The sequence below is a fragment of the Canis lupus genome, chromosome 23, assembly GCF_048164855.1.
Source record: "Canis lupus baileyi chromosome 23, mCanLup2.hap1, whole genome shotgun sequence".
Taxonomy (NCBI): Eukaryota; Metazoa; Chordata; class Mammalia; order Carnivora; family Canidae; genus Canis; species Canis lupus.
Window position 1 is genome coordinate 4,313,304 of NC_132860.1, and position 144,179 is coordinate 4,457,482.

The 144,179-nt window shown below is 35.9% G+C and overlaps 3 long non-coding RNA genes and 1 other non-coding gene across 14 annotated transcripts; 3 read left to right on the plus strand and 1 right to left on the minus strand.

Annotated features, from left to right (window-relative positions):
• The first annotated feature begins 11,212 nt into the window (after nucleotides 1-11,212).
• On the plus strand, nucleotides 11,213-18,529 carry LOC140615377 (uncharacterized). 2 transcript variants are annotated; one of them, XR_012016050.1, is made up of 4 exons: nucleotides 11,213-11,715; nucleotides 13,657-13,828; nucleotides 16,491-16,625; nucleotides 18,336-18,529. It is a non-coding gene; the product is annotated as an uncharacterized lncRNA (long non-coding RNA). The 2 variants fall into 2 exon arrangements; XR_012016051.1 differs by lacking the exon at nucleotides 18,336-18,529 and adding an exon at nucleotides 16,953-17,149.
• Nucleotides 18,530-48,268: 29,739 nt separating this feature from the next.
• On the minus strand, nucleotides 48,269-115,671 carry LOC140614649 (uncharacterized). 9 transcript variants are annotated; one of them, XR_012015440.1, is made up of 7 exons: nucleotides 115,522-115,671; nucleotides 114,753-114,787; nucleotides 113,682-113,744; nucleotides 78,827-78,909; nucleotides 76,697-76,830; nucleotides 73,773-73,878; nucleotides 60,875-61,068 (listed from the first exon to the last, which is right to left on the minus strand). It is a non-coding gene; the product is annotated as an uncharacterized lncRNA (long non-coding RNA). The 9 variants fall into 9 exon arrangements; XR_012015443.1 differs by lacking the exons at nucleotides 60,875-61,068; nucleotides 73,773-73,878 and adding an exon at nucleotides 48,269-48,777; XR_012015441.1 differs by lacking the exon at nucleotides 78,827-78,909.
• On the plus strand, nucleotides 51,897-63,539 carry LOC140614650 (uncharacterized). 2 transcript variants are annotated; one of them, XR_012015448.1, is made up of 4 exons: nucleotides 51,897-52,091; nucleotides 54,192-54,222; nucleotides 57,211-57,355; nucleotides 62,897-63,539. It is a non-coding gene; the product is annotated as an uncharacterized lncRNA (long non-coding RNA). The 2 variants fall into 2 exon arrangements; XR_012015447.1 differs by lacking the exon at nucleotides 62,897-63,539 and having other exon boundaries at nucleotides 57,211-58,827.
• Nucleotides 113,108-113,214, plus strand: LOC140615662 (U6 spliceosomal RNA). Its single transcript, XR_012016145.1, has one exon. It is a non-coding gene; the product is annotated as a U6 spliceosomal RNA (small nuclear RNA).
• Nucleotides 115,672-144,179: the final 28,508 nt, after the last annotated feature.

The window sequence follows — 144,179 nt, forward strand, 5'->3', positions numbered from 1 at the left end:
TTCCTAAGTATAATTGAATTTAAAATGAGAGCAAAAACACCTGCAGAAGCATTTAATCTAAAACTAGAGTTTGCTATGTCTTACTGTGAAAATATCTCATATTTAAAATGTCCTGAAGTGACTGTACGGAGGGCACGTTATAAGACTGCTTGGGCTCTACAAATAGCCAAATATTTCTTAAAATCTTTGGAAAAGTGTCATATGCCCTTCAAAGATGTGAGTTGGCACATGATGAGGAATCCTATATATCAATAATATACAACTTTATGGTGTATAGTGGTTAATCTGAAATGTGAGCATATTATTTCATCAATTCTTAGTTATGCAATTTTTCACTTTTAATGTTTTTAATTCCAGGATGCAGCTTGCAACAGGTGAAAACTCTTCATTTTAATTTTAGAAAGTTGTTGGTAGATCGTCCTTTTAGTTAAGATATAGAGTATGAGATGAATGATGCACAGAAAAATTCAAAGAAGCTCTTGTTTTGAAAAAAACAAATAAGCTAGCTCTCTATAACCAAAATTATGTATGTACTGAATTAAACTTAAATATGCTTTCTTTTTGTCAGAAGCCTGAAGTTTTCAGTCAGTGCATCCCTCTATAAGGCGATATAAAGTATTATGATTCGAGAAGTGACTAATAACTAGAGCAGTAACAAGGCAAGATAATTTTGCTGTAACATCATTAGGAAAAATTAGTTAATTCACCCATAATTACTACTGAGGATATTTGTGCCCTGACCTACCCAATTAAGGCCTGAACACCTGCCACCTTTTCCTTACCATTCTGCTGGGAATCCTCTGGCCAATAAAATCATTTTATCCCAGGAACATGGCTGAATGACCACAGTGATTAAAAACAGATCTCACTCTTATCTCAAATTTGAGGGCAATCCTTGGAGTTTTGGCAAATTACTTTTCCTTATTGTTCAGGCCAAAGACATAAAAAATATATTACATGTTTCCAAATAACGGGATAAATTTTCTAGGTACGTTAAGGCATATAAATGTCCTTTGTTTTAAAAATGTTCTGCTCAAATACTAACAGTAAATGGGACATATAAGGCCACAAAGAGAATTTGTTAGATGGAATAAGCGGACACCTTGCTATTATTATGTGTGCATTGATTGAAGCTTGCCAACTATGTACTGCTGTAGACAATTCCGTTTTAACTGATGACTAGCTAGGCTCTCCTGGATGCCTCAAGTTGAGAATCAAATGCTGTTGTATATTTAGAAAGCAAGATATTTATATAACGCATTTGGTTTATTTTCTTCCATCAGCATTATTTGAAATGTTTCAAATGCTGGGTAGGATGGGCAGGGTCATGCAATGAGTCGGGAATTGCAGTGTCATCTCCTTTGTTATTCCAAAGCAGAATAAGTTAGTCTTGCCTGTGGTATAAACATATGGCACTGATTGGGGCGGGGGTGATGGTTAAGACAACAATGTAGAACTTAACCCATGAAAGGGACTATAAAAATAATGAAGTCTTGGCAAAAAGTGAAAGAAACCAAGTTTACTTCTGCCACCATGATTCCACATTTCCTTTCCTGTCCCCTGGTAACGACGATCCTGAATTTGGTGGATACATTTTTGTAGCTTTTTAAAAGTGTTATATACAAATAGAAAAAGGGGGTTGTGGGATCCCTAATTTATAGCAGGATGACAAGCAGGAACTTGTAATGGCTCTCTGAAGTGGGACAGTCTCGTGGCTCAGGACCCCTAACCTGTGGGATCTGTCCCAAGCTCCAGGTAGATAAGGTCAGAACCCAACTAAACTAGACACCAGGCTGAGAACTGGTCAGGGCGGGCAGATCTAATACATCTGGGGTCCGAAGTACTGTGAGCATAGGAGGCAAGGAAAGCAGAATTTTCCCGGCCAGCTCCAGAGGTGCCTCCCTCTTGCACTCCCCTGGATTGCTTTGTTCTGTGTGGTTGTTTTCCAAGGGGTATCCCCCCTTTCCTTCCCTCCTCCCATTCTTGTCAGTGTCCATCGCTCCCCAAACTTTCAACCTCGAAATGACGCACATCTCAGTACATGGTCCTCTCCCTACCTACCCAAACCTAATAGTGTAAAATGCGCAGGTGACCTGTCTCTCCAGACCTCTTCCCCGCAGTCTCCCCGCTTCTTAGCAATGATAAGACTGTCTGAATATTGTGAACAAGGGCTATAATTTTCATCACTCACCATTGACATACACAGTTTCAAAACAGCATATTCAGAATCTAGTATCCTGTCTTTATCTCATCTAAAATAAGAGGCGCTCGGAGACTTGTCATTGGTGTCCTACTCACGTATAAGAAGCACTGTGCTGGGATATGCAGAGATGAGTGAAAGGTAATTCCAGGCAGCAAGAATGCTGCCATCAGATGCAGCCGCTAAAATATGTTTTCTGATCATTGTAATTCAGGGGAAAAAAAAACACACAACACCTTGATTCCATGAGTTTTAACTGAGATCAAATACACATTTTAAGAGGGTTTTTTTTTGTTTTGTTTTGTTTTGTTTTGTTTTTTTTACAGGAGGGAAATATTTAATCTAAAATTCATATCTTTGTGATTAAATAAAAGCTGTAGAATATATTATGTTTAAGTCTGAGCTCTGCAATCAAATATAGAACTGGCCCCCAAATTTACCAGTTATTTGACCTTGTCTGAGTTATTTAATTTGTTTGGCCTTGATGTCTTAATCTTTAAAACGGGATGGATAATTGAGGGGATTAAGATACGCCAACACCGAACGAGTGTTTTGCAGGTAGCAGAAGATCCGTCACTGTCAACAACCAGGCTTCATAGCTTATCACTTCTGTCCTCAGTATCTTCGCTCACCTGGGCCTGCATGTCCTAACTCCCCAGCTTACGATAGCTATGATTCCACCTCTTGGCCTCCTTCGAATTACAACATGCCTTCCAGACCTAGTGAACATTTACCTCTTAAAAAGAAAGAAAAAAAATCAAGGACTTTTCATTCTAATTAGCGCCACGTCACTGCATTTTTCTCAAGTCCATTCCTTGAGTGCACTTGTGTCTTTGTATCACACTATTTTTCAGTTTTACATTCTAATGCCTTTTTATATTTCTCCTCTTTAACAGGACCTGACCTTAAGCTTAAATCCTATTACTCCGTTAGCATTTTCTTTCCTCAGTGTCCAATACAATGTTCTTCACACAGAATGTACTCAATAAAGGCTTGGCCAAGAATGGACGCTCAACGCCGAAAGTTTACGTTAGGGGACTACATACTGTATAGGTGTCACCCATTTATGTGATGATAATTCTCAAATTACACCTTTCTGTAAGATTTACAGCTGTGATATTCTACTCCTTAACGTTTGATAAATTCAAACAATTTTTAAAAGATGCTATTTCTTAAAGGGGGCTCTAAAAAAAAGGGGGGGGGCTCTGCTTTGACGGATGATTTCCGATGAATTTGTCTCTCGAAAAATAAAGATGAAATTGTATTTTGTTTCAATCTACCCTATCATGTAGTATGAGCATAACCGTTTCATGAAGTCTGGGATGCTTTGGAGTGTGAACTATATTAATTGTTCTAAGCACCGATCCAAAGGTACACATGCAAATTAATGTATTGGAACGAAAAAGTAAACAGGAGCTCCTGCAATGAGAAACCCTGAAAGTTTAATGACAGCCTAGAGGGAAAACAGGATTTGAGATAGGAAGGTTTTATTTACCTGTGATCCTCAGAGAGATACGCTGATGTCATAGATATACGTAAGGAGATCTAATGGGCCATAGCAGTGCTCAGACCAAGGCTGCACTTACTTAAGACCTATTTGTTCCTTAAAAACACAATAAAGCTGTTATATCCCATTTATAGTGGAGCAATTTGGATCTCACTGGAATTGAAAAATAGAAGAACTAATGGACTAGCCCTCACCACTCGTTAGATAATTTTATCTGACTGTTGAGACCATTCTCAAATCTGGGCAAAGGTGGCAGATAATTTAAGATAACACTACTTAGAATTTTCTACTAAAATCAATTGAAAGGAAGGGATTGGAAAATCAAAATAACGATATCTCATGTTAGATTCCTTTGCTGTGTGCCTCATCTCTTAGGTACAAGTTTGCTTGTTCCTTCCGTGTGTGTTCTTAATTTTTATGCAATAAGTGTGCTGCTGGTTTTGTCCCTTTTCTAGTTTTTTTTTAAGATTTTATTTATTTATTCATGAGAGACACAGAGAGAGAGGCAAAGACACACAGGCAGAGGGAGAAGCAGGCTCCATGCAGGGAGCCCGATGTGGGACTCGATCCCAGGTCTCCAGGATCACGCTGAAGATGGTGCTAAACCGCTGAGCCACCAGGGCTGCCCCTTTTCTAGTTCTTATGGAACTGAATTTAATAATTTTATAGCAATTGAACAGCAGCAAGTGTCCATGCATGCTACGCCAGGAACAGGTGCCATTTAAAGGACACTCGTCATATAGTACAAACTCTCCAACAAATTTTCCCTTTTGAAATGTCTTATCACCAGACATTTTCCTGCATGCAAATGATTCTTTTCTTCTTGGAGGAAACACCTGCATTTATAGCACACTTTATATGCTGCAAAATAGACAGTCCCTACCATGATACAGGTGAGGCACTCCATCAAGATCTCCTCGGCCCATCTGAATTCTAACTTCCAACAGTGTCTGGAACGTCCCCATCAAAGTCGGTGCTTTGGGTTGTAACTGGAATTCTTCAAACACTAAATGCTTCTGTGAACCATGCACGGAAAATAAAAAGAATCATGAGAAACTAAACATGACTTCAGAAAGCTCACTGTTGGGGAGATAGACACGAATACTGTAAAACACTTGATTGTAAAAAGCAGTTTCTATCAGCATCATAGAGACCACATTGGACTCTCATGTAAATGCATGTTCTCTGCGGAGTGTTAGTAGGTCACATATAGAAAAGGATGGAGAAACCCCTGAACACGTGTTTTCTTGTTTAATTACTAACCCAAAACAAATGTCATGAACACAGTACACTGAATAATACACAGTCTGCATAAGTACAGCGGTGATTGCAATCCCTTGAGAAACCCCAACAAGCCACCTTGAGTACGTGAGCAGGAGAATCCATGGGAGATAATCATAAATGCTTAATGCTGTTTGAGGTAAAACGTTTTGGAATGATTTGTTATACAGTATTAGATAAGTAATATGATTGCAAAGATATCCTCTGCTGTGTTCTCTAAGTTTTATAGAATTGCCTTTAGGGTTTTTTGTTTTGTTTTGTTTTTTTATTTTGTTTTGTTTTTAAAGCAAGCTCTATGTCCAACATGGGGCTTGAACTCACAACCCCACGATCATGAGTTATGTGGTCTGTGGACTGAACAAGCCAGGTGCCCCAAGTATTATCTTTTATATCTAAGCTTCTGATATGTGACCCTCCTTATTCTGACCAGTCCCTGGATGTCAAAGAAGACACCATACCACGACTGCCAATAAAAACCCCAGACCCCAATAAGCAAAGAGGAAGCTCTTGCTCTTCTCCTTTCCGAGTCTCCTGGAGGATCCATACGCCACATATCCCGGTGTATACTATATATTTTCGATAAACTCTGCTTTCATTTCTGGCTGGCTCACATTTGATTTCCATCCTGCTGAAAAGAAGAACTCATTTGGCTTATCCTGTGGGACCTCTTCTCTGGGTCCTTGGATTGGGCTTGCTTGCAGCAGAAGCATTTACCCCCTGACTCCCTCCTTTCTGGGCTGTGGTTGGGGGGTGGATGAGTTCCTCTTCCGAAGGCCTCAGCTCCTCTCCAGTAGTCTTCATCAATGGTTAGATTTTCTCTAAGTCTTTAATCACAGTTCCTTTCCCTGTCCCTTTAATTTTTTTTTTTAAGTTTATGTGAATAATCTCTACACCCAGTGTGGGGCTCAAACTTACAACCCTGAGATCAAGAGCTGTACACTTTACTGAGTGAACTAGCCAGGTGCCACTCCCTGTCCCTTTAGACCCAGAGGTGGTACTTATTTTTCTCTACTATTTACCCCCAAATATTCTCCTATCTCTTAATTTTAACTTTGTCTGCTAATAAACTTTCCATTAACAGCTGAATAATCACTTTCCTTGAACATTCATCTATTTTTCACTGGAGATCCCATTTAATGTACTAATTAATTCTCTGAGTGGCCCTAGGAAGAGATCCTCAATATGGATATGGAGGATTGGGTTGTCCACATCCTTGACAAATGAACAGATATCCTTTTACTTTTTTTTCTAGGGGAAATAATAAAACAACATGCACTGATTATCATGATTATGAAACTATCAATGGAGTGGCATGGGATGGGAAGTAGTAGAAGTGCTGGACAAAGTCCTGGGAGATGAAGTGCCCTATGGCAACTTGTTACTATGGCACCAGTGGCATTAAGTAGAAATTCAGGTGTTAATTTGCTATTTCTGACACCACCAGAGAGGATACAAGAGTAAAGGACAAGGTCAAAGTTTGATTGTCCAAACTTGAGGCAAAGAGAAAAAGCAGAAAGCTGCTTTCGGAGCTGCAGCGGTTGAGAATCATACCTAGGACCTTTATACTTACTGGTGCAGAGTCTCATCTGGAAGTTAATGTTCTGGCTCGCGTGTTTGGAGTTGCTTTAGCGTTCCAGTCTCAAGTCCCACCAACAAGAGGAGTTGGCTTGATGGAATTAAGAATCAGACAGCTGACAGCTGTTAGGCTATAATCTGGAAGAAAATGCCCCACAAGAATGGGGTTCTTTCTAAGAGGATTTGACAGATGACTCAAACATGCTGGCATAGAGTGAAGTCACCCCTGCGGCTGGAATACATGTGTCCAGGAATCAAAAGGTAGAAGTGAGAATCAAATGACTGATTTGTGTGTAGGACACTGTGTACGTCCCCCGGTTTTCTCCAGTTTTCTCCCTGCCTGGACATACTGTCTTATTCCATTTAATAACTCGCCTAAGAAAGTTGTGCACCTTGTCCCTACAATATTCAGTTTACTGAATACAAAAGACCTGATTCTCAACACAGGTTGTTTTTTTTTTTTTAATTGTGCCAGCATATACATAACACAAAATTGATCATTTTAACCATTATTAAGTGTACAGTTCAGCAGCAGTGAGTATATTTACACCGTACAACCATCACCACCATCCATCTCCAGAATTCTTCATCTTCCCAAACTGGCACCCCATATTCCTTAAATGATAACCTCTCCCCACCCTTCCCCTCTGCACCCTGACAACCAATTTTCTACTTTCTTTCTGTATGAATTTGACTATACCGTGTACCTCATATAGTTCGAATTACATGATATTGACCCTTCCCTGTTTGGCTCATTTCACTTAAGTGACGCCTTCACGGTTCATCCATGTTGTAGCATGTGTGTACTTGGGAGCGTGAATGTGTCTATGTTTGGAGGTGGGGGATGTTGTGCTCACAACTAACCTAACAAACACACATTTTCCCCCTACCTCCTTGATTAAAATTGAACTCCGTTGTCCTGTGACTTGTGCTAGCTACTTATTTCAGGGAACACTTTTTCTCCCTGTTCCTAAAATATAATAACAAAATGATGCGTTTTTCTTGCCACAATTTCTGATTTTTAAATTGTGATCCATAGATTTGCTAACGCAAAATAGCCAGTCTCATTTGTCTTCCCATAAGGTAGTAATTCATCTTCCATTACCAAACAGACAGGAGTTAGAAGCTGGTAGTGGAGGATCATGCTTCTGAGTGTTCCATCTGGACAAATTCTTGCTTTTGTCATAAATGGAATCAGATCACTAAAGCGTTGGGCCAAGTTTTGGTTTTCAGAGCTTTATCACGTCTAGTTTTTAATGAACTGCATAATAGCTCATTGTTTGCCCTTTCTTGAAATAGTATCTTATGGAAAATTAACTACATTTGTTATTAATTCAAGTTGTTTCTTGGGCATTTTCACCAACATTTCTGTCTTGGGAGTGATTATCCACAAATTATGGAAATTTAGCTGCCAAGACAGAATGAAGGCCCTAAAAAGAGGCTTCATGGATTTTTTCTGGACAAGATGGAATCATTTTCCTCTTTGCTTTCATACGATGAAGATTAGAGAAAGGAATTTCTTTTGGACTCAATTCTCCCAAGTATTATCCAGATGGTATGATTAGGATCAGCTCAAAGAGCCTAATACCTTTCACATCCAATTTGATCTTATTCCAAACCATGATTAGCTGCAGTAAATATGAAGCTATTTATAGTCAACCCTCCAATCCACTTCCTTCTGCTAAACCCTGGAAATACAAATGTAGAGAAGACCTGATTACCGCCAAGATGAAGTAAAAAATTTACTTTGCTTCACTGGGCTTGACTTGTTATTTTTTCTCCTTTCTTTTCCAATATAAATCATAATAAATTTTAAGATCTATGAGTTTCTACCCTACTCAGAAAGTTATTTTTAAAAAAGCTATTTTTTGTTATTCTGGATCCCAGGTGAATGAAGTAATGAGATTGATAGCTTTGTCTCTGGAGGCAGATAATCTTGACTGTATCCATCATGAGCCGTGTGATGGGAAGTTACCTAATCTCTCATGTCCCAAATTCCTTACCTGAAAAGTGAGGGTACTCTCAGAGTCTTTCCAGTAAAGTTGTTATGAGGATTTCATGTAAATTATATTGAGCCGTACATATCCATGTGTTAAATGTCCAAAAAGCTCTCAAGAGCATCATGATGGCCATAATCACTGTTGCCAGCATCTTTACATTTGATCTATACCACTTACCCTCTCTGCAAACCTTAGGCTTTCTCTTGTACTGTTAACTTAAATATCCATTTATGTATTAGCTTTTCAAATAGTATGTAACATCCTTGATAGGAATAACTGAATTCTTCTCTATGTTACATGATTAAACTAGAAACAGACCGTGTATTAGTTTATATTGCTGCTTTAACAAACTACCGCAAGCTCAGTGACTTAAAATAACACTTTTTTTTGTTTGTTTCTAAAAGTCAAAAGTCTGAAGTGGGTTTTACTGGGTTTGAAACCAAGGTGTCAGCAGGCCATGCTTCCTCAGGACTCTAAGGGGACTCAATAATCTGTTCTCTTATCTTTTCCAACTTTTAGTGCTGCATTCCTTGCATTCCTTAACCCATGATTCCTTTTTTCAGTTTTTTTTTTTTTTTAAGATTTTATTTATTTATGATAGTCACAGAGAGAGAGAGAGAGAGAGGCAGAGACACAGGCAGAGGGAGAAGCAGGCTCCATGCACCGGGAGCCTGACGTGGGATTCGATCCCGCGTCTCCAGGATCGCGCCCTGGGCCAAAGGCAGGCGCCAAACCGCTGCGCTACCCAGGGATCCCCTTTTTTTCAGTTTTCAAGGCCAGTAACATAGCATCTTCACATCACCTTCACCTCTTCTGTGGGCATATCTCCCTCTGCCTCCCTCTTATAAGGACACTCATGTTTACATTGATAAATCACACATCTAATCCAGAATGATTTCTTCACCCCCATTATATATATATATATATATATATATATATATATATATATATATCCTTTTCCCATGTAAGAACTTTCACAGTATCCAGAGATTAGGATATAGAAATCTTTGGAGGCCACTATTCCTTGTACACTAACTAATTCAATCCCTGGTTCACAATAATTCATGTCCAGCCCACATGCAAAATACATTCACCCTACTCAATAACCCCTAAAATCTCAACTTATTATAAAATCAATTTAAAGTTCAAAATATCACCTAAGTACCATGGCCTCAAAAGTCCCCAAATCATTACTTAAATAATCTAAATCAGATATAGGTGAGAGTCTGGGTATGATTCTCCCTGGAGCAAAATTTATCTCCAGGTGTGTACGTGTGAAAGCAGAAAGCAAGTTATGTTATATGCTTCTGAATTACAGTGATGGGCAGGCATAGGGCAACAGTACAGCATTCCCACTCCAAAAGAGAGAAAATGGAAAGAAGGGAGTAGTCATTGGTTCCCTAAAATCATTAGGGAATTTCAATCAGTTGAAATCCAACTGGGCAAACCCCATGAGGATTCAAAGCCTGGGAATAACCTTCTGTAATTTGAGGCTCCACCCTCTGCACCCATGTCTCCACCTCTCTTCCCCAAGGTTGCAACCTCTAGGCAGACATTTCCTCCCTCTCCACCTTCAGGATCACACTCCCTTCTTCTTAAGGTTAACATGTATTTGCCACTGAGTGGATTCATCAGCTTTTTCTCCTACTTATCTCAGGACCCGAGAACCAGAATCTCAGAACCAGTCTTTCATATTATCAATCTTTTAGAAGAATTAAAGAGCCCACCAAACACAGGTTGATTCCCTTAACTGACATGGATTGAAGTTTATATATTTGCCCAAGGTTAATGAATCTAAATGAAATATCTGGTACGTTAATATATGGATCATCTAAAAGTACCACGTGCACACAAAGGAAAGGATTCTCAAGAACACGCACACACACACACACACACACACACACACACATAGGGAATCCTAAAAGCTGGACATTAAGGTCTCACTATAACAGAATCTCTTTGTGTAACTTTGGCAAGTCCCTGCTCTGCCCTGGGCCTTGGTTTCTCACTCTTGTTAAGAGAGAGGGCAGATCTGCATGGTCCATTTGTTTCCCAAGGTATTAGGAGTCTCACCCTGAGTTGGGGACTTTCAGATGCTCTTTCACTTCTCAGTCACAGTCATCGGCTGCCCTCAGGGACCAGCTGCCTCCTACCAGCACTACCACCACCATTTTGATAAATGCCAATGAAAGAGAAGGTTGGGTAGTTGAGAGGCTATTTCACTCCCAGAGACCAAAGTCTTCCACAAGTGGTCTCATTAAAATCTTTTCAAAGACTTAACATGGTATTTTACATTCTTTTTAATGTGACAAAAATATAAAGGTCAGAAAAATTAAGTCAGTTTCCAGAGCAACAGAACAAAGAATGGAGGAAGTGGGTTTCTGCTTGCTTCCACCTGACCTTAGCACGGACTCTGAAAGCCTGGGGAAGTGAGTGTCCTCATTGCTTCCTGTTCCACCTCAGAAATCATCTCAAACCAAAGATTCTAGGAAACTCATGTATTCCTACTCATACCCGCATTTTAGAGTTTTAAGTCACTTTAATAAAGGTTCTAATCGGACAGACTTAGGAACAGAACAAATATCTTGATGACAAAACAGTGTCCCATTGTCCTAAGCATCATGTGCCAGTGTCAGTGGAACAGTTAAACCTGCTGGGGTTGTTTTCTTGACCAGAATGGGAAGTGTCATCTCTAGGGAAGCCCTTCTGCTCCTTCAGAATGTTCTCTCAGCTTTTACCTTATGCCTTACATTACAAGTGAGAAGAAGCAGGGTGTTTAAAAATGGCCAAGTTGAAATATGATGTGGACTACTCAGACCCAGGGAAAGCTCCTTGCTTAGATTTTCCATTTTCAAATACCTTTACAGGGTATGATCATTTTAACTGTAGCTACCATGGAAAATATTTAAATACATGATTTGTTATTTCCTTGAAAATTCAGGGAGGACCTCCTTGTTGTCATTGTCGGACCATCATCCGTTTCTCCCTTTCTTTATAATTGCTCCAACTTGTTTATTGCTCCTCTCTTGATTCATGTTTTCCTGCGAACATTGTAACCAATTATACCTTAAACTGCAGTCTAGACTATAAGTGTTATATAGACTTCAGAGGAATTACGATCTTTCTTTTTCAAGATGCTATTTGAAGGAAAAGTAAGTGGTTTACTTTTGTAATGTTGCCTTTCAGATACTTAAAAAAAACTTTTTCTTTTCATTTTTATTTTGCTCTTTAGATATTTCAAGCCTACTCAGTAAGGGAATTTAAACAAATTGTAAACTCTAAACCTGCTCAAGTTTTGTTCTCCAAATGTCAGAGGTATCTCTCCAACGTCATGTCATCACATCTTGACATGTTATAATGGATACAACATCTCTGTGAATGGAAATGACAAATGAAATCTTTTTTCCCCCTTTTGCTTTGCAAGTAAATGATAAATACAAAGAAAATGCCTAATGTATTTCTTCCTGCATTTGGTGCTGAATTTTTTAAAGTTAAATGAATGCAAAGAGGTTAATTAACATAAGAAAAGAAGCAAATACTGAAAGCAAATGGAAAAAATGTTCACCCTTTTGAGTAATCAACAAAATGCATATTTAATCAACCTTGAGGCACCATGTTTATAATGTGAACACTAGACAATATTACAATTATAATGCTAATTGCTAGAAGATTTAGCAGAATGAAAGGAGAGTTGTAGAAATTGTAAATGGCTTTAAACTTTTGAAAATCAATCAGGTAATATGTAGCCTAGTTATAAAGATATTTATATATTCTGATCTTGTAGTTATATGCCACCTTGAAATTGTTAGGGTGCTTGTGTTTCTAAATTTATAAAAAAAAATAGACAAAATTTTAAGTCCCAAAAATACTCATTGATGCATTACTCATTACTTAAAGAGAAAGAAAAAAAAAAAAAAAGCCTGGAAATAACTGAAGTACACAATGATATTAAAATGGGATGTCAATGCATGCAATTATTACCCTATCATTAAATGTATAATTATAATGGAGACTAAAGATAATGTGGGAACCATTTCTAAATGTACATAAAATCATAAAATGAATTTATATTTATTTAATTATTACAATCGCAGTGGCATATTTGTTAGTGAATGAATTTGCCCAATTTTAAGAATGGAAATAAAACATTACAGTTTTGTTTTGGGAATCAAATGCGATAATATAAAGTGTTCAGAACAGTGCCTAGCTCATAATAAGCCTTGGGTATATTATCATTGCTAGTAGTGTTGAGAAATGACATAACTCAATTTTACCTTTGCAGTTATTTTGTGTCTTGGTTTGTTTTTGGGTTTTTTTGATAAAATTCAATGGCTTCATGAGATTATTGTTAGGTGATCTTTATATAAAGTCCCTACCTCATAAGACCACTGATAAGGTGGCATGTGGTAGTCAAATCCTGCTCCTAGCTGGAGTTCTGCTGCTCATAGAAACATGCTTTTGTACAAACACATACACACTCAAGTTATACAACATTTTATTGTAAATGTGATAAAGTGTCAGGTGTCTGTCTCCTAAGTGCTGTGTTATTATCTGTTGAGAAAGTTATCTGAAACGGAGAAAGTTATCTGTTGAGAAAATTATCTATATTTCTGTCAGAAAATTATCTGTTGAGAAAGTTGCAGCAATATTTAATGGTTGTTTAGGCTAATTTAATGGTCTGATCAAGCAACAGAATCCTCTCTACATGTACATCTACTATACATTTCCCCCAATAACAACGACAACAAAATGTGTCTAATTATTTATAGTAACTAGAAAATGCTTTCTTGAAGGTATAGCCAGAGTTGAAGCACGCTTAGTACACCATGCCTGGAGTGACTGGAGAGCTGCAAACGTTAACTGCTATTGAAGTACAGATTAGAAGACACACAGGTGTATTACACTGTCTACTGAAGTGTCATAAAGGAAATGAGAGATAATATGATAATCATGATCACTGTTATTACTTACAATAAATATTCTATAAATGCATATACAATACATGATCATGCAACCAAATCCTGGGCAAGGATGAATGGGGCTACTTGATATTAAGGGAAATAATTGAATTAATTATTTCTATACGCCCTTAGGATTCTCTTTAGATGCCATTTTCCTGCTAGAAGTCAGCCTCTGTTACCACTTCAAAATCTGCTGAGCTGCAAAGGAGGTGCTTCAGACAGCTCTACAGAAATTTTTCAAGAAAACTTTCATAAGTTTCAGTTCTACATGAAGCTTTACCGTAGCTAATTGGAACCAGAATAGGTTGGTCAATATAAATTCACCTGGAGAACCTCTGTGAGTTATTTTAGATAAAAGGCTGAGATTTCTTTATAATTAGTATAGAAGTTCCAGTGCAAGTGACAGGTGTTACAACTAAATGAGTGAGAAGATCCAGGATGCAATAGGTAATTAGCATTAGACAAAGTAGTAGAAAATCTGCAGGATAGGATCACTTAATTATTATTTCATTTTAACATCAAGTAATTTTATCTGTTTATATATATATATATATATATATATATTTTAAAGGTTTTATTTATTTATTCATGATAGACAGAGAGAGGGAGAGAGAGGCAGAGACACAGGCAGAGGGAGAAGCAGGCTCCATGCCGGGAGCCTGACATGGGACTCTATCCCGGGACCCCAGGATCACGCCCTGAGCCAAAAGCAGGAGCCAAACCACTGAGCCACCCAGGGATCCCCTATATTTATATTTATTTATATTTATACTACTTGACTCTAAGTCTATATTATTTAATTGTTCTCATAATTATTTCTAGTGATTTTATATAATATTGGGTTAAATCATATTTTCTGATTCAGGAAAAATATCTGTTTAGTTTCTAGTGACAGTACAGCTCACTCTTTGCAGAGCATTGCTGTATCAGTCTTCTCCTCTTTGCCTCTTATTACAAAGCCTTTCAAATAAGAATTAGAATAGTGTCCCTTCAACTGGTCTGACCAAAAAGATTCGTTCCAATCACTGTGGAACATTCTAAGCCTGCTTAAGTCTATTCTTCATTCTGCCTCTCTGAGGTCCAGGCACCCCACTTATTATCTGTGGGATATGGGGCATGGTAGTGGGACTTTTCAGATGTCAGTATCTGTATAAACGGTTTAGATCAAACAAGCTTCTGAGCCCCACTCCCAACACTCATATAATATTATTTTTTATTACAATTAATGATAACATTATAAAATAAAATTAATAATATTTGAAGTTAACTTAAATAATCTGAATAAGATGAGGGGATCTGGGATAATTTTTTCCCTTTAGAGATTTTATCTTTCTCTTAGTCATTAAAAATAATTTATTAAACAGAGGTCACTTTCTGCCATGAAGAATAGTAACCTTTGCCTCTTCAAAAATATGTTTTAGAGAAAAGATATTTGTCTCATTTGTCTACATGAGCTCACATATAACTAACTAACCTACAAAATGAAGAAGAGTTGTGTCAATAGCTCAGGCTTTGGAACCTGGGTTCTTTCATTGGTTCTGTGACTTGGGAGAGCTACTCACTTTCTTTTTCCTTTGTTTTTCTCTCTTCTTTCAATTTGGGACAAAAATAACACTGGGTTTTTCATGGGATTATTATTAAGATTAAATTAGATAATGCATGTAGACTGCTGGACATATAGTTGATTTTTATATCAAAGTCTTGCTATATTTCATTTGACTAAATTAGCATGTTATTATGTATAGTACACAACCTTAGTTTTTCAAGGCAAAATTGTATGCGTTAAAAAACACGTTTTTAATTTATTCAGTGAAAAATTCTTATTATAAAATTGTAATCTTTATCAGTGACAGGAAAAGATAATCAGCAATATCATGTTGTATCGCTATAGAGCACAGAGAAATTTTCTGGTTATTTAAATCTTAAATATGTAGTAGTAAAATGTGAGCCAATGACTTAATCATCTAAATTAATTTCTTTTCCAATCTTTTCCAATAGGAATTGAGTAACTTATACTAAACAAAATTAATAAAAATAATGTTGTTTCTGTAAAGATAAATTATCTGGATCTTTTATCTAGACTTATGCTGAGAAAAATAGTCCATGAAATGAATGACTTTCTAAATGATATCTAGGGTCAATAAAATTAAAAATAGAAAAATAAAAATGTATATCCCATGTCTTATTTTTTGGTTGACATTAAAATTGTGTCTTTACTTGGTACAGTTTCAAAATAGAGTTTAGGAAAAAATGGACAACACTTCTGTTACCCTTGAATTCCAAATACACATGGTATTAGAATTCTAGGTGAAACATGGAACACATGTTGGTGTGTCTTTTATGGATTGAATTGTGTCCTCCCCAAAATTAATCTGTAGAATCCTAATTTACAGTATCTTAGAATGTTAGCATATTTGGAAATAAGATCTCTGCAGACGTAGTCAGTCATGTTAGGATGAGGAGACTCGAGTATGGTGAGTCTCCACTGTAATATGATTGGCATCTTTATAAAGAAAAAAGTTTTCATTAGCACGTTTGCAAGTAGTGAAGTCAAAATTTGGTTGGGTCCACATGGATGTTTGGGGATACAGCTTGTAGCTTCATGGTCCTCAGTTCCTCTCCCATGGACTGGCTGGTCTGCAGTTCCAGGACCACAGCATCCTACCACTGTTTTAAGTTTTGGTGCCTAGGAATTATTGTAACAATGATGATTTGGGTGCTTATTTTATGGCAGGTACTTAAAACTGCTGCATACAGTTATACAGATTATATATCACCAACACTGGGGGCCCAATATACTTTTGGTTCATCATGAATGTGTATATGCGTTTTGATATTTTTTTCTGGCACATGGTAGAAAGATGCCATGACCAGATAAGCTATTTTGCAATTCTTTTCAAGACAGCATAGGTGCACACCTTGGCTTCCTTTAGAATTTATGTATATCATCTATTTATTCTTATAAGTACCCATTTTAAAGGAGCGATATCCAGATTTTACCATTGAAGAGACTGAGGTGCAGAAAGATTGCAATTCACCCAAAGACCAGAGTTTACCATTGATTGAGAAGTTGAACCCCAATCTACCAATGAAGCATATATGTATGTATATATATACTTTTTATTTATATTTTATAGTGAACACTTCCAACCATATATAAACTAAATGGAATACACCCATGAGTCAAGCACTTGGTACCCTGGGAAGTTGAGGGAAGTCCCATCACTCCTGGTGAGTAGAGTCTGTCGCACATGTGACACAGCATCTCTACAATAAGACAGGTCTCTCTCGGCAGACACCAGTTGTTTCATATAATTTATTCTGAAGAGATCATATTCTCAGTAGAGGTCATTGTGAAAATACATGTTTTTCTTTTCATACAATGTATTTATTTATCCCTAATCTGCAAATTTGAATCATTCCTGTAGGGCTTCTGAGGAAAACAAATATCACTGTGGCTGGGAAGTTGCTGGAAAGGCCAATTTTCTTGATTCAAGGCCAAGCTGATGGAAATAATCATTTCAAATGACTTTTTGTTGCCAGCCTAGAATATCCAACATTCATTTTCGAATGCATCTGTATTTTCATATCTTGCATCCATAATTGACTATTTTCATACAAAATCATCTTACTCCCGAACAATTGAGAACTCAGTATGCCAGAATGCTTCTGCAAGCACAATGTACGCCTTTATACACTACGAAACATGCCTGCTCTAACGAATTCTAACTTATCTGCATTTGAAGATCTAATTTTTAGACTACTTAATTTGGCTAAAGAGTATAGTATATTGGAATTCTAAGGAAAATGCAGTTTTGTTTTCATGGACCATTATCTTATGGCCATTCTTATGCAGAGAGAAAATTCACAATTTTGTGACTAATCACATTAAATGAGACATATAATTAGTAAATTCTTTAGAATATTATTAACATAATATTTTACCATAGACATAAATGCACTAACATTCCCAGCCCTTTCTTATGATCCAGGGACTATGCTATGTACTCCCTAATTATAACTCTGATTAGAATATTGTTCTGCTCAAGAAAGTCTGTCTTCACATTACCTGGTAAATCACCATGCAGCCTGATTTTATCTATATGGAGCCCATAGAGAGTAATGAAATGAGGATGGCGTAGGATGAATTTGCTTTACATGGCATTTCCTCTTTTTTATTTTTATCCTCTTTCATATTTGCATGATTATGTTACAGATAGTGTATATTGGGTTATGCAGGGCAGGGTCTGAGGACTATAGAAGGAGGAGAGGGATTAATACCATTCTTTAAGAATCACACAGACATATGGAGTCGCCAACTTAATTTTAAACTTCTTTCTTAAAAATAAAATAAAATAAACTCCCCTCATAGCTTTGCTTAGCTGCTTAAGTTACATTTATGAATAGACTATAGACATTCCCTGATACGTGGAAATACATCACTTTAAGAGAACACGCCCTCATCAGTAACACCCAGTACTACAAGCCACTGCTACTCCTGTGTTTTGTGCTGCTATTTATCCACACATAATTCCATCAAGTCTAATGCTCAGGGTGATGGAAAAATTACATTGAATCCCTAATATCCCTAATTGGACATATTGCTGTTTTTATCTTTCCCTTGAAATAGAAGTTGAGTAGTTTTCTTTCCCCAGTACTAAGGGTTAATTGCTTTTCTTAGAATAGTCACCAAAAATGCAAATAATTCATAAGATCTGATTAAAAAAAAAAGATCTGATACATTTATCATTTATAATCAAGGTAGCTATATGATAGATGTCTCAATATTGGAAATTTGTTTTCACTTACAGGTGATGCAGTTATCCATCCTGCCTGTTTTAGATGGACTGTATGGGTTTGACTGAACTCACAAGTTAAAACAGGTTGATGTTAAACCATGGATGTGTTGATCAATTGTTGTCACCTTGGGCAAAATGTATAAACTTTCTGATTTACCTTCCTAACTGAATGTTGTTGAAAGAATAGACTCAGATAACATATGGCAGCCTCCCAGCAGGCTATTTCAACTACCATATTTTGGAGTGTTCGCTGAGTTCACAACGACACTCTTCATTTAAGAATGCCACCCGATGGGAAGAATCCTGAAAGCTATCACTCTATCCTCATGGCCACAGATCCAGAGATGATTGTATCACCAGAGGAAAGAAAGCCCCAGACCCCAGAAGTTTGGAACTGAACCAGTGACATTACCGAAGGAGAAAGGATGTGAATTGCAATGTTGTATTACTTAAAAGGAAAGGCTCTCTACCAAAACAAAACAAAACAAAATGAGCAAGAACGAAACAAGCTCAAAGAAGGAATCAGGTTAAAAGACGAAAGCATGGCCGGAGCATTTCCAGCTTCTGGGTGTAGTACAACCTAAATTCTTTGCTGTCCTTGCTCCAAAGATATTTTAATATCTCTTCAATAGATTCACTGGTCTAAAGCAACTGCCTACAACATGGTACATTTCAGTAAATATCATTTCAACTAACTAGTCACACAAATGCTTTGCCAAATCATTTACTGTATGAAACAAGAGTATGAAAACACAGATGTAAGTGTAAAATTAATGATTAAAAGAACCAGGAACTGACCCCTTTCCTATTAAAAACAAAATCAAGATCTGACTTTTGTTTTCATTTTTTATTTTTTAAGGGTTTTCATTTTTAAGTAATCTCTACATCTTACAACCCCAAGATCAAGAGTCCCATGTTCCACTGACTGTGCCAGGCAGGCGTGCCTGACTGTTTTTACAAAAATAAAATGAAAATATCTTTAAAATTACACACATCAAAAAAGTTAATAAAAATATTCTTTATTAAAAGAGAACAACAAAATGAAAAAAAAATATTCTTCATGAGAGAACACAGGGGTAAAGAATAAGAGATAGATTTCCCCAAACCTCAGGCAAACTGATTCAAACAAAATAAGATTTCCAATGTAGACATTAGCAGAGTTCATTTAAATTCACAGAGAAAACATACATGCATTCACATTCCGGATGGGAAAGACCTCTGAGGTCAATCACGCAATCTGTTCTTCAACTACCAGCAGGTGGTGCTCTACTTTATTTTACTGTATATTTGCCCTTCTGGCGTTAAATGTCAGATAATGTAAACCCACACTGGCAAAAATCATCATCATAAAGCATAATCAGCCAAAATCAGGTCTCAGCAATACACTAACATTTTTTTTTTTGCTTTGAAAAGAATCTTATAAATTGATGTGAAGAACAAAAGAAAAGACAAAAATTAAATTTTCTTACAATGCACCTCCCACTGGCAAGTCCTTGAGACAGGCAGTGACCTTCCTTTAGGAGCTCCACTGCCTCGATGTTAATACAATAACTTAACATCAGCCTGGCCTCCAGGATCCTGGAAGTTTCCTTTAACATATATAAATTCCTCTGGAGACTTCCTCTATCTCTGCCCCCACCCCCAAGATACATGTTGGCGATCTGTATATGACCCACTGATACACATCCGAAGGGTCTCATGACTAATGTTTTACTGGATGGTAGTAAATGACCTTTTGCTAACTACAGCCAACCCCCTCAAGGTCCTGGAGACCTTGCTTCCAAATTCCTTAGAGACTTAACACTATCCCTGACCCCCTCCCAATGTGAAAGTATGTAAGTATGTAACAGGCCATTCCTCATGACCCCACTGCAGCTCTATCTCCCCACGGGTCCTGTCCCTGTGTCACCTTTTTGCACCAAAGACAACTCAAGAATTCTTTCTGGACTGTTCACTCTGAACCCTGACATCTTCACATCATGAATTGTTTGCTTGACAGTATGCTAGTACTTGAGAAGTTGACTGAAGATTTTTCTCTCAGAGATGCCTATCTTCAGAGAAAAGAGCAAACCTTTCAGATCAGATTTCAAAAAATATTGGGTGAGAATATACGGCTCGTTAAAAGAACAAGTTAATTTTGGCTAATTGGGAAGGACAGATGTATAGACAGCTCTGCATTTCTAACACTTGTTTTTTAATCTTATCAAGATCTGTTTTATCAATCCTACCATATTAAGATCTAAATGTGATCCAAGGTAAAAGTTTTCATTTTTTTATTTTATTTTTATTTTTATTTTATTTTTATTTTTTTTTAAGTTTTCATTTTTGAATAACCTTCTGAAATTGAGCATTGCTATTCTCCACTGATTTGGGGCATCACCATTTCCTCTCTGAGGAGACCGCCTTGATCTCTGGAATCAGGCACAATAAATTGTCCCTCTCATGACCACATGAGTTTTGGAGTCTTCTCAAATCTCTATTCTTGACTAATGTCCATGTGATATTGACAGATCACTTAGTGCATTTGATTGTATTTTTCAGCCACCTCTTGAACATCCTGCACAATCTAACATTTAAAACCATCTATATGTATTGCCATAGGAGGTGTCCGGACTGCTTTGCCTTACTTGGTTCTTGGAGTCAAATCCTAGAAATCAAAATAGGCACAAGCAAATGGTGAATAGTGAGAGCTCCTTAGAGAATTCTGAGTGCCCTAAGACACTGCATTGATATTACAGAAAAACCTGCAAAAACCTGCAAATGTCCGATTGATTTCCAAAGTTTCTTCCTTCAGAGAGCTGTGAATTTTAATAGACTATAACAACCATGAGAAATGGATCCCTGTTTTGTTCACAAACAAATCTCAAATTTCAATAGTCTTTAGTGTCATAGTTGGTGTTCAGTCAAGAATTCTTGAATGAAAAAATTTAAAAAACAAAACAAAATCTCATTAGTGAGTGAAAACAAATAAATAAATTAAAAATGAAAAAACTCCCAGTTGTGGGAGGCTATAGGACTAGCTTCTAGACCTTAAAATATGCACATCCAGAAAATATGCCTAAGATGGAAATGTATGTCCTGAGTTGTTTCAGATTTGGCTAATGATAAAGCTGTATTTACCTCTGGAGTCATTTTTCATGTTTACTCAGATTCAAGCTTCAGTGATCACTTAGGAGTCATTATAAATCTAGGTAAGAAACTGTTATACATCAAAGGCACTAAGTAAATGTTAATTAGTGAGTTGATAATTATTATAAAGCCATAGATCCTTAGTGAAGGAGACTGAGAAAAGCCTGCGTGTGTCAAAGAAGAGGTAACAACCCAAGCTGTTAGGAGAATTCTTGAGGGAACCACGTTGGTTTTGATATGGTTATATTAGGCTCTAGAATAAATATACTTCATGTTTGCTCATGTTAAGCTTAAGTACTCGCTACTAATCATCATCAAGAACATGATAAGCAAAGAGTCGATTAATCAGACCTGGCAGCCATCTGAATAGCACTTTAATTATTGTCTTCCTGGTCTCCATGAATCTTAATTGTTCATATGTAAAATGAGGACAATAATAGCTATCTCATAGTTCACAAAGGGTTGTCTTGAGAGTTAAATATAGTTACATGAAAGCATAAAAATATTGTCCCTAACTTAAAGTAACAGTTCATCAAAAGTTCACACTTTTCCATGAATTTCCTAGTGAAAAATGGAAGTTTAAAAAAAAAAAAAAAGGCAGATAATCTAAGGGATAGTTTGGTGACTGATAAATTGGAGAAAAGATGGGAGCCGGGTACTGGTCTTGGCTTTGCCATTGGTTTAGCTGGTCGTGAGCTTGATACCACGGGGGTCAGCACATCTCTCCAGGAGCTTCAGGTTCTGCGCTCCACAATGTGGTGCCAACTTATGTTCCTCCTTCCCACTATCGCTACCCTCTTCTTGCTACCTCCAACCAAGGATGCCATTATGATAAAATGGGGGTCTGCATGCAAATAATGGGCCTTTCCCAGTCTAAAATGATCTGCTCTGAAGCTGCCTGCCTGTCTGATTAGGGCCAATCATTGCTCGTCCAGGGGAGCTTGTGTGTGCCGCATGCACATAAGGCAGCCCATACAGGATTGTGAGAAGTCTGTATCAGCATATCAAACCCATCATTTCAGAGGTGGAATAAATCCTCACAGGTGGATAATTTTTATCAGAACTAAATTGAATTTTCTAAATTGTTTTTCATTGACACTATGATAAAGGCAGAAGCTAAACACTTGTCAAGATCCTTCTCATTGGAGAATTTTCCCTATTTATGCAAGTCTAGATTTTCCAAACTCACTGTCAATTAAGTTCCAGTTATATTTAAGTGTACTCTTGTATCAGTGATTCTGACAAAGTGTCTAGAAATCCCTTCAATTTTAAAACTTTCTAACTCACCTCTAGAGGAAATATATCACATTCTAAATGACAGAAAACTTATATTTTCAAGACAAATGAAAAAGATACACAGTTGTAAAGATAATTAGAAGACAACTCTCTTAGTAAACTTTAGTTTTTCCCTTTTGGTGTATGTCACAGTGGTGCTGTCATGCCAGAATAATTTCTAACATTCACCCCATGACAATTAAAAAGGCAATTATTGAATTATCATAGACAACTATGCCTTCCTTCGGAAAACAGTGATGGGAGAATAATATTCTATTCCATTCCTTTGGTACAAAGATAGTTTAAAATTTGTTAATTTAATTTGATTTGATTTGTCTGAATAGTCTCATATAATTTTTTTTTAATAGTGATGCAAAATGATTACATAATTGTTTCCATGTGATTCTAGGCTGGGATCCAGCATCAAAGACATTTACAGCTGGGATAAACAAAGAAAATTAGTTACTGAGTTCTAGAAGTCATGGGGCATTAAAGTGACTTCAGGATTACCTTAATAACATATAATTTACATAGTAGATGCTGCTTGATATTAAAATCAGCAAGAGTGTATCTTCTCTTTTTTTTTTTACAAACACATGAATAAAGATGTGGTTTCCTTTGATATCTAAGTGATCCCCTCCAAAATGCTGTGCTCCATGTGATGCTTTCCCTTTGTTGATGAAAGAAATGTTTCCTGAAATCATTTCCACCTACGGAATACATGGAATCCTTTTAACATAATGAACATTTTTAGTGAACATCGTAGAGGTAGCTTATTCATCTTTCATTCAAATACTTGCCTCCAACCCATTTCCCTCTCCATATTTAAAAGTGTTAGTTACTTAAAGTATCAAAACTTGCCTTGAACATCTAGGGGATGAGTTGCCAGTTATTTAAACAATTATTCTTCAGCTGTAAATTGTTAGATGTCTTGCATCCTGATAAAACAATTCTGCTTTATAGGTCAGTGATTTAATATTCCTTTGAGTCTCAGATTTTTTTTTTTAAACTGGTAAAAACCATGGATTATCTCTTGAGAGACTATATACACTCTTGCACTGGAAAAAAAACAACACTCATAACACACTTTTGTAAATCCACACACATAAATCCAAATGCCTGTAAGTTGCCTACAATTTCAGAGGATTCCGAGATCCCCTAAGATTTTAGTATGGTCTCATATTATATTTGATCCATGGAAATAGGCTACTTACTATGTATACTCATGCAGACAAGTGTCTGGCCAGTTTGCCTAAAACAAGCAGACCATGAAGGCATCTGGCAGATGGAAAGAGCCTAAGACACTAACAATACTTATACCCTGACCACCAGAGAGATATGGAGCAATATTATGATTTTCTGTTTGTGAAATTGTATGAAATTTATGTTAAAACAATCATAAATCTTGGGGATTTGCTAAGCAAAGAAAATGTGTGAGTCAAATAGCATAATGATCACATCTTGTGTCGGGTATTTGGCACAGCAGGTTGGACAAAAATATCGAACCTATGTGGTACTTTTTATTTTTTATAAATTTATTTTTTATTGTTGTTTAATTTGCCAACATATAGAATAACACCCAGTGCTCATCCCATCAAGTGCCCCCCTCAGTGCCCGTCACCCAGTCACCCAGTCACCCCCACCCCCCGCCCACCCCCCTTTTCCACCACCCCCAGTTCATTTCCCAGAGTTAGAGGTAGGCTTTTGTATAACGTTCTCTATTTGAATTGTCTAGTGAGGTAGCCAACATGTGATTATTGAGCAGTTGAGATGTGGGTAGAGAAATGAAGGAACTAAGTTTCTAAGTCTTATTTAATTTTTTAAGATTTGATTTTTTTAGAGCTGTTTTAGCTTCATAGCAAAATTGAGAGCAAGGTACAGAGATTTCCCATATAACCACTGCCCCTACACATGCCTAGCTTCCCCGGTAATCAACATCCCCTACAAGAATGGCATCTTTTTTTTTACAACTGATGATGCACATTAAGTCATTATAATCACCCAAAGTTCATAGTTCACATTAAGATATTCTAGGGGCTTATATAAATGTTCACTGATGTGTATCCACCATTATAATATCATACAGAGTATTTTCACTGCCCTAAAATTCCTCTGCATCCACCTACTTAACTTCTCCCACTCCCTGAATTTGGTTCTAATGCTTGTTTTGAATTTTCAAGGCTCTGTTTTTCCCTCCTTTTAATATGCCAAGTACTTTATGTTGAAAGCCAGGCATGGTGTTTTGGGTAGCAGAAACTGAGGTTAACAGATCTTACTGTAAAATTTCATGGTAATATGACTTGGAATTGGGCTGTTTTTAATGTTTGCTGGAGCTTTAAGGGTCAGGGCTTCGAATGCAGTGTCCTTGATTCTTTCATCTGTTGTCTTTGGGTTTTCTAGGAACTTCCTCTTAGGCAGTGTCATTCCTTATAGCTGCTTGAGCTACAGTTTGATATTATTATCTTGGACCCTTGTTCGTGTGACGGTAAGATGTTGGGGAAGAGAAGCATTCTGATTTTTAGATTAAATTTCGTTCTCTTAATGGCCTGAGCTCTGAATGTGGCTGTCACAATGTTTATTAGAATCATTCTGTTTTTTTTTTTTTTTTAACTCTAATTATCTGAGACAGAAAAACTAGTAGAGCTGGAGTTAAATATTTTAGTGAAAAGTTCAGAGAACTAGAAAGAGATATTATCATTCTGTGCTTGTATATTATAGGTCAAGAGATTTTGAGGAAAATACATTATGGACCTTTTAGGAAATCATTAATGCATAGTTCTATATATGGTATATGTTTTAATATCCACATGATTTTAACACCTAAGGAATTATTATTAAAAGATTGCAGAAGAAATGTCCACCAAGATGGGCAACGTAGATACATGAACCGAATAATATACTCTGAAATAAAGAATACCAGAAATGACAATCTTCTAATGGCATTTAGTTGGGAATTTAGCCCAGAAGGAAACCAAAGCACAAAACCATCTCATAACAATTCATTTTGTACACAACATTAATGATCTCATTTGTTAACTTCAGAAACCGTTTCAGAATCAAGGGCCCAACACAAAATTTTTACTGTGTTACAGGCTGTTTCTGGCAAGGCAACAAAGAGCAGCAGACATAAAATTATATTCATGCTTAATCAATCATCATGAAAACACACACACTCAAATTATTTCCATGGCCACAAGGATTAAAGAGTGAGTTAATGAAGCTTGAATGTTTTCACTTTGTGAACAGTGTTTGGGGAGAAGGCAAGTAATAAAACTAACAACCTCTAAACACCTATAAAATGAAGGACAGATATATTTTCCCCTGGCCTTCTAACCTCTTGGCTGGGTCCCCTATAACAAAAGGCAGATTAAGAAGACCGGAGCAGAGGAATTTATTTATGTGATATAAATTTAAGGTGATATGTGAGCCTTCATAAGAAAATGAAGATTTTACAAAGAAGCTGAGCCTAAGTGTTTTTATGGTAGAGTTGATGATGTAGGGAAAGCTGTCAAAAAAATGTGCCAGAACAAAAGGAGTAAGAACTAAGTGGAACAAATGGGAGAAATTAGCAAGATATTTGTTCAGATTCCTCATAGGTCCTGTGTCTCCAGATATAAGGACGTTCCTTTCTTCCAAATAAAGGGATGTTACCTATCACATAAGAATGAGGGCCTTATGATCTACTTTGGGGGAAGGTCAGAAAGTCCTTCCTGCCCTGTAGTTTCTCAAATTCCTTCCTTTTAAAATATTCAATTTGCCAAGGTCCATCTTCATGGGGTAGTGTGTCCTGAACCCCATTATCTACAGTAACTAAATGGGACACTAGTATGGATATATGGTGTGTGTGGATGGATGATGGTGTGTATGTATTCTCATTTTTCATATGTTGATGATGAAAGAGCCTATATGAGATTTGGCACCTATGTGAATTTAGTGAAGATAATGCAATAATCTGAGATCCCTGTTGCATGATGGCAAGATTTTATTCTAAGATGCTGGTCAATTGCTTTTTAACTGCTTTGGGTCTTGGTTAACAGAATAATTTCAAAGAAAAATTTCTTACAATAGTTATGGAAAAAATGCATCTAACACCTTAATATCAAAAGATGTCAAAATGTTGTTTTAGCCCTTCCATTCAAAATCATCTCAAAAAGCATTTACAGGGAAGCACGGGTGGCTCAGTGGTTTAGCACCGCTTTTAGCCCAGGGCATGATCCTGGAGACCCGGGATCAAGTCTCATGTCGGGATCCCTGCATGGAGCCTGCTTCTCCCTCTGCCTGTGTCTCTGCCTCTGTCTCTCTTTGTCTCTCATTAATAAATAAAATATTTTTTAAAAAAGCATTTACAATAGCATTCTATGTAATACTTTATTTTTTTCTAAAAGATGTACCTATTTCTTGGATCCCTTTAAAAGATGGACAATGTCTACCACAAGAGTGGGAATGATGCAATCACTGATGAGGCCCAGGTCCTGACCTAAAGTAGTCCTAGATTCAAGTCATTTTGTTTTCTGAGTACAAACCACATATTTAAAAAAGAAAAAAAAAATTATAAGTAGATTTGTGAAGAGTGTTGTGCATTTCAGACATCAGAGAAAATACACCCCTCTATAGCCGAAGTTATTCAATACAGTTTATACATTTTAAGAATCAAAGCCTTGATTTCTTCCATGGGGTTAATAATAGTAGTTTTCAGCCTTAAAAGAGATTAAGGCAGAAGGACTAGAAGTTTCTTAAAATTAAAAAAAAAATCATGGTTTTGAATCATCTAAGTTGGCTGATTTGATGTGTTGAATTTTAAAGGGATAAGTATATTTCAGCTAACTAATCAAAGCTACTTCAGAGGAGAAGACAAATACTTGCATGTGGCCTCACATGGTCCGCATTGAGTGAGCTTTCTCTTTGGGTCCCAAATATCAAATTGATATGTAGAGGAGAGGAGGAAGACATCAGCATAATTTAGCACCATGTCAGAAGCTGAAAAAGGACACAGGGTTCTCGGTATCTGTAAACGTAACATGGGATCACATGATGATGCAGCCCCCCTCTCTCTTCACTCCCAAAATAAGTCAGTCATCTCTTCTTTAACCTTGGCTACTGGATTCAGTTGCTTTCATCTTTGTGAAAATAGCCAAAGTGATCAGAGTAGTGCATCTAACATGATGTGAGCGCTATGTCTTTCAAGGAATGACTGAAAGAGCTGAGAAGGAATAAGGGGGGAAAAGACAATCATCTGCCCATATCCATCCTAAAAGCTAGAGTGGAGAACTATGACTAGTTTGATAGATGTAACAGAGAAGCTGACTTTCCCTTAACGTAAGAGAGAATTTAAAAATGATTAGAATTGTTCAACTATGAAATAGGTTATCCCCCACAGTGATTTCCCAATAGCTAGAAAATGTTACTTTATGGTCAGGATGAGCATGTACTGGAGAGCAATGCCCCTCAAGTTTAATCTGTCTAAAACCACCTGGGGATCTTGTGAAAATGAAGGTCTCGATTCCATAGGTGAGAGAGGGAATGGATCGTTTCTTATTTCTAAAAAGTCTATTTTGATACTAATATTGCTTGTCTATGGACTGTGCTTAGAATATAATGTAGAGAGATTGCAGAGACTTTTTCGTAGCTTTCTTTTAACCTTGAGAGCTCACTAGCTCCTGATGGGCACGGCATGAACACAGAAGTGTCTCAGGTTAGACATTTGCTCACCCATCCCACTCTGGTCAAGACAGAAGTAAAATTTTTCACAGAATATGCAAGAAGAACAAGTGAGGCTCCATTGCCTAATGGAGAGGAAATCTTCTTCCCAGTATGTGTGTTGCCACACACATTACATTACTTTTGCCTTCTAAATTAAGTTTTTGAAAACGAATGTCACTCATAAACTATTTTCCAGTGCCTTTTAGTAAATACTTGTATTTGTGTCGCTTCTCCTTGCTTTCATTAATATTGTTGGTAATGAAACTCTTTACTACGATGACTGCATCAAGGTCGTACCTAACTCCATATGGATCTCAACCAATTGCATGTGGCAGGTGATAATTTGAAACATTACTCAACTTTCAAAGTCTTTTCTTGTGATTTTATATCTTTGCCATTCTTGTTATAATGGAGGACAACTAAAACTTCAGACCCTTGGCCATCAATTTGAAGGATGGTGGCTGAATCATCTTTTGGAAGAGAATGTCTGGGCACTATATCTTTTTTTTTTTTTTTTTTTTAGCACACAGAAGAATACAAACGCTATTTGATTTGGCCATATTTGAATCTTTTCATTGAAGATGAATTGCAGTGTGTGCTGCTTAAGAAAGTTTTGCTCAATTGGTGCTTCTCAGAGAGATGGTTGATTTCGGTTTTAGTTTATATCAAGGACTAAAAGGAAAATCAAGGACTAAAAAATAAAGATTCAAAAATTATTTTCAGATCCTCGGATAGAACAGGTAAAACAATCAACATTTCCCCCGTCTCACTTTGAGATTTCAAATCATAGTAAAAAAAATGTCATTTCTATAGTTCGATGTTTAACTCACATTTCACTCTTTTAATATCCAAGCTTAATAACTCTATCACCTTTAATGAGCTAATCTGTACCAATAAGTTCCAGAAAGCTGAAAGGAGTGAGGAGAATAAAAATAATTAAAAGGTTTTTAATTTTTAACACAAGTAACCAAGAAATCTAATTAAAGAAAATATATTAATTGGCTTATTCCAGATTGCATGGCAAATCATGATAATTTTAATTTGGAGCAAGGAGCTAAGCTCTAAGCTTTGTGCCCTGACATAGAAACCAGTCTCTGATTCATCAGATGCAATAAAGAACATTTGCCTTAGAAGAATTTAGGTTGACAGACTTGATTCATCCTCTTAGGGGAAAGTAAAACCATATATTCCTTGAGTTCAGATGTCAATCAATGAAAAAACAATTCTTATAAATAAATGGTTTATTGTTATCTCATCTATCTTCCTGCCTCCTCTAGAATGAGACTGTCACAAAAATATTTTAGAAGAGCAATCTTGGCTCAGGTCCATGTCTCGGAAGTGCATGATGAGCTATCAAAACCAGTTCTATAGAGTGTTAGCTTTACGAAAGATGGAAAAATACATTTCTTCCAAACTCAATGAGAAAAATAAACTCTGGGGTGCTTTAGGTTATAGAAAATTACACAAAATCATCCTGAGGTATATATGTGTGTGTTACACATGCATGTCTCTATATGCACACACATATGTAACATGTATGTGCTACATATATATGTAACCCATACATGTATAATATATAAGGGTGTGTGTTAGGGTCAGGGTCATGATTATCACTGGTGTTCATGTTTCTTATTTCCCAAGTGATCTTTACATTGTCTTGTAGCTCTGAAATTTATGACTCTCATAGTCTAGCTGGAAGAAATCCTGTGAAAATTCTTGAGCTGGTGGAAATCACACAGTCCCTCACTAAGCTTCTGGTGACAGGATGAAGAAAATGCTCAAAATGCATGGTTTTCTCTTGCTGTGGCCTTTGTTCTCTTCCTGTAACTTTTATTGTATGCATAAAGAGAGGGTCAAGAATTTGGTGTGTTTCACATAGCACTCCTGGCAAAACTCAGAGGAAGTTTAGGGTTAGGTGACACATATTCAGAATAGAGAGATGATAGGTAGGTAGATAGATAGGCAGCCATATCCTACCTACCTATATATATATATATATATATATAAAGATCAGTGACTGTTAGAGACATTGAAAAAAAATGAAATTATCTTAGCAATAAGAGAAATATGACTTGGAAAGCAATTTGAATACTAACTATCATTATAGGTAATGATAGGCTCTTATCTATATTCTGGGTCCATACAACACATGTTCCTTAGACTGTAATTCCCGAAAGTAATGTCCTAGTTTCTATTTTGGTAGAGCATTTTTGACAGCCACAGAAACTTATTCCTGGATACGTAATGCTTGCAGTCTTCCGTAGTAGTAGTAGTAGCAGCAGCATCCCTATTACTGAAACCATTTCTTTTGAAGTTTCTTTATTTTCCTGGGCGATTTCCCTAAAACCCAGTGGCACAGTAGTATGTGATAAGGAAGCAAAGTACAATGAATGGCCCCACTAAGCCAATAGCTCCTCAGCATTAGGATGCTATTTTTCTCAAAGATTTATGTCCCGATATAGTTGGGGCTCATGATTATAGCTGAAGGTTATGATCTTAGAACTACTGGAAAAGAAACAACAAGCAGCGCAGAGTATGAAATATAGCCCGTTCAGCTTGTCACATGCAATTATCTCTGCAAAATAGAGATACAGTTACACACAGTTTTTGCGTGAGAAAGCTATTTGGTCAAAAATATATATTCTTATTTATGTATTTAAATACCATATTAAGAAGGGGAGAAGAAACTGAGAGAAGTGCACGTGTGTGTGTGTGCACGTGTGATTGTGTATTTCTTAGCTGGTCAAAGTGTGTACGTTTATATTGCCAAATAATCCAGAGGAATGCATGATTATACCCTGCAATGTGAAAAAACTGTAATTTTAACATTGTATCATGCGTTGACTATGTCTGAAGCACTCTTGTAAGCCAGCTACGTGTTAATCATTCAATCCTCACAACTCTACAAGATTTTATTATTATTCCCAACTGAAAAGTAAGAGACCTGAGATCCCAGGAGGTAGAATGATCCATGAGAGGTCAGGGGGTTCATGTTGGTGGAACCAGAATTCAACCAAGACAGTCTGGCTCCGGAGTGGTCTCTATCCATCGTTCTCCTGCATCTCTTCACAAATAGAGAACTTTAACCCTGCTTTCTCTGCTCAGTTAATAGCGTCCTTGTCTCACTTTCCTGAAGCTGTGGAAGGGAGATGTGCAGCCTTGACAATCAGGCACTGCTGCCACATTTCCACAGTCCAGTAGAGATAACTTGGTTAAAAAAAAAAAAAAAAAAAAAAAAAAAAAACAAAAACAAAAACAAAAAAAAAAACAGTTCTGATCAAAATGTACACTTTTTTTTTTTTGCATCACACTGCCCCCTTGCTACTAGGTAATTTGTAAACTTAAAGAGCTAAAAATAGTACAAATGTAGGTTTTTACACTTTGCGTTGCATACATTAGAATAAGAAAATTCTCATGTGCATTTTTAAACTGTCATTTTCAGTAATCAAGAACCTGTCATTTTCTTGTGTGGTGAAGAGCTCAGTCTCAGCTATTTTCAAAGTTACACGATGGCACTTACGAATTGAGAACATAGTAGGTGGGCTATTGGAAAAATGTATGAAAATATGAAAGTGTCCATCTTAGATTTGAAGCATCAAGGACTGTATGATAGCATGTTTTTAAACAGTTTAATTAAAATATTCAGCCTAAACACCTTTAACTTTTTTCTGTATCATTTAAAATTATTTTTTAAATAAATAATCATCTCTATGGACAAGAAAGCAAAACCCACTTTCATGTTTTAAATAGTTTATTTCACATAGCCAGCCCTTTCAGTTGAATAGAATCATCTGCATTTTTTTAATGGAAACAAAAGAGAATCATGGACACTCATAAACATCTCTTGAAACAAAGTTTTGGGTTGGTGTTGGGATTTGCCCCAAAGATCCAAATTCACATATACGGCCTACTCCAGTACTACTGGGGAGCCCTCAGATGTAGCATAAGACCATCCAACACCCCCTAAATCTTAGACATAATGGCTTCATCAAGGTTTAAGCAAAAGAATAGCCCAAGGATAAACTCTATCATCTTTCTAGAAGAAAGTGAATGTTTTTTGAGCTGACACACCCTCACCTCCCTGCTCATACAAATGCACAGATGTCTTCCTCAGCAACAGAGAGAACTTGTCCGGTTTTATTCTGCAGACACAGATCCACCTGCGTGGTCAGTACGTAGGGTGCTTATTTCTTTTATGGTTCTTAAGCTGCAATTTGTTTTCTGTGTTCATCAGCTTTTACTGTTATAATGTGCTTCCAGCTGAAGCTTCTACAGATGACGTAGGCATAGTAAGGATAAGAAATGAACATTTCCTGTTAATTGTATCTATGTATCTATATCTATATACCAAGCTAATCATCTATCTGTGTGTGTGTGTGTGTGTGTGTGTGTATGAACTTTAAGTTTCAGGTGATTTTAGGCCCATTGGCTATTTAAGACACAGAGAAATCCTTTGTGGTTTTCTCCCAATTCTCCTCAATGGCAGCACCTTGCATAACTATAATTTAATTTTCCATAACAAGAAAAATGACCTAAATACAATCCACGAAACTTATTCAGATTTGAGATTGCACCAGCTTTACATTTTGACTTATTTACTCCAATTGAGTCTTCCAATCTATGAACACAGTATGACTCTCCTTTTTTTTTTTTTTTTTTAGGTCTTTGATTTTCTTCAACAGCCTTTTGTAATTTTCGGTATGTAAATATTATACGTTTTGTTAGATTTAGACAAAATATTTCCTTTTCTTTGGAGCCATTAAAATCTGTATTGTACTTCTGATTTCAGCATCCACATGTTTGTTTCTAGTATATAAAAATGTGATTGAGGGGCACCTGCCTGGCTCAGTCAGTAAAGGATGCAACTCTTGATCTCAGGGTTGTGAGTTCAAGTCCCACGCTTGGTACAGAGAAACTTTCAATCAATCAATCAATCAATCAATCAAAGAAAAGTTTTTAAAAAAGTGAAAGTGATTGATTTTTGTACATTGACCCTTTATACTTGGTAAAGTCACTAATTCTCAGAGATTTTTCTTTGTTGTAGTTAAATTATTGCTATTTTTTATTGACTTGTTAGGATCTAAACAGATAATCATGTCATCTTTGTAGAGGGCAGTTTTTCTTTTTTCCTTTCTAATGTGTATGACTTTTATTTATTTATTTTTCTTAGCTTATTGTGCTGGCTAGAACTTCCTGCACTACGTTGAATAAAAGTGAACAGAGGTTATTCTTGCCTTGTTCCTGATCTTCGAGGGAAAACATTCAGTCTTTTGTCATTAAGGATATGAGCAACTGGAGATTTCTTTTACAGATGATGCTCTTTATCAGAGTGAGATAATCCCATTCTATTCCTTACTTGCTGAGAAATATTATCATAAATTGGTGTGGATTTGTGTCCACTGCTTTTTTTGCACCAATTGCTATCATGCACTTTTTTTTTTCATGCACTTTTATCTTTAACTTCTTCATAAGGCAGTTACATCAATTGATTTCCAAATACTGAATTAGTCGTGCTTCCTTGGAACCAATTCCATTTGATGATGTTGTGTATTTGCTTTATATATTGCTGAATTCTATTTGCTAATATTTTGACAAGAATTTATATGTCTATATTCATGAAGTATATATATTTTTTGGGGGGAAATCTTTCTGATTTTGGTCCCAGTGTAATACCAGCTTCATAAAATGACTTCGATTATGTTCTCTCTCTTCTATTTTCTGACAGTGATTGCATAAAATGAGTGTTAGTTTTCATTTAAAAATTTGGTAGAATTTTTCAGTGAAGCCTTCTGAGAGTAGTTCTTTTTTTTTTCCTTTTCTAAATGATACATTTATTTATTTTAGAGATTGAGAGAGAGAGAGAGAGAGAGAGAGAGAGAGAGAGTATGTGTGGAGAAAGAGGCAGATGGAAAGAATATCCAAGCCAACTTCCCCTGAGTGCAGAGGCCAACATGGTCCTCAGTCTCATGAATGATGAGATCAAGACCTGAGCCAAAACGAGAGTTGGATACTTCACCAGCTAAGCCATCCAGGCACCCCTGAAGTTTCCATTAAGGGTTACATTTTTATTTAGATTATCTATTTTACCTTGACAGAGTTTTAGTAGCTTCTGGTCTTGAGAATTTGTCCATTTCTTCTAATTTAACAAATTTTTCAACATAACATCTTTCATAGCATTCCCTTCTCTTCTAAATGATGTAGGCTCAGTAGTCATATTCCCCATTTCATCTGTAAAACTAATATATGTTTTTTCAGTGATATCTTTTTCATAATTTTTGTTTTCAATTTAAGTATGTCATTGTATTTGAAGTGATCATCTTGTAGAAAGTACATAGCTCCATCATTTTATTTTTTTATTTTTTATTCTTTATTCACTCTTCTAGTCTACATTTTAATTCATGTATTTAGACTATTTATACTTAATGTAATTATCACTCAATTGAAACTTAAGTCTTGCATTTTACTGTTTTTGTTTTTGTTTGTTTTCTCTGGTTCTTGTTTCTCTGTTTTTCCTCATGTGGTAATTTGAACATTGTTTAGCATTCTGTCTTGCTGTATTTGCGACTTTTTTCAGTATATTGCTTTTTTTTTTTTTTTAGTATTGCTCTAGGTATTACAATATATATATGTATATATATATGTATGTATATATGCAACTGCTGTCTACCATTTTATTACTTCAAGTGAAATGTAGACTCTTACCCCTTTATGAGTTATTTTATACTGAATGTTTCTTCTCCATTTGAAAATCACAATTGACAATGTTATAGTTTTTGTTTGAAAATTTGATTTTTAATCTTTTCTTTTATAAAGTTTATTGCTCTTTCCTTTTCTGGAATTTTAAGACTTCTGTAATTAGTGCCATTCTGTCTTGATAACTTTTTTGTTATTCTACAGGAGTAGCTCTTCTAGTGACAGATTCTCATAGTTTTTTCTTCTGAGAATTTTTTTGTTCCCTCTTCATTCCTAAATGATACTTTCATTAATTATAGAATTCAGTTACACAATTTTTCTTTCATCATTTGAAAAATGTCATCTCCTTGGCTTCCATGGCTTCATGTGAAAATTGTTATCATTCAAGTCAATGTTACCCTGAATGTAATTCATCCTATCTCTCATCACTTTCAGGATTTTTTCTCTTTTTAACTCTTAAGAGCTTAATTATGATGTATTTGCATTTATATTCGAAAGTTTTTGACGTTTTCAGGAGATCCAACTTTCTAAATTTATAAGTGTATGTCTTTTGTCAAATTTAGGAAATTTTGAGCCTTTACTTTCCAAATATTCTTCTCAGTGTTACTCTTTCTCCTCTCTAGGATTCTAACAACAAAAATTTGGAGATCATTCATTACTTTCTTATAGTATATATTTATTCTGCTATTGAGTCTCTTCATTTTCATTTAGTTTTCTATATTGTATTTTTCAAAGTCAATTTTCTTTTGGTTGTTTTTCATATCTTTATTGCTTTGGTGCTTTGATGAGGTTCTCTCTTTTTTTTTCATTTGTTTAAAGATTATTTGTAATTGGTTGTTAAAGCATTTTATGATGGTTACTTTAAAATCTTTGATAATTCCAACCTCTGATTTATCTCTATATAGTATACAGTGATCATTTTTTTTTCTTATTCAAATTGCGAATGTCTTGATTCTTGGTACGATTAATTTTTTTTCATTTATTGTATACATTTTGGTTATATGTTAGAATACATCATGTACCATTTAATTTTTTTAAAAGATTGTATTTACTTATTCATGAGAGACACAGAGAGAGGCAGAGACACAGGCAGAGGGAGAAACATGCTCCATGTGGGGAGCCCAGTGCGGGACTTGATTCCAAGACCCCAGGATCATGCCCTGGGCCAAAGACAGACACTCAACCACTAAGCCACCCAGGCATCCCACCACTTAAATTTGTTACTTTAGCCAACCTGTTGAAATAAGCATGCAGAATTTGTTTTGGCTTTGGCTCCAGTAACAATGTAATTTTTAGAGATCTTATGTTGCTTTTGGTCTGACTTTTGTCTTTTGTTTCTGAGGTTCTTGCTAGTCCCTCCTGGTGCTGCTGGATTGCCTGGTACATCTAGGTAGGGGATAGAAGATGCAGCCCATCTAGACAGAGAATACTTCCTTAGGCCTCTTCACTGGACATCTCCTACCACTTCCTTGTCATGCCACAGTGTTGCCCCTACATAGGCACCATTCCCCATGACTCCACATAGGGACAGTCTCCCTAGTCCTGGCTTCTTCCTGTTGGTTCAATCCCAAAGCAAAACCTATAGCTCCTTGGGGGCTGAGAGTGCTTCCATAAACCAACACACTGTTTTTTGTAGAAATCACCTGCTGGTGCATGGGATTCCTCATATTTTCAGTGGGACTCCCATACAATCCACAGTGAATGCATCTACCTGGGCTCTCTTCTGCTGCTTTGTTGGGGTTCAGAAGATACTGGGTCTGTATTACATTCTGGGCAGGGTGGAAGTCATGAGATGCTACTCTTCCAATCTTGTGATCTTTCTTTAGTCCATCTTCCCTTTCTTAACATTTTTTTTTTTTTAGTATCCTTCTTTGTTTACTTGTTGTTGATTTCTGAGTTTTATAGTTTTATTAAGGGAGAATTGGAAAGAGATGAGCTTATACCATCTTATTGGGACTAGAAGTTTACATTCCCTGTTGATCATATTTGTGCTTCTCAGAAATAGAATCAAATAGCAAATTGAAATGATCACTGTAAGAATGGATAATTGGCATATTTAAGTGAGAAACTAAAAATCCAAACAAAACCAGGAATAAGTTAAAGTTGTAGCATCAGAGCTCTAAGCATTGGCCCTGGGGGTATTCTTTCCTTGTAAGGAACTTCCTGCACACTTAGTATCAAAACTTCAGTTCGCACACTGAGTGCCTCAGACAATAACATTATCGATCACCAATTATTCTAACTCATTCTAATCCCCTCCCGCAATCCAAGTATATATACATGTAGTTTCTTAGAGTTCAGGATATACTGTTACCTAAAATCCTTTCAGGAATTACCAGTTTTACACTAAACCAGAGTGAAAAGTAGCAAAAGATTTTATAGGAAAAATGGTAAAATTGAGTTTTAGCATAAGTGATAAAGCAAGTGTAGTTTCAATGGATTCATTAATATATGGTAGCTATAGGTCATAAGATTTAGTAAGTAAAACTGAAGTCAATAGTTGGGTAATGAGTGGTCATAGCAAAGAAACTCCATCATCTTAACTAGAAAATGTTAAACATTTGCAGTCACAATGTAAAAACTACTTACTTATTTACTTACTTTTTTATCTTCTTTCATATATTCATTTGGGTGAATAGTTTTTAGTCACCCATTGAGTTTATTTTTTGTTTTTTCCCTGAATTCCAGTGGAATTATGTTCACATGGCTTCTCCCTGTTCTTACTGTTTCGTGGGGTGCTTTGTATAAACTTCAGACCTTTAGTTGGTTTGTAAATAAATTAATGGAGTAGAGCAGAGGAAAACTTGACATTTCAACTGGGATAGATTTATCTTCGTTTATATTATGAGCATATTGGGCTGGCTATTTCCACTTAGAACTAACAATATTATCTTTAGCATGTTTTTTTTCTACTTTTCTAATACCTTTAAGAGAGACAATTTCAAGTAATATCACAGTGCCTGTTGACCTTAGTTATCTTTTATCCTTATAAAATTGTTCTCTACAAGGCTTATTTCTGTAGAATATGAAGCTGTTTGTTCTTACATACCAGAAAAGAATCTCACAAGATAGAGGATAGGTAGGCATGTAGATAGATAGATAGATAGATAGATAGAATGCAAAATTGAGGATATAACTTAGCCTATCATTCCACAGTCATCGTTTAGCTATAACTACTAGATAATGTGAATACATATATATATTTTTAAATTTTTATAATAAAGTCTTCCAAACCCAAAATAAATTTGGCAACATGTTAGTGTTTGTTAATAGTGTACATATTATTTTATGCATTTTTGTAAGTTTGAAATATTTCATAGGATGAAATATATTGTAACTCATCATGTGCTTTTCTCTAGCCTACACTAGACAGTTATATTAAAATGTTCTCAATACTCTGCATCCCCATTTCAAGGGAATATCAAGGAAAAATTTACTATTTCTTTTCACAGGGGAAACAAGGACAAATCCACTGAAGGCCTTGCCATTTATATAAACTGTATTTTGCTTCTTGGAAGAACATTTGTTATTCATCATATATTATATATCGTTTTCTGAAATACAAGACTTCATAACCAAAGCAGTGGTGGGGGAAATTTTTTTTCTATTTTTAGAACAGAAGTAATCCTGTGTTTATCAGATTTTCTGTCCATCATTCCTTTTTCTTAGTGTCTTGCAATTATTAACATTCTATTATTGTGAGGATACATAGGACCACTGAAATAATTATTTTTCATATTATTTAGTACATACTAAGGAAGAATAAAATTTTGGAGTTCTTATTTAGCTAATACGAAATAAGATTATACTACTTGATTTATACAGTACTCTTCTGAGGGAATTACAAAAAGAGAGAGAATATAAGTGGAGAAACACCTGATTAGAAAATCATTTGGGCTCTGTGAAAGTACCCAATATGTTCTTATGAGAAAAAGTGCTTTTAGCAAGCACCAGAAGTACAGTAATAAAATCTTTTTTGTAATAATCAGGAAGGATTTGACCAGAGTGCAAGCTACTTGTTACTATGAATAAATTAGGTTGTCTTTATATTCACAGAATAAGAGTTTTAAGGGGATTTATATGCCCTATCACCCAACTGCTTGATTTTATAGTCAAGGAAACTGAGCCCCAGAGCAATTGAATGATTTGCCCAGTAAAGCACCTGCAACTCTCACATATTTTATTACAGAAAATATAAAATCTTCTAGTTTTAATAATGTTTTTTGTACATATTTCCTTGTGTCCTCCACTCCACTTTCGAAATATGTATTTGATAGTGATAAAGGATTTGAAGTCTAAAACCAGAAGTTGAAAAATCTTACTGATATTCTTTTTTTATTTATGCAAACTGGAAAATCCTGAATCTCTGAAATATAAAACCCATGTAAACACAGGATAAAATAGTAACTCTGATCTTCATAAGATTTAAGATTGTTCTTTATTCAAGATTTTGCCAGATATTTTATAGACGTTTTCAATTATCTTTCTACCCATGTTTTATTTTTTTTTTCTCCTGAGGGTATAATGGGATAATATATTGAAATTGGTGTCTCTTTGTATCCAAATTCTTGTATTTTTCTATAAATGGACCTATTAAATACTATTGTTGGTATGTTTTGAATTACTATAATATATAATATTGTGGATATGTTTTGAATCTATATTTATCACATTCAATACATATTTTGCATTCTATTGGCTCACTCAATATTGTGTAATCTAAATCTAGTTTATTCATTTTATTTACTGGATAGAAATTTATTACATGATTTTACATAACTAAATTTGTCTATCCCTTTTTTCAGGAACATTTTGGTTTCTAGTTTTTTGATTATATACACTTTGCTGTAAAAACTATTCATCTACATATTGTGAAAGAAATCTTACACCAGACAGAGTACCAGACAGAGTAATACAAAGATGTTATTCAACAGTAAACAATGTGGAAGAGAGACTGAATTTAATCTCACCAAAATGAAAGTGGGAGGAATTGTAAGCATGAGGGTGAGCAAGCAGAAAAAAAATGAGTGGGAAATATCAGAAAGGGAGACAGAACATGAGAGACTCCTAACTCCGGGAAACGAACAGGGGTGGTAGAAAGGGAGGTGGGCAGGGGTGGGCGTGACTGGGTGACGGGCACTGAGGGGGGCACTTGATGGGATGAGCACTGGGTGTTATTCCATATGTTGGCAAATTGAACACCAATAAAATATATATATATATATATATATATATATATATATATATATATATATAAAGAAAAATACTGGAGGTTGTGGAAGGTTGGTTAATGGGACATGTCCAGCACAGTGAGTCACCCTTGAGTTTCAATCTGTGTTGCTACTGGCCTTATCAAAGTTAGGTTCCCACAGAATTTTTTTTTTTTCCCACAGAAATTTTATTTACCTCTGCACCGTACAACTCCGTATTTTATGTGACAGGCTTACTTACAAGTTATGGGAAAAGAACAGTGAAAAAATAGTCAAATGTTTGCTCTTCACTGGAGCTAATGTTCTTGTGGAGATAGGCAATGAAAATAACTAAAAAGATAGTTAAGCTTCAGACGTAAATAAATTAAAAAAAAAGAATTAAGAATGGGAACCATTAGTTTTTCTTTTTTTAAAGAATGGACAGCACATTCATCATTAAGAGAATTGTATTTAAGACCTGGAAGTAGATGAGGAGCAAGCCATGTGTTTATTGAGGAGAAAGAGTTACAGATAAATTGAAGAGCAAAGACAAGACCTGAGGCAAGAATATGCCTCATGGGTTTGAGGAACACCCAGATGGACACTACAGCTAGAGCAGATTGATACACCATTTGGTAGACACTTTTAACAACTTTGACTTTTACTTTGAGAGAAATAGGGAGCCAACAAAAGTTTTGAGCAAAACAATGATAATGACACTTAGGCACTAGAAGTAATATTATGACCACTCTGTTGACAGTAGAGAAACAGTTCTTAAGAACAGGAGCAGGAAGGGAATTGGGAAAGCTATTCTAATAAGCCAGGTATAAAGGTAATGAAATAATTGTCAAATAATTTGTATTTTGAAGGTGGAGATAAAAGTATTTTGGCGAATCATAAGCCGGCTGGAGTGAGAGTGGAAAGTAAAGATGAATTAGAAATTTTGGGCCTGTCAATTAGAAACATTTTCATTTTGCATCTGTTTCTTTGAGATGGATAATTATAAAACTTTATTAGATCAAGATATGAAAAAGCTGAGTATATAGATATAATTGTAGTTTCATGGGAAACATTGTCCTTTTTATTTTATATTTGAAAATCATTTGGACAATTCTTGGCTCTAATTTTGTAAAGGAATTTTTATATGAGCTTGTTAAAGTCTGTGAAAATCCTGATGATATTTTGCTGCTGTCATTGTTTTGAATATATTAACAGTTTTACTCTCCTGGTGAGTAAAACAATAATTAATTACCTATAAATACATTATCCATATAGCAAATTTTATGTCTTTATTGCCTAAACTAGGCCTTTAAGATTAATCTCAGATAATTTCCATTTTCATTGGATTAACCTCTTTTAAAAATAATTTTAATTAAATTAAAATTGACATTCAGGTAAAAAAAAATATGTAATAACATATTTAACCAAGAAACTGGAAACTGTGACCTAAGTTCTTTTAGTCAAAACAGAGAAAATAGCTTTTAGAATCTAACATAAAAAAATTCCCAATTAAAACTATCAAAATTACACGAGAATAAGCCATTTAAATGCTTTGAATAGAAGCTCAAAGAACAGATATAATTTGATGCAATGGCCTTTAATACTTCAATGTTCCCTGGTGGCTCAAAGAAATAATTTCTACTTGACAGATGTAGTAATTAGGAAATACTGCACTTAATTATTATAATTGGGATTGGGTTAGATTTATAGATGACTTTAAATAGAGAACATAAATTAACTGGAATAGTTACAAATTGATGTAACAAAAGAAAGTCAATGAAAATATTTTAGTCTATTTCAAATAAGGCTTAAAGTTTTGAAAAAAATATAATTTCAGGATAGAAATAATTGTAAAAAATACCTAGGCTTAACATGACTAATTTTTACTCTGATTAGATAATCACTCTAATTAGCATTTATATAATTTAAAGATTCAGATCTTTATTGATCACTTTGAAATAGTATTTAATGAAATTAAATACCTGGTTGTTTTTCAGTCCCGAGGGGAAAAGATAATGAACATTTATAATTGGCTATTGCCCCAAGAGAGTTCGTCCAATATGTCCCACTGACTACAAATTGTATTTGCAAGTATCTATTCTTTTTGCCAGTAAATATGAACAAAACAAATGTCACAGAGATTTTTTTTTAAATTTTAATAATTTAAAAGCTATTAAGATACATTGAAAATAAATTAATCAACTCCTTGTACCTGCTATGAAAAGAAGTGAAGATGAGATGATTCTATGTGTGAGTTCCCACAATCTCTTTCTCATAATGTGTGTTTATGTGTTCTGTATATTATATATATCAATAATTTGAGCAGCTGCAGTACTATAGTTGATTTTCTAAAATGTTTTGTATGACCTGGGAAAAAAATCATATTCTCCAAATAATTGACTTAGTGACAGTGGGTGGGGAATGTGTTAGGAATTATGTCTAGTTGGCCAAATCCAATTGCTACACTGAATTTATTTTAATTCCTTTGTTGCTTCTTTTTTATTATCAAGGTGTATAAAATGCATATTGACTGGTAAACTTTTGGAGTCAGTAAAACAGCATACTATTTTTTTTTTATTTTTTAAGATTTTATTTCTTTATTTGAAAGAGAGAGAGTGCATGCCCATGCAAGCACGCCCACACATGAGTGGGTGGAGAGGCAGAGGGAGAGAGAAAAAGAATCTCAAGCGGACTTTCTGCTGATCACAGAGCTGAGGACCTTGAGAACATGACCTGAGCTGAAATCAAGAGTCAGATACCCTATCTACTGACTCGCCCAGATACCCCATCATATCAATTCTGTAAGTGTTTGTCCTGAGGGTCAACACTGAATGGAAATACACTTTATATTTTATTATCTATGAATGCAGGATAACAAATTATCCAATCAGACACATACAATGCAGAGAACTTACCCGACGTCAAACTTCACTACTAAATTCAATGATATGGGTCATTTTGAGCTCTAGGAAAAGCAGGGAACATTAATCTTAGGTCCTGTCTGTCCACATAAGAATGTACTTTGGACCAGATTTTTGTTATGGATCTCTCTAAATATTGCAAACAAAGTATTACTTACAGAAAGTGATGCAATTTTGGTAATCAAACATCTCCATTTTATACTCTGATAGTTATATAAGGTGACATTTTGTAGAGATGAGCAGAATGTAAATCTATACATTCCACGATTATTTACCATAGTTGATCCCAGACAGAACAGGTTCAGCCTGCTAACAGCATTCCATACTTATGCATTTTTCCACGGATTTCCCCATAATTGTGTCTGCCAGTACATCTGTCACTATAATCTTTAGCAATAATTTTCCTCCCTTCCTTCCACTCTTCTCTTTCCTTCCCCCACTTTTTCCTTCCGGCCTTTGATTCTTGGATTTCCACAGGAAAAGTAGGAATTAGATTTCAAGTGTTACTGCCATTACTTTCTTTCCAACATGCAAAGAAAAATAACCACCTAAAGAAAGGATGACAAGTCTTCTGAAATCTCCCCAAGTCATATCAGATGTGCCAAGCACCTAATACGCCTCCTTCAAACAGTGCAGATGAGTAAGGTTCTCAAAAATTGGTTTACTGTATGGTATCACTTTTATGTGGAATTAACAAAAAATCTGACTTCATAGAAATGGAGAATAGGATGGTGGGTTGCCAGGGGCTGGGGAGAGGGAAACAGGTCAAACTTTCAGTTCTGAGGATCTCTTGTAGAACATGGTGTCTATAGTTAATAAGGAAGTACTGTACACTTGCAAGGTGTTGACAATAGATCTTAAGGGCTCTCACCACACACAAAGTTAACATTGTAAAGTGATGACCACGATCTTACTTATCTTGATCTTGGTAATCAATCCACAGTGTAAACATACATCCAATCATCACGTTATACACCTTAGGTATATGTAATCATATCTGTCAAGTGTTCTTCAAATAATAAGTTCGAGGAAAAAAGAAAAAAAAATTGTTTCCAGAATCACTTTTGAATGTGAAATTTTTAAAGACATTATCTCACTCTAGATTAGAAAAGGATACAAATTGAATGAGCACTAGATCGCAGGCAATGAGCCCAAATCCTGCTTCCATATTCCTTGTAAGAAATTACACTAATTTTCAAAAGGAAAATAAAAAGAGTGGGGACATATTTATTTATTTATATATTTTAGATTTTTATTTATTTATGATAGTCACACACACACAGAGAGAGAAAGAGAGAGAGAGGCAGAGACACAGGCAGAGGGAGAGCAGGCTCCATGCACCGGGAGCCCGACATGGGATTTGATCCCGGGTCTCCAGGATCGTGCCCTGGGCCAAAGGCAGGCGCCAAAGTGCTGTGCCACCCAGGGATCCCGAGGGGGCATATTTATGATATAAGAAAATTATAGAAGATGCGAGATTTTTAGCTTCTTTGTATGTAGTCTTTGGGGGAAAGACAAAAGTTGCTTCAGATTTTCCGAATCAAGGAATCATTGGTAAAATCCACCTGTGTAAGATTACTTTTTTTTTTTTTACCAAAAAAGACAAGTAAAGATTGTATATTTATTTTAAATAACATTAATTCCATTTAGGATTTAAGTCTCTTTTAAACTGAAGAACAAAAGATAGTCATGTGGGATGGTACCATTGACCACTGATCAGTTGATTGATTTCCTTGAAATTGAAACACCCATGGAAAGTGAAATAAGCCAGCAAAAAGAATTGTGGTGTAATAAATATAAGATAAATATACTCACAGAATGATTTATCTTACCATAAATTTAATGAGATGGTAGAAATTGGGCAGCATCTGTCATAGGGAAAAAAAAAAGAAAATTGGAAGTTAACATCATAGTTATTCTAGAATTCGATATTTATTTTCTAGATTTAGGAGCAAATTTCATACGTGGAAATGGTTTAAATGAAAATTGAATGTGAAAATAAGTGTCCTTTCATTTTTATCACAAGTACCTCTGTTCTATTCCTTATCTTTCCTCCTATGAAATCTGCTGCTTCACATGTCAGTCACACTTCGAGAAAAATTAAATTTCATTTTAACCTTACTGAACTGTTTAATCAGTTTTATTATGCCTACAAGAATTCATCTTTAAATAACTTGTCAAAACCTCTTGCAGAAGAATTGAAGAAGAGTAGCATCTGATTAAAATGCTGGGTAAAAATATTGTCAAATAAGTAAGTTCTAGAGGCGCCTGGGTGGCTCAGTCGGTGAGGCGTCTGCCTTCGGCTCAGTTCATGATCCGGGGGTCCTGGGATCGAGCCCCACGTTGGGCTCGCTGCCCAGCGAGGAGCCCGCTTCTCCCTCTGCCTCTGCTTCCAGCTCCCCCGGCTTGTGTGCTTTCTCTCTCTCAGATAAACAAATAAAATCTTCTTAAAAAATAAATAAATAAATAAATAAATAAATAAATAAATAAATAAATAATAAATAAATAAATAAATAACTTCTTTCCTGAATGACATAGTATATCTTCCCTTCAATTCTTTATCCATATGAATTCTGCCTTGTTCTTAATATAACATGTTGTGTTGTTCTGTTTCTACTATATTATAGATTGCATTTCATAATTTAATGATTCCAATCATTCCATGTAGCTGATGCGTGATCATTGATTTCTGGTAACCTCCTTCCCATAATAATAGAAGAATTGTTCCTCCTCATGTCCTCTGCTGCGTTGTCCTTTGTGTTCAAGTAGACTGTGGCGGAATTACTGTCTCTCTCACCTGTATCGTTAATTTCCTGTGTATATTCCATCTTTTTCTTTTCTTTCTTTTTTTTTTTTTTTTTGACACACAGATGCCTTAAAAACAACCATCATTAAAAGAAAAGAAAAGAAAAAGCCTCTCCCACCCCACTCTCCATGTTACCTGTATCTTGAATCATCTCACATCGCAAAGCGTCACACTTGCTGTTTCCACCGCACATGACTCATTCTTCCTGAAAGCTATTCCTCTCGGGCTTATTAAAGCCTCCAACGGCAAGTACGAGGCCGAAGTCAGTGAGTAATGATTCCTCCTCCTCCCACTCGGTCCCTCAACGGTATTCGGTGTGGTTGGCATCTCCCTACTTCTCTTGGGGGGCTTTGCTGTCTAAACCCCCTGGACGCCACACTCATTCCTCCATCCCCTTATCATCTGGGCCATCTCAGCCTCCCCGGCGCCCCCCCAGACCTCCAGATGTCGGCCTGCCCAGTGCTCCGTCCCCAGCCCGCCCTTAGATGTGCCATCTCGCTGTCAGGACTGCAGTAAGATGAGCAGGTGGATGAATTTCTGGTCCGCAGCCCTCGCCAGGAACGCTCCCCCGAGCTGAGATGTTCCGTGTCCAGGGAACATGACGTTGCCGCATGTGACGTCAGGCTCCTCCCCCCCTCCCATTGCCCGTTCGAATGAACCAACCACCCAGTGACTTCTGCATTTAAATATTTAAATAGTTCTTGATGTCACAGGACACGACGTTGTAGGATGTGACGTCAGGCTCCTCCCTTCTCCAATTGGCCCGTTCTAATGAACGAACCACCCCGTGACACACGACACACTCAAGGCTACGAAACAAAGGTGCGGAGACAGATTCAAACTGAAACGAATACTCGGTTGACGACGTAGTGGGTGTGACCCCGAAGCGGAAGTGATGTCACAGGACACGACGTTGCCAGATGTGACGTCAGGCTCCTCCCGCTTCTCCGGTTGGCCCGTTCGAACGAACGAACCACCCAGTGACTTCTGCATTTAAATATTTAAATAGTTCTTGATGTCACAGGCACGACGTTGCCAGATGTGACGTCAGGCTCCTCCCCCCTCTCCCATTGGCCCGTTCGAATGAACGAACCACCCAGTGACACACTGAAGGCTATGAGAAAAAGGCGCAGAGACAGATTCAAACTGAAATGAATACGGTTGACGTCGTATGGGGTGTGACCTGAGAGCGGAAGTGATGTCACAGGACACGACGTTGCTGGATGTGACGTCAGGCTCCTCCCCCCTCTCCCATTCGCCCATTCGAATGAACCAACCACCCAGTGACTTCTGCATTTAAGTATTTAAATAGTTCTTCAGTTGCCAAATCAGAGCTCTTGCCGTATTTACCTCCCTCAAATTGCTCCTTCCGGATCCCTCCTCACTAACTGGTTCCAGCTCTGTTTTGAGGGCTCACGGCACCCGGCCCCAAGAAGCACCCATCGGGAAACAGCAGAAGTGGTGTGTGTGGCTCAGGAAGTAAGCGGGGGTACTTTCTGTAAAGAATTCTGAAATGTCACACACACACACAAAAATACCTAAAATCTTAACCATGCAATGGGAAACCTAAATAATGTCTGTGGAAAAAAAAAAAAAAAAAAAAAAGATTGGCTCTAAATTCTAAAATATCTTCCCTGATCACCATCGCTTGTGAATATATGTCAATTAAAGTGAGGACTTTTTTTTTTTTTTCTTTCCACTCGCCCTGTGATAGGCCCCTGGTTGCATCTAGAAGGTGATGGGGGTGACTCCCTGACACACAGACTCTGCTTTCCTTGCTCCTCTGAGGGCAGGCGGTGCCCTGGCTCCGTGTGGCCTGTGGCTGTTTGCATCTGTGCCTCTAAGCCCTGTGGCACGACATATCCTTGCCTGTGAGCAGAATATTCAAAATAAACAGAAAATAAAAATAAAAATAAAAATAAAAGTCTTTGATTACACACTTTGGAAATTCTGTAGGGACGTTTGGGCTGTCTATTCTCGTTCAGGATTTGAAACAGGGAGATGGTTCAAAGCGTTATTTTGCCTGCTAAGTGTAGATTCTGGTTCCCATGAGAGAACAGCCTTCCTGAATGTAAATACCACCTTTAAAACTAAAAGGCAAAAAAAATAAAATAATAATAATAATAATAATAAATAAAAAACTGAAAGGCATTCTTCTTGATGATGGTCACTTATATCTTAAAGCTAAATGATGAGTCGAGAAGGTGGTCATTATTACTCAGTATCCTGTAATTATTTTTCAAGACAATTGTGTTGTAGGGAGTAGAAGTCACTGGAAGTGATGCTCAAGGGGTTTCTCAGGCTGTGCCCCCTTCGGAGCAGCCTCTGAGGAAGCAAGAGGTTGGAAGAGGGTGGAAAGAACACGTGGTTTCAGTTGTCACTAGTCCCCGTTAATAATGTTAAGGGCTTCTCTTCTCACCTTGGTTCTGCTCTCCTCTCAATGTTGGTTTCAGCCTGTGGTTGGTTTATTGTCAAGTAGCCATAGAAGATGGATGCAAGCAAGTCCAGCTTTGAATGTTTTGGTAGCTTATCCTTCTGGTTATGAGAAAGACCATCTCCCCCCCACACACACACACACCACCACATATATATGAACTGTAGGGGATCATTCTCATTGGCTCAGTCCAATCTTCAAGCCAATAATCCTGACCACACAGATGGGGTGCTCTTGTACATGATGGATCTTCCTCCATTTATGATGGGGTTGTGTTCCAGTAAACCCATTTTAACTTGAAAAAATCCTAAGGGAAAAAAATACATTTAATGTATTTTTCAAGGTATACTTAACCTACCAAACATCATAGCTTAAACTAGTCTACTTCAAGTGTGCTCAGAACACACCTGTATTAGCCTACAGGTAAGCAAAACCATGTAGCACAAATCCCATTTGATAACAAAATGCTGAATAGCTCATGTAATTTATTGAATATTGTGCTGAAAGTAAAAAACAGAATGGTTGTAGGAGTACAGAATGGTTGGAGGGGTACAGAGTGGTTGGAGGGTACAGAACAGTTGTATATATATTGGCTATTTACCCTCGTGATCGTGTGGCTGCCTGGGAGCTGTGGCTCACTGCCTGGCATCAACAGAGAGGATCCCACTGCAGATCACTAGCCCAGGAAAAAGTACAAATTCAAAATTTGAAGTAGGGTTTCTACCGAATGTGTATTTTTTTTTTTTTTGCAACATCGTGAGGTGGAAAAACTGTAAATTAAGCCATCATAAATCAGAAACCATTTATAGTTTGAATTAAGTCTCTGCTCCTTTTGTTTGCAGATTCTCTGTGATAGACTTAGTATAGTCACACTGATTGTTTTAAGATTAATTCCCAAAAGAAAATTAAAAAAAATCTCATCACAACTATGTGATAAAATAAGGGAAGACGGGAAATAAAATACAAAATGTGGCCCATTATAAACATAGGAATTATACACTTTTTTCTATTTCTTTTTCTTGGATATTTATTCAGGAAACACTCAAGAATATCTTTATGAGATCAATGCACACGCATTTCCCTACATTTATTAATATTGCCATATTGTTTTCCTAAAGGAATGAACATTTTGCAGGACAGGGAATAGTTGAATAAACTACTTTTACAATAATTTCACCATTGTTACTAGCATTATTTTCCATTTTTCACAAATTTGAGTATAGTAAATTATAATTTATTTTTTAGTACTGTGATGTAAAACATTTTTAGTAGAGTCACTCCTAGTGTGGTCGAACATTGTTTTATACATATTATTCTTGCACTATTATTTCTTATGTGAACTGCTCCTTTATGCCTCTCATCCATTCAACTATTTTGAAGATTACTAGGTTTTATATTCTAAAAACAAATGTACTTCCTCATTCTTCTGTGTCTTTTTAATTGATTAATTATTTTTCAGAAATGATCAGATACAAAGTAACTACTAATTGAACTACTACTGAGAATATACAGTGAAGAAGAACATCTGGTCACACTTTTCCTGGAGTTAATTTTATTAAGTCTACTTAACATTTCTCAGAAGTATAAACAGTGTTCTGTTTCTCAGAAGTATAAACAGTGTTCATAGTCAACCATGCAAATATTTCTTTTCTACATTTTTAAAATATTTGTATTTCATAATTTTAAAAAATCTGAAAAAAACAAAAAACAAAAATGAAAAATTATCTGTAATATTCAATGTTTCTAGGATTTCTCCTCTGAGAGAGAACTTCACAGGCATTAATATATTTTAATAGCCTTTTTTTTATTAGCCTACTGTTTATTTTTTGTTTTTTTTAAATATTATTTGCGGAACTTTTGAAACCTATTTTTCAGAAGCATTTTAATATATGCATTTTCAGGCTATCAACTTATTTAACTGGTATTGATATTCTATTGTACCAAATTTATTTATTTATTTATTTATTTATTTATTTATTTATTTGACAGAAAGCGCACAAGCAGGGGAGTAGCAGAGAGACAGAGAAGCTGACTTCCCCCTGAGCAGGGAGCTGATGAAGGGCTCGATCCGGGGACCCTGGGATCATGACCTGAGCCATGAGTGAGGCAGACACTCAACCACTGAGCCACACAGGTGTCCCCTGTACTGAAATTATTGATCAAATTAGTGAAACTCACAAGGAAGGATATGAAGTATTTTTTTTCTCCAAGAACATTATACGCCTTTCCATTATGAAAATTTTATTTTTTAAAGGTTTTATTTATTCATGAGAGACAGAAAGAGGCAGAGACACAGGCAGAGGGAGAAGCAGGCTCCCCGCAGGGAGCCTGATGTGGGACTCGATCCCAGGACCCCAGGATCACGACCTGAGCCCAAAGGCAGACGCTCAACCACTGAGCCACGCAGGGGTCCCCATTATGAAAATTTCAAATTCTATTAAAGATAAAGATATATATTTTATTTTGTTACTTTTTGGTATTTTTGATAATTTTTATTTTATTTTGGTAGTAGTTTATTTTGGTAATAGACAGTTATTCTGTATACTGATTCTTTAACATTTCTCCATCAATGTAAATACGAAAGCTCCAAGTTTTTTGTCCATTTATTTGTTTTTTTGTTCTAACACAGTTACAATTAAGGAACAGCCATCATCATTCATATTTTAAAAATATTTTCAAACAAAAATCACATGCAATTTAACTAAATCTTGCTGTCTTAATTTTTATTTTATGATAGAATAAGTTTTGTATTTAAGTTAGAAATAATGTTTTTTGGACAAGATTATTTTATGTGACAAATGACTATAAGATATATTACATATTTTACTTGAAATTACCATATATAACCATATATATGTATATGGTTTTATATATATACTCAGTTTAATAAATTGTGTTGATTTTCTGAGACATATGGAGAGTATTTTTATTAAATTATGATAACTTTTTCTCCCTATCTTATACATTATTCAGGTTGATCATACATCTTAATAAATTTAGCTCTGAATAGCTATGCACATGTATTTCCTTACATTTTGATACATTTAAAAAAAAAGCATTAAACATGCAATACTACACTTCTCAGAGAACAAGCTTTTGTGATGATACTAGATTTAATTTAAAAATCTGTACCACAGACAGCTTGGGGTTATCAGACTGACGATCTGGGTATAAGGAGTTATGCCAATTCTTCTAGTAATTCACTTTGTGACATGAGACAAATTACTTTCGCATCTAGACCCTGGGTTTCCAAATGAATATATGTATCCTGGACAATGCTTGTGTCCTATGCAGCATTCTATTGGGGTATCTAACACATCCTACTACTCAGCCACTATGACTTTGATGAAACTGTCACCTGTTCCAGAATCTAGAGTGATAATGGTAACCCAAATTGGCCAATCTAAATTCCATTTCCATGGCAACATTCACATTTTCAGTGATTGACTACGACTCAAATGAGGCCAATAGAATCAATCCTAAAAGTTTTTCTGACATTTTGAGAAGACATATCCTCTTCCTGCTGAGATTTTGAAGGGGGTAGAATTTTAGGTTAACCCTGTTAGGCATCTTTGTCTGGGAATAAAGCCAACAGAGAGGAAAACGATTTGGAGAGAAACAGTTAAGAAATAATACAAGACTCTTTATTGTAAATAGTCTATGCCTAGTTGTTATATTCCATTATGAATTCATTGATCTTTTTCCAAACTCTTACACTGTAGCCAACCTATGCTTGCAATTTAAAAACAAGGGTAGTTCTGACATATCGATTGTTTTCACTTATAGTTATGTGTAAAACCGAAATGAACAAGAAAAATATATTGCCAAATCTTTGCTTATCACAGATTTGAATCACTTCTTTACTGAATTACATGTAATTTTTGAATATCAGAAGAAATTCATCGCCTTTTTTTCTATTTACAATGTAATGGCTAAAGATATGATATACTTTTAAGTTTAATTTATCCTATTAATATTTTCTGCATTACTCTAGCCAATCAACATAATAATGACTGAAGTCTCAATTTGTACTATTGGCCAGTTTCTGTTTTATAAACTTACAAATTTCTACTATGGCTTATTTTATTGGTGACATCTCAATGATGTCATATTGGTGACACTGTGAAAAAATCTATATTTCCACCCTATGTACACACACACAAAAAAGATTCAAACAATCTCAAGAGTACAGGTTATAGAAAATTTAGTAAGATGATTAGGAAATTATGAACTTTGAATATGTATTATTTTTGTGTTTAATATGACATACTTAAGTCTAAATTAAATCAATTTTAAATAATGGTTGCATTTAACAACTTTAACAATTTGCTTGCAAACATCTTAAAAATTTAACCATTTCCACATTAGGACTTCAATCTTTGAGTCACAGTTTTTGGATTTAAAGTAGATAGTCTTGAGTACAAATGAGATGATTTGTGCCAAATGGAAAAGAAAACTGTGATTCTTTTGAAAACAAAAAGCCTCCTTGGTACCATTAACCTCAGGAAGGTATTCAACTTCACTGAACATCAATTCCCTTAAAAATAAAATAGGATTGATAAAAGACTCTTCTTTATAGGGTTATTTTAAGAACTAAATGAGACTTAGGAATCTCTTAGCCCAATTCATGGACATAAAAAATTGAGTAATACTATCTATTGCATTACTATAGTTATTAAATCATTACTTTTCTTTCCTAGAGTTGAAGGCTTTAGTTCCTGAGGTTATATCTCCCCTTACTTTTGCTCATAATGTAGAATAGAAGTTTCAGCCACTCAATTTGTCTTGGCAAACTTGTGTCCTCTTGATGGATTCACTTGTCATGCTTCTGTGATATGCTGTTACCTGGCTGAAATTTATTTCACGTTTTTTAAACTCTAGCCAGCTTCTCCTAATTCTTAACTCTCTGGACCCTCCAAACATGTGGATAATCCTCAGGATCTCCAATGTGCTTCCTTTCACATATTATCTATTGCTTAATCACTTACCCACAATTATCTCCATGATAGGTTCTATCAGTGAGTTTAGGAGTTTAGGTATCGCAACATAGCTCTACTACTGAGGGCCAAGGAAATAAATACATAATGTACACTCTTTTTGAAATGCAAATCATCATTATCACTCTTCTTGGGAGCACTGTTTTTGGTAAGTCGGGAGTTTGCTGGTCCATTCATCATGGAGAGTTATTCAAACAGGGAACCTGCTCTTCCATGGTGTGCCAGTTAATCCTTGGATGAAATCAATCAGGAGAGTTTTCAATGAATGTCCGCTTTCTTCCAATTCCAGTTAAAACTAGGTAAACTGATTTTAAACCTGTACCATTTTCTCAACTGTAATTTTAAACACAAGTTTTTACAAAATATAATTACTAAAATGGTGTCTATTCTTCATTATAATGCCTACATACAGTTTTTAAAATGTAGTGTTAAATTGTTACATGCTTTTTCATTAGCTCAAATCTATATTGAAGCTTATAGTCTTAGATTCCCTAATAGAACATCATTCACTTTTTAAGACTCCTTACTCAAGTAATTTTAGACTCCTCTATGTGGAATTATAATGATTAAAGACCTTCATTCTGACATGATCTTGATTCACTCATAATATAGTGTTTCTTAGTTTCAATATTCCTTTCTGAATCTTCAGTTTATTTTTGCCAGTGGAATTAAACCATATTTTAAGTAAATTTTCCTTCATAAACTGAAGTTTTATTACTTGTAGAATGTGCTGGAACAACGGTCAACTGAAGCAGGTAAGAAGCTTTAGGTTATATTACAAGGGTTATAAAGCTAGGAATAAACATTATTTCTGCCACATGAAAGGGCCATGACTTCAAGGTAGTCTCTTTTTTTATCAATGCATTTTCATTTTTCTTTATTATATATCCATATCTACCTATCAGAATTATAAAATATATAAAGTAAAATGATAAAAATAATGTATACGATACAAACTAAATGAAATTAAAAATGCTTGGCCCACAAGAATTGCATAGTGAATGTAATTAAATTGTTGTTTGGGATGACATCATAAATATAAGATAACTTACTTATTAACTGAACATTTAATGACAGCCTAAAACGCCCCAAATACAAGCCTAGACATTGGGTATATAATGGTGAATGGAATAAGTCATAATCTCTGTCCCCATGGAGTTAACTTATAAAAAGGTGACTAATGATCCATAATTCTTATAAACTTAATATAATGCATCTTATTGTACACTAAGATAAGAGATATGCTTAAGTTTCTTATGGGAAAAACAATGAGAGAAAGCTGGATGTTTATCAAAATCCAGGAACTATAGGTGAAAGTCATAGCAGCACAGAGCTAGATACTTTTCTTTGAAAGCCTCAGCAAATACAATGGAGGCAAAGAAATTTCAGACCTTTGAGATGAGTCTTAGTCTTCTGGGGGACAGAGTTGACATTTGTGTAAGACGGAGCTAATGTTGGCAGGCCAGGCTACTTTGAAATGTACTGATGAGCTCTAGCATGGAATTAGTGTGGAGAACGCTAATATTATTTCCCAGTATGTTATAAAAAGTACAGAAATTTCTAACTGCTTTTAGACACAGAAAACCCCACAGATAAAGATTTGGGCATTTTGGTAGATTATTTATCAAAATAGTCACTCTCCCTTCCCTCCTCCATAGAAAGATTATTTTACCAGTTTGTTCAGTCATACATCTTGCTGAAGGTGATGGGATGTTAGCAGATATGAGATGAGCCAAGGCTTAAAGTGTGCTTGTGGGGTTGAACTGATCTTTTGCAAACCTACCGTATCAACGAGAAAGTAATAGGCCTCAGGTAGCTGCACCTCCCTCAGTCCAGCACTAGAATAAATTCATCCTGAGCATATCGGAATGAAATGCACGGCTAACTATGCAGCTGGAGACAGAGCCACTCAAGCAAGCCCAGCCTGTGTCTACTAACCCCTTAGTAGACACACGGCTATGATAACTAGAAAAAAAATGTTGCTTTAAGTCACTGAGTTAATTATTGTAATATCTACAATATTATACCTAATAAATAGACAAATTAGTAACAAAAAGGGAATAGTACTTTAACAAAAAACCCAAACTACTTGGCAATAGATTTTGATGTCAGGTAGTGAAGAGAGAGAGGAGATTGCAAGCAAACCAGCCTCCTCTTCATAATTACATGAAGAAGGGGGAAGGACTGTAAGAATTTATTATCCAAATGTATGGAGAAAACTCTGCAGGGTTATCCATGAAAGTGAATTGAGAATTTAAGGTTATTATCACACATATACAGATGGTATTAAAATATTTAGCAAATGAAAGAGAACAGGTACTATCCATGTTAAATAGGTACAACGAATAAAAATGGATTTTGGTCATAAACAACTGGTATGAATGCAATGGTGTGTACTAGTTTAACACACACTTTAATTCAAGATTCTTTACTACTTAACACAAGTGGAAAGATTTATATTGATTGGAAAAAAAAAGTAAGATAGCAAGTAATTTTTTTTTTTTCAAACAGACAAGGAAATAACATTCTATTCAATGACTTTCTTCACAATAATTATTTTTCTTCCACCCCAAAACTTACAATAAGGACTCTTTCTTTCCCTACTTTTCTTCATTGATGAAAAATTAGGGTTGAGACACAGCCTTCAACTACATGGTGCTAAAATATAAAATACAAACCCAGGGTCAATATTCAATCAGGATTTTTTCAGTTATTTTTGCATGTGATTCTGTAAAGGTCTGTTCTGCTCCCCTGCTGCATGTTGCATCTAAGGAAAAGAAGTGACATTTTGAATATTTGCCTGTAATATTCTCTCCTCTGTGAATGCATTTCTTATTCTTTACCTAATGAAAATCCTTTTTGAGGCACATTTTACTGGTTATTTCCATTTGCTCCACTAGATTTTCTTTTTTCTGCCTTGTTCTGTGCAAAGAGTCTGACCTCTGTTTTGTAGGATGTAAGCCCAAGTTCACACTGGTTTCTGGTTAGATTCAGTAACTGGGAGTAACAGGTAGTAGATCATATGGAGAGAGAAGTAAGATATTGAGGGAATCTTTATTTTTATTTTCCACAGCTAATTGTATTCACTCCCTCCTTCTGGAATAGTTATATTCCGATATAGGTATCCAATTCTGGTATTATGTCCCAATTTATTTACCAGAGAAACCATAAGGCTGACAGCTTGCCATGAGGTTCAGGTCAACAGAAAGTTTTCAGAACACAAACAATAGCATTACATGGCTTACAAAAAGAAAAAAAAAAAAAGAAAGACAGAAAGAAAAGAAAGAAAGAAAGAAACTTTAGAAAATAAATGATAGTTGAGGTATTCCTGGCACATAGGAGACATACATGGAGTCTCAGGGATGATCCTTCCAATAGGACAAACAGAATAGGAGTCCATTCTGTTGCTAGGATTTTGAAGTAATGCAACACTACCTATCTGTTTTAAATAATCTCCATTTGAAAAGTGTCTCTGGGGCTACTGCTGGATCCCTGTAAAAGGTTTATGAATGCTTTGTGGGATGCCAAGTGACTATGGAAACAAAGAGATATGAACTTTGAGTTACCATATTTGCTAAATGATAGAATGGGATGCAGACAATTGCATTCTATTCTTAAACAGAAGTAATATGAAGGAAACTGATTAATTTTGCCTGAAATAAACAAAGAAATTTAATGAAGAGCAAACATAGACTCTCATAGTTCTTCCACCATGTTGTTATCTCTCCCTTAACACAATCCAGTGGCTTCATGAAGAATTCCCTATGACTTGTTGATTTGAAAAGATGAATTTCCAGCCTACTTTACAGATGGAGATGGCACTCAACAACAACCACAACAAATGGCCCCGCATTTTAGCTGCTGTCAGGATGTCTCCGAAAGATAATGGTGAAAAAAATATATCTTTCCAGTTAACAGATCTATGGGCAATACATCTTGTTGTCTCCTTCAACATGAGTGTGAAACTGTACTAATTAAGGCACACTTTCTAATGGGTTGGCTAGCTGGTAGGGAAATTGGAATTAAATTAGGTTGGCCTCGAAGTCTTGAAGTGAAGTAAGGTTCAACTTCTTGTAATGAGCACAAATCTGAAGGTACCTGGGTCCTATAGAAATACCCGTTAAATGCCATCTATGAGTCAGTCTCTTCATAATCAGAGAGAAAAGACAGTCTCCTTTGAAGTTGTTCTGCCTCTTTCCAGACTCCAGAGTTTACTCAATGACCCAAAGTATAATGGTAAAAATGGTGTATATTAATGTGCTTAATTACATTGTTATTTTACCAAGACCGCCTTGCTGTTACCATATCTGAATGTTCACAATGCTGACATGGGAGGCTCTGTTACTCAGAGAGACCAGTCCCCCACCAGAATGTAGATTGATTGCTTTGGACACGTGACGGGAGATGACAGCAAAGTTACATCAAAGAAATAGAATCCTGATTCTAGATAGATTTTGTTCTTGCCTGGGCAAAAAGCATGTCTACCAGCATACAATTTCTGGGCTTATACAATATGTAATAATATGCATGATATTCCATAAAACATTGCCTTTATTAAGGAATTAATTATACAGTGGAGTACATAAGAGGTAAGTGATGGTAGTAGGCTCACACACAGAACTGAGAAATTTTACCATATGCCATGTCACTTAAAGAAACTGACCTGATAGGACGACCAGTGCCTTACAGACATTAATTTTTTTTTTTTTTTAAAGATTTTATTTATTTATTCATGACAGTCACACAGAGAGAGAGAGAGGCAGAGACATAGGCAGAGGGAGAAGCAGGCTCCATGCAGGGAGCCCGACGTGGGATTCGATCCCGGGTCTCCAGGATCGCGCCCTGGGCCAAAGGCAGGCGCCAAACCGCTGCGCCACCCAGGGATCCCCAGACATTAATTTTTGTCACTGAGTGGGAAAGCTCCTGGAATTTGGGGTCTGATCTATATCTTAAGATCTGATCTGTATCTTAAACCAGCCACCAGTCTATTGTGTGTTTTTCCACATAGCCAGAATAGAAGGGTCTAGAAACCAAGACTTGGAGGCAAAGCGTAGCTTATTTTAGTATTTGATGTAAAAGCCCACTTCTAAAGAAATTTTGTTTACTATCCACACTACTTTGCAATTAGTAGATGTGGAGGCCTATTGGCCGAAATAGGGACTTTTCCACTAAGGAACACTGCCATGGTTCTACTGAATTCTAAAGTGCAAGCTCCTGTTGGGTTGTTCTTTTGTTTCATGGCTTTAACATCTCTCCAGACATCATTAACCTTCAATAACCCCTTCCTTCCTCTGGTTCCTCTATTTCTAGATGTGATAACAACTCCTTGATGTTTACAGACCCTAGGGACTTCATTTGCTTGTTAGATACCTCAACTACTATAAATAATCTCTCATTAAATTCCCTTCAGTTAAAGTCCTTGTGTGTCCTGTTTTCTGCCAGTATTGTGCCTGCAACATGCACCAATGAAATTCCCCCTAAATATTCCCTTCATTTTTTTCCAATTTTCTTTCCTTTAGTCCTTGTCTAATCTCTACCTGCATTAAAATGTCCCAGAAAGAAGTGATTTTATTCCTTGCTATAGATGACATTTTATTTGTCTCATTTAAATTGCATGACATTTTAATTAGGCATTAAAATCATACTCTTAAAAAATGACAGTGAACCAGGGATTTTTTATCCCTCTGGATAATAGAACTTTTTCAGCCTATTGGAATTTTAACTTAGAGGGATTTCTCTTCCGAAACATCTTTCCTTATACACTTCTACTAACCAAGGTCACTGAGCTACTTCAATTTCTTTGGGTTAGTGAACATGAAATCTAGAAGGGATTTTAGAGTCTAACCAAATCCAGTTTCCTTATTTGATCAGCCAAGAAACCAAAGAAGGCTAAGTGTGAAGTGACTTGTGTGAAGTGAGTAAGTGTGAAGTGCTTGGAATGCAAAGCCAGGTTGGGTTCCTGACTCCCAATGTATCAATGACCTATTACTTCTGGAAAAGATACCTTACTTCTTAGATAAAAATGGTACTACTAAAAATAAAGTACATATTTCTTTATATGTAAAAATGAATGTAAATGCATTTACAAGGGCCATGCTCTGGAAAGTTATAGGTATAATCATACAGATACAAATAAACACAAGGATTAAGTGATCTGCTAAGCAGGAAGGATGGGCTTTCATTAAAGGATGGAACTTCTGAGTAGGAATGATGTCTTCCTGTCTTATTGCACTAACTGTAGTTCTCTAGATCAAAGAAACTACCAGTATCCCTATTCTGGAACGGCCAATAGACTCTCTTGTTCTTACAGCCTTTGGATTGGGTTTAACATAAAAGAATAAAACAACTGCAAATGTCCTGAAGGCAACTGCATTCATTGCCTCTCTGATTGGATTGAACTCCAGTGCCTGAGAGCTCCTAGAGACCTTGCCTAGTCTGATTTGAAAGGTGTTTTATGGAGAAATAGTAATTTCTGCCATTGCCTGAGAGCTCCTAGAGACCTTGCCTAGTCTGATTTGAAAGGTGTTTTATGGAGAAATAGTAATTTCTGCCATTGCGGGGCTCGATCCATTTAATATACTTGCTTCCTTTATTTGCATCCAATTAAAAATATCTTGGATGTAAATCAGGATAATTTATAAAATTCCTTTAGGATTCTCTGTATACACATGTCTGCTAAAACAGATCCGCTCTGTGGGCATCCAGTGAATAAATCCAAATGTAACTCCTTAGTCCAGGTCCAACTGTAGCAAATGGGGAGACGTGAAGATGTATATGAAGCCTGTGTATATGGGCAGGCATGGATGTCTAGGTCAGTTGTAGCTTTGGTAGCTGTGGACAGCCTATATTAGTATATTGGGTCACTGCCTCTACAGTGGAACTTCACACAATAGTATCTAAAGCTTTTAGAATCCTAATGCCTAGTGCTTTTAGAATTCTTTCTATTTTATTTTATTTTATTTTATTTTATTTTATTTTATTTTATTTTTTGCTTTTAGAATTCTTAAGTGTATAATCCTGTGAACAATCTAAACAAAAATAAAACCACACAAACAAATAGAAAGGTATACATCACCTGTTTGTACATTTTCTGGATCTATGTTATTAGGCACAGATGCCTGTGTAGATATGTGCGCACATTCATGTCAGGGGTATACAAATACAGGCATGTGTATGTGCCTAACATACGTGACAGCAAATATGAATGTGCACAAATGCTAGGAACCATAAATAAATACATAAACACAAGCCTATGAGAATGCCCACAGTGGGACTCTACAGAGAGCAAGATACACCAAAGGAGACCTAGACTTATACAAACATACATATATGTGCAGAAATGACAATTTTTGACTAATGAGATCTCAAAGAAGGAAACATTTGTGTTCTAGAAGGAAGTGAAGTTTATTGAAAGACTCAAACACCAGAAAAATCTTTATTTTTTTATCCCCCCAAATAAGTGATGGTGAGTGATGGTGAACGCAGAAATCACAGGCAGGGGACGTAATACCGTGAGGTACGGAGATCTGTCCTAGGTGTTCTTTCAAAAGCTTTTCTGTTTCTCCAGAGAAGGTTTCTTCCAGGGTTCTGATTTCCTGAAACTGTAATCAATTCTTTAATACCTTATTTTGTGTCTTGAAGTTAGTTACTCTGAAGACACAGAAAGGAAAGTCCCAATTTACCACTGCCTTTTGAGAATATTTTCTTTTTTTCAAGGATTCTAAATAACTTCATTATCACCCCCCTGCACTTGGCTGAACACACCTCGCTATTCTCCCGTTTAACTCATTCAATTAAGGGAAAACAATAAAAATACAGCGTGCACTACCATATCAGAAAAAAAGAAAAGAGAAAAATTTCTTTCTTTCAAACCCAAACAGGATGGATATTTATCGACACATGGATTTGTTGCTCATTTAATAAGGGGTGAGTGTAGAGCCTGAGCAGAGCTAACAAAATTCCTGCTGTATCCTTTAAGACTTAAGCAGGACCAATCTGTTAAATATATGTCCCTAGACTTATGCTGATGAAATTTTCATCTAATAGCCAGATTTTATGTGATGATAGTATAACAGACTGGCCAGAATTAGAGAGAGAGAGAGAGAGAAGGACCTGCTTTTACTCTCTATTTTCTCCTCTGGCAGAGATATTAGCCATGGAAGCTAGAGGTCTGCTCGCTACGTAAGCAGGAGTACCTGTGGAGGTGGAGGGCAAGGCCGCTGGGTATGGGGACATGGCATTGCCTGTTCTCAAGACATTACTCTATCTGAGAGGCATTAGGTAGAATGATTCACTCAAAGGAGTTAAGCAGTTTGGTTTGAGCTAAGGTAGATAAAGGAAAACGCATGCACATATTTTCACTTATGTTGATGCTGTCATGGTACATGGTATAGAACATTTTGGATCAATAATTAATTGTAGTATCAAAATTCTGGCCTTCTGATACGCACACACTCTAGAAATACAATGGAGAGAGAGATAGACACACACAGAATATAAAATATCTACAGGAAAAGAAATAAGTTCAAAAGGCAACTAACTTAAAGAAGCTCAGAAATCTTAGCTTGCACAGAATAAATAGCAATGGGCATGATTTTGAGTGATGGTATTATTCTCTACCCACCCCATGCACGAAATTATTTGGTTATTCGAATCCCAGCAGATGCTTTCAAATATTTCAAGACAGTATCTGAATAAAATACACAATTTCATTATGGAGGTTTTAGAAATCCATAGAGAAGAATGTATTAGCTAAACCTAATTCAAATTCTATTTCCTCAGCGAAATCATCAAACAACTCGAACACATTCTGGTGCCTTTGAACCAGGATCCGAATGTTTTTCTTGGTCGTAGTTATCACAGTCTGTAATTATATGTTTAATTGCAGGCTGTGTGGCTGAATGTTTGTCTCTTCCACCACAATTTCGGCTGTGTTAAGACAGGGCTCTGGCCTTTTCTGCAGAAGCCGTATTGAGATGCTGGTTAGACACATGGACTCTGCAGTTGATCACCAGGCCACCTTCCCACCTCATGCTCTCACAAGAGTAAGCAGGGACAGGTGATGTAGCATCCTTGAAGTCATTTTCCTCCTCTGTAACCTAAGGACAAATATAGCATCGACTTCCCAGAGTGTTGTGAGGACTTAGTAAGTTAATACATGAAGAAGCATTTAGACCAGTATGTGGATCATAAGAATATTAGTATTTTATTATATATTTTTCTTTATTGTTGTATTTCTAGTAGCTTGTATAATTCCTGACACGTTGTATTAAAAAAGTGATTCTAGAATAGTTTGATGACTAAACTATTTAATGAATAAGTGATAGGAAAGACATCATAGATATCTTCTTTGGTCATTATCAAACCATTTTAGCCATGGATGCCATTGTTTGTTTGTTTGTTTTTTTAATTTTTATTTATTTATGATAGTCACAGAGAGAGAAAGAGAGAGAGGCAGAGACACAGGCAGAGGGAGAAGCAGGCTCCATGCACCAGGAGCCCGACGTGGGATTCGATTCCGGGTCTCCAGGATCGCGCCCTGGGCCAAAGGCAGGTGCCAAATCCTGGGATCCCGGATGCCATTGTTTGAATCAAAATTACAGATAGAATATCAGTGCATTAGCCCGATACAAGTTGAAATACAAGAGAAGATACTATAATTTAATGAGGAGGAGAGAAAGTCTGTGGACTCCAGAGCCCTATCCTTTACCTCCCAAGAGTCTGTTTATGTCCTAAGCAGTTCCAGAGTTTTCTGCCAAAAGACTAACCATCCACAGGAAGAAATAGGAAAATCAATCAACGCATAAGGATCAAGAGGAAAAACTTCTCTATGTCCAATCGAGAACTAAAGCCTTCTGCCTCTCTGTCCGTGGAGTATACTTTGTCTTCACATTTCTTTCAAAAACATACTTGCCTTGGGCACTAGAAGGACACAGGTGCTCTCTCTCTCTCTCTCTCTCATACAAGCTATATATCTATTCAATTTACCATACAGTTGGGATATATAAAATGAAACCAAAGTACAAAAGAAAATCCTAACTTAGAAATAAACCTACGTAACATATTAATAAACATTTTAAAAGAATTGGAAAGAGCTAAACTACTTTTGTGTTTGTTAAGACCTCTGTCAAAGCGCGCTCTTTCAAGGGACAACATGGCTGCTTCTCAAGAATTACTTTATATTACATGGACAATGAACAGTCTTTCACTCCTTGTTATTATAGGTATGCCGCACAATTTTATCACTTTTATCCAACACTTGGATTAATGTTTTATTTTACATTAAGGTAATTGGGCTCTGTATGTTAACAAGCTAAAAAGATCACACACACACACACATATATATATATTTCTTAAAAAATGTATGATACCTATATTCTAGTCAAAAAGCCATAGACATTATATAAATAATTTAAACCTTACTAGTGCTACTTTGAAAGCAAGTAAAAGAATATATAAAATAAATACATGTATTGACTTTAGTGTCATAGAATACAATGGGAATAATCTCAGGCATTCTGTTACTAAAGAAACATACATTCTTTTAAAATCCTTAAAAAGCCACTCTTGTTATCAATTGCTTTTATGGTAGAATAAATGATGCGATAGGTCCATTATAAGAACTACTTAAGGATGCATGGTTTTGTGTATCTGTGAAATACAAGAACACCCAGTGCTACAATGCCCACTTGATCATGCCATAAATTAAGAGATGAAAATTTGAGTATATTGTCATATCTTCAAGTGAAAATTTAGAAGAATTAAGAAAACAAATGGGAAAAAGTAAATTGTTTAAATCCGATTCTCCATCTAGAAAAATATTAGGCCAGTATGTTTTGGGTTTGCTTGTTCATTTTTAATCAATATATTACTGCCATATAATTCCTGGCAAAATCAGACTGATTCTCCTGTGAAGTCTCACAAATATTCAAATATGTATCATGTTAGTGTGAAATAACGACCAACCTTGCTTTATATTGCATAGGGTGGAGTGGGTAGGATGAGGGGTGGATCCAAAATTAAATTTGCTGTTCCTTTTCCATAAACTTGTAAAGACGGTTAAACCTCTCCCCTGAGAAAGGTGGAAAAGTAAGGGGACTTGTAAGACACTATATTCACCCAGAAAAACACATATTTTCAAGAACTAAGAAGAAGTCTTAGGAAGTCAACAGAAGTTTTTGATTCCTCAGGGTGCATGGGTGGCTCAGATGGTTAAACGTCCAATTCTTGGTTTCACTCAGGTCGTGATCTCACAGTTGTGGGATCAAGCCCCAGTCACGCTCTGCGTTCAATGCAGTATCTGCTTCAAATTCTCTCTCTCTCACTCCTCTCTCACATAAATAAATAAAATCTTTAAAAGAAGAGAAAATTTTTATTCCTTTTTGCCCTATTCACCTCATCTGGGAACTCTAAATATCACCTATAAAATGGACTCTTTCTCTTTTTTCTTTCTCACACTCTTGGTCTCTAGTTGTGCTATGGAAAACGTGAAAATAAAATCATAAAAGACACTCTTTAAGTAAAGTTTTTATATTCTAAAACAATAACTTAATACTAGTAATAATTTTCTAGTTCTCCAAATCACTAAATTACTTTGATATGTTATAACCAAAACTATGTATCCCCAAACAGAAGGTGAACTATTGATTTGAGCTTTTATTTAATATATATTTTTATAAATGAAATACTATATGCCTCTAGGTCTCTGGTCTTCCATACCTGAAGGCATTTTTGAGACAGTGTACATGGCCCAGGGCCTGTCATTTACATTATTTTGAATGTGCTCATTATGTCTTGGTACATTTATTTTGTAAAAAAAAAAAAAAAAAAAAAAAAGGATTTGTGTTTTTTGTGTTTGCAAAATGTATCTACCCAGAAAAATTGAATACACTCAGGGCAGAGAAATTACTCCTTCATTCAATCCATTTCACTTAACTTGAATCTATATGTTCAAGGCCCTATCAAGTCTCTCAATCAGTAATTATTCAAATACCAATTTCCTTAAACTTGAAACCCATTTCCAGAATGTTCAACAGTGCATTTGTTTGATTTCTCAGATCATATCAAGACTCTAGTTTTCTGTTATTATCAAAACCATTAAATCTGTAATAATACAGGATTTAAAAGTACAAGTCTAAGATTATCCTTGGTTGTACATGAATTTTTTCTTTCATTAAATCTTGCTTTCCTAAACTTCCCTTTTAAATAGAGCATGTTATCTGCTTGTTGTGTGTTTATTTTCTAGGATACTTCTTCCAGTCCACATTCCACTATCTGATTTACACAGAAAATAACATTAACCATTTCTAACTAGTCAACGATTTTTCTAAGTTGGGGTAATTCTGTGATACATACATAGGAGAATTGTCTTTAGAATGCTAAATAAACAAATTGAATCATTCATCCAATTATTTTTTCAAACAACATGCCAAATATCAGTTGTAATGAATTCCTTAACCAAGTATTAAATTATTTATTTTTTCTTAACATTCTATAGATATACTAGTATAAACTAAGTAGAGAAATAAAACTCACAGTAATGGTACGCTCAAGTTAGCTCAGAATCCAGACTTGAGAAAAGTGACCTAATTGGGTGTGTAGATCAAATATTTACGGGATGGTTGTAAGTCCAATTCTATTAATGCTAAAGATCCACAAATTTTCATAATCCACAAAATCATTTTCATAACTGGATCATAGAAGGATTGGAAAATAGAATGAACTAGAAACATTAACTATTACATAACACTGTGCTCAAAACAGATGAATTCATAATTGGCAAGTTCCTAAAAAAAGCATATAGTCTTTATGAAATGATGTCGGTGGATATCTATTCCAAATAGATTACTTTTGAAGGATCCAAATTGGTCTGCCATCTTTTAGGGGAAAAAATGGACTACTTTACAAATACATAAAATTCTGTTTTAAAAATCATGCTTTTCAACCAATATAAGAGTCTAAAAGTATATGAAGAAGCCAGCAACTAAGTGTATATAACTCAGCTTTTGGGTCTATCTAGTTGTTTATGTATTTATAGTTTTTCTTCTGTACTTACTATTCCTTAGAAGCTGTTCAGTTGTTTTTCTTCCTGTGTGTGTATATGTGTGTATTTTGCATTCTAGTGCAAGGACACTTTTGAAATTTATTTTAAAATATTTACCAAAAAAATCAAAATTAATGTTATTTAATACATAAAATCTAGAATCCTAACAATTTAAGAATTAACTTATTTGGATTGACAAATTATGAAACATAAAAGTGATAAAGGAAACTAATATGAGACAAAATTTTTAAAACCTAAATATCATATATTCCTACTTATGTAATGCACAAAAACATTTTATTTGTTTTTATGTGGCAGGATACTTTAATAATGATTCTGAGAAGAATGTAGACAAACAATTACCTCTGACCTGTCCAAACAAAAGGATCAGAAGTATTGTATTGAAAGAGATAAGTCTTTTCATGATACAAAAGATTTTGTCAAACACAGAACGATGAGCATTGAAGTTCAAAATAGTTTCCTCAGTTGCCTTAGTTTTGAGGGATGGGTCTAAGTTTATATTGTAACCTTTTCCAACAGTCTATTCATCGATTTTGCGTCATAAAAAAAAAAAATGTGTGTAAACTTTGTTTTAGTCTTTGTTTCTGTTTTGTTTGGGGAGGGGGGGGGGTATTTCCCTCGCTCTCAAATTTTTGTGGACCTCACACAAACAGAATCATGTTATAAGCATAAAGCCAGGCAAGGTGTGTGGAAGGTGCCAGGTGAGGAAACTGACTCCTTTTTACATTATACCTGTGCTAGAAGTTCACAGGAAAGGATCTACTGTAGTAGCTCTAATAATTGCTTTCTTAATCAGAACCAGAAATAGCTCCTGACAGTAGTGTTGCTTGGGAGACACTCTTCGTGCAACAAAGACAGATCCTATGGATGTTTGCACCAATTGTGAAGAGCACAAAAGTTAAATTTGAGGAGGAAAGGGAACAACAAATTCACTTGAATTCTTCACATTTGAGAAAGTCCCACCACTTTAATAAATGTGGGAAGGACAAAATAGAGAGAAAATCACAAACATCAGTGGGATCTATAAGAAAAAAATCAAGTATTCACCGTGGCTTTCAACAGACATATAGGCATTCAGTTAATACAAACAAGTTTCCACTAGAAATCTCTCTTTCTTTTCTTGTCTAAGTAAAATATTTTTATGTAAAAGAATTAGAAAAGCATTGAATTCATAAGGTGTCTAGACACTATAATTTAAAAAAAATGATAATGACCTATATGCTTTTAGATACAATAATAGAAGTCATGAAGTAATTTAAAAAATAATAATAATCAAACTGTCTAGGAAAAACTTCAACATCTTGTAACAGATAGTACCACACTGAAAACTAAGATACAATCTTTAGTTCTTCAGGAAATCTTCTCATATATCCACTTCAGTATTTTTTTTTAAATTGAGTGCTTGTATTCTAAAACCATACCAGGTGTTTATTATCTGAATCCACACTTTTTAAAAACAGATTTTATTTATTTGAGAGAATAGAGAGAGAGAGCATGAGAGAGCAACCAGCAGTGGGTGAAGGGGCAGAGGCAGAGAGAAGCCAACTCCCCGCTGAGCAGGGAGCCCAGTGAAGCTCCTCCCAGGACCCTGAGATCATGACCTGAGTCACAGGCAGATGCTTAATCCACTGAGTCCCCCAGGCATCCCTGAGCCCACACTTTTTAGTGAGCATCCTAGGTGATTCAGAAGCCCAGTGAGGTTTGGAGTGTGCTACTTGACAGTGGTCAAATACAATATGAGGTAGATATAGTGTGAAAACTTTTCTAAATCTCTTCCTTTACCCTGAAACCCTTTTGGTATAGCATATCCCTTGACTACAGTCATGAAAAAGGCACTTTAGGGTATGCTGTAGTGTGGGTTCCTTCATTAATAAAAGCATAGATAATTATGAAGATAAAATTCTTTGATCATCCCAGCACCATTATTAAATTCGAAAATTAAAAAACATGATTGATGGCTGGAGATCAGCAACAACCTTGTCTGGGACGTTGATCTTATTGACAAAAATGCCTTTAAATGTGTTTTCTTTGTGCTTCTCAGGCATTATGAAAACTTAGCAAGATAGTGTTCATAAAATTTTTGGTGTTTTTCAAGGAGAAAGCAAGAGATAAGTCCAAAATAATTATGACTTGCAAATGTCATGTCTTAACTCTCTCATCAGCACTGTAGCTATTGTTGAAGCTGCCTTTCACTCTGTAAGACTACGAAGAGGGTGTGGATTCTTGACAGATTTCTCTCTACAGGGCTCTCAAGGCAAATAACACCTTGCCTTGGGGAAGAAAAATGATCAAAGAAAATGTCCCATGATTACTAATGCTGAAATCCTGGAAAACTGCCCCTTCTCCTGTGTTATGGTAAAAAGGCAGCATTATCAGGGTAAAGATAGAACTTGGCTTGAGAAGTTAGCCCAAGAACAGTGCATTTACCCAGGGAAGCAGCTTCACCCGCAGAGGGCACCAAGAGGTTTTGAATGGCAATCTACAGAACCAGAAAATCAAAATAGCAGAAAAGCGAACTGTTGTTGGAACCAAATAAGTAAGCCAGACCCTACACACTAAACCTATTCAGGGTAATTGTCTACTAAAATAGAAGTGTTAAATACTACCGGAAGCTCTCCTGACATAATAACCTGCATCTACAGGATTCCTCCTAGAATCCTAAATCAAATCAAATCCTAAATCCTACTCAAAGCAAAATCCAGGAAAACTACAATTTGAATAAGGAAAGACCATCAACTAATGCCAATAACAAGATGCATCAGATCGTAAAATTACCTGACAAAGGTTTTAAAGCAGTCATCATAAATATGCTCCAAAAATCAATTTAAAGTTCTCTTGAAGAAAAAAAAGAATTAAAAAAAATCTCACCTTTTTATTAGAAAAGAAGTTATAAAGCAGTGCATAGTATACAAAAGACAGTTTAAAGAAGAAAAATCACCTGATCATATCATTTGATGAGATTCAATATATATTCATGATCCAAAAAAAAAAAAAAAAAGTGAGGCACTCTATGTAAGGAGGCTGGTAATCACCACTCCATCAAAGCAAAGAATAAATGAAAAACTAAATTAAATGAATAATGAACAACTCTTCTTGATCTCTACAAGATGGAAGGACACAGAGCAAACAAAGTTGGAGAAGCAGACAGATAAATATAGAGAGCTGAGGTTCACCAGAGCAGGGACTCATGACTGGGAGCCACCAGGAGAAGCTGTGCAGGATAAAAAATAATAATAATAATAACAACAACAACAACAACAACAACAAAAAACCAACCAGACTGTGATTGATGAATTGCTGGAGGCTTTGTGCCCACAGCTCTGAGACTTAAAAGCTCCAAGTAAATCCAGTTAAGAGGTAGGGAGACAATAATATTGTAGGAATTACCTGGAGAAACTCAAAAAGATTCCCACATAAATATCAAAGAAATAACCCCTTCTGGTTCTGGCAGAGGGAGGGAAAGAGAAACCATTTGATACTGGAGCTTTTCTTAACAAAGCTTTTCTTAACAAAACTAGTTAACCAGAGCTTAACCCACAGGGTATTATCGAGGCCTAACTGACCTGGGGCAAAGGAAATACTCAACTCCAGCCGGCTCAGGTCTTCCCTGTGGGACAAGGAAACATCCAACTTGAGCCCACTCTAGCCAACCTACCTCACCAAAGGACGGAGAACAAAACTGAGAAATACTTGTGAATATCACAGTTCAGAGGCACAGGACCCATAAAAGGCAGAGACTGAATGACAGGACTGTGGGCTGCTTCCACTCCCCACTCACACCACCCCTGCATTACCAAAGGCCTACTGATAGTGGTCTCTGCTACCCCCTACATCATCCCCAGCTATCAGAAGAATATTGCAAGTCATACCAATAGGCAAAAAAAGGAAATGGTCTGAAGACACAGAGGAAGCGTCAGAACCAGATGTGAGGACACAGGAATTATAAGGTCACACATCTAAAACAACCCTGATGAATAAATGTGCTGAGGGTTCTCAAGGACAAAGCAGACAGGATGGAAGAACAAATGGGCAAAGTAAGCAGACAGAAGGAAGTCCTAAGAAAGTACCAAAGAGAAATGCTAAATTAAAAAAAAAAAAAATGCCTTTCATGGGCTAATTAGCAGACTGGACATGGAAAGAATCTCTGAGCTAGAGGATGTATCAATAAAATCTTCAAAAACTAAAAAGCAAAGAACAAGTCTGAAGCAGCAAAACAGCATATCCAAGGTATATGCTGGGACATCAAAAAATGTGTAGCACATACTTAACGGAAATAAATGGTGTACAAATTAGGGGGAAAAAGAGAATTAACTTTGTTTGCAGATGACATGATCATCTCTGTAGAAAATCCAAGAGAAATGACCAAAAACCCCCCAAAATTCCATAAAATGAAGTATTATGCAGTGTTAAAAAGAAATGAGCTCAGCCCTAAAATGCATATTACCAAGTGAAAGAAGCCAGTCTGAAAGGCTACATACTCTATTATTCCAACTGCATGAGATTCAGAAAATGCAAAACTATGAAGACAATTTTAAAAGATTGGTTCTTTGGCGGGTGCATTGGGGCAGATGAAGAGGTGCAACACAGAGGAATTTTAGGGCTCTGAGAATACTCTACATGACACTGTAATGATTGATACTTAACATCATCTATTTTCCAGAACCATAGAATGTTTCACACCAAGAGTCAAAAACTTAGTGTAAACTATAGTGCAAATTATAGACTTTTGGTGATTATGATGTGTCAATGTAAGTTCATCAATTGAAATAGACCGTTTTGGTGGGGGATGTTGATAATGCATGTGTGGGGCCAGGTGGTATATGGAAAATCTCTATCTTCCTTTTGGTTATGCTGTAAACAGTAAGCTGCTCTTAAAAAAAAAAAAAAAGAGAGAGAGAGAGAGAGAGAGAGAAGTCTTCATGAAAAAAAAATCAGAAAACTCAAAATGGAAGAAAACTTCTTCAGTTGATAAAGAACATCCACTGGAACAAAAATTATAGTGGCTAACATCATACTTAAGGGTGAAAGACTGAATACTTTGGCCCTAAAATCAGGGACAAGGCAAGAGTGTCCACATTCACCACTGCCATTCAAATGGAATACTGCGAGTCCTAGTCAGCTCAGTAAGTCAAGAAAAATGAAGTAAAAAACCTACAGTTTGAAAAGGTACAGCCCCTACTTGCAGATGGCGTAATTATTATTTAGAAAATCCCAATATATGTATAAGAAAAATTAAAAATTGATGAGTTCCATTTGCAGGATAAAATGTGCCTGTATCAACTGTATTCCTGAAGATAATAAGTAGTAGGTCACCAATATTAAAGAATATAATAGCCTTCCAAAATAAAATAACTAGTTGTTAAAAAAAAAAATAACTAGTTGTTAATGTAGTAACAGACATGCAAGACTTATATCCTGAAACTTACAAAATATTGATGAAATAAGTTTAAAAGGGTCTAAATAATTGGACAAACAGGCAGTGTTATAGATTGGAAGGCTCAATATGGCAAAGATGCAAATCCTCCCTAAATTGATCTATCGCTTTAACACTGTTCCTGTCAAAATTTCAGCAAAATTTTTATAGACACAGAAAAAAATATTTTAAGGTTCGTATTGGAAAAGCCCTAGAATAGCTAAAACAATTTTTTTTTGAAAAAGAAAAAATGAAGTGGGAGGGACCACTCTTCCTGATGATATAATTAAGACTGCGTGGGAATCGACTGAGGGAATATACATATCTACAGAACCAAACAAAGATCTCAGATGCAGAGATCCACAAATTCCCCCCCATTAATATTTTACTAACAATCTGAGATTGAGATCAATCTGGTTGGTCTTATTCTGACTACATTGGGTGCATTTCAGCTTCCTAATTCTACGGATTTCCTTCTCATTTTATTCCAATAACGATCAATGATGTGAAACAATTAAAGTGTATTTTAGGTAGTATTATGTAGCCAGAAATCACACAGAGTAGCATTTTATCATTACGTATTGTATATACTACGTAATAGAAAAATACAGGATAATTTTAATGCCGCATGATTAATGTTAATAGAACCTACTTAAAGTAATGGATTGTTAAATACATCAGAAAGTACTATTTTTACACAAAACAAAAAACAAACAACAAACTTTATCCAGTTTACTTGCCATGCACAGATTTACTGTCGCATTGCCCTCAGGGGAAAGCTGTGTCTTCGAGATGGAAAATGAATGTCGCAGTGATTGCAGGAGGCTGTCCTTCTACGTGTGCGGCTGTAAACTATTTCTCAGGAAACTCCCTTAAAAACCCTGAGCTACTGCATCTGTTCTCTGACACTGGGTAGATGGATCCAAGATTATTGGGGTAAATGAAGTTATTTCTATTAGCATGTCACACATCTAATAGGCTCCAGTGAATGGGAACTCCTACCCTGTGAGCATTTGACTTTGCACTCGGGAGTTTTTGCCAGCCGCCAGCCATGTGGGTCGCCTTCAATCCTGCTATAGGTTTTGGGAAGAGATTTTTTTTAAGAGCTACTGCCTTTTAATGAGCAATTTAAAGGACAAATCCCCAAGGCTAATAACTTCTGTGGAGTTAAAACCTTAGAAGCAGGGACGCCTGGGTGACTCAGTGGTTGAGCATCTGCCTTTGGCTCAGGTCGTGACCCCCGGATCCTGGGATCGAGTCCTGCATTGGGCTCCCTGCATGGAGCCTGCTTCTCCCTCTGCCTATGTCTCTGCTTCTCTCTCTCTGTCTCTCATGAATAAATAAATGCAATCTTAAAAGAAAAATGTTAGAAGCCTCTCTTTCACCCTGCCATTTCCCCTGGTCCTCCACCAGGAAACATGATCACAGAACTTCAAAGTCACTGACTCTAAATTTGACCCCTCCTTAAATATTCTTGTGCACATAACACAAAGGAAGAGTAGGAGGTTTTTGAGTTCCAAAAGATTGGATGTGAAGGAAAGAACAAACAACTCAAAAATTGAAAACGCCTTTCCAATCAAGAAAACATCCCACACTGGCTTTTCTAATTTTCCATATTTGAGCACATGTACATTTGGATATCGGCATGCTTTTTGATGGCAAAAAGTATAAAAGATACATTTTGCCAAATTCGCCGTGCATTTTTCTTCCCCCTGTTTGGATCTGGAATGATGAGAGAGGAGGAAGGCAAGGTAAGAATAAAAAAGACGGATTAGACTGTTTTATTTAAAAAGTGAGATGAGATTCGGAATTGTGGGCAACATACTCACCTTGAGGGATCATAGCAAAGGCATGGTAAGGCTGGCACGGCTGCATTTAAGACCAACAGCTACAACAAAAGAGTCTGCACCCTCCATTTAGGAAGCAGGCTGACTTCTTATACCGGTAAGCATAAACACAAGCATAAACGAGACATTTAATCGCCCCTAATACATTCTTTCCTTCTTTCGCCAACGCTGACTAGATTAATTATTACATTTTCATTCTTTAATTTCTGCCTGATTCAATCTACTTAAATACAGGACTCTTGGAAAGACTCAGAGGATACCTCATATACACTTTTTAAAACAAAACGAGTACATAGTATTGAACACGCTGGCTAATCTAATGTTCAAGTTATAAAATCTGCTTTGTGCTGAATCTGTGGCCTTGGGTAAGTACCTTAATTTCTTTCACATTCACTTTTCTTATGTATAAAATAAAACAATTCTGTTTGTCCTGGGTACTTGGTTATTTTTCCTGTTTTGTTTGAATGTGTCGCCCCATTTCTTAGAAGATAGTTGTTACCATTCACAGAGTTGGCTGATATTAGGCAATTCTAGTCACAAAAATACTATCAATGTGGTGAAAGATATCTCAAATATTTAAAATGGTAGTTACGAGGGAGGAAGGGCTCAATGTAGTAGGCATTCCTTCACAGATTTAGCTAGGATAATGGAGTGGGGCAGTGTGGGGAAGTTGGATTGAAACCTCTGCCAAATAATCATCTATTAAATTTAGATATAGCCCCAAATGGAGCTAACTATCTTAAGACCAACTGCAGTCCCTTGGCTCTGTAAATATTTATAACAAGCCAGAAAACATCTCTCTGGGACAGTCATAAGTCAGATTCATGTAATGGATTCAGGCATGTTCAAAGTGCTCCCTACCTAACTTGAGACTCCGTTGAACGATGTGAAAGAAAACAAGTTGGCCATGTTGATCTAGGGGTGCCATGGCCCAAAGGTTTCTCCAACATTTGATGATTGTACTTGTCAGGAAAAAATACTGACATCAAGCTGTTGAAATTTGGTCTGTTCACGCCCAGAAAATTACATCCTACTCACATTTCTTAAGTGATTGATTTTATACAAGAAACTAAGAAAAGGGATAAGGACAGTAATTACAAAGGAGATTTAGATTCAACAATCAACTTCAGTACAAGGTAGTTTAATGCACATTATATATCTCCTAACCCCAACTCGGCAAAATGTGTGTCAACACTATTTTAGAGTTGATAATTGGGCTAAACATTATGAGTGAACAATGACTGTATAAAATGTCTGTTTTCCTCAAAGAAAATCAGTAGACATAGTAAAAATGGGAAAAATTTAAAAAACAGTAGTATTTGATGCGTTATAAACTAACACTGATACGGAAGTTCTGAACTAGAAGAACTTAGTGGAAATTGCAAGAGCTCAACACCGTGAACTTTGGAGTAGGAAGACCTGGGTGTGAATTTTATTTAGAATTTCCTTATGTGTAAAATCAGTGTCATATTTATTGCAAATTACTGCCTGTTATCCACGTACTCTTGGGCCAGTTACTTAATCCTTTTGAGTCTTGTGTTCATTGTCCACATTTCCAACATCACTAAAGGAAGGATACAAAAATAACTCATTTTGTGGTGTTGATGTAAGGATTAATGAAGTAACACTAAAAAGTTCTTATATAGTTCTGGGAAATGCTATGTTCTCAGGAAACCTTACCTATGATCACTAGGACAGCATTTTTTCTTACATACACACAGATACACATTTGCTAAATTCTAGTTATCTATAAATTATGATTCTTGTCACATGTCCCATTTGTTAAATAATTTAGATTATGATTAGTCTTTTCAGGCATACTTGTGTCTATCAAATGCCAACCTGAATACTTTTGCTTGTCACACAAACATAACAAATAGGATCACTGTTGGTTCAAACATAATGAAATTAAATCATTATGTTCTTTTACTTGCAATGCTTTTGTAATAATAAATTGACTCAGGAATTTGGATACAATCTAAAGATGAAAATATCTTAAATATGTTTACGATTCAGTTTCTTTCCATTCTGGAATTTCCTCTTTGAAGTAAATGATCTTCAATCATATTAAAACTTTATATGATTGGAAAGGTACAAAATAAATAGTTGAATATACGAAGGATAGTTTATTAATGTTACCACAATAACATGACATATTTTTAGTGATGGAGCATTTCTTAAAAATGTTTAAAGATGTGAAAAACACTTATAATAGAAGGATAAGATAAAATTTATTTAGATGATTATTATGACTACACAAAAGGAGTTGTTCCTATAACAAAATGGAAATAAAAAGATAAAATTGCCAATATAGTCATCTTTGGGTGCAAGAATAAGAGGATAATATTTCCTTAGGTAGACACCTCTCATTATTTTTGCAAAAATTTCTGGGGGCATGTAATGAACCCAGGAATTCTTTGTGTATACATAATCAAAATATATACTGAAAAAAATATTTTATATATAACCAAAAGTCTTTGTGCTTCTGGAAGTAAGTTTTTTGACTATGCTGAAACAAAGCCTAGGTGTTTGATGCTGCTAAACAGGACAGAAGGAAACAGAATTGAATGTGTACTGATCAGAGAACACGGGCAGTCCATGTTTTGGTAGATGTCTACTAGGAAGCTATCTCTTTGCTACTCACTGTAGACCTACCAGTCAAGGAGAATAAATCCTCCCCCCATGGATACACTTTGGAATAATCATAAGATGGGGAGAGAGACAAAAGAGAGAGGAAGAGAGGGACAAAAGGAGGAAAGACTGGGGGGGGGAAAGGAGGGAGGGAGAATGAGAGATGGAGGATGATAAGTATCAAATTGCTCATTTCCTCCTGCTCTTTTTATTTCTGTTCTCCCTCCCTCCACCCCATGTGCCCCTCATCTTCTCCCTTACTTTCTCAGACTTACCAAAGGAGGAGAAAAGGACAGTAAAATTTAATCCACTGGCAGCAGTTCAAGCTTCTAAGTCTTAGAACGAAAATTCAACCTGGATGCATCTGACTTGAAACTTCATGCTATTTCTACTCAGCAGCATCCAGACTCTGGAAAAGTACAACATTAGTTAAGGTGAAAATAGGAGATGTGACATTAGACAGGCTTGACTTAAATTTTAGATCTGCTACTTGATGATGTAGGACCTTGGGACAGCTACTCAAGTACTCAATTTTAGTGTCATCCTCAGAAAAAGCAGGTTAATAATATATAGCTCAAATAATTATTGTAAATGGCATATTCAGGATAGGCATTTACAGGTCCAAACATTTAATATTAGTTCAATCTCTCTCTCTCTCTTCTCTTTCTCTTCTCTTCTCTCTCTCTCTCTCTCTCTTTCTCCTTTCTGAATTCCCATATCCTCTTTCCTTTCCACTCTCTTGGTTTATGTTTTTACAAGTTATTTTTAAACTAGAACATATCAATGTCCCAATCTACTTATAAGTAAAAAAAAAAAGTTCTCATAAGAACATAAATGTTCTGTCACTTTATTTTTTAGTTTAGTTTAGTTTTTATTAGAGAGAGAGAAAGGAGGGGCAGAGGGAGAGAGAGAATCTTAAGCAGGCTCTACATCCATTATGGAGACCAACACAGGGCTCCATCCATCTCATGAACCCGAGATCATGACGTGATCCAAAAATCAAGATTTGGATGCTTAACAAACTGTGCCACCCAGATGCCTCTGTTCTCTCACTTCAAAAAGAATTGCCATTTATAAAAATAGGAGTATCTGTTCAGGTGGCCCATGTACTTATTAATATATGTATGTATGTATGTATGTATATAAATGTATATATGTATAATTTACACATATAATATATGTGGTGGGCAGTTAATTAAGATACTTTCTATCCTACAGGAAACAAAAAAAAATGAAGGTGGTAAGCTTAAGAATTGAACAAAAGAGTACAATGAAAGTCTAGGCACAGGTCGTCAAAACACTTATATTATCTTGATTAGTTAACAGTTCAGCTTGATGAGAAAAAGTACCAGCCTTTAGAAATTCATGTGATAAAATATGCAGTTTGATCAGGAAATCATGCACAAATTCAGCTGCTTCAATATGCAGTTTGCCCATTTAATTATACAGGAGACCTGGGGAGGAGCACAGCTGGGTCTGTAAATTATGAAATGGGACAAGCCACGAATGCATCTTTATTAAAATGATTACCCAGCCTCTCTCCTACATATGAATCTCCATCAAGAGATATCAGAATAATCAATTTATTTCTGTCCTAAAACGACAATCTTTCATCAGCTAAAATGAGAGAATCTAGCAACAAAAACATGTGAGATAACACCGAAACTCTTACATTGGTAAATAAAGATAAGTACTTATATAAGTGAGTAAATGCCCCTAATCACTTAACTCTTTGCATGAAAAACAGCACACAACCCATAATGAGAAGGATGTTATACTATATATTCCCAAATAGTCAGCAGAATTTCATTGCAGTTGGGAGAGACAGGCTTCAATCTGAATTTGAGTTTTAACTCCCCCTAGTACCAACTATGAAAATAAAGTTAAAAACATAGATTCCAAGACTTTTTATTGTATAGGATGGTAAAATCAAGTACCAGTAACAAAAACTGAGGTTGCCAAGTGCAAAATTTGACAATAAAACAAATGAACTAAAAAACAAAACCAACTACTACCTTTTACATGTTAACCCTCAAAACTAAGAGATATTCAGTATAAAAACAATTTCTATACTTTAAAAAAAATAATTCATGGAGGTCACTATTTTCACTATTTTATCCCTATTTTCTCATTCATACAGGTTATTTTTTAATCTTTGGATTGTTGAGAACATTATCAAAAGCTATTCCTTGTTTGTGGATTAGTGTTGGAAAACACAGACTTAATCTGTTGTAAAAAATGAGTATAAGGAAGCTTATTCTTAAAATACTGACATTGATTTGAAATGAAATAATGGATGCAACACACATCTGGGAAATACATAATAAATACATAACAAATGTGAGTTAATTTCTGGCCCTTCTGGAGGTAACATAATATAGTGAAAAGCATGAAGAATTGCCTACCCCATGTTTAGCTTCTTTTGCTACTTATAAGCTACATTGACTTGGGAAAGTTTCTGTATCTCACTGATGTTCTGATTCTTCTTCTGTAAAGAACATAAAACATCCTTATTTTAAGGGATTGTTGGATATTAAATTTAATAAGAATAAATTACAATTTTTTATAAAATATATAGTCCATTGTAGGTGATCAATTAAATTTTGTTTGTCCTGTTTCTCTCTCTTTTTTTTTTTTACCTTGCCTTCCTTTCTTTCCATCAAAATATCTATATATTAGTAATAAATGCATGGATCTTATGAGGGTAGAAATAGTAAAATTTATTTTCATTTTGGTATTTTTGTTGTCATTACAAAACATTACAAAAGCTAAAAACATAGCTATTGGTTCATCAGTCCAGACCATCTGACCTAGCCTTCAGAATTTTTAAATTATTATTTTAAACTCTTTAATATGCACATGTTTGGTTTCAAAGCAAATATTCTCATTTGAAAATTTTTGTTGAATTAAATTTGTATTAAGAAAGACATGTACTGGGAGCCTCAGTGGCTCAGTCGGTTTAAGTGTCTACCTTTGGTTGAGATCATGATCCAGGACCCTGGGATCAAGTCCCAAATAGGGCTCTCTGCTCATCAGGGAGCCTGTTTCCTCCTCTCTCTCTGCCTGCTACTCCCCCTGCTTGTGCTCTCTCTCTGTCACATAAATAAATAAAGTCTTAAAAGAAAAAAAAAAAAAGACATGTACCAAGGAATTCGTAAAGCTTGTTTCTTGAAAGTCTCTTAAATGGGAATGTCATTCTTGTTTGTTTGTCTTACAGTAACCTAATGCTCTAGCAAGAAGAAGAAGAAGAAGAAGAAGAAGAAGAAGGTGAAGAAGAAGAAGAAGAAGAAGAAGAAGAAGAAGAAGAAGAAGATGAAGAAGGTGAAGAAGAAGAAGAAGAAGAAGAAGAAGAAGAAGAAGAAGATGAAGAAGGTGAAGAAGAAGAAGAAGAAGAAGAAGAAGAAGAAGAAGAAGAAGATGAAGAAGGTGAAGAAGAAGAAGAAGAAGAAGAAGAAGAAGAAGAAGAAGAAGAAGAAGAAGAAGAAGAAGAAGCATAAGTAACATCAATAGAGGGGTTAAGGCTTTGCAGTGATTTGTTGACAAGTCTTGGTTGAGTTTGTACCTATCTTACCAGTCTCTTATTTTGGTTCTATATTGCAAGAGAATACATTGTCTAATTCATTTTCTGCAAAACTCTTAAAAAACCCCAACAACATTGAAAGAAAATGCATTACCGGTAAACAGAAACTATAGCGACTAGAATTATCTATACTAGAACAAATCAACACTCCAAACCTACTTAATTGAGAGGTGAGAGTAGAAGCTGAAATTAAGCATTTTTTTCCTAGAATATTACAAAGGGGGAAAATTGCAATTAAATTCTAAGCTGCTTAGAAATGTGTGCATTTTGAGACAGTTCTCTGTGATACTACCACCGTTCGTTTCATTCATTACAAAGTGCACTTTAGTACTGATAACTACTTAGAAATCTTCAGATATTTGAAAAACATAGGGAAAAACAAAGATATTACAAAAGAAAAATATGATTCTGAATCAAAACAATAAATGTGAGGCCACTTAACAAAGTCAATAAGATATTAGCATGAGAATGAGTATGGGAGTCTCAATACTGATTCCCTATCAAATGACCTGAGGATTCCAGGCAGTCTTCCCTCCCTCCGTCATTTCTCAAATCTGAACTCAAACTATTATCTTTTTGAGATATATCTTTCCTGTAGCTTCACATATATGCAAGTCTGTTTGATAAATGATATTAAACATTTGCTATGGCAAATATTTTGATAGGTGTTGAAGGAACAATGCTTTGTAGAATCTGTATTCTCAAATTTCTTCCAATCTAAAGCAAAAAAAAAAAAAAAAGAGAATCTTTAAAGGTAATTAAAATTCTAGTTATAAGATTTCTGGCTTAACACTACGGTGAAGTCTCATGTCCACAGAGTACAACTGTAATCTTGGAATATGTAAGATCAAGCAAGAACTCTAACAGGTGGGAAAAGAAAAACAAATGGGTAAAGACCGCATGATTGGGAAAGAAACATGGCAACAGGCAGGGCATCTTATGACCCAGACATAAAACAAGGCACCCACTTCACTAAATCAGTACCTAAACATGCGAACCTTACCCATTTGGCCTTAAATAACAAACAAACAGCAAACAAATTACTGACCAAGATATCCTCCTTCATTTATATTTATATGAGTTTCACTTCACAGTGGGATACTCATAGGTATATTGCTCTTTCTCTGTCTTTTCACCCTTTCTGTTTTTTTTTTTACCCTTTCTGTTTTTGTCCTCCTTCTGCATATGTATACTTTGTATTATCCTCTCTGAATATTCCCTCTAAGCTAGAAAAAACAATTAAGCTGATTAAGCTGGAAATAACGCTTTGTGGTTGGCCTTTAAACTAATACACAGGCCAGCGGGCTGAGATAGATGTGAATGGTGGATCCAGGATTGGAAATGGGTAGCGCTTGTCCTCAGAGGGATTATATTAGTTTCAGGCACACAATATACTGATTTCAACAATTTCATAAGCTATGTGGTGCTATGCAGTGCTCACCACAAAAAGTGCAGCCACCATCTGTCACACTACAATGTTATTGCCAGATTATGGACTATATTCCCAATGCTGTGCTTTTCATCTCAATGTATTTATTGTATAACTGAAAGTTTATACCTTTTAATCCCCTTCATCTATTTCACTCATCTCCCCCAGGCACCTCTCCTCTGGCAACCACCGGTTTGTTCCCTGTATTTATGAGTATGTTTTTGTTTTTTGTCTATTTGTCCATTTGTTTTTGTTTTTTTAATATTCTTCATATAAGTGAAATCACAGGGGTTTGTCTTTCTCTGACTTATTTTACTTAGCAAATACCCTCTAGGTTTATCCATGTTGTTGCAAATAGCACACAGCAAAGGAAACCATCAACAAAACAGGAGGGCAACCTCTGAATGGAAGAAGATATTTGCAAATGATGTATTTGATAGAGGTCTAATATTCAAAATATATAAGTCACTTATATAATACACCAGAAAACAAACAGAAACAAACAAACAAACAAAAAAACAAAACAAAACAAAAAACCCAATCTTATTTAAAAATGGACAGAGGATCTGAACAGACATCTTTCCAGAGAAGACATCCAGATGGCCAACAAACACATGAAAAGATGCTCAACATCACTCATCACCAGGAGAATGCAAATCAGAAGCACCCTGGGCTATCCCCTCACACCTGTCAGAATGGGCTAACATCAGAAAGACAAGAAGCAACAAATGTTGCTGAGGATGTGGAGAGAAGGGAACCCTGTGCTCTGTTGGTGGGAATGTAAATTGGTGCAGCCAGGGTGGAAAACACTATGGAGGTTCCTCAAAAAAATCAAGAATAAAATTACCATACGATCCAGTAATTCCACCACTGGGTATTTATCCAAAGAAAACAAAAACACGAATCCACACAAAGATAGGCACCTCTGGGGTCATTGCTACATAATTTACAATAGCCAAGAAAGGGAAGCTGTGGTGGTGTGCTTTGATTGAAAGGGTTAAGAGCAAATCTGTTTGGAATAATAAGAAAACATATGTTGAGCTTTGAAGGACAGAATGAAGTTGACAAATTCGGCAACACTGAGGGAGGGCATGACGGGATACATGAGACAACATGAACAAAGACCTGGAGGTGGGAGAGTCAGAGTCCCTCTGAAACAGTAGGTTGGCCAATTTGGCTGCTTATAGGGTAAGATGAGTATAGACTAGGAAGGTAATGCATGAAAGGAAGGAAGGAGGTTTAAAGGGTTTACAGATTTAGCTAGTGAGTGTGGATTTAAGTCATTCGTGTGGACCCACTTATACGTTTTTAAGGGAGTAAAATGGCATCCTGAAGCTCCTTACAGAATGATGTGGCCATAGTCAGCGCAAAAATTGAGAATGGAGAAGATTTTGGCGTGTGAATCCAGTTAAAGAGTTCCTTAAGATCAGGAAATCTCAAAGGGCCAAATTAAGGCGTCAACAGTGGAGATGTGACAAAAGTATGCTTCTCTTAATTGGAAAAGAAAAAAATAGAACCTGTATAATTTGGAAAATTCAAGTGAAATAGAGATGAAAGGAAAGGGGCTGTGTTTAGTTTAAGTAAAAAACGTTTAAAACCCTTGCATCTTCCAGGAAAGACTAAAAGCAGCCAAGAGCAGAGCATGAGAAAGGGTCAGGGGAAAGCATGTATTCTAACTAAAATTTATTTGACATTCAAAATGTTTTTCCTATGGCTGAAAAACTGTAGGTACATTTAAGGTATAAAGCTACTGAGGACCAAAGAAGCATAAGTAAACACTAATATTAAAACCACTTGTCTCTCTTGACATTCATGACAAGAGCCTAGCTACAAAATAGACTAAGTTAAAGAATGGAATTAAATTACATTAATAGGCATCAGTGCAATTTTAGTATGTTTTATTTTTGTTGAATAATCACAAAATGGAATAAACCATCCACCTTCTTTCTATAAATCATATTTATAGTATAATTATACTATAACTACATCAAACAAAATTAAAATTCACCTATTATTGTAGCACTCATTATTTTTACTCCTCTAGGTTGTCCATGTCCTTATATGTGTATATTTTACACGGATAAAATGACGATGCCTGTAGTATTTTGCATTCTAGTTTTGTGAATATAAATCATAAATGTTTTTTTCATATTGCTTTGTGGTTTAAGCATTTATATTTTAAATTTCCAAACAATATTCCGTTGATTAAATTTGTGGACAAAATGTAGATTTATTTTTCGGTGGTTGAAGAGTTAGGCTTTTTTGAGGTTTTCTATTATTAAAACTAATGTTGTGATTAACATCAGTCTCCATATGACAAGCCTCTTCTATAAATCCTATTGATTCATCCTAGATATTTCCCTGAATCTTTTTGCTAGGCTGCTAACTCCAACTGAGAAGCCATTTTGCCTTATTCCCCATTGCATCTGCTGAAATTAGCATATGCCATGCCCTTAACAAATGTCTGCTTAGTGTTTTTTTTTCTCTTTTCATCATTCATTAAAGTAGGGAGAAAAGAATGAACAATATATACTGAATGAAAGGGAAATGAATGTAGAAAACCTCTCCAAATGATTGAGTACCTTGGTTCCAGTAGAGGGCATTGCCCAGATTTTCCCACTACGAATTATTGTTTTGTTTTGTTTTTTCTATTCCTCCCTCCCAATCTTCTGAAACAGCCTTTGTTGCAGTTCATTCTCAAACTCCTCTCTCCAGTCCCCTCCTTGACACTGCAACATCCTAACATTCTGTCAATAAATCCCATTGGTTTAACTTGGGGAGAATTGCTTTTGTTTTAACCAAAGAGGTCTGCTGCTACAAGTAATCAAAACAGGAAATCCAAAGAATTTGTCTAAGGAGCTGTGGTAGAGCAACAGCTGGGTTAAGCATCTGCCTTCAGGCTCAGGTCATAATCCCAGGGTTTTGGGATGGAGCCCTAAGAAGGGCTCTGTGCTCACCAGGAAGCCTGCTACTCCCTTTCCCTCTGCCTGTGGCTCTCACTGCTTGTGCTTTCTCTCTGTCAAATAAATAAATAAAATCAAGAAAGAAAGAAAAGAAGAAAGTAGAAAGAAAAGAAAGAAAGATGAAAGAAAGAAAGAAAGAAAGAAAGAAAGAAAGAAAGAAAGAAAAAAGAAAATAAAAGAAAAAAGGAAGAAAGAAAAGAAAAAAGAAAAGAAAGAAAAAAGAAGAAAGAGAAAAAAGAAAAGAAAGAAAAGGAAAGGAAACGAAAGGAAAAGAAAGACAAGAAAAGAAAAGAAAAAAGAAAAGAAAAGAAGAAAAAAGAAAAAAGAAAAGAAAAGAAAAGAAAGAAAAGAAAAGAAAAGAAAAGAAAGAAAAGAAAAGAAAGAAAAAAAAAGAAAAGAAAAGAAAAGAAAGAAAAGAAAAGAAAAGAAAAGAAAAGAAAAGAAAAGAAAAGAAAAGAAAAGAAAAGAAAAGAAAAGAAAAGGAGCAAGCTGTGGTAGAGACACTGGGAAACCACAAGAGGGAAACCTAACCCAGCTCAGAGGGTAATAGCAGCCTACTCAAGACAGATGGCCCATTTCAAAATATTATCTAATTTAATATATGCCTAAAATAAATACATATTGTTGTTTTAATTAGCATGCTTGTGTTTATTAATTCTATTCTTTCCTGCAAACATTGTGCATTTCAGGAAATCCTTTTAGCTTTTTATGGAGAGGCAAAAAGAAGGAATATGTCCAGAATACAACATGCCGTTGTCAGTGTCATTTTGCAATTTATTTCTTTATTTTTCATGCCGAGTTGAGAGTCCTAGTCAACGCCATCAAAGACTAAGAAGCTTGGATTAATGATGCTGGTGCACAGAGAGAGTGGGCAGGTGTGAAGGATTGACAAGGTAACTTTCTCTTGGATTGATGCCACCCCTTTTAGCAACTGGGAAGTATTAAGGAGGCACTTGTATTGAGCACTGGGGGTTAGATGTAAGTGATGAATCAATAAATTCTACTCCTGAAATCAATATTACACTATATGTTAACTAATTAGAATTTAAATAACCCTTTTTTTAAAAGAGAGGATACCATCAACTTATTTTATAGAACACAACTAATTGGATTAATTCAGAGAAGCATGATACAAGAAAAGGTTATAAGTAAGTCTCAGTCATGTAAGTATACTAAATAAATGTTAAGATCAAATTTATCAATGTATCAAAACATATATGGTGATTTTCATTTTAAACCATGATTGAGTAATCCAGCCTAGACTTACTTTTCGTCTGTAAATGATAAGAAAAAAATTATAGGAAGTAGTGATTTTCAGGTATTGGGCAATAGACAGTATGAAACCATAATATTGAGAGAAGAAAAAAAAATGACATCGCTCTAAGATTTCCTCAGTTTATTGCCTGGAAAAAAATTCTGCGCCGTGGTAGAGAAGGGAGGAACTCTATCAGTGGAAGGAAAAAATTGAAATAAATAAATAATAGAAACAAGTCCAACATTATTTAAAAGTATGCAACAAAATTTCACACCCCAAAACATATAATTCACTATATCCAGCAACCAATAAAAAAAAAATTCTCAAGCACAGAAATAAAGGGGAAAACGTGATTCTTAATTAGGCCAAAGAAAGCAACAAAATACAACAGCTAAAAACCCAGTCAACATGAAGGGACCCAGAAATGGCATAGATGACTAAAAAGAGCAGCCAGAGATATTAAAAAAGCTGTTATAAGTATGCTTTACAATTTCTTGAAGTTACAAAAAAACTAGATGAAAAAAATTGGAAAATTTAATAAAGGTCTAGGGATCCCTGGGTGGCGCAGCGGTTTAGCGCCTGCCTTTGGCCCAGGGCGCGATCCTGGAGACCCAGGATCGAATCCCACGTCAGGCTCCCGGTGCATGGAGCCTGCTTCTCCCTCTGCCTGTGTCTCTGCCTCTCTCTCTCTCTCTCTCTCTCTGTGACTATCATAAATTAAAATAAATAAATAAATAAATAAATAAATAAATAAATAAATAAATAAATAAAAGGTCTAAACGAAACTTCAATATAAAATTATTCAAATATTGAAAATGAAAAATACGCCATAAGTACTTACTAGCAAATTAGACATTGAAAAAGAAAAGGTAAGTGAACTCACAGAACTAGCAATAAAAATATTCTAAATGATGAGATTAAAAATAATGAAACTTAACTATAGGAAAATATCAAACATAATATATATGCGATTGGAGTTGAAGAAGGAAGGTGGGAGAGAGTGAGTGAACCATGTTTGAAGAACTGATGAAATTTGAGAAACAAAACAAAGAAAAAAGAAACAAACAAAAACCAGACTCTTAAATACAGCGGACAACCTGGGGGTTGCCCCAGGGGAGGCAGGGGCTGGAGGTGGGGAGTAGATGAAGGGGATTACGAGTATACTTATCTTGATGAGAACTGATTAATGTATGAATTGTTGAATTGCTATATTGTACACCTGAAGCCAATATAATTGCATATTAATTATAGTTGAATTTTAACAAATAAAGGCAACATTTTTTCTAAACTATTCAGTTTAGAATAGTTAATGCCAATGTCCAAGACACCTGTTACATTCCAAGAAGAATAACTTGAAAAAGAAAAATACACTAAAGTATATCATGATCATCAGAGGAAAACATAAACACACGAACACACACACACACACACACACACACACGAGTGGATCACAGATAATATTATCTGAAACTGCCTACCAGACACAATGACGTCTCTAAAGTAAATTGCTAATCTATATTCTATTCCCAATTAAAAATATTCAAAAATAAATATGAAATAAAAAGAGATTAAAAGATCCTCTTCCAAACTACACACACACACACACACATACACACTCAAAACCTGGTAGAGGTTATTGTCAACAGATTTGCAGTCTAAGAAACATAAATCAAAAGAGTTTCTTTGGCAAGAAGAAAAAAGGTACCACATGGCAATTTGTCTATACAAACAGTGACAGGAACAAAAAGATGAGAAATATGTGTCCAAATATAAATCATTAAAAAAAACTCTTTAAAAATGAAACTGATTTTTAAAACACAAATAATAGTATTTTATTTTTGTTTTATATATAATTAAATAAGTAGTAAAAGGCATCACAAATTAGCACAAAGTACAAAATATGCATAAATGGACATAAACCCTAACAGCATTCTTATTAAATATGTGAAATCATATTTGAAGGTTGACAAGTCTAAGTTGAAAATGTATATTATAGACCACAGAAAACCACAAAAAAATAAAATAAAGGGATATAGGTAATAAACTGAGGTGGAAACAAATTGAAAGCTTAAGAAAAACCCTTGATTTAACCCTTGATTGATATGGGAAGAAAGTAGAACTGATGAGACAAATAAATTGCAAATATCAGACAGTGGTTATAAAACCAAGCATGTTTATTTCTCATTGGTATATATTCTTGAATATGGATCTATTTTCATTTTTGCCCTCTTTTTATCAGGTTGTTTCCTTCTTATTGGGTGATGAAAGCTTTTCATATTTTTTCTATACATGTTCTTTCTCAAGTATATATTTCACAAATAATTTTTCCTTCCATATGGCTTGTCTTTTCATTTCCTTAACAAGTTCTCTGGAAAAACAAACATTTCCAGTCTAAGAAATTGCATCCTATCTTAAGAAATATTTTACTAACCCAAGGTCACAGATTCTTTTCTAACTTTTTCCTTTAGAAAAAGTTTGATAGTTTAGCTTTCAGAGTCTACATAAATTAATTTCAAGTTAATTATTTTTACATAGTAAGAGATAAGTGCTGGATTCATTTTTCCCCTTATAGATATCCAATTGACTTAGTAGAATTTACCAAATGGAGTATTCTTTACCCATCACATTATCTTGAATCCTTTTGCCCAAAAAAGACAGTGCACTGTTAAGAATTTAACATCTTTTTTTTAAGATTTTATTTATTGATTTTTTTTTTTTTAATTTAGAGCATGTGAGCAGGGGGAGGGACAGAGGGATAGAATCTTAAGCAAGCTCCATGCCTATGCAAGCCTGACACAGGGCTCCATCTCATGACCCTGAGATCATGACCTGAGCTGAAACCAAGAGTTGGCAGCTTAACCAACTAGGCCACCCAGGCACGCCTGTGAGGGTGTGGTCTTAAAATCTGTTTTGTTCCATTGATTTTTATTTCTATGTTTACCCAGGTGAAAAAAAGTCTTGCTTAGTGCACCTTTAAGTAAGTCCTAAAATCATAAAGTCTCATATTTCCATCTTTTTATTCTTTTTAAAAATCATTATGGCTATCTTAAATTATTTGTGTTTTCATATAAATTTCAGATTCAGGCTGTGAGTTCCCCAGAAGGGAATTATAGTGGGAATTAATGAGTTTACAACTAGTAGATCAATTTGGGAATCAGGAGATCAATTTGGGAAGAACAAATTTCTTTAAACATTGTGTGGTATAATTCATGCCACTCAGTTTAATTTTTTTTTTTTTTTGTAGAAAAGAATATTTTATTGAAGCAGTTTCTCAATTAACAATGGACCAAAGTACAATTTGACTCAAACCTGTCCAACCAGCCTCAATTGCTAGTGAAAGAACCCAAACATACAGGATGGGGTGGGACCTTTAGGTCTTATTTCTGCCAATGTGGCAAAAAATAAATAAATAAATAAAAATAAAAAATAAAAAATAAAGGAAAAGAGGACAAAAGACAGACACAACCAGGTTTCCCCTTGCCCTGGGAGCTGGGTGGCAGCTGTGGCTCCTGCTCCAGATGGAATCCTGGAGGACAGGCTCCCCAACATTGGCATGGTATTCGATTGTTCAAACAATTTTATTCATAATAGCCAAAAGTTGGAAACAAGGTGCATGTCCATCAACAGGTTTATGGATAAAGAAATTGTGGAATAAGTATGCATTGAAATACTACAAAATAGAACTAATACATTTACAAGCAACCTCACAAATAAATTTCAAAGGCATAATGTACTAAAGACGCCACACTCAAAACACAATGGGTTTGTATCCATAGTAACAGCAGGCAGATCAGTTGTTGCCAGATGTCGCAGAGAAGAGGATAGGATTGCCTCTAAATGATTATGTGAGACTTTTCTAAGGTGATAGAAATGTTCCATATAGTTACGATTGTGATTGTATTCATACAACTGTCTACCATTGTCAAAATTCACTTAATTGCTTAATTGGGTGCAATATATATTTGTATTGATATAGTTCACTAAATAGTGTTGGCAGATGAGGTCCACCATGGACCTCGAAACATGCCTTCATGGTCTTTCTGAATATGCCAAACTTCAAGGCTTGTCAATCTTCTGACAGGGAGCACCGTCTCTAAATATTTGCCTAGACTACTCATTAGGGCAGGGATATCATAGGGTGAGCACCATGGAATTGTTTGCTCCTTGAGGAAGTTTCTTTCTTTCTTTTTTTGTTTTTTAATTAACAGGGCCAATATATGAAACGGAAATTCCAGAAGGCCAACCCAACTGTCAGCAAACTGCTAACTCCTCTTGTGATGAGGAACACAGAGATGAATGCAGTGTTTAGAATTATGACCCGATTGACCCACCTCAGTTCTCAGAAGTTCTGACTAAAATAAAACTGTGAGCTTTCTCAGGGCAAAAATAGTACCTCTTCCATCTTTGCAAATGCCCCATGTCATCTTTTTGGGAAGAGCCATTGAAAGAGATGCAGCCGCTCATGTTAGGAAAGGTCAGGAAATGGGAATGTGTGGCTCTTGCCCACACTGAACATGACTTAGGAAACAAAACATAAAGTTTCTTGCAACAAATATTATTTAAGCACATCTGGGGGAATATTAAGCTCAAGACAGATTGAAATATCCATAAAAAGCCTATAGTAGGACTGAATTGAAGGCAGAAAAAAGAAAGTTCATACTTAGAAATGACTGAAAAAATTTGCATTCACTGTGACCAAAGTTATTATTGAAATGTTCTTTTTTCTAGTCCATAAAGATAAAACTCTTCCTTTTGATCAATTTTGAAATATTGAATTCTAGTGGGTTGAGGCTCTTCAAAGTACTACCTTTGGTTAATCATGGATCTCTTATATATACTCAAAAATAACAAAAGGAGAACCTAGTAAAAGAGTAGGGTTTTCTTTAAAATCATTTAGGTGACTCTAATGTCTAATAATATATAATTATATGATTCCCTTCCACATATATCTAAGGGGAAATAAAATCCCACAGTTTTAATTAACACTTCTATGGCTTTTTGAAGTCCTTAGATAAAAGGTACTAACACAGTATAAAGTATTATAATGAATGTTCTAAAAAATGTAGATTTTAATTTGCTTTTCAATAGTGTTCCAAGATTTGAGAGTGTGTGTTACCACACAACAGGAGAACTGGTTATAATTAAGCACAAAGAGATAGCTCAAGTAAAATTATTCACATTGACTCTGAATTTAGTTACTAATGGAATTTAAGGGAAAAAAATCACAGAAATCATATTTTTTTTTTTGTGCTGAGGATGAATGATATTTAATGTGGTTGTCTCCTGGCTCTATTTAACTAATATTGGAATTAGAAAAAAGTGGATAAGGAAGAAGGATATGGCTCATTTGGAATTATACTCCCCATACACAAAATAATTGAATTACAATAATGGTTATAATGAAACATTACTAAAAAACAAACTTTTTCCCTTCGATATTGGATGCTTATAAGAAGGAGAAGCTTTGTAACTTTATGTATTTTTAAAAGTTATATTTATATTTCAACAAACACTTGTTGAAATCTCTTAGTGAGCAACGTGCTAGATCCTGAAGGGGTTATACATATTCAGACAGATTTATACTATTTTACATTTGAAGGAAAGGGGAAATTGTTATGTAAAGACTATAGCAATTTTTAGGTAATACTTGCTGCACAAACTTGGAACATATTATTATATTTCTGAGTCCTAATTTTGTAGTCCAAAAATTGTATCTAATTTTATATAAAATTTAATTCAGTCCCTTGAAAAAAAGAACATGAAACAGTTACTTCTGTTTTTCTTTCTAAAAAAATAATAATTCCCCTCTTTCTTAATACAGATGGGGAAGATATATTTGAAGGTATATTTGAAGATTTATCATTTACAAAATTTGGAAGCAAATAGCTTGCACTAGAATTCAAGCTCAATATTGGGTTGGTTTTATAATATTCAGGAAGATACTTATACTCTCTCTGCTTTAGTGTTCTCATTTGTAAAATGAGAATAATTACATATTTTTTATTTTATGAGTATTGAGTGAGTTTATTCATGAAAAGTGATTAGAATAGCACTTTCTGCAATTTAAGTTTCCAGCGAAGTATTTTTAATTAATATTTAGCTATTATTACTGTTATTATTGGGTTTTTAAAAAGCTCTAAAAACAAATTTTCTGTGCTACTCTGTGAAATATAAAAGCAGTTAGTTAGGCAACAGTTTTAAGAAATTTGGGAAACAAGTAAATAAAAATAATAAGTAATGCTCATGCAAATAGAAATTCAATTTTAAACCCATAAAGGTTAGTTCAGAAATACTAAAAAGAAACGCAGAACTTCATAAAGTAAAATTCATGGAGAATCTCCCTTAGGCTATCAAGATGGGATAGAAACAGTTCCTGGACAATTAAATTTGGAGACAGAGAAGAAGCATTCTCTATGAAAATGGATTTGTAATGACCTTGCTCTGCAAGTAGGTGTCTTCTACAAATTATTCTGTTTTGGATATTCCAAGCAGACCAAAGTGAACTTAGGTCCCCAAGCATGAAAGTCATTAACTTGTATTGGGATGTGAGTGGGGAAGAGGGTATGTGGGACTGAGAGGAAGAAATTACAGGCTAAAAGGGTAGATCAGGGCCAGACTGTAAGGAGCCCTGTTTAGACTGGATCTGGCAACTGTTGACCAAATGGAAATCAATACAGCAGAATTTTATTCATGCCTTTCCCTCTTCACATGAACAAAGTCCCCACAGTGAACTGGGTACAGGTCACTCACTGGCCATGGAACAATCATGAGCAACAAGGATCAGAAAACATCAACGTTACTGCTACTGGACCCCCAAGACCAGGTTCTTGAGTCTCAATGTCATAGAAATGAACACTAAGCTGGAGAGAGAGAAAACAGGCAGAGTTCATCAGACATGGTTTGTATACAAGGGGGCTGGCAAGAAAGAGGAACGTCGCTTCCCCAAGGTGTGGCATGCCGGGCTTAGAAAGGCACTTTTCCCAACAGTGCCAGGCAGGGAGTAGGGATGTCTTTCATTCCTGGGGTCATTCTCCTGCGGTTGTTACTTTCTAGTGGACACAAGACAATCACAGGATGCCCTTCTCCATGGTTGACATTCTCACAGAGCTCCCAGAGAATAGAAATACTTGTGCAAGCAGCCTTTATACTGTTGCTTCTGATCCTGCTCAGACAACCATTCCTGCCTGTCTGCTGTTACCTCTCATTTGTTCTCTTTCCCAGAAGGAGATGTTTGTCTCTACGAGTAGGAGAATTTTTACCCCTTGCTTCACAGGAACTAAGTCCCTCTTGCCTGCCCTAGACTGTCTCACTGATTCGTTGTAGGACATGTGTGAGGGAGGGGGGCTGGGAAGATACTGACCATCCTAAAGAATTGTGGATTTGTGTCAATAAGCTTGGGCTGGAAACTTAGGGAGCACATGTGATATTCAGGTGCAGGTAACCAGCTTTCACTTAGAAATGAGTGCCTGGTTTTCAAGAATAAAAGATGAGCTGTTAGATAGAAAATGAATCAATGTGCTAGGAAAAGCAGAGCTGCAGCCTTGGGTCTGAGTGTGGTCACTGAAGAGGAAAATACAGGGAAGATGAGAACAGAGCATACTGTGAACTTCGCAAGTTGTGGAATAAATACTAGGATGCAGAGCCAAATGGGTAGGTAGGCAGACACATAAGTGAATCATCAAGACAGCGAGACGTCCCAGATGATTAGGCAACAGAAGATTTTCTGTGGGGCAGTTGTATGTGCAGCGTGACAGGCTACAGAAAAGTCCATGAGAAACCAGGGAGAAGAGAAGCCATTTAATTTGTCTTCTTAATTTATGATTCTTTTATCTTTCTGTCCTTATCAATATCTAAACTGTCTTTAAATTCTTTCACTGTCAAAGTTGAGGAACAGAAGCAGCCTTTAGCTATGGTTTCAATACCTGGTGTCAATGTTAAAAATATGTCTCATGGATGCTGTTATATGTTATTAGAATCAGTTTACTAATCCTCTTGTTCACCAAATGTTCACTTCATTCTTAATACAGAATAACTGCTTTTCCATGCACTAGAAGTATGATGATTAAAAAGAAAATTCCCCCTTCTTGGAATTCATATTACAAATGGAAATATTAAAAGTCATATATAAATATAAAAAGGTAATTGTAGACAGCAGTAGATGCTATGAAGAAAATAGCTGCAAAAGAAGCTAGAATGTAGGAGATTTAATTGATGGAAGCAATTTTTCATCCCTCTCTAAAGCCACCCCTTTGCATATAATTAAAGGTTTTTCTCTATCCCCATCAAGATATGGAATATATTCCCCATCCTACTGTTCCTGAAACTGGCCACTTAATTTACATTGGCAAGTGAGATGTCAGCATATATAATATAAGCAGACACTTATAAGGAGCTTATGCTTGGATTTTCTATATCACTTCTCCATCATCATAAAAAGATGTGCCTGGAGAAAAAAAATTGGAAGATACCTCCTCCCCAATTTCAAATTGTACTATAAATCCACCGTAAACAAGGCAGGATAGGTACTGGTGAAAGTATAGACATATAGATCAATGCAGCAGAATAGAGAACCCAAAAATAGGTCCACATAAATACAGTCAACTGATCTTTGCAAAAGGAACAACACAATCCAAGAGAATGAATGATCTTTTCAACAAATGATGCTGGAAAAATTGAACATTCACAGACAGAAAATTCAACCTAGAAACAGACTTTATACCTTCCCGAAACATCACTCATAATAGATAATAGATCTAAGTTTTAAAAAATAAGAACCCATAAAACTTCTGGAAGAAAAAATAGGAGAAACTCTCTGTGGACTTGGGTTTGATGATTTTTTTATTTTTTATTTTTTTTTAGCAAAACATGATCCATGGGGGAAAAACTAATACATTGTTATTTATATTCATAGCCAGAAACAATAAAAATATATGAATAAATCTTTAAAGTGTATTGCCATGTGAAAGAAGCTAGTCTGAAAAGGTGACATAGTATATGATTCCTATTATATTAAGTTTTATAAAAGACAAAACAAGAGTGTTGGTACAGAGATCAGTGTCTCCTCCTGAGCCTAATGGTTCAGAGGAAGAGGGACAGAGCTGAATAGATGAAGTACAGGGCAATTTTTAAGGAGGTGAACAATGATTCTGTATGATACTGCAATGGGGGAACAACTGACCCTCTCTCTTTGTAAGAACACATAGACTTTAAGCACAAAGAGTAAAACTTACAAATTAAAAACAAATCTCTGGGAAGCCCAGGTGGCTCAGTGGTTTAGCACCGCCTTCGGTCCAGGGCATGATCCTGGAGTCCCAAGATCAGGTCCCATGTTGGGCTCCCTGCTTGGAGCCTGCTTCTCCCTCTGCCTGTGGCTCTGCCTCTCTCTCTCTCTCTCTCTCTCTCTCTCATAAATAAATAAATAAATAAATAAATAAATAAATAAATAAAATCTTTAAAAAAATAAAATAAAAACAAATCACTTAAGACATTGGGAAATCATGGCCTAGAATGCAGGATATGAAAAATAGCAGCCTAGCTACATTACAAATATATGAAACAATGGCACCAAAGGGGTTGAGATGACAATGAGCTGAGGTAGGTCATTTTGGAAATGAATAAAGTGTCAGTAAGACCGAATGCTGAGTGAAGTAAGTCCATCATATGGACTATGGAGAAGGACAATCATCATATCATTTCACTCATAGGTGGAATATAAGGAATAGTGAAAGGGGCTATAAGGGAAGGGAGAGAAACTGAGTGGGGAAAATATGAGAAGAAGACAAACATGAGAAACTCCTGACTCTGGGAAACAAACAAAGGGTTGCAGAAGGGGAGGTGGGGGGGGTTGATAACTGGGTGACGGGCACTGAGGAGGGCACTTGATGGGATGAGCACTGGCTGTTATACTATATGTTGGCAAGTTGAATTTAAATAAAATACTAAAAAAATAAAATAAAAAAATTCAATGATTAAAAAAAAAAGACTGAATGCAAAAGGAACTCTACAGAGGCACTGTTGTCTAGGTGGCAGACGTGTTTCCCTCGGGGACAAGATTTGAGAATTATGACCCTGAAATTGAACGATTAAATAAATAAATGGAAGATGATAGGAACTTGGTTTCTTATTGTTGGAGTGAGAATTTAGAGATGAGTGAGAAAAAGGAGTTTAGAATGACCCAGAATTGGAGTAATCAGAATGGATTCATATTTTACTTAATATACAGGTAGCTACCTATAGAAATATTTATGAATCTGGGATACATATGGTCAGTACCAATGAAAATATTTCCTTCGTTAGCTGAGTGAGAGTAAAACAATAGCACCCTAGGAGCAATGATTATGTCTGGTGGCTAAATATTGGTTTCTAAAGCCATCCCCCGCTAAGGGTACAAAGGCTTCTTGGAGAAAGACTGGTTCTAGGACTAGGGTTGGAAACATACTAGACGATCTTACAGTGCTAGAAAGTAAGAAGTGCTTAACAAAAACAAACCTATCGCAGTCATGGAGGTGTGTTAGAAGTGTTCAGGAACCAACTGAAATGGGAAAGAGTCCCCAACTGCCAAAGCTCACACGATTTGCACAATGAAAAGAAATAAAAATAATTTTGCATTATAACTCAGAGTTTAAAATAAATATCCATAAGTCCATAGTGAGAGAAATAAATGATTGAAGACCTAAGTTAATGAGAGGGGAGAGTGATAAATGCAACTCCGGTCCAGGAGAATTCCAGATAATTTATATAGATACTCTGCCTTCAAGGAGTTAGAGTCCAACTCTTTACCCCTTAAGTGTCCTCCTGCAGAGAGCAACTTCTTTCCCCAAAGTATAGACAGAAATGGGAACAGAGTCATTTTATAGGGATCTCACTATAGAAATCTCAAACACTACCTCAGCAATGTGATTAAGTCCAACATCAGTAGTGGTTAAATCATGTTGACAGCATGTATCTTTGATCATAGGAGATGAAAATGACATTTTATCTTCGTGGTTTTCCTCCCTGAAACTTGTGGCCCTCATCTAATCATGAGAAACGCATCAGACAAATCCCCTTAATGGACATTCTGGAAAATACCTAGCCAATAACTCCTCAAAGTTGTCCATGTTCTGAAAACAAAGATAATGTGAGAAATTCACACACAGGGGTGCCCGGGTGGCTCAGTCGGTTTCAGTTAAGCATCTGCCTTTGGCTCCCTCAGGTCACTATCTCAGGGTCCTGGGATGGAGCCCCATGTCGGAGCAGGGAGGCTGCTTCTCCCTCTCAGTCTGCCCGCCACTCCCTCTGCTTGTGCTCTCTTTCTCTCTATTAAATAAATAAAATCTTAAAAAAAAAAAAAAGAAACAGACAAAACAAGCTTAAGGAGGTATAATGACTTAATGTAATGAGGTGTCTTAGGACCCTGAAAAAGGATATTAGGTGAAAAATAAGAAAAACAAATCAAGTGTGGACTTTAATTATAATGTATTGATATTGGTCCATTAGTTATGTCAAGTGTCACTTGCTATTATAAGATGTTAAAAATGGTAGGAGATAAAGTTTGGAATAAGAGACCAGTGTTTAAATACTGACCCCTATCACTTTCTGGTTATGCAACTTGGACAATTTACTAAACTCTCTAGGCCTCGAATCTCACTTCTGTAAAATGAGGATAATGTCAGAAACTTCCTCATATGATTGTCGTGAAAATTAAATTAGTAGGGTTCCTAAAACACTTAGGATATTAGTGATATGCAGTAAGTGTGTATATTTGATAAGTAAAAATGAATTTGGTTTCTAGTTCCCTTTTACTTGCTATTTACGTATCATAAAAAGAGGCAAAATAAGCAACCCTGAAAGCTTGAGATCTGACAGGGATAGTAGATTTTAGCAGGAGTAGCAAATATGCCATAAGCTCATAGGATTTCCATTATTTAAATTGCTGAGGGCCACAGTGAATCTGATATAAAGATGCTAAGGGATCTTGGGAGCTGAAATATTACAGAAAGAGTAAGTCTAGGTGATTACTGAAATTTTGATTAATGTCCTATGTTGTGATAGATTTGATCCTATTCCTAAAAGAATCATCTGGTTGCATTATTGTTGCATTAAAGTGCTAAAAACACAATAAAAGCACATGATTTCAGAGTGTTAAACCAACAAAAGACTCATGAGGACCAAGAGCCTTTATTAGAGCTGTTTTATTTTAAATGACATTAACTTAAAAATGCATAATTTCAGTATGAATTTTTCTAATGTTCATAATATCATACAACCCAACTTCAAACACAAGTAAATGTGAAATAGAAACACAACGGAGCCAGAAAAAAGAAATAATAAGGTGTGACTTGGGGTGTGGCTGTAAGAATGCATGTGGAAGGCAGGAGAAAACTGCACCAATAATAAGGTCATAATATTCAAGGTACTTGCATAGCTGAGGTGTAAATTTAATTCTGACCTTCCTTGAAGCCAAATTAAAGTAAAACATAGCCTGTTTTACAATCCTTGTTATCAAGGACTAGAAAAGATACCAGAGACATAGAAGGAGCAAAGCTATTGCAAGCAATAAGCTCGAAAATAAAACTCTCACAAACCAAGGTCATAGCTCAACTCAAGAAAATGAATTATTTCAGAAACCAAGATAATATGGTCCAAATTCATGGCTCTTCTTAAAACAAGGATAAAGATAAAATATTTTAATAGTTTTCCTCCTAACACACACAAAGTGGGATGAAAAACCAAAACTTTCTTTTTTTTTCCTATGGTCTACGTTCCACATCCTTGTTCTCACCCACACTAAAGAATGAGCTAAAGTGCAAATGACAGAAAGTCAGTTCCATCCTCTCCAATCTGTGAGGCGAGCAGTTTCCTCAGTGTTGTATTCTTCACAGCTAGCAGTGTCTGACACGCAGTATTTTGTGTAATAAACTATTTAAAATGTTGTCTAAAAATTAAGTCTTGAGTAGTCCTGGGCTAAACTAAGGGGGTATGAGGGCCATCATGGAGATCCCCGAGTGTTGCCTAATCCTCAGACAATTTGTCCAGTGATAAAGCCTGGTGGGAAAGTCTGAAGCAACAAAAGCTAAGTGGGAGGATATTCATGCCCATGTAGATGCCTCCTTCTAGAGAGACAGCTGGGGACTGTACTACAGCAGGAGAGATCCAGAAGATCAGATTCTTCAAACATGTCGCTGAAAACAGATCCAGCAAACACTTGGTTCATTAAAAACACATGACCTCTCCAGAGTCATAATGAAGAAGCATGGAATTTCTCCAAAAATTAGGGATCTTTGGTAAGACATTTATGAGGAACTTTGGTCATAGGAGCATGATAAAGAGGCCTTGAGAGCAAAGCAATGAGGACAGGACGCGTAACACGTTTGCGATTGGCAAAAAGTGAACCAGGGTCAGAAAATTCTTGGAGAAACCTCTATACACAAGAGGTTATTATTTTAACTATTATTAAAAATATGTAACTTGCCCGTCACTTCGGAAACAGTAATAATGCACAAATGTGTTTCGACATAATGATTAGAACTATGAGTAGTGACCCCCACACTGAGTTGTATATAGTCACCCTACAGGTGCATACGATGGTTTGTGGAAAGAATCTAGTGCACCTTCTCCTCCTCCTCTTCCTCTTCATCCTCCTTCTCCTCCTCCTCCTCTCTCTCTCTGTGTATATATATATCAAACACATATGGTCAATATATAAAATATATATCAAATATTTTGATAATTGGTATATAGAGGATTTGTATATTTATAAAAACAGATAAATAAAATATTTGATAATTTGTATATAAAGGATTAGTATATTTATAAAAATAAATAATATATAAATAATTTAACCATTTATATAAATATGTGCCTGGTATATGTGTGTGTGTGTCTAATCCTTTACTCTTTTCTAATTGGAAACTTGATTTACAATAAATATGTAACATAGCATATTAACAATAGTAATATATTGGTAATATCCCTCACTTATTGAGTGTTTAATATATCCCACCATCATTATTAGTACTTTACGTGTATTCAACAATTCAGTCCTCACAACAAGGATGTGTCTGTACATATGTCGTTACTGAATAAAATTGGTACCATTATTAGTCCATCTCTTAGGATGGAGTTAGCAGTAGGACCCACCGAGAAAATAATTTACCTAAGGCCACACATCTAGAAAATGACAGAGGCATAATTCAAATCTAAGCAGTCCGGCTCCGGAATCGGTGCTGCTGAACTACAGGAATACAGGTGTTTAAGGTATAATTGATAACATATAAGCATGTTTCGGGGTGTGTGCTCAAGAAATCTGATAAAAAAGACCAAAACTATCTTAATGTGTTTAAGATTATTTATCTCATGAGACTAATGAATTAATGAAATGGAAACACTTGATAGTGGTTGCAAGAACTGCTCTAGGATTGAATACAGTTAATACACCAACTCGGCTGCTTTGCAAATATGTGTAAAGCACACGCATTCTGTTCAGGGGCACTGATCTGTACACTGAGGGTAATACTTGATATTTACAGCTCACATACACAGATCATGTCTGCTTGTCACTTTACCATCTTTCTAAGGAGGTTGAAAGTCAACACTCCCTGAACACACACAGACACCCACCCACACACACACACCCAAAACATTAAAATTAAGGTTAACCTTGACCTCAGGTTTTTGTGGCAACATCTGGTCCTGTCAATGGTAACATCTTGTGATTAACATTGAGAGAACTGGCCTTGAATCACTATCATATGTGTAAGGAGCTGATTTAGTTTCTAAATTACACGGAAATGGCTTGGCATAACATCTGGTTAATGTGCTACTAAAAATGAATTTCATTTTAATAGATTAAAGTTATATAAGTCTCCTTTGGGAAGAAGAGCAGACAAATTGAATTTTCTCAAAAGTAAGAATTGTGTGTAATACAAATTTCTGAAATGGGAAATTTTTATTAAGTGGGGTGTATGTGATACTTTCAGACGTAAAAATCTAAAATAATGAGTATTTCTTACAATATCTTTTATCAGTTTCCTCTCTTCTTTCAAGAGAACATAGTTTTCTTTCTATTTCTATTTCTTTCTATTGTCTTTTTAGGTACGTATGTATGTATTTTTGGTGCGTATAATGGGAGAATGGAGGGATCTGTTCCATTTCTATCTTTGATGACGGGTTTTGGATGAGATTGCTTCATATCTATAATACTGACCTATGATTACTTAAGTCAAGCTCATGTTTCCATCAGAGTTTTTCAATTTTCTGTAGTATCTATTTTACAGATGGTAAATTCAAAATACTTTTGTGAGTGGTTGAGAACTTGATGATGCCTCCTACGTCCTTTCTCCCTTAATTGAGTGTTAAAGTCTATGGATAGACTTAAGGTGAATAATTATATTATGCATATATAAAAATGGGTACATTTTTCTCTGGAGAGGATTTGTGGCTTTCCCAAGATTCTCAAATGAGCAAGCATCAGGAAAAGAAACAGGAATAAGTGTAATGTTTTAGATGAACATTGAATTTCTCAAAAAAGTCATTCCAGTAGCAGTTAGTTTTCTCAGGGTCAGAACTAAGTTGTTACAGGATCTAAACCACTCAGTTAGTGACTTCAGTTAATTGATCTCTAAAGCAAGTACTTTGGAACAAACTCACGTTAAGTGTCTTTTCTAACTAAAAGAGCCAATGAGTGTTTGGATTCATGACAAAGTAGCAAACACTTCTAGCTCATGTGGAGAAATAGAGAAAATATTCTCATTTAAATTTACGTAACCAATGGTTATTTATTTCAACTTTCTAAAGTTATTATTTATTGAAGTTGTTAATAAGTAATAACTTTGTTTCTAAAGTTACTGTTATTTTTAAAGCCAAAGTTATTATTTCTTATATATGGGCTATTTATTAACATTGTAAATTTTAATATATATTTAGCAACTGCCCATAGGACAATGATATGCAATTCTATTTATTAATGGAATTTTGATCGATCCTCAGTCGACTTTTAGGTATTTTCAAGAAATTATTGTGTAAAAGATCTGGTAAATGCTATCTCATATTATTCCTTCTTACTTGGAATCTATTATCTTTTTAAAACAGTATGTGTACACACACACCACGTGTGATGTCCTGTCATTTATGATAGTCCTGTTATGTTTTTTACATGATTATAAGATGTGGAAGCTTTCCTGGAATATCTAAGCCCATGAAGAAAAGCAGCAACAAGGTGTCAATATAATTTCATTATATGTATTCTCCTACTTCATTCAATTTTTCATAGATCTTTAATAACAACCTATTAAATTAAAGGCATTTGTAGTATATATTTATTTAGTGAAAAAGAGAAGAGAGCCTAAGTGGCAGAGGGTGGAGGGACAGAAGGAGAGGGAGAGAGAATCCCAAGCAGGCTCCATGCTCAGGGGGAGCTCAACACAGGGTCGATCTTACAACCCTGAGATCATGACCTCGGTCAAAATCAAGAGTTGGATGCTTAAGGGACTGAGCCATGGAGGTGCCCCTAATCTGCGTGCCATTTGAGAAGTGTTTTCTCGGCCCTATTGTCCCATCCTTATTTTCTTTCTCTCTTCACACCTTTGGTTCCATTCTTCATTTAGCTAAAGAGACACCACATACAAATTAAGATAGTATCTCGGACTTCGTGAGGCTTATATTAAACAGTCTGCTAAAAATAGTTTCTTATTCACACAACCCTATGTCTCGCCCATAGTGGTGTGCCAAAATGTATTTAGGCATTATATTTCACATGTCTGGAACTTCACCTTTACTATTAGAATTTATCGTAAGAAATAATTAGATCATTTCAGTGGTTCTCTTCTTAGCTATTCAGTCTGCTTCAAAGCAGTGATTGTCTTCTCCACTAACTTTCAGGACCAAGCATATCACAATATATATATATATATATATATATATATATATATATATATATATATAAGTTTTTATTTAAATTCCAGTTAGTTAACTTATGGTGTCATAGTAGTCCCAGGTGTGCAATAGAGTGATTCAGCACTTCCCTACATCACCCAGTGATCGTAGCAGCAAGCACACTCCTTAATCCCCATCAATAGTTTACCCACTCCCCCACCCACCTCCCCTCCAATAACCATCAGTTTATTTCCTGTAGTTAAGAGTCTGTTTCTTGGTTTGCCTTGCTCTCCCATGTTTGTTTGTTTTTTTTTTTTTTTTATCCCTTTGCATGTTTGGTTTGTTTTTTACACTTCCACATATGAATGAAATCATATGGTATTTGTCTTTCTGTGACTGATTTCTTTCCCTTAGCACAATAGTCTTCAGCTACAGCTATGTCATTGCAAGTGGCAAGATCTAGCATGTCATATTTTTCTTGCAAGTACTTTAACTGGGTGTATTATTGTGATATATATAGTAAATTACATAACAACAGGCACCAACCAACAGGACTGATGCTGCTTCTATGCTTGAGTCCAGGAATGCTCTGTTGGAAGAGTTATTAACCATTTAGTGTCTGGATAATAGCAAGTCCAGGCAATTCAGAGGAATGGGCCAGGATGACCTACGTAGTGACTATTTACCAAGTAATACAGAAGCATTTCAATATTTTAAGCATTCTTAATGCTATCCTGGCACATACATTTATATAACAGTCTTCTTTATAGCAGATTTGTCTCTCCACCTGTGCTGTTTATTGCTCATCACTCTCACTAGATAATATTCTCCAACACCATAAACACTGTCTCTGTTCTAAGAACTAAACTATAATAGCTAGAGATGACTAATGAATAAATAGATTACCTATACTGGTGCTTGATATTTCACTATATATGTCTTCTATTAAGAAAAAAATGTCCTAAAAAATGTCCTATACTCTCTTCCAAAGTACCTAGAATTATTTTTTACCGATTTTTTTTTAAGATTTTATTTATTTACTCATGAGAAACAAAGAGAGAGAGGCAGAGACATGGGCAGAGGGAGAAGCAGGCTCCCTGTGGGGAGCCCAATATGGGACTTGATCCCAGGACCCCAGGGTCATGACCTGAGCTGAAGGCAGATGCTCAACCACTGAGCCCCCCAGGTGTCCCATTTTTTTCTTGATTTGTATTTGGAAAGCCTAGTTTTTATATTTGTTTTTTTTTATTTTTTATTTTTTGTATATTTTTTATTGGAGTTCAATTTGCCAACATATAGCATAATACCGAGTGCTCATACTGTCCAGTGCCCCCTTCAGTGCCCGTCACCCAGTCACCCAATCCACCCGCCCACCTCCCCTTCCACTACCCCTTGTTCGTCATCCAGAATTAGGAGTCACTCATGTTCTGTCTCCCTCTCTGATAATTCCCACTCATTTTCTCTCCTCTACCCTCTAATCCCTTTCACTATTTTTTATATTCCCCGTATGAATGAAGCCATATAATGTTTGTCCTTCTCTGATTGACTTCTTTCACTCAGCATAATACCCTCCAGTTCTATCCATGTTGAAGCAAATGGTGGGTATCCGTCCTTTCTGACAGCCGAGGAACATCCCACTGTATACATAGACCACATCTTTATCCATCATGTGTTGATGGGCACCGAGTCTCCTTCCACAGTTTGGCTATTGTGGACATTGCTACTATAAACATCGGGGTGCAGGTGTCCTGCCGTTTCACTGAATCTGTGTCTTTGGGGTGAATCCCCAGCAGTGCAATTGCTGGGTCGTAGGGCAGGTCTATTTCTCACTCTTTGAGGAACCTCCACACAGTTTTCCAGAGTGGCGACACCAGGTCACATTCCCACCAACAATGCAAGAGGGTTCCCCTTTCTCCACCTCCTCTCCAACATGTGTGGTTTCCTGTCTTGTTAATTTTCCTTATTCTCACTAGTGTGAAGTGGGATCTCATCATGGTTTTGGTGTGTATTTCCCAGATAAGCCTAGTCTTTATAAGTAGGAACATTCCACCTAGTTGAGAACTTGGCAGAGCTTGAATCCACTCCATAACAGAAGAAAGAATACTTCTCAAGGAGTTATTATGGTTCATCATGAAGTTAACCTGACAGACAATGGCTATGGTTTATTAATACTATAAAATATTAATATTAAAAATTAATACTATATAAAATCTTGCTAAGGAGCTAGGGATAAAATACATAACTAAATTGTATAGATGCTGGGGATCCTTGGGTGGCTCAGTGGTTTAGCGCCTGCCTTCCACCCAGGGTGTGACCCGGGGTCCTGGAATCGAGTCCCACGTTGGGCTCGCCCCAGGGAGTCTGCTTCTCCCTCTGCACCTCTCTCTCTCTCTCTCTCTTTCTCTGTGTGTGTGTCTCTTTTGAATAAATAAAAATTTTAAAAAATTTTTTATAGCTGGCACAATTACTAAGTCAGTAGTGAATATATTCCATAGATACTTTTATCTAATTGAGTATTATTGAAGATAATGGTCTTTTTTTTTTTGACTGTCACCTTTTTAAATTTAAATTTAAATTCAGTTAAGTAACATATAGTGTACTAGTTTCAGAGGTAGAGTTTTGTGATTCATCAGTTGCATACAACACCCAGTGCTCATCCTTCATGCCCGTCACCCAGCTACCTCATCCCCCCACTCACCTCCCCTCCAGCAACCCTCAGTTTCCTATAGTTAAGAGTCTCTTCTGGTTTGCCTCCCTCGCTGATTTTGTCTTATTTTATTTTTCCCTCCCTTCCCCTTGATCCTTAATTTTGTTTCTTAAATTCCACATATGAGTCAAAATCATATGGTATGTGTCTTCTCTGATTGACATATTTCACTTAGCATTGTACCATATCCATATCTTTACAAATGGCAAGGTTTCATTCTTTTTGCTGGGTGAGTAATATTCCATTGTGTATATACACCACATCTTCTCTCTCTCTCTCTCTCTCTCTAATGTGCCTAAATACCATTTCTCTTCCTTTTTAATTTATTTTTTGCTTTTGTCATTTTTAAAAAGATTTATTTATTTATTTGAGAGAGTGAGAGAGAGAAGTGAGAGGGGCAGAGGAAGACGGGAGAGAGAATCTCAAGCAGATTCCTGCTGTGTGTGGAGCTAAATCTGGGGCTCAACCCCACAACCTTGAGATCATGACCTGAATTGACACCAAGACTTGGACTCAACCAACTGAGCCACCCAGGTGCCCCTACCCTCCCTTTTTAATGTAGCATTTAACTCTCTAATGTACTATAATTATGTTTTTTGAGATTTTAAAAATTTATTTGGTTACTAAGCATTGCCTATATCCACCCTCTTGAATATACACTAGATCAAGCAAGGAATCATGTCTCTTGTTCACTGATGTAAACATTTAAAACATAGAAGGGCCTTCATAAATATTTAGTTGAATGAATATATGATTGTTACACTGTGATATGCCATAGAAAGTTGTAAGATTTTAGATCCTGTAGTAAAAGTTGTTATCAAAACACTTCAATGGAATTGAATTAGTGCTCAATAAATAATACATACAATAATAATAGTACTAATATTAATATAAAGATATATGGTCTCATGTTTTTGGTAATCCGATTGCTACCAATTTATTTGACATCTAGTCATCTTGTTTCCCAGATATAAAATTTTCCTCAAGTATTGGAGTCATTTTCTGTAATATTGTTGACATTTTTTATATCTCTCCTAATTTTTATTCTATTTGTTTTATCAATTTGTTACATCAGTTACCAAGAAAATTGTGTTAAAATCTTAAAATCTATCATGTTTGTGAATTTGTCCATTTATCCTTCTAGTTTTGAGAGTCACCTTTTAATTGTAAAACAGATAACTTCCAAAATATATTTGCTAATGATGCATATGTTATACTTACATTTTCAAATATACGTCAGTATAAACATTAAGATTAAAAGAAATTTCATGGACCAGTTGCAATCAAGAATTATTTACTCAAATAAGGATGTGTGCACATATGATAAAGTATAGATCTCTTCAGTGGATAAGCTAGAAAGGGAGAAGTTACGGAATCTGGCTTAAGACTCTTGAACCCATATTTTAAAAGACTAATAAATTTAAAATGGATATTTAATAGATAAATTGAGTTAAAAAGTTATATAATATAGCACATTTACTTAGTGTACAAGGAAATATGAAAATGAAGAAATCACAGTTTTTTTTTTTTAATGTTTATTTATTTATGATAGTCACAGAGAGAGAAAGAGAGAGAGGCAGAGACACAGGCAGAGGGAGAAGCAGGCTCCATGCACCGGAAGCCCGATGTGGGATTCGATCCCGGGTCTCCAGGATCGCGCCCTGGGCCAAAGGCAGGCGCTAAACCACTGAGCCACCCAGGGATCCCAACACTGTTATTCTAAAAATAGATTTCAAGGAGGAGGGCAAGGACTTGAGTTCTGATTCTGGTTCTATCTCCAAGCACATAAGCCTGAAAATGATGTTAGTTCTCCATGTTTCCATCACCCCTCACCCACGAAGAAGGAATAACAATGTCATTCTATCAATCTGATGGGTAACGCTGATATTGAGGCATTAGATCAAGTTAGATCCTAGAAGTATAATACAATTGACAAGCATAAAATATTTTGCAAATGCCAAATTTTCTTAAAATCATTTAAACTGTTAAAAACAGTTACCCAGAAAAATCTCCCTAATTTGAAGGTCTATATGCCCCCCCTCTGCGTATTTCAGCATTATTTACAGTAGGCAAACTATGAAAGTTGTGTTAATTGTCCATCGATAGATGAATGGATAAAGAAAGGTGGTCTATATACACAATGGAATATTATTCAGCCATATAAAAGAATGAAATCTTGCCATTTGTAAAGATGGATGGAACTAGATAGTATTATGCAAAGTGAAATAAGTCAGAAGAGAAAGACAAATACTATTTGATTTTACCCGTATGTGTAATTTATGAGACAAAACAGAGGAGCAAAGGAAAAGAGAGAGAGAGAAACCAAGAAACAGACTTTTAACTATAGAGAATAAACTGAGGGTTACAGAGGGGAGGTGGGTGGGGAGATGGGTGAAGTAGGGGATTGGGATTAAAGAGCACACTTATCATGATAATAAAATAAAATAAAATTATAAAAAATGTGAGAAAGTGAATGGAAACCTAAACTGTGACCTGCTTATGCAGTGGAAAGCTACTAGTTATTACATCAATGACCTACTGAAATACACCGCATAATGAATGGATCTCAGGAATATTATGCTGAATGAATGGAAGAAGTTTATAATTTGAATGGAAGAAGTTTATAATTTGAATGGAAGAAGTTTATTCATATGAATATTCTAGAACAGGAAGAAGTTTATTCTGGAATATTCTAGAATTCTACAGTTTTAGAATCAGAAAAAAATTTCTCTGGGGTGATGGAAATGTTCTATAATCTGGTTGCATTAGTTCTTATATGGATTTAGATATTTGTCAACTATAAAGCTGTACTCTCAAATCTACACATTTTTTTGTATTTGGTATATAAGTCATAATTTAATAAACTATGTTTCAATATAGCATGGTTCTTCAAAGATAAATAGACAAACCACTTAAAAATTAGAAAAAACAAAAAAAATGAAATCATAAAATGTGAGATTCAGCAGAAAAGTCTTTTTTCATTTACTTGTTTACTTTAATTTTTTTTTAAATGTTTAATAATGAACTCTGGAGTAAATATCTTTGCTTTATAGGGTCTGAGTATAATTTTTCTCTATATTTGACAAAGGCCTTTCAGCACATTATTGTATATAGAACTTAAAATACACATAATTCACAATAAGATTATCTGGGGCTTATTCCAGTCTCTACAAAGCATGATCACAATCTTTGTGTTCATACAAGACTTAAAGATCGAAACACAATAAGCTGTTCTGTTTGCCTGTGGGATAATATCGAGTTTAGATCAGTGATTTTGGCTTTCATAAAAAATATTTATAATTATATCCCCATTTCTTAGCCTTATTGCTTCCTCATAAACCTCTGAAAAGACTGATTTCCACTGAACTGCTTCATTTGGCATTGCTCTTGTCTTACAGTTAGAGAGGTCACATATCAGAAATAAGAGCTCTCAGGTAGGGCCGAAATGTTTATCCAGCTTGCCTTAACGGTTACATTGATTTTGTCTACTGCAGTCCCCTCAGCACTTAATTTGTTTTTGTATCGTGATCTGGAATTCACAGCTAGAAAATTAACAAATAAACTCCTTTAAATTGAATTTTTGTTACCGAACATGAGAAAAATCCATTTTTTTTTGTTTACTCTGGCAGTTCAGTAGGTTAAACATTACAAAGAGACTCTAGAAATTTTATTGTTCCTCATCCTTTAATCATCCTTAAGTCACTCATTTATCCATCCATTACTTCACTGGGTTTTCCATTTATCACTTCAGTTACTTGCAAGTAGTCAACCCAGCTACTTGCCATCCCGCCCATTAATCCTTCGTCTTCCGCTCATTACATACCTCCAGTGCGTCATCTGTGCATCTGTATCAGGGCGTATCTACACACTTACCAATCCATCCATCGTCCATCCTTCATCCATCCACTCATCCACCTAACTTGGCATCCACCTAGCCACCCCACATTAGTAAAACAGATTGTGAATTTGGCCTAGTAGAGATTTCGGGAAAAAGAAAGAATCTCCATTTATTTATTTATTTATTTATTTATTTATTTATTTATTTTAAGAAAGAATTTCATAATTTTTTTCATAAAACTTATCTCACACAAGAGAGGAGGTGAAGCTTATTATTATTACATTTTTTTAAAGTTGTAAATGATTTTCAGCTAACTTTCTGATGTTCATCTTTTCATCCCTATTTACTTAAATCATGAATATTCATAGCAATGTGGTTACATAGATAAGCAACTACTTGTGAAATCTGAGGAAATTACAGATACCTTGGGTTCGATCCAAAATTTCAGTTTAGAATATCCAGCAATTTAGCCTCAGCAGCAAATATTTTGACAACTCCACATTGATTTAGGTGCATAGCCAGTATTCAGAACCACCGGCTTCTGAGAAATCTTACAGTGCAGTTTTCATCCAATAGTATGTTTCCATAACTCACCTCAGGAGAACATAGGTATAGGTCTGAATCAGGCTTACCATACAACATAAATCTCACGTTGTGCAAAGCTATACAAAAATAAATATGAACCAACATATTTAATCTGTGTTTACAGTTGTTAAAAAAAAAAAACCTGCACATGTTAATGAAATGGCATGTTTTATAACAGACTTACATTTATCAAGAAAAAAAAAAAGATTAGATTTCTTTATAGTTGACTCTCCTTACACTTTTATAGAGAGCTCCTTCTCCATTTTCCAGGAGGAAATAATACCGGAGACATATTTCTGGATAATCTGGTCACAGCTCATTAAAGCAGGAGAGGTGTTTTTGTGAGTGGTGGGTTGAGAGTCTAAAATTCATTGATCCTTTTTTCTCTCTCTTTCTATTCTGCAAAGTTAAGGTAAATCATCTGCAGCCTGGTGATTTCTTTATTCTTCTGTTGAAACTCCCCTGTGTAATAAATATCCCTCCCCAAACTCTGTATAATAAGCAGAGTTGATTTACAGCCTAAAAAGCCTGCTTTCTAGAAGCATTTGTGGAGACTTTCTCTCTGTCTTGCTTTTAGGATTTTATGAATATTAGACTGTAATTTGCTCTGTAGCTGGTCTGGAATCTGTCTTTCAAACCCAATCAATTCTCATACGCAGATATAGATTGAGGACGCCAAGAGAAGAAATGGAGAAACAAATATGATATAAAACTTTTGTGGCCTAATAGTCATTGCTGGTAAGTCTGGGAAGTTAGCTAAGGGGATGGTTCATGGAGAACTTTCAATGCCATGGGAAAGAGGCCTGGCTTCATCCTATAAGGTTCAGGAAGCTATGAGGGATTTGAGAGAGGAGGAAATGAACCCATCTGCATTTTGGACAGACAACTATTCAAGCTACAGTATGGGAGACACTATTCATGCTGCTTAAGTAGTCCATGGAGGAGAGGACTGAGGCAGGGGGAATTGTGTGGTAGGCCCTGCAGTGATTCGGAGGAAACAATAATTAATTAGTTAATTTAAATTCATTTTAATTTTGTGTCATCATAAATACATGTGCAATCACTTTTGGCATGACTCTTACATCTCCTGCTTCGCTAATTCCCAGAATTAGACAAGTAAGATCCTCTGCTTCATCGTTTTGGGGTTTTCCTATTATTAAAAACAGCAGGGAGAAAGATGTGGAAGGGAGGGATGCATTTTGACATGTGAATACGTCGCTAAGTCTCTGAAACTGGCAAATAGGAGTCCGTTCTGAGAAATATGCTTCTCACCAGTGGCAACTGGTGGTTCATTCTGAGATGTTTTCCAGGTTGCAAAGGACTTAGGATTTCACCGCAAAGATTTCAGGGGAAAGTATTTGCCTTTGCTGCTTTCGGCCTCATTGCTCTGAGTCCTTGCTCTGAGTTCATTGCTCATGAACTTTGCATGGATGCAGGAATGAGCATATGAATCTTATTTAAGATGCTCTATCCAGGGGCACCTGGGGGGCTCAGTGGTGGAGTGTCTGCCTTTGGCTCAGGGCATGATCCTGGGGTCCTGGGATCGAGTTCCCCACCTGCTCCTCCCTCTGCCTGTGTCTCTGCCTCTCTCTGTGTCTCTCACTAATAAATAAATACAATCTTTTTTTTAAAAAAGATGCTCTATCCCTATCAATTTTCAGTTAAATTCAGAAAGCTATACCCAAACTGAGTAGTAAAGCTTAAGATCTTTAGCCTGCCATACAAGGGTTCCAATATCTTCTCAACTTCCGCCGGGCTGCCTCTGATCCCTGAGCTCTTTGTCTTTTCCAAGCTCTCTGAGTGGCTCTGTCTCTGTGCATTTGTTCAAGCGATGACCTCTGTCTCGGTGTCCCCTCCCCCATTCCTACACTCCGGTGGCCCCTCTTTCTAAATTCACTTCACAGTTTAATTTCTCTCTGAAATATTTCTTACACTCCTCAACCATTTCAGCCCCCTCACGCTACCCCCCAATCTATGCAGTCTTCCAACGCCACACTTTTCCAGCTTATTCTGAGAATTTTACGAATTTTAATGCACACATGATCAGCAAATCAGCATTTAAGTTTACTTAAGAGAGGCTCAAAAAAGCAATCAGATTATTTTAGAAAAAAAAAAAAAACTCCTATGTATATAATCAAAATTAGAGCTTCCATCTGTTAATCCCAGAAAAAATACATGACAGGCCATCGATACGAAAAATGTAATCCTTCAGATCTTTTTCCAGATGGCAATTGGCAGCAACCAAGTTAATGAATTGCATTTAGTGCTTGTTCTCAATACCCATTTCACTTCTTTAATAAAGAAGCTTATGGAAAACTTTTATTTGGACAAAATATTCCAGGGATGATTTCATTTCAGAAAAGCTATAAAGAGCTTGCTTTTGGTAGCCTGCTACCTACCAGAGACCATAAGCTGAGTCCCCTCTTGAATGAGCTGAAGAAGCTTTTGCTTCTACAAGGTTTAAATAAACAAAACAAATGTTTTACCTCAGGTGAAATGATTGAATTGCTCTCTGCTCACCTACAGGGCAGCTGTGTAGCTAGAGGAACAACTGGCCTGGAATATATTCCACATAACACAAAGATTGAAAAGTACGAGGCTCTGAGTTAAAAAAAAAGTGCAACATATATCTTGAAAGGGAAAAAGTAATAATTTTAGATTCTGATAAAGTAGTCTGAAAGCTCCTTGAGAAATACAACATTTTTGAAAAGTGGGTAGCAGTTCATTAATAGTTTATAGAAATTTGTAGAAAGAGAATATTTCCATGTCAGGAGTACACTCGCAACAACACTTGACTATTACCAGCTTCACTAAAATTCCAAACTTCTAGTTGTTGACACGTAGTGGGAAATGTAGGATATACCCAAACTGTCAAGTGGGGTAAAGGAGAGATTATTCAATGCCAAAGAAGACACGAAGTGAAAAGTTATTGGTATTTATAGTTTCAGACTCTTTTTGCCTTTTAATTGCTGCCTAAGTGGCAGGAGTTCCTGGCATTAACATGACTTTAATAACCTCCTTAAATATCAACCTGTCTCACCCTCCTTTTCCCATCTGCCTTCAACTGTACCATGAACAACCCAGTGCCTTCTCATTTCTGCTGAAAATGCAAACCCTCCTGGGAATGGGAACCAGGTACATGATTCAGTTAAATTCTCCTTCCGAGGGGGATTTGAGAAATTGAACATAGAGGACAAAGAAGTTAGGCATTGAGGATAGAAAATGAAACAAAACTCGAAACCAGGAAGAAGAAGGAGGAAGGGGTGCAAGGAGGATGAGAAGAAAAGTAAAAGCATGAGTGCAAGGATGAGACCTTGTCTCTCTCTATAGATGGGAACCCATATTTTCTGTCCATATCTACAACATCAGTTTTTGCTGAGAAAGGGATATGCATTTCCTAACAAAACTAGAAAGGGGAAAATAGCTTGATTATAGTGCACCAATTTCTAACCACCGAAATTAAAATAATAGTGGGGTGCTCGCTTCAGCAGCACATATACTAAAATTGGAACGATACAGAGAAGATTAGCATGGTCCCTGCGCAAGGATGACACGCAAATTAGTGAAGTGTTCCATATTTTTTAGAAATGACAAATACCCACCATTTGCTCTGATGTGGAGGGACCTGGAGGGTATTATGCTGAGTGAAATAAGTCAATCGGAGAAGGACAAACATTATATGGTCTTTCATTTGGGGAATATAAAAAATAGTGAAAGGGAATAAAGGGGAAAGGAGAAAAAATGAGTGAGAAATATCAGAAAGGGAGACAGAACATGAGAGACTCCTAACTCTGAGAAACGAACTAGGGGTAGTGGAAGGGGAGGTGGGCAGGGGGTGGGGTGACTGGGTGACAGGCACTGAGGGGGGCACTCGATGGGATGAGCACTGGGTGTTATGCTATATGTTGGCAAATTGAACACCAATTAAAAAATATATTTGAAAAAAATTTTAAAAATAAAAAATAAATTTGATTAGGTGAGATAATATCTTCAGTATCTTCCAGTTTTAACATTGATTTTATATATTAAAGATATTTAAGATAACCTACCTTCTGCAAATGTAACTGTCACAGTCTCTCTGAGTTATGCCCATTATCTGTAGTCCATTGAAGCTGAAATGAGAACATTTTTTTCAGTAAAAACAATAAAGCATTTATATGAAAAAAACAAAAATAAAATAAAATAAAATAAAATAAAATAAAATAAAATAAAATAATAAAATAATAGTTGGGACAATCCTTTTAATACTCTGCCTTGGCTGAATGAGCCTCATGTTAGGTGCAATGGGATTTATAAATTTCATTCCCATGAATTATTAATTTGGGCTCATTGATTTGGATTAAGTCTTTATAATCTTAGCCTCCTACACTATTGTCTGACATTCAGAAGACATTACAAACCATCATTAGTTGAATTGATGGGTTAATTTTATTACTAAATTCCTTAAAAGTGAGAGAAGAACCCCCTTTTTCCAGAATGTTAAAGTCCAGACTTCAAATACGTAGACATATAGAGCAAATGGTTCAGTTCTAACAAACATATTGCAGTGCATTTATGTTACAGAGAACTAGTATAAGAAGAATCTAGGCATTAGTAAACAGAAAAGCAGATATAAATATTCTCCAAGGAAAGAAACATACAGATGATTCTTAGAAGTCTAAAAAGTGCAGGGAAGGTTAGATTATTTTTTCTAAATGTCATGTTAGGTGAAATGCTCTCACTGAAGAGACATTTTTATGAATGTGATAATAATTCATTAATTACGCAAAATTTTTCTTTACAAATTTAGTTTTATACAAAAGTTTTACAACCCACATCTTGAAGTTCTTATCTATGAATAAAGCCTATGGTATTAGTATTATTTTTTTGACATTCCGATTTTTTAATCAGTTAGTAATAAATGTATGGACTTCCTCCAAACAGAAGTCCAGAAAAGCATTTTATCAAAAAGCAAAATTGATGACATCCAGACAGAAGTAAATTGAGTTTCTATTTTTCAGATTGGATAAAAACAATTGGTGCCATTTAGCGACTAGCAGATCATTCAGATGGTCCACTGGAATCATCCATTATGTCTAAACAGAATCAGAGAAATATAAATATAGGAGCTTGGTACTCACAGATCTCACATGTTTGGGTAGAGTGCAGTATGAACCTAAGATAAACAATTAACACCATGTAGTTTAATAGATTATATATATATGATATATAGACACAAAATAAATGTACACACATGTAGCTTTAATTACATACATAATGTATATATGCATACACGTTAGGAAAATTATATACATATTAAGAACAATAAAAGATACCTATGATTATTGCCCTCTTTTACATTATCCTATGAGAAATTCAAGTAGCAGATAAACCTATGAGTTTTGATTCCATTTTTTAAGACAACGATACAAAGTATATATGTACATGTGTTTGGCTACATGAAATTTTAGAAATGAGGAAAAGCATATACTCGTTTGTTAAATATCAGACTATTATATTGCATGAATGTCTAGAAAATGAAACTGTATCTGTAATTAAAATTCAAATTCATATGTCTAAAGATTCCAGAAGCATTTATTTAAAGACTGGAAGGCAAAATATGCAAATGGAAACCTCTACTTGATTAGCTTATGTGATTATAGGTAATTTTCTTCATCAATTTATTATTTATGTTACTTTCTGTTATTTACAGAGTTATGTCATTTTAATAGAGTTTAATATGTCAATATAGTTACAAAATAATCTATATGGTTATATATTTCAATACAGACTTCAAACTTAAATTTAAACACTAAAACAGAATTAAAGAAAATGTATTATATCAGTGTAATATTATTGAAGATGCTGCTGGTAATGCATAAAAAGAAGAAAGTAATAAAGAGTTGAGACCTGAATGGGTTCTTCTGTAGTTTTTGCTATTTCTATTTAGGATCTGTTCCCTTGTCTGAACTAAAAGCTGACTGTCAGAGTTTTTCTGGGTTCCTAGTGTCTGAAAGTGCCCTACTTGGAGTTGGTATTCAGGGAATATTTGTCACTAAAGGTGATTCCAAAGTAGAGTGACTCAGAATTCAGAACCTTGGTGTGACAGTGTTTATTACTTCATCATAACAACAACTGCAAATCATAAGGAGTTGTTTTGAAAAAAAAAATCTGAAATTTCCACTAGTTTGGTCCTCACAGAACTCCTTAAGAACACAAAAGAGGAAACATTTTATAAATAAAATGCAATGGTATTAAGGCATGTCATTCCTCTGATGTCGGGCTTTCTTGAAAAACCGCAGCAGATTATTTTAAAAATCCACAGCAATGCACTCCCCCAAGATACTGTATCTCTTAGTGATAATCTTTATGCCCCTATTATGGTGGTTCATATCTCTGCCCTTTCACTAGATTTGCAGCCTCTTATTTTTAAGAACTATGTTTCCTTCATTTTATTATTTTTTTTAAGTTCTTATGGGTTTCCTTAGTGAAAAGGACAAATTAGGTATTCAACAAATGTTGAAAGAATTAAATACACAGTGGAAGAGTTGTATCCTCAGTCCGAGGTCCTTATATCTAAAATGCCAAATATAGCTCTCTTTTGTGGTGCCTCTCTTATTTTAGGGATGAAGCTGGACATCTCTTTCCTGGATACTGGCTGCCAGAAACTCATGGAAGTGGATGATGAATGCAAACTTTGTATCTTTTATGAGAAGCGTATGGCCACAGAAGCTGCTGCTGATGCTCTGGGGGAAGAATTGGAAGGGTTATGTGGTCTGAATCAGTGGTGACAATGATAAACAAGGCTTCCCCGTGAAGTAGTGTGTCTTGATCTATGGGCATGTCCACCTGCTGCTGAATAAGGAGCATTCCTGCTACAGACCAAGGAAGACTAGAGAAAGAAAGTTCAAATCTGTCCAGGGTTGGACTGTGGATGTCAATCTCAGGTTCTCAAGTGGTCACTGTAAAAAAAATGGGAGGAGAAGGATATTCCTTGACTCACCCATATTACTGCACCTCTTTCCTGGGTCCCAAAAGAGTTAGCAGAATCCACAAACTTGTTGACCTCTCTGAAGAGGATGTCCACCAGTATGTTGTGAGAATGCCACTAATCAGAGAAGAAATCTAGAAACAAGGTGCTCAAGATTCAGCATCTTGTTTCACCACGTGTCCTCTAAGACAAAAGTCAGTGTATTGCTCCAAAGAAACAGTTACTAAGAACAAGAAAGAGGCTGCCAAATTTGCTAAACTTTTGGCCAAGACAGTGAAGGAAGTGAGAGAAAAATGCCAGAAACAGATTGCCAAGAGACAGAGACAATCCTCCCTGAAAGCTTCTACCTCTGTCTGAGTCCATTTAAAAATGAGATTTTCTAAAAGTAAAAAAAAAATTAAGTGGTCTTAGATGTATATAACGTATATAAACGATTATAAAGAGATATTATAGAATATTTAAAATTTTATATTTGAGAATAATCACTTTTGCAATGACTTATTTTAGATAAGAAAATTAAAGTTATGTTACTGTCTAAACAAATCATCTCCTCAGTTGATGCCAATGAATAGAGTTCCCAGAATCTCATTGTATTTAATTTATGTATGAAGTTCCCCATGACCCAGTTTTGATGTGCTCTCAGGGCTCAACATCTACTCATCACAGAATCCTTATTCATAAATCAGGGTTACAAGATTGATTGGATGAACTGCTTGCTACTCGCCGCCAAGCACCTGCCTAGTTTACAAACAATGATTCCATTCAGTCATGTTAACAACAAAGTCATGAGCCTGTGCCTGTGTATATTTTCTATAAATATCTTATGAAAAAAAAACAATTTCTTTCCAATCACTGTATAACGGTCACATGAAATCACATTGTTCAAAATAAAATCATTTATTTGTTTGGCTCTTTGACAGTTCACATCAATCGCCTTTTAATTGTGTATTTCACCTATTCTGTTATTTTTAAGTTGCAGACATATGTTTTGATGAGTGCATGTTCTTGTTACCACAGCTATATCCTCATATGATTTTAGGATGCCCTACTTCTCTAGCACATTCGTATGATCATAATGACGTGTAGTTGTCCCATCTTAAAATTCATAATTGGCAGTGTTTTATATTAACATGGTTTTTAGAGGAGATCTTGTATACTCTGTGGTGCAATAAAGGAAAGTGTTCCTTTAACTAAAATGCAATATTTCAAAGTGAAACAGGAGCTTGAATCTAGTGCCTGAGACCATTCAGCCATCCAAAATATATAAAGAACTTATGCAACTCAACATCAAAAATAAACAATTTAAAAATGGTCAGAGAAGCTGAATGGATATTTTTCCAAAGAAGATATATAGATGCCCAATGGTTACACATAAATATGCTCAACATCTCTAACCATCAGAGAAGTGCAAATTAAAACTACAGTGGGTCTCACCTTACACCTGTCAGAATGGCTAGAAACAAGTGTTGCCAAGGATGTGAGAGAAAGAAACCCTCATGCACTATTGGTGGAAATGTAAATTGGTACAGTCACTGTGGAAAACAGTGTGAAGGATCCTCAAAAAGTTAATACCATAAATACCAGGTAATCCAGTAATTCCACTACTGGGTATTTGCCCAAAGAACATGAGAACACTAATTCAAAAAATATATATGTGGATCCCATGGTCATTGCAGCATTTACAACAGTCAAGATTGAAGCAACCCAAGTATCCACTGATAGACGAATGGATAAGGAACATGGGCACGCACACCCACACACAGAGAAATATTACACAGCCATTTGTGATGACACAGACAGACCTAGAAGGCAGTATGCTGCATGAAATAAGGCAGGCTGAGAAAGAAAAATTTTATATGATTTCATTCGTATGTGGAATCTAAAAACAAAACAATGAACAAACAAACAAACAAAAAGAAGAAATAGACCAGTAGATACAGGGAACAAATTGATGGTTGCCAGTGAGGAACAGGTGAGGAAATGAGCAAAAATGGGTGGAGGGAAGTGGAAGATACGGGCCTCCAGTTCGGGAATGAGTTAGTGATGGGAATAGAAGTGCAGCACAGGGAATATAGTCAATGCCACCTTGATAGCACTGTATGGCGACAGGTGGTATGTGTACTTGTGGTGAGCATAGAATAAAGTAGAGAGAAGAGGAGTCATTATGTCGTATACCCAAAAGTAACATAACATTGTGTGTCATCTATACTCAAATGACATTTTTTAAAAATAATTTAAATTGAAAAAGGTGTATTTTAGTTATAGCAAGGGTAAATTAATTTAATTTTCTCCTGTCTCTTTTGTCATATTCCAAGGTGATTAAGCAGCCTAGTGAATGTTTTAGTAAAAATATCTTTACCATTTTGGCCAATGCACCTGGACTGTTGTAGAGGAGACTCAGGACCCCAGACCTGGCTATCCACAAAGCTACCTAGAAATGGGCAATGATTACGATGCTCTCTTGGGCGGAGTCATTCTAGGCAACAGTGTAGAGCAACTTATTCCCATTATGCTAAACTACATATTCATAGTTTAAAGCTTAGAACAAAGTTTCTCTTACCAAAGTACAACAGCAGAGTGGCCTGGAGGACAGATTTCTTCAAAAATCCCCAGAATCAGTAATTCTGGAATGAGGCCAGGTATCTTATGTTTCTGACAAGTTCCCATATGAGGTCAAAGCTGCTGGTCTCGAGATCACACTTGGAGAACCATCAAGTTAGTGACTTTCATTCTTTTTAAAGATATTCGTAACTGGGCATAACTACCAGAAGCCACATTACTAACTGATCCAAATGTCCCTGAAAGCTGCACATGGTAAAGGCAGGAAAGGGGGTGTCCATCCTATACTGTGATTTCCTAATGTCAATCACTTTAGAGTCATGGATAGTATAGGTAACTGGAAAGAGGGTGTTGACTCTCAAACCATTTATGGGTGTAATTATTTTTCCCCTCATATTTTTTGTAACTTCAGGGACAATCATACTTTGATAATTCATTCACATTAAGAATGTAATCTCTATATTTTGCAAACACACATGAATCACATCTATGTTCATCTACAGAACGGTTTGCAATTTGTTGAATGAGTATTGAAAACGCCCCAGGTGGCCCAGGTGGCCAGAGGCATGGACCCAGGGATCCAGGATTCCTTAGGAAAAGCAGTGCAAACAGAAAGAAAACCTCATCCAGAAACAGCGATGCAAAATTGCTAAACCAAAGATCAAACATCAAGGACCTTAGAAGCTACAATTCGACAGCTGACTTTAAAAAAAAAAAAAAAGAAAGATTACTTCAAAATCTTCAGAAGCTATACGTGATAATATAACTTACAACATAATTTAAATAATCAAAATAATGTCCTCATTTTAATATAAAAGCAATATGAATGGGAAATTATAACAAATATAAATGTTTAAGCATGACTACTTTGAAAACCTAATTAAGGGGCTAGAGGTTTGCACCTATCTGTAAAATAGTCATTAATGCAACAACTTCCGGTAAAGATTGTTACAAAAGTGTTAGTACAACTCAAATCTCGTAATCAGCTCTGCTATTAGTGACATGATTGTATGGAATTTGTACAGTCCTTGGTAAAGTTCTGAATGAGACAAGTATTATTCTTCCTGAATTTGTTAGTTGAATACATTTATTTATTGTAAATTAAACAATTCATAAAATGAGTAATATCCTTGAGAAACACTTTATGTTGATTTATAGAAACAGTCTGCAGTCTAGGCTCAGGTAATCATGACCATGTGGTCAGGATTTTAAAGTTGTGTTGGAGAAAATAAAAATAAAGATAAAGTTGTGTTGGGTGTGCAGCGATACTTTGTTTAGGACAGTCCTGGCCATTGTAGGATGACTCATCATTACTTCCTAATCATTACGAAAACTGTAATACTGTCCTCCTCTCTAAGAGTCCCACAATGCCTCCTGTGGGTAGTACCACCAATGTTAAAAACAACAGTTTCCAGATAGATTTTTTTCAGTAAGCAATCCATTTGCACTACTGACAACTTACAGCAATTGTAGCCAATTATAAAATATTTGCCCAAAACACCATGCAATTTCGCCTAAAATGGGATTCTCACTTTTCTTATAAAATCTTTTATTGTCTTTTGATAAAACTATTCACTTTTTGAGAGTTAGCTGAGGGCCACCTGAGGGGCTCAGTCGGATGAGGGTCCCAACCCTGGGATCTGGCCCAGGTCATGGTCCTGGTCTTGCAACCAGGAGCCCTGTGCTGGGCTCCGTGCTCAGGTGGAGTCGGCTTGTCCCTCTCTCTCTGCTTGTCCCCCCATACTCTCTTAATCTCTAGAATAAATAAAATCTTTAAAAAAAAGAGCTGAGGTGATACTTCTCTAGGAACATTCCCTAATTCTCCAGCCCAGATCCTGTCTTTAGTCTACACAGAGTCCTTCTCTGCTCTTATACTGAGCATTAGTAGTGAAATGATCGGTCTACAAATCCACTTCACCAACTGGGCTATAAAGCGTCCTTTAAGATGACAGGAGTATCTATCTGCAAAAAATACTGGGCGTATTGCAGGCATCTAAATTTAGTATTACCTGATTTTCAGTTTCCAAAGGGCGTTCAGCTACTTCTCACTAGAGTTTCCAATTAAGTTAAAATGTTTCAAAATAGTTATAATCCCGATCTACTGCCATTTTATTGTCCTGGAGAAAAAAAATTTCTGCCATCCAACATCCTAGGTTGACTTTTGTCGACCTTAAAAATAAAACAGCTAGTTACTTGAGCAGCAAAGTGGGTTTGTTAGCAAAGGAATTGCAGTTTGGGACAAGCAGGCCAGAACAAAAACCTAGATAGGCAAGTTCAACAGGCAAAGGAGTGGAATGTTACTTGATAGAGAAAAAGCGAAAGTTGGGAGAGGTCTTTTCAAATGGGTAGTAGCTGTTTCTCATTGGCCGAATTGCTGGGCAGGGAAGGACATCCTTTCTCCTGCTGGTGTAGGAAACCTGTAAGTGGATTTGCAAGGGGCATCTCCTCCCCATTGAGGTCTGGGATTGACGACCCTTCCTGCTGGGGTCTGTAATTGAGGGGCAGTGGTATTGACCGAAGGTCCCTCGTATGGCCTCCTGACTCAATTTCAAATGAGCTTTCCTGTATCAGTTTGCAAACTTCCCAGTTGGACTCCCTTGTGGAAAACATGCTACTTCAGATCTCTGAAGATCTCTCCAGATTTTTTTTTTCCACTCCCTAAAATAGCAATCCTCTTGGCAAGAGAATCTGCTTCTTCTGTGATGAGTATAGCCCTGTCTTTAGTACAGTGCCCTGTCCTCCTGGTTTAGAAATTGGGACTAAATATATGGCACACCATTCACTACAGAAGATTATTTTATAAAAGACACGTGTGCAAAAGCCTTGCAAAATGCTCCCTGTGGGTATATACGGGGCAGGGCGGGGGGAGCTGGTGAGAGGGATGAGTGATAAGATTGAAGAGATCACTTAGCCATGAACTGAATGAGGCCCGTTGTGTCAGATGAAGGGAAACCTTTGAAGATATTTACTGGAAATCACATCTTCATGCTTACACTTTAGAAAAATTGCTATTCTGGAGCCGGAATTCATTTCTATATCCTCTACTGCACTTTCTGGGGCCTCTGGCAGTTAATTTACCCTCAGTGTTTATAGATAGAGAACAGAATGATTCTCTTTATGGTTTACTTCTTTTGGGCCAAATTTGAGTAGATTGGTTGCAAATATGCACAGGAGTTTCCCCATCTGTATGTGTGCCCCTTTTCAACAGACTGCACAACCCTCTTAGAGAAAAAGAGGAATCTACTTCTCCATACCTCAAGTCTGAGATGGCCCCGTAACTTCATGTGGCTGGTAGAAAGCAGCTGCAATAGCTGCATGTTAGTTCCAAGCCTAAAGACTCAAAAGGTTTGGCCATTTCTACTTTTATCCTTGAACCACCCCCAAGCCTCCCCCCAACACGATCATCACTGTGCAACCATGGGCCAGCCAGTAGGCTGGGATGCTGCTCAATGAGACCACACGGAGGAGAGACCATTCAGCTCAGCTGAGGGCATCTGGACCCAGGTAGTCCTTCCCTGACCCACCAAGCGACCACATGCTCATGAAGAAATCCAGCTGAGGTCAGTTGAGTGTAACACAGCTGAAAAACCTGTTCAGCAGATTTATGGGAAAATATAAATGTTTACTGTTAGAAGCCGTTGGAGTTGGGCTGACATGGAACGCACAGTGGCAGTGCGTGGTACACAGACACTGTGTATGCGTGGTATGGCAGTGGATGACTGGTACACAGACACTGCACAGTGTTTTAATACGTGGCTTTACTTAATGCCCATATCTACTTTGCAAGGCAAACATTATAGTCTTCATTCTGTAGAGGATAAATCTGAGGCTGAGACCGTTAATCTTCTTTCCCCATTGCCACTAAAATGATAAATCACAAAGCGGCGGTTTAAGTTTTGTCTACCTATTGCTAAAGCACAGAATCTTCTCTGTCAACTATGTGGTCTGTTCAAATTTCTCTATCTTGAGAGAAAAAGAATAAAGTCAAATACTTTTGGTCTACCGTGCAACTCATGGACAAATGAGCTGAATCTCGGTGAAAAAAAAAAATATATATATAGCCATTGATTTAATCATTAATGAGTTTTTATTCCAAGAAGGCTCCAGCCCCCTGGACAGGCAGTGTAAGTAATTATTCTTTAAAAAGCATCATCATTCCTAGAATAGAAACTAAAAAGAAATACGTTGCAAAATCATTACAAAGGGTTAGTAATTCCATCAGAATTACCACCATGGGTATTCTCACCCCAGCCTACCCAATTAGTGGGCATGAGTGATTGACTGCTGTGGTTGCAAACAGAATTCTCTCTTCTCAGCCTACGGGAAAAGCAAATTATTTTTTAAATGCCATCAGGAAAATTATCATTCCCTTTTCCTGAGGCCCAGAACATAAAAATGCACTACATATTTCCACATTCTTGGGGAAAATGTGTTAGCTACTTAAGCCCTATTCAGGTCACTTGTTTAAATAATAATGTTATGGGCAGCCATTGCGAGTCAGTAAACTTGATATAGCAACAACATCAGGGTTAACGTATTACAGAGAATATATTCACACCTGGCTTATAATTTTTGCATTAATTGGAACTTGCCAAAAATTCACTGCTGTGATACAATCGAATGTTCCTCGGCTACAAAAAAGGATGAGATTACGTCATGTGCAACAGGATGGATGAACCTAGAGAGATGATGTGAAGTGAAATAAGTCAGCTAGAGAAACGCACGTGTACAAATCCACTTGTATGTGGAAAACAAACCAAATGGGTAAACACAGGGACATATTGTGAGCATCAACACCGGAAGTCTCATCACCAAGAAACCGGTAACTCATCTCAGCCACAAGTCCATGCTGTGTATTTATTAGAAGTGTGCAGTATTCCCAGACACACCTTTCTTTTTTTTCCTTTTCTTTCTTTCTTTCTTCTTTCTTTCTTTCTTTCTTTTTTTTTTTTTTTTAATATTTTGCAGGTTTTGAGAGGCTTCTTTTCCAGGGAAGAGAAATCCCAACCTGGTGTTCCTTTCAACCTATGAGTTCGCCCTAGTGTCATCTTGTTTGGGCCTTTTTAGTTCCTATAGTTATTGAAAGTGAAACTCCAGGCTGCCTCCCCAGTTTGCAAAGTTCAGAGAACAGCAAACTTCTGCTTTCAATCTCTCTCACCACTGTTTCAAGAAAACATTTGTCTTCTTTATGAGCCAATGTATTTTTTGTTGTTGTTTTCTTTGTGTGTGCCTTTTTGATTTTGTTTTGCTATTGCTATGTGTTACGCAACTGGGAGTATATTGAACTTCTAAACATGGAATCCACTATGAAGGTCTTTTATAAATTATTTTTTTAATTTTTAATTTTAATTCCAGCATAGTTAGCGTACGGTGTCCTATTAGTTTCAGGTGTACAATATAGTCGTTCAGCAATTCTATACATCATGACTCAGTGCTGGTCATGATAAATGTACTCTTAATCCTCTTCACCTATTTCACTCATTCCCCCCGTCTACCTCCCCTCTGTTAACCACCACTTTGTTCTCTATAGGTAACAGTCTGTATTTTGGTTTTCATTTGTTTGGTTGGTTTGGTTTGTTTCTTTTATTCTTTATTGGTTTTGTCTCTTAAATTCCACATATGAGTGAATTCGTATGATATTTTTATTTCTCTGACTTATTTCACTTAGCATTATACCACCTGGATCCGTGTTGTTGCAAAGGGTAACATTTCATTATTTTTTATGGCTGAGTAATATTTCATTGTGTGTGTGTGTATGCGCGCGCGTGTGTGTGATATGTTTATACATATATATCACATCTTCTTTATCCATTTATCTAGTGATGGGCACTTGCTTGCTTCCGAGTTTTGGTTATAGTAATTAATGCTACAGTAAACATAGGGGCACATATATCCCTTCAAATTAGTGTTTTCATATTGTTTGGGTACTCAGTACTGCAATTACTGGATTGCATGGTAAATCAACTTTTAATTTTTTGAGGAAACCCTAGAATGTTTTCCACAGTGGCTACACCAGCTTGCCTTGCCATCAACAGTGCATGAAAGTGCCTTTTTCTCCACATTCTCACCAAGTCTTGCTGTTTCTTGTGTTTTTGATTTTAGCCATTCTGACAGATGTGAAGTAATACCTCATTGTAGTTTTGATTTGCATTTGCCTGATGATGAGTGATGTTGAGCATCTCTTCATGTGTCTGGTAGCCATCTGTGTGCCTTTGGATAAATGTCTGTTCATGTCTTCTGCCCATTTTTAATTGGATTATTGGGGAGTTTTTTTGTGTTGAATCATGTAATTTTTTAATGTATTTTGGATACTAATCCTTCGCCAGATATGTCATTTACAAATATCTTTTCCCATTAAGTAGGCTCTTTTGGTTTTGTTGATTGTTTCCTTTGCTATATAGAAGTTATTTATTATTCTAATGTAGTCCCAATAGTTTACTTCTGTTTTTGTTTTCTTTGCCTCAGGAGACATATCTAGAAAAATGTTTGTATGGCCTATTACTGCCTGTGCTGTCTTCTAGGACTTTTGTGGTTTTAAGGAATCCACATTAACTTTTAAATATCTTTGATTTATGATATTCACTTGCATATCAGGTGTCTGTTCCTCTTTATATGTTTAGATATTTTTCTAAAAATTTCGAAAAAATTCTGTTCATCAAATGAGATTTTCTCCCTTTTTCCAAAGATAGTTTCAATTAAAGGATAATTCTAGTTATTCTAGTTATGACTTAGTCTCTACCTACTTCCTAACTTCTCAAGTTTGTTTCCTTTGGCATTGCCTTAAAAAACTACAGATATGTATATTTATCTATAATTTAATATCTATTTATCAACCCTCAACTACATATATATGTATAATTTAATCAAAACAACTAAGTGTATATATGCATATAAATATATATTTTGTATGTAAAGTTTTAGGTCTCTATTGAAGAAGATCATATTAGGTCTCTATTGAAGAAGATCATAATGACTTCTAATTGTTTATCATATCAAGTATCAGTTCCTCAGGCATTCTTCTCAAAAACACTGATTGTTCCCCATATGTTATTTCACATTAGGAGCATTCTCTTTGATTGATAAGTGAATTAAATCCAACAGCTATTTTCTCAACTTTTTTTTTTTTTTTTCTGTGTAGAATGTCCTGAACAAAACACAATTCAGGCCCTCAAGCATTTTGTTTCATACAAGGGTGCTAAAATAAGTATTCTAAGAAGTTTAAAAAGAAAAGATATGTGTTAGTTTTATAAGTGTTTGGGGTAAGATTAAATAATTATTTTAAGTTTATTTTCAGAAATGATAATGATGTAATGATATTATAATGATATAATGATATTACCCAAAAACTTCTTATCAGTTTTTGATTAGAATAAGAATATAAAGTACACTGAGGAAAAGAGGATGAGCTTTCAGTTAAATTCACCTGGTCCGGAACCATGGCTCTATGAATCTCTAGCTATTTGGACTGACCTCTCTGGCCTGGAGGCCCTAGTCATGGACATGGGAATAATGATGGTACCGTCTCACAGAGCTGATAAAGGTATTGAGAAAACAGAATTATAAAGCCTTTAGGGAGTGCATTTCTTTTATTTTTTCATCTGCGCCACCATATTCCTTAGTGTTCCACAGACTTTAAGTCTAGTTAAAAAAGAAAAGAAAAGGAAAAGAAAAGAGTAGTGATCTCTTAATGGAGAATCTGTTTGGCTGGGACACTCCAGTGAAATAATGTTCTCAAAAATTAAGGATGAAATTTCATTTAAGCTACCTGAAAATAAATTAGAGACCCAATAATTTCTTAAAGTTCAGCATGCTTTGGAGCGAGAACTAAATTAATTGTATTAATTAAATTAAATCCACTTGCTTATATGGATTTAAGACTTATTGGAATGGGAAGAAAAAGTATAGTGATGAGAATCTCCCAAAGGTTAATGTTTGCCCAAACGGTGAATGGGTTTGATGAAGGAGTTTTTAGTTGTTGTACAATCATTAGAGAGATAAGTCTGCTTTACACGCTGGTTCCATGGGCAGGCCAAGTTGATATTGATTGAAAACCTGATTCTTCCTTAGAAAACAACTTGGAATGATTTATATCATTCCCTTCCCAAGGACAGTTATATGTCATCTATTGCAGAGCAATTTGGATCTATTTAACTTGAGGAAGAGAACAAATTGAGTTGTGTTGTCTTTTACCACTGGTTAGATGCTTTCAGCTTGATGTCTATTTGAATCATTCTTGAGCGTAAGGAGGGCTAACGGACAGTTTTAGGATGAACTGCTCAGCGTTTTCCATTAAACAAAATTAGTTCAGAGATTTGGACGGGAAAGCATGAAGGTAGCTTGACACCAAACTCAAAACGCGCCTTAACTAGCATCACACTTAACCTGCTCCAGCCATCAACTTAAGCACATGTTGGCTTAGTCCTGTCTGCACACTTTTGCTCATAAATTTACATCCTATGTGTTCCTTCAGTTTGTCTTCCTTTCACTCACTCTTAAAAATGGAATAATAGTATCACAGTGGCCAAGCATGTTGTGAGGGGAACCGGGGCTTCTTATAGGAAACATGCTGTGCTACGCAAATTTTCTCTTTTGAAAGTCAGTTGCCTCCAAGTGAACTCACTGCATGTGAATGGATATTTTAATTTTCCAGGCAACATTGTGTATCTACATTATTGAACCATTTAGAAGATGAATCTCTTGTATGATGATACTTGAAGCACTCCAGGCTCAAGGCTACCTTTTGGCATATCTACCATGGTCTCCAATAGCACTTAAAATGTCACCATTACAGTTATGTACTTTATTTATAGGAGCATTACCATACACTCATCCCTCTGTCAAGCATTCATTGAACATGTGTGTGAACCAGGTATAAAAGCACAAGATATGATACTTGACACAGAGGTCCTCATTGTTTATTGGAAAATGGATATAAATGGTACAATACACTAAACTAAACTAATAAAAGGTATACATCACTATTTAAAATAAAGCATACTTGACCTTCACATAAAGTGCATATTCCCTGGGGAACAATATCAGAAAATATTTGGGAGATAACATCAACAATTAATGGTCAATAGAATATCATTAAATTTATATCACCATCACTTTTATAAGGCACGCTTTTTTGGGTTTTTAATAGCAGCCCTATTGCAAGGTAATTCACATGCCATAAATTCAGTGTTTTCTGTATATTCTCAGCCATCAGGACAATCTTATTTAAAATATTTTTAACACCATGAAAAGAAACTTCATTTCCTTGGGTATGAAGTGGCAGTCCAGTTGTTTAAAAAAATATCACCGGTGCTGAATGTACTAATATACCATACGAAACAGGACTAGCAGGTGCGATGTATCAAATATTGAAGGGGTGTGAAAGATTTGTAGCTATGAGAATGGTGAGATCTTACAGCTATTGCCAAGTGCCATTTATATACACAAAAAAGTAATGAACAGGCCAGGATGGGTAACAGGCAGTTAAAATTAAAGTACGATGAAATCCCAAGGGAAGTTTCTGATGAGCTCCCATCATCTACTGGAGGAAGATGGGGGAAATCGAAAAGCAAGCACAGGATCCACCAGGAGCTGAATATCAAGGACGGTTAAATGCTGTCAAAACAGGTCTGTTTTGACAAGGCAAAGGTCCAGACAACACGATGAAGACATCTGAGTCAGTGGCCTATGAAGGTTTTTTACTCCCCTGAATCCTCTGAACCTATAACTTAAACACATGGCTCACCCCTCTGTGTAAAGTGGTTGTGGTGATCACCCTCATGATTGAATAAAATGCGGAGGCCTCCCCTCCACAAGACAGCAGCTGCTTTCCTTAAGTCCTGCCAGTCTTCCCCTCCTGTTTACTGGGTCTAAAACTAAAGTTAAGTCACAGCAGCACCCACTTGAAATATGCTAAACTGGATAATGGAGAAAAATACTCTAATACTCCAAAGGACTTGTAAGATCTCACTAGCATCTAACTTATGATTTTCCACCACTCTCCAACCTTGTATGTACACACAAGTCTACCTTATTAGTCAGTTTAGGATCAATCTTGCTGTGCTAATAACAAATGAGTCTATAATCTTAGAATTGAGTTGATTTACCCTTTTCACACTGGTTTATTACTATACATCTGCCAAGGGAGAGCAATCTTCGCCCCCACCCCCAGCTCCATGAATTTTTCCCGGTGGGATTCAGAGCAACCCACTTTGGAACAATGGTTCTCTCTACAGGTAACATGAAGAAAGGAAACACTGGCTTTTAAATCTTCATCTTGGAGGATCCCTGGGTGGCTAGGCGGTTTGGTGCCTGCCTTTGGCTCAGGGCCTGATCCTGGGGTTCCAGGATCGAGTCCCCCATTGGGCTCCCTGCATGGAACCTGCTTCTCCCACTGCCTGTGTCTCTGCCTCTCTCTCTCTCTCTCTCTCTCTCTCTCTCTGTCTCTCATGAATAAATAAATAAAATATTAAAAAAAATAAATCATCTTGGAAGCTGCATGCATTCCTTCTAGTCACATTGGTAAAGCAAGACACATGGCAAGTTGGTCCCTATCACAAAAAATAAATATTTTAGAATAGAATTTTAGCAGAGGATATTTCGAACACTAATGCAATCTGCCACACAACTTTTTATTTTTAATGACTGAGTAGTATTCCACAATATAAATGTACTTTAATTTACATAACCCTTTCTCTACTGATGAATATTTTCAGTGTCTCACATATTTCACTGTTAGAACCCACACTGAACAGAACATGAATCAACCCCTATACACCTGTCCAAGTATTATTTTTTAGATCAGATTTGATAAATACAAAGAATATAGAATTATTTTTTTCAGATCTGAAAACCTTCTGATCAGCCTTGTGTATTTGCCTTTGCCCCACGTTATATTTTTTCTTTCTTGTTTCTATAAATAGCTTCATCATTCCAAAAATATCTGACAAAGCTGTTCTAAAAAATGCATAATTTCAGGGACACCTGGGTGGCTCAGCAGTTTAGCATCTCCCTTTGGCTATGGGCATGATCTCAGGGTCCTGGGATCGAGTCCCACATCGGGCTCCCTGCATGGAGCCTGCTTCTCCCTCTGCCTGTGTCTCTGCCTCTTTTTCTGTGTCTCTCATGAATAAAGAAATACAATCTTTTAAAAAATGCATACTATCAGTGGTGGGGCAGAGTGCCAGACCACCTTTACCTTTGGTCATTAGAAAATGGACATTTCAATGTCTAACAAGGTCTGTCCTGCTATGGAGAGAGGAGGAAGGATGAGTCACCATGTTCTGATATGCTTTGCTCACCACTGTTTCATGTATTTTCTCCCATTGGACACAGGTTTTATAAGAAGACAATTATTTATAAGCTCTGTGACCACATTGGGTCTAATGGCTAAATTCTGATCAACGTTGTGACCATTTTTATTCCTTCATCCATCCCAGGTCCTAACACAGAGCTGATATTTCCTGCTTCAATGAGATGATTCCACTCTTTTCCAATTCATGGAACAAAGTAAATCAAAGTTTGTGTAAGTCTCTTAATCCAGAGCAAAATTATCAAAAAGGTATTATCAGAAATAACGGAGACACTGCCAAACGTAATTAACTATAAGTATTTTCAAACCTGTGTGTTTATTTGTGGCTGTAACAGTCTTTGCAGAAATGATTAATCACATCTAGCATATAAGGTGAAATTACAGTTTAGTATTCAAAATTAAATATAACATTTCCTGGTGTTACCTAAAGAGTAGAGTTTTAAACAATTTTCAATTACAGACGTATAAATTGTTAGTTTTTGTTCCTTCATTCATCATGAAAGTCACGTCAACAATTATTTAAGGCCCTTCATGAAAGACAATAGATGCTTCAGGGTTTCTGAAAACTTGGGAGAAAGACATGAGTATGTTCCCTGAAACACATGTGTAGGAATTGGACTTATATAAAAGTTGAAAAACTTTCTCTTCTATAACAGAGGAAAGAGAAGAAAGTATGAGTATGGACAATGGCAGGTTTTGAGTTATGATAGGGATGAGTTAAAAGTTTTCAGTACTGATGGGCTGAAAGTGACAGAAACTATTGTTTATGTATTAAAGTTCTGGCATCAGGCAACTGAGGCTCAGACTTGGTCTTTAGTATTTAGGGGCTTGCAATTCCCTTTCAGATAATAAATCTAAACCCTCACAACACTCATGAGGTGTAATATAGTCATTACTATTTCTTTTGCAAAAGAGGAAATTTCAATTTGAAATGTAAGTCACATGACTACTGCCATAAACAGGTATTATATGATCACATAAAATAAAAAGACAAATTCAGTGTATGCTGGGTGGGTTTGAGAATTCTTCAAAGAGAGGATAGAAAGAGTTACATCTAGATTACAGAGAAGCAAGAAAAATTTTTTTATAAAAAATGGATACGAATATATGGGAGAAAATCCATGTGAAAACAAGAGATAAATTTAGTATATTAGTGAGTATACTACTTTTACTTTAATAGGGGATTCTTGAGACACCTGAGTGGCTCAGCAGTTGAGCATCTGCCTTCGGCTTGGGGTGTGATCCCGGGTTCCTGGGATTAAGTCCCACGTCGTGCTCCCTGCATAGAGCCTGCTTCTCCCACTGCCTGTGTCTCTGCCTCTCTGTCTGTGTCTCTAATGAATAAATAAATAAAATCTTAAACAAAATAATAGGGGATTCTTGTAAAGAATAGAGAATAAGAGATTAGATAGCAATTTTTTTATATTGACCTAGCCTTGAATGACAGGATACAGATTTTTTTTTTAAAGATGTGTTTTTATTTAGTGTGAGCAGAGGGTGGGTAAGGGAGAGGGAGAGAATCTCAAGCAAACTCACTCTGCTGAGTGCAGAGCCCGACACAGGGCTTGATCTCACAACCCTGAGATCATGACCTGAGCCGAAATTACGAGTTGGACATTAAACCAACAGAGCCCCTAGGATATAGGTGCCCCTAGGATATAGATTTTAAGCTTTACTCATCAAAATAGCTCCAAATATTTAAGGGTTTACATGTATAAGGCACTGGCACGACAATTAACATAAAATATGTCATGTAGACTTCTCAGTAACACTAACAAGACAACTGATGTTCTCTTGATTATTACAGGCATATCAATCAGTGAGTCTGTTAACTATGGTCACTTGAAGGATAGAAATGTACCCATTGAGGGATCCCTGGGTGGTGCAGCGGTTTGGAGCCTGCCTTTGGCCCAGGGCGCGATCCTGGAGAGCCGGGATCGAGTCCCATGTCGGGCTCCCTGCATGGAGCCTGCTTCTCCCTCTGCCTGTGTCTCTGCCTCTCTCTCTCTCTCTCTCTCTGTGTGACTATCATAAATAAATTTTAAAAAAATTAAAAAAATGTACCCATTGAAAGCAGTGATCTGGCTAAGAAGATTGATAGACAAATGTTAAATATGCCATTTGGTTTCTCTTAAAAGCATAGGAGGAATAGTCAAATTTGCAAGCAGAAATTAGTAAAAAATATATACATGTGAAGACAATCTCAGTAGTCCAGTGAGCCGAAGAAATTTATGACAGGCAAAGACCAAATCCAGGGCAATAACAGTAAAATATGTCCACAAGGCTGTCATACTTTTGTTTGTATGTCTGAAGAATTTAAGTTATTGCCTCTTAGACATTGTCATGTAGGCAGAAGAATTTCTACGAGTCTTATAGCACAGAATAGAAATGTGAGTGTGTCAGATAGACTTGCGGGTGGTGCAAAGGTTTTTGTTTTTGTTTTTTGATGTAGGCTCCATACCCAGCATAGAAAGGGACTTCTCCATGTAGAGAAGAAATGAAGTGCCCAAACCAAAAATAAGCACATAATGGTAGATGCATGATGAGACCTTCTCTTACCTTATAGCTTCAGCCTATCAAGTGCTGCAGTCATATGACCCCAGGTGATGTGACATGGAAGCAAAGAACTACCAGATGACTTAGTCAACACATGAGAGACAATAAATCACTTCTGCTTTAAGCTATTACGTTTGGTTCATTTTTTTTTCTACAACAATAAATAATTGAAAAATTTTTTTAAAATAACTCATTTCAAAGGGAGAAAATACAAGGACTTATTGTTTTTATTTTAAATTTTTGTTATCCCCTCATAAAAATCCTTACTATCATTACAATAAGAGTATAAACTATAATGATATTTTATTCAATATCACAGGTTCCATTTTAAAATTTCAGTTCTGACCTTTGAAGTCTATCTCTACAAATAAAAGTTCTATATCTTCTGGTTCTTTGGCTAAACCTGTGCTATCAATGAATGAAAGTGGAAAAAAATCCAGTTTGTGAGTGGAAATGATATTCTAATTTTAGGCTTAACTAATAAATTGGGAAGTAGGGAAGAAATATGTGGGAAAACATATTTCTCTTTACTTATATGAAAGGAGGAGTCTCATCTTAGCCAGGCAGCAGGGATATATATTGCATCCTCTGTCCCAACATTAGGTTCTGTTTTTCAGTTTGATAAGATTCCATTAAAAAATGATTTATTTTTATTTTAAAAACTAAGACAGTATGTCTCCAATCAATGACAGAACTATATTACCCTTACATACTACATGGATGCTGCCTTTTAGAAAATTTATGGATTTTATTTTAATATAACTAGAGAAAATACATATATTCCTCATTATGCATTAAGTCTAAATACATAGTTAGCATTTATCTTAATATAGTTTGGAAGGAGAATTATTTATATATGAAAAATGGAACTTGGTCATTACATAGATGATAGAGAATGGAATGGGATTTAGTAGAATGGGATGGAATATAATGGAAAAGTCTGGAGACCCTTGGGAGAGGCTCTTGTGGTATTAAGAATCTGTGATGCAGAAGATCTTTATGCAGCTTGGATAGAAATCACAAAGTCACAGAAACTCAGGAAACATAATTTATTATTTCCAAAAATTTAAGTCTGAACAACAAATTTTTAAAAATGTAACCACAACATCACATGATTTAGCAGATCAATCTCTCCATGCAAAAACCTTTTCCCATGTCAAAAGATATTTGTAACCTTCCACAGAGAACATCATGAACAAAGTAAAAAAAAAAAAAATTGACATAGAGATCATTCTAAATGGACTGAAATTTGTTGTAAAAAAATATGTTCAACTAGCTCTGTTCATCACATTCATTTAATAGGTCACTTTGGGATGATTTTATAGCATTTATTTTGCTTTTTCTGGAAAGCAAAACTCTCGTATAACATAATGTTACCAGTCTACAGACTTGTACATGCCCAGAAATTTAAAGAACAGCCTTCCTTCTCCCCCTCCACCCTTTTGCCCTTTATCAAGACATACCTAACTTATGTTACTTATATATCTACAACCCGATATACCCTGCAGATTTTGCTTTGACCCTAGAAGGATGTATATTAGAACTGGCTCACAAAGCTGTGGAACAAATTTAAAGATCTTTAGCTTATTTCTTTCACCAAAATTCATTTGCTTTGCCTCTTTCCCTATCCCTCACGTTACAGTAGCTCTCCTTCTGAGTTAATTTGTACCTCCCACCTTTCTCTTCTCACCAGTCCCTGTGGTCTCCTAAGAGTTACTGTCTGAATACTTGACCCATGATGATCTTGAACTGGTATCCTTAGTGACTCTTTATCATGTTTCACATTCTGCGACTTCCAGATGATAACCAATAAGATAAAGTGACCAGTATCAGACGGACCATGAATTTTGTTTAGCAGGAAAAACAAAGCAAAATAACAAAAACAAGGCTTGGAATTTGGAAGAAAGACCATGATTTTTGTTTTGAAAAAATAATGACTCAGTGTATGGATTTGCACATCTGGTTGGATCCTAAAGATATTTATTTAGTCAACACTTCCAGTTAAGTCTTGCTGTAGAACAGATAACCCGAAAACATAGTGCCTTTAAACAACACATTTTATTATATCTGGTGGGTTATTTTTAGGGTCAGAAATTCAGGCAGGTGGACTTTAAGTTTCCACTTCTTTAGGTAAGGAGCTTGCAGGTCACCAAGTAAGTGAGTAAGAAGTAAGAAGTAATAGTAAGTAAGTAAAAGTAAGAAGTAATCAATAAGATGACCAGACTGAAAAATCAACAAATCTTCTTGGATCCCTAGAAAGAAGAATACACAGGACTGAAAAGACAGGTGAATGCAGAGACACAGCTGATCAGAGCAGGGCCTCATGAGCTGAAACCGCAACAGGAACTGCTGTCGAGACAGGGAAAACTGAGCACTAAGATGAAATTATGGGCTTGGGGTGATGATGATGATACACCATATAGGTTCATTCTTGGTAAAAAAAAATGCACTATCTGGGGAATGATGTTGATCATAGAGGGAACTGTGCATGTGTGGAGGGGATATATGGGAAGTCTCTGTACTTCATCTCAAGTTCATGGTAAACTGCACCAAAAAAATAGAGCCTTAATAAGTCATAAAAAAATTCAGGCAGGGATCTCTCTAGGTGATTCTTCTCCCTTACATGGTTTTGATGAAGGTTATTAGCCTGGAAACTAGATTGTCTGGAGCATCCAGCCGGCTTTACTCATGTATCCGGTGTCAGTGTCTGGATGGCTGGACAGACGGGCTGACCTGGATCTCTCAATCAGAGTGCCTCCACTTGCTGTTCTGATGGTTCTCCCAGATAGTGCTCAGAGAGTGGGAAATGGAACCTGACAGCTTCTTCAGTCCCTAACTCCACAGGACTTCCCTTCTTGGCATGTTACTGGTCAAAGCAGTTAGAGAATTTGCCCAGAACAAAGGAAGGGATGTAGATCACAACTCTCGATATTGGGAATGTCAAAGAATATAAAAGGTCTTTAACTCAGTAAAACTTTCAAGGTGAGCATGCAGTTTTCCTGGTCTATTTTCAAGCGAAAATTACATGTTTTCTTAAAGACGATTGTGGTTCCACACAAAATATTGTAATCACATAACTGCAATTATTACTAGTAATCTGGGTGCAAATGTAAATAATAATAAATGGACGTGGGCATAATGAATAGACAAGGTGGTTATAATTGGATACTCATAGTTTCTTGTATAGCATCTTACTATGTCAATTTACCACCAGCTTTCAACTACAGAGCCAGGATTAGCTCATAAATCTAGAAGCCTAATTTCATTGTATCAAATAGGGCTTAATGACTGTTATTAGTTATTTTCCATATTCATAACTATGTTTGACATACCTGGCCCACATTTACTAGCAAGTTAATTCATTTTTAAAAAACCTTAACTGTCATTGGCAATAAAAAAAAAAAAGCCCACCTCAGTACTTAAAAAACAAATGTTTGCTATTAAAGAGTTATGTTTCTACAAAATCTTTAACTTGGAATTACTCTCAAGTTTTGGGAGCTAGGTAATAGAAATGAGAGTTTCATCAGAATTTCAATTACTAGAGAGCATGGATAAAGCTTCTATAAACATTTATCTATAATTTTTTGCCTAAACATTGTTTTTATTTCATTAGGGTAAATGCTGAGCAGTGGGATTGCTGGGCCATATTCTGAGTGCATATTTAACTTTTTTTAATAATAAATTTATTTTTTGTTGGTGTTCAATTTGCCAATATACAGAATAACATCCAGTGCTCATCCCGTCAGGTGCCACCCTCAGTGCCCGTCACCCAGTCACCCCCACCCCCTGCCCTCCTCCCCTTCCATCACCCCTAGTTCATTTCCCAGAGTTAGGAGTCTTTATGTTCTGTCTCCCTTTCTGATATTTCCTACCCGTTTCTTCTCCCTTCCCCTCTATTCCCTTTCACTATTATTTATATTCCCCAAATGAATGAGACCATATAATGTTTGTCCTTCTCCAATTGACTTACTTCACTCAGCATAATACCCTCCAGTTCCATCCATGTCGAAGCAAATGGTGGGTTTTGTCATTTCTAATAGCTGAGTAATATTCCATTGTATACATAAACCACATCTTCTTTATCCATCATCTGTCGATGGACACCGAGGCTCCTTCCACAGTCTGGCTATTGTGGACATTGAGGCTATAAACATCGGGGTGCAGGTGTCCTGGCATTTCACTGCATCTGTATCTTTGGGGTAAATCCCCAGCAGTGCAGTTGCTGGGGCGTAGGGCAGCTCTATTTTTAACTCTTTGAGGAACATCCAACCTAATTTTTTTTTAAGCCTAAATGTTCTTTAAATGGTGACTGAATAAGCCAGCTATAGTCCATCCATACAATGGAATACTATTCAGCACTAAAAAGAAATGAACTGTGGATATACACAAGAACATGGATACATCTCAAATTTATTATGCTAAGTGAAAGAAACTAGACTCAAAAAGCTACATATTACATTATTGCATTAAATGAAATTTTGGAAAAGGCAAAACTATCTGATGCAGAACAGATCAGTAGTTTCCAGGGCCTAGTGGTATGGGTAGGAACCTGGGGGAATTTGACTAGATGAAACTGTTCTACACCTTGTTTTCCATGGTGAAGTGGTTATATGACTTTTTACTTTTGCCAAAACTCACAAAACTATACACCAACAGGGATAAATTTTAATACATGTAAATTATGTTTTAATGAAAAATGAAAAAATAGTATTATATATCATATACATACTATATGTGATACCCACCTTTAAAATATATGAATAAACTATTGTTAAACTATGAAAAAAAAGAATTTCAATTACTAATAATACCAATAATAACTATCCAGAAAAACATTTATTGGAGTTAGTTGACATCAATAATTCGATTCATTTTTCTTTCAACGTTGGTCCTGTGAAACACCGTGGATGGGAGTATCCAAATAAAATACATACTTTCACAGAGACTGTTGTCTACAGAGAAAAAATAACATGTGCAATGTTCCTAATTTCTTTCCAATGACTAACAATACATTTTTAAAAATTCTATACAGGATTTCTAAAGACACACACATATACCAACACATACAATCATATACATATATATATATATATATATATATATATATATATATATATACACACACACACATATATATCCATATATATAGCAAATACTATATTTAGTTTTACATATTTTTTCTTACAATATTTTTGTGAACATTTTTTTTTTTTTTTTTTTTTTTTTTTGGTTAAAGAAAACATTCTACAAATAGATTAGCTGGATAAAAGATCTGATCATTTAGGGGCTTAAGACATTTGAATAGGGACCTAATAGAGAGATGAAAAGCATCCCAGATGTAAAGGACCTCAAGTGCAAAAGCCCTGAGACAGAGGCAGGCCTGACAAGTTACGAACATCACAGGGAGCGAGTCTGGCAGGGGCGGAGCAGTAAGGAGGGAGAACAGAAAGGATAAGAATTGAAAGGTAACTGGGAACCCAATCATGTAGGTAGCCTTTAAGTCACTCTAACGACTTGGTTCTTAACTCGGAGAGAGAAAAGAAACCAATACACAATTTGGGGCAGAGATGATCTCAATTATATAACAGCACTGTTCAGGATCTCTGGTTAAATGTATGTTGAGTGAATGGGGAGAAGCTGGAGAGTGAGTTCATCAGAACTCGGTAATCTCGGTAAAAGATATAGAGGGCTTGGATACGGGCTAAAGGTGTCAAAAATATTCAATATTTCAGATTCTAAACATATTTATGTTAGTATCAAAATGGATGTGGCAATTGAAAGTGGGATATGAGAGGGAAAAAGGCATCAAAATGATTCTGAGGCTTTCAGCATCAACACAGAGAAAAAGGGAATTGGGATTCACTGCACTCATGGAGAATTCTTTTCCTCCAAATTTTGTCTCATTACCCATGTGCCCTAGATCCCACATAGTATATCTTGCTTACACTTTGAGCCAGTGCTGTCAGTGGAAAGTTTAGCACCATTGCCTTGGCAAAAAGAGGATTTTCCAGATAAAATCCCTTGCAATTTAAAATAAAGCAGTATTAACCAGACATAGAAGTTAATAGCAGGTACTCTATGCAGGACCTCTCTCTTCACACATTCTAGGGCGAGAATCTGCCTTTTGTGCCATTTTGAGAAATGCTGCGATTAATGTTCTTATACTGACTTTCTCTTTCTTTGGAGGAAATATGGGTTGGTGTTGGCATGGCTGTTACAGTAAAGGGAGAAGAAGAGAAATAGAATTGAAAAGAAAGAAAAAAAATGGAGAGAAAAATTCTCTTTTTGCTATATATGGAACTCAGGTCCATACCAATTGGGCATTCTTTCTCACACTAGTACATAGTGGCCTTTCCTAGAATACCAATTTCTTCCTTTCTAATTGGCTAAATCTTAGATATATTTCAACAATTTACTCTGGTGTCATCTTCAGAAAACCTTAGTTGATCTTGTCTACCTATGGGAGTCTGAATTAATGCTGCCATGGCCTTGGGCTGTTTGGCAATGGTGGTGGTTTTTAATGTTACTAATCACGCACATACCTATTTCTTCCATTAAACAGAGGCTGTCTGACTACAAGGATAGTCTAATCAATTTCCTATTACCGACACCTACTCTGGCACCTTTTAGTGCTAACATCAACTTTATACATTAATTTAACAAATGTGCTTACTATTTATCAGGTGTTCTGACAGGCACTGATGATAAAATACCAGACACATGAGTGCCTGACTTCATGACCTGTGTAGACTGAAGAAAGACTTGTGAAAGCAATGACAAACCCACATGCTGTCTACACCAGCAATTCCACCAAGCACAATCATGAAAAGGCATCCTCGGATGGCTGCAATAGCCATGTGGGGTATCACTAGTAAGCCTGATGTTCTATTATTTGGGCAAAAGTTTCCTTTCATCTTAGTAGCTTTTAACATGACAAATGACAGTGACCCCAAACCAGAGCTTTGTAGTGGATCCATCATTCTGAACCTTAAAGCCCTTTCTCAGAGAACAGGTGATGAGAATAAATTTATTCAGAGGAATTTTTCTTTTGCGTACAGTGCATGCTAACTTATAAGGAAGAAAAAAAACAAGGACAACATATTTACATTTCTGAAATGGTCAATGATAAATAGAACAAACACAACCAAAATTTTAAGACAATAACTAAATATTATTCTCTGTAAACCACAAGGAAGGGAGAAGGCTGCTAGTCATTGTCAGCTCATCTCTACCAGAATCTGCCTCAGACATGAAAGACATGTTTTCAAAGACATTTTCTGCCTCTCCTCTCTTGGATGATATTCATGAATCAATGCAGTCTTAGAACTAGGTGTTTACTCTGGGACTCATGAGATCTCTCTATGAATCATCCATTCTTTGAGTTTAACTTTGTCGAGTCCCCCAATTTTAGAAATAAAGTTCTTTCATCGTTGTTCATACTAAGGTATTTATTCTTCTTCACTGTCTCCCTTTCTCTGTCTCCTTTCCCAGAACTCTATTTCAGATATTTGATGATTTGTTACTTTTAAAACATTTATTAATGTAATTACACATTGTTGACTGAGTATCTATTCTATACCAAGTACTCTCCTAGGCACTGAGACTATACCTTCGAGTAAAACAGAGGCCTTGGATATGGGTGAAAGTGGCAAAAATATTCAATAGTTCCAGATTCTAAATATATTTATATGCTAGGGCCAAAATGAATGTGACAATTGAAAGTGGGATATGAGAGGAAAAAAGGCATCAAAAATGACTCTGAGGGTTTCAGCATCAACAAAGAGAAAAATGGAATATTTGAGTAAAACAGATCAGGTTTCTGCTCAAATGGAGCTTATATTGTGACAATGAAAAGTTTATTGAGACATCAAATGTGAATTTTTCTAGGGACTAAATTACTGCTTATTATTTATGATAAGTCTTAAAAAAATTGACTTTCACATCCATAAAAGTCAAGAAGGACACAAGGATAGAAATAAACAAGAAATAAACAAGTGCAATAGGATGAACCTTATTTATCTGTGTTATTGATATATACGAAAATAGTTTTCTTTTGCAGTACTTATAAGAAAGTACAGAGGTAACATGCTAAAAATAACAGGCTTGATGTTACCCCAAACCTCATGTTAAAAATTTTATCTTTAATAATTTAAATCATGTGACATCTAAACATTATATTTAGAGAAAATCATGTTTAGAAATCCACGTGATTCAGAATGAATGTTGTAAAACTGTAACTTTTCATTTTAACTCTGTTTTCTCAATGTCCTTTATTTAACCTTTACTACAGCAGGTAGTTTTATAAACAATCCCTTTTTCATATTTTTGCCAGCCAGTCTGAAATATTTCTATCAGGTAAGAGGATATGAAACATTTTTTTGAGTATAATCACTCTAATTCTCCATAATGGTATCTTATTGCTTTAAAAATAAGGTCAGAAATCTATTTTCAACATTCAGCAGTAGCTAGGTCAAATCTGTTGTTCAGCTAGACACCAGTTAAATGTGGTAATTTTACCTTTCTTTCTGCTACTCAAAATAATGCTTATGTGGAGCTTTATACATGCTACTTCTAGCATTTCTCTGAGGGAAATATCTTGAGAGCAGAAGCTCCCACTTACCCCAATGGTCTCTACTGGATTGTGTGAGTTATATGTTTTACTTCACTTTATTATTGCTCTGTGATAACTTGATATTTAATCCTTGGATATTATGCTAAAACAGATCATTAGAATAGAAACTATTTGAGACTGTGGGGAAAAAAAAAGCAATCTGTGAAGAATAAGAGTCCAGTAAGCCAATGCAGTTCTAATAGGATAAATTCTGGAGAATGGAGGATAGATCCAGAATCTGCAGGAAACATCTTAAAATTCAGGAAAAGAGTAAGAATGATCCAACATTTGCAGACTGCCTATTGGGCATATACCTCATTGCCCTATGCAAAGAAAATATCTAATTGAGCCACACTCATCACCACCACAAACCCCCAACACGTGAAAAATTAAAAACGGTCATTAAGTACAATTTAATACAATGAAATCAGGCTTCTAGATTTATAGGAGTTTCTCATCAGATGTTTGACTAATACGACACGAACTTTGAAAGAATCTCAGTCTCCTAACTCTGATACATTGCCTCTTTTGGTCTTTGTTTTTTCAGAGGAGGAAAAAATGACCTTTGGAGTGAAAAAGAAATGCATATCTTAAAGTGAATATTAAAACATGGATGAAAAACTAAGAATATATGCTAAGCCCAGAAGTAAAACATGAACCAAGGTATGGAGTTGTAAAAATCTTTAGAAGCCATTGCACAAATCATTATTTGGGCTATGCCTGACACTGTACTTAGGGATTTATATACATTATTTCTTACAGTTTACAAGACAACGCCATGATCTAAAGGCTGCTCCTCCATGTTATACCCACGGGAACCAAAGGTCAGGGAGGACACATAACTTGCCCAGGATTATTTAGCTAGTGAGCAGTGGAACTGGTATTTAAACACAAAACTTTCTGATTCCAAAGTTCAGTCTCTTTTAACTATTTCTGAAGTTGATCCTCCCCTCATGTTGTAAGACTGATTTTGGACTTTGGGTAAAACACTTCACCTCTCTGAGCCTTAGTTCCAACATATATCAAATAGAGATAACACTTTGGTATCCTGTAAGGCTGTATGTATTGGGATTAAATGTTTCTCCCCCTCCCGGGGAACAATTATATACTTACTTATCACATGCGATGTGTGTGTGTGTGTGTGTGTGTGTGTGTGTGTGTCTGACAAAGATATGGTATCTACAATATATAACTCCTATGACTTAATAACAACAACCACCTAATAGAAATGTGGTCAAAAAGGTTTGAATACTTCAAAAAGGAAGTTATACAAATGACTAGCAAGCACATTAAAATACGCACAACATTCTTATGCATCAGTGACTAGCAAATTAAACTGACAGCACCAACAAGAGAAAGGCTTGACTTAAAAAAGATTGACAGCATCAAATATTGGTGTGGATATGGAGAGAAGACACTCTCACACTGTTGGCGGAGGAGAGTGTAAACTATTACAGCAACTTTGAAAAAATTATAGTAGTTTCTTATAAAACTAAATATAAAATTCTTCAGTGACTCATATTTGAAAAAAATACTTGTAGTCACAAGAAGAAACCCATAAAATGTTCACAAAATCTTTATTCATGATGGCTGACAATTTTAAGTAGCTAAAAAGTTCATTAACAAGAGAATGAAAAAGGAAACAAACAAAAAAAACTGTGATATATTCATAAAATGGAATATTGCTTAGCATAAAAATAGAACAAGCCATGGATATGAGCAAAAATACTAATGCATCTCAAAAAAATTATGCAGAGGGAAAGAAAACTTTAGAATATGCAAAGTCGATCTATGATGAAAATCATCATCACAGTTGTTGCATCTGGCTGGGGTTGAGAGAAGCAGAAATTGATTGGGCAGGGACACAAATGACTTTTCTGGGGGTGATGGTGACATTCAATATCTTGATGTAACAAAACTATATTCATTTGTCAAAACTCTGCAAATGGCACACATGAGACTTGTGGATTTTATCCATCACACTTCCACTAAAATAAATAAATGAAAATATTGAACTCTGGTTAATGATATTCAGGCTGAATTCTCTAGGAGTGAAGGATACCGAGTTTATAACTAGGGGTTAAGCACATCTAACATATGACAGCTGAACTGCAACCACAAAAAAAGGGCATATGGATGATAGGATTGAGAAGTGGCTAGAATATGCTAAAGCAAATATAGCAAAGTATTTATTATTGACTATATATGGTGTTATATAGTTCTTTCAAATTTTCTGTAAGTTTGAAAATTTTTCTAATAAATGTTGGGGGACTTGCAGAGTGGTAGCAACATTAGGACAAAAGATATATTTGGAGGCATCTGGTAACTCATAATTTGGTTTACATGAAGTCCTCCTAAAATAACTTTTTAAATAATGTCATGAATATTTTATCCTCCAGCATTGGTTTGAATCAGAATCTGCAAGACCAGTATAGTGTTTGTTAACTGTGTTCAGGAAAGAGACTATCAGTGTCCCTTTTGGCTCAAAGGTTTAGGATAAATCTGGTTTTATGAAAACAGAAACACTTGATACATTGACAAGA